Source organism: Schistocerca piceifrons, chromosome 4, assembly GCF_021461385.2.
Source record: "Schistocerca piceifrons isolate TAMUIC-IGC-003096 chromosome 4, iqSchPice1.1, whole genome shotgun sequence".
NCBI lineage: Eukaryota > Metazoa > Arthropoda > Insecta > Orthoptera > Acrididae > Schistocerca > Schistocerca piceifrons.
Genome location: NC_060141.1, coordinates 547,208,252 through 547,352,430, shown reverse-complemented (window position 1 = coordinate 547,352,430; position 144,179 = coordinate 547,208,252). Strand labels below are relative to the sequence as shown.

The 144,179-nt window shown below is 41.2% G+C and overlaps 1 protein-coding gene across 1 annotated transcript; it reads right to left on the bottom strand.

Annotated features, from left to right (window-relative positions):
- Positions 1–73,431: 73,431 nt before the first annotated feature.
- On the bottom strand, positions 73,432–74,541 carry LOC124795997. The gene has a single exon (XM_047260079.1). The coding sequence runs from the start codon at positions 74,539–74,541 to the stop codon at positions 73,432–73,434; it is 1,110 nt and encodes a 369-aa protein (XP_047116035.1).
- Between the last annotated feature and the right edge of the window lie 69,638 nt (positions 74,542–144,179).

The window sequence follows — 144,179 nt, the reverse complement described above, 5'->3', positions numbered from 1 at the left end:
GTGACCTTGTATGGTGCAGGAACGAACTGTATTTACTACATCGATATAGTATGGTGGTACAATCGTTTGTGGTGATATAGCCTGGTTGGAGATCTGTTTCACACCGAAGAATTCAAGCTTTTCTCTCCAGTAGCAGAGCAGTGTAATTGAGGAAGTGTCTTTCGATAGTTTCCATATTTCATGATCTGTAGACCACTTTTGCAGGGTTTAACTGTCAGTGCAATATGACTGCTGTACGTTTTTCAATCTGCGCTGAAAATCTATCGTAATTTAGCCATCTGTAGAAAGTGGCGGACAGTGGTCTCATACCTGCAGCATCAGTTTGGATGGTGAATTCAGTAAAAACCAGTTAGAATGCTCCATTCACTAGAAGTTCCATGACGTCAGAGTCACAAAACATCCTTTGTGTGGGGCATCGGAGCCTCTACAAACTGGTTCTAACAAGAGAGGCGGAAGTTATCTATGGAAAGCTCTGTAACGTCTGAGGGTCACATGATGTCTTCTTTCTTCGAGTGTTCAGAGACAAGTCCAAGTAGACCAACCTCCTCTGGTTTGGACACACAGGATGGTGTCGCCCACCACCCACTGTGACTTTAGAGCATCTCCAGACCAGCAGTTGTAGGACATCGAAAATTCACCGAAAATTCCAGCTATTTTTCTCATCTGTAGGACTGAGCTTCGAATTCTATTTGTGGTTTTTTTTTTTTTTTTTTTTTTTTTTTTTTTTTTTTTTTCGTGATCTCTTGTGGAATTCGAATTATGTCATGACCTTTTAGATATGTAATTGTTCTGGTTCTCCTGTCTGTGCTTAAACACCAGTGTAGTTCCAGAAGTGAGGAAACAAAAAATAAGAGCATTAACGTTCCAGGCTCCAGCAGCACATATAAACTAAGCCCACTCAGCGTAACAGAAAAGTGATGAACACCACAGCAGCTGTAGGACTCACAAGGGAAACTCCCCATGGCACCCCTTAGATTTAGTGGTAAGGGGGCTCAGTGGACAGTCCATCAAAAACTGAACACTGATCAAGCATGAAAACAGGAAGAAGGTGTAATGAACTGTAGAAAAAAAAGCAAAATTGAAACAGTGAATGGTCCAAGAACAAGAAGTGCAATAAAGAGCAGTCTAAAACAGCAGGGGCATCATGGTTAAGTGGCCACACTGTTGGACTGCCAACCAGGCGAGCTATGTTCAACCTTCACAGTTTGCCACAACTGAAAGAGCATTTACTAATTAGCTCACTTGTCAATTAGTTCTCATGACTTGAATCTTATCATTTTCCTCTGCTCTAGTTGCTGATGCTTAACACTAAGACGCAACATGACACAACTAGAAGTATATAAGAGCACAAGCAACCCTTTCAATTTTTTTTGTTTTATTTTACAGAACAGCATGCATTTCTGTCACACTATATTCTGTCCAGCTAATACATTTTACAAACACACACAAGTAATTAAATGATTTGTATCTTTCTTTTCCTACTGTGACACTCTCATCACTATATCTTCTCATTTAGTCCCTAGACCTCAGGATGAAGGGATGCTTGTTTCTTAAAGCGTAGCGAGGACGTGCTGGTAATACCCTATCTTTCTTCTTCTTCTGCTCTGTCGTGATGACACCTTTGCCCGTTGTGCGACTTTAGAGGTAGAAGCAGGCAGTGCTGCTTGAGGCACTGCAGCTGGGCCAAGATACGGCCTTAGCTGATCTAAGAGTACTATTGCAGTAAGTCCAGGTAACTGAATTTCAGCATTCACCAGAGAGGTGATGCACTATAGAGGGGAGGGGCCTTTCTACTGAGGAATGAGCTTCTTAGTCTGTCCCTTTTTTTTCAACGGGATTTTGGAGCAAAACCAAATCACAAGGTTTATACCGAGGGAGTATAGTGTCTTTGTTGTCGCGTTTTAGCTGTTTTTGTATGGCTTTGAAATTACTGTTTTTAACTTGGTTCCATATGGCTTTGAGATGGTGAACTAGCCTTTTCACTTCGCCTGTATTGACATTAGGGGGCAATTTGTCAATCTCAAAAGGTGAATTCATAGGGCTCCCTTACACTGCTTCATATGGGGAGTATCCCATTGCCTCATGGACACAACTATTGTAAGCTGAGGCGACAAATCCTATATATCTGTCCCAATCTAATAGGGTCTTCCCTACATAATACGACAGCATTCACACAATAGTTTTGTGCACTCGCTCTAGGAGCCCGTTGGATTTAGGGTGAAAGGGTGTAGTTCACAATTTTTTTGATTCGTAATATTTTGCAAACTTGTGCAAACAGCGCTGACATAAAATTTAAGCCATGGTCGGTGAGTACTGTGTCAGGACTTGCGAACGCCAATACCAAGTGATTGACAAAGGAGCAAGCAACAGTCTCAGCAGTTATATCCGCAAGTAGTATCAGAATTAAGTAGCTTAAAAAGTGATCAATAATTGACAATATATATTTATTATTATTGGTGTGTTGTGGAAACGGGCCACAGATATCCAAGACCACACTTTGAAATAGATTCGATGCTTCTGGTATTGTTTGTAAAGAAACTTTTGTCCTTGGTGGAGGAGCTCTTTGAGCATAAGGCAGACAATTTTGTATATACTTCTTAACATCGGTTTGTCGACCTCTCTACCAGTAATCTGAGGCTATTCTTGCTTTCATGGCCATTCACCCATTATGGCAAGCCTGCAAACTGTCATGACAATGCTCTTGTTCGTTGTTGCAATTCTTTAGCCTTACTACTCTGTTACCAAACGGGGTCTTGCGATATAGTGTACCATCTTATGTAACAAAATCAGAGAGTAATGTGTACCAGTGGGATTCTACACTCTCTCTTGTGATTCTTTCAACTCTTCAATGAAAACATAATCTGTCTGAACTGCTATATGCTTTCTGCTTAGGCCATCGGCATTGCTCTGGAGGTGACTAGGATTATACCGAACTGTGTAATCATATTTTGACAATTTTAATGCCCATCTAGTCAAGAATGCCTGTGGTCTTTTAAACTTAACACCCATACTAAAGCAGGGTGGTCCGTAACCACAGTGCACTGATGTCCAAACAAGTAACACTCAAAGTAATTTACTCCAAATCAGAGAGCTTGCAACTCTTTCTTGGTAGTACTGCAATTAATTTCTGCTGGGTCATTTGTCTGGAGGCGTAAACAACTGGTCTTTCCTCACCATTATATTCCTGACTTAAAACAGCTCCCACTGCGTAGTCTGATGCATCCATCGAAAGAATAAAAGGTTTTTCAAAATCTGGATATATAGTAAGGGTGAACTAGTCAGAATTTCTTTAATTTTCCTCATTGCTGCTTCACACTCATCTGTCCATTCACACATTTTTTTAATATTTCAGCATGCTCTTCCATCGTTTTGGCAAAAATTATGATGTCGTAGAGATACACTAGAGACAAAGTAGGCTTTAAACCTCTCAATAACAAGTTGGCAAATCTTTGAAAAGTGGCCAGGTATACGTAAGAATTCACACAGTTCAGGTGGGACCACAAAAGCTGTTTTAGGTCCACCTTGTGGTGCAATTGGAATCAGATGATATCCAGAATGCATGTCCAGGGTAGTAAAGTATTTGCAATTCCCCAACCTGCCTAAAGTATCATCGACATGTGACAGACGGTTAAGTATCCGGGGTGGTAACCTGGTTTACTGCTCTCATTGACACATAGAGGCTTGTGAAAGGCCTGGAGCCACAGCATGTTCAGCAGTTCTTGCTTCATGTTCGCGAGTTATCGCATTAAGCCATTCCTGTAGCTCTATTTTTTCAAGTGACAGGGTGCTCATCTGCTGTTGTGGTAAAGTAATGTGATAAGGTTAGTTATGGGCTGCAGCTGCATCAGCAGCCGATTCGGTCCTCTCCGGTGGGTGGTGAGGACGTAAATCAAGCATTGTTACAGAACCGGGAGAGACCGAACAGACGTATACAAAAATTAGGTAATGCTATACTCTAGGTGATGAAAAGATTCCTCGGAGGAAGTTCGTCAGACATGTCAACCAGCAGAATGCACTGCAGCGACATTTACATCACAGAGAGGTAGAGTCAGCGTCGATGTCGGGGGCGGCGACGGCGGTGGGATCGGGGACAGCTGCGAGAGGCAGGTGCCTGGTAACAGCATCCAGCGGCAGCGCATGGTACAGTGCGGCCCGCAGCGACTGTTCTACTGTCTGCGGCTCACCCCAGTGTGTTATGCGATGTAGCGGTGCATGGCCATATAATGGGCTCGCATGCTTGAGTGAACCATCACGGCCTAGCACGTTGTGGGGAGTGGCCCACATCAGAAAACAGCTATGTGTCACTATGGTTGCCACCACAGAAATTGGCAGAAAAATATCTGTTTTGACTGAATGTTAGGAAAGATCCCACTCTCAGACACCAGTTTGTACATGTCAGGATGGTATCAGGAGCTCAGGTGGGCATCTGGGGTGTGTCTCCTACACGAAAAAAGAGAAATGCCAGGATACAGAGAAAGATGGGTTCGATTACCAATAACTACCCCTAATGGGTACAATATTCACGAAAACTGGCTATGGCCTGGAGTGAATTGCACATTACGGAAAAGGAATTTCGCCTTCGATAGGGCAGACTGGTGGACACGTCCAGAGGGTAAGGAAGCTGGCACGCAAGAGAGCGACCCACTGTTGCGCCAGCTACCTCACCAACTCTCTTGTATACCTCATGTGACGGCACCCCATCCTCCCACTGACGGGTTTGTGACAAAAGTTGGCATCTCTCACTCAGCAATACAGTGGTGGCATCCCTAGCTCAGCATGACAGCATGGGAACTAGCCACAAGTACTGTGGAGTAGTTTAAGTAAATACTTATGCCACTGCCTGAGGCTAAGCTAAAATGATGGAAGCAGAATACAATAAAAGTTTTTACCATTATTCCCCACTACCATGTACAATATCTTATTTCAAGAGCTGCACTACTACGCTGAAGCAAGATCTGCATGCCACTCTCGAGCGCATCGTGGCCATCCATGCTTGTTGCTGTTGCTTTAGAACTATGACGTATAAGTAATGAAAACTATCTATGTGTTTAGGATAATAACTTATTACTTTTCATTATTGACCAAAAAGAATAATACACACTAAAGAGCCAAAGCAACTAGTACACCTGCTTAGTATTGTGTAGGGTCCCTGTGAGCACACAGAGATGCCACAACATTATGTGGCATGGACTCGACTAATGTCTGAAGTAGTGCTCAAGGGAACTGACACCATGAACCCTGCAGGGCTGTCCATAAGTCCGTAAGAGTACAAAGGGGATGAGATCTCTTCTGAACAACACGTTGCAAAGCATCCCAGATATGCTCAATAATGTTCATGTCTGGGGAGTATGGTGGCCAGCGCAAGTGTTTAAAATCATAAGAATGTTCCTGGAGCCATTCTGTAGCAATTCTGGACGTGTGGGTGTCACAGTGTCCCGCTGGAATTGCCTAAGTCAGTCAGAATGCACCATGGACATGAATGGATGCAGGTGATCAGACATGATACTTATGTACATTTCACATGTCAGAGTCGTATCTAGATGTATCAGAGGTCCCAATGATTCCAGCTGCACATGCACCACACTGTTACAGAGCCTCCACCAGCTTGAACAGTCCCCTGCTGACACGTAGTGTCCATGGATTCATGAGCTTGTCTCCATACTCTTAAATATCTATCTGCTGGATCAATCTGAAAGGGGCCCTGTATGACCAGGCAACGTGTTTCTTGTCATCAACAATCCAATATCAGTGTTGACAGGCCCAGGCGAGGCATAAAGCTTTGTGTCATGTACTCACCAAGGGTACATGAGTGGGCCCTCTGCTCCGAAAGCCCATATTGCAGTTTCATTGAATAGTTCACACGCTGACACTTGTTGATGGCCCAACATTGAAATCCACAGCAATTTCCGGAAGGGTTGTACTTCTGTCACGTTGAACGATTCTCTTCAGTTGTCATTGGTCCCGTTCTTAAAGGATCTTTTTCTGGCCACAGCAAAGTCAGAGACTTCATGTTTTACCGGGTTCCTGATATTCACGATACATTCATGACATGGTTGTATGGGGAAATCCCCACTATCTCGGAGATGCTGTGTCCTATCACTCATGTGCCAACTATAATACCACATTCAAAGTCACTTAAATCTTGATAACCTACCACTGTAGCAGCAATAACCGATCTAACAACTGCGGCACACACTCGTTGCCTTATACAGGCGTTGCCAACCGCTGTGCCATAGTCTGCCTATTTTGAATAAGTCTGTACCAGTGTCTTTGGCGCTTCAGTGTATATACTGTGAGCTAAATCCTTCCTTAACCAATGGGGAACAAAATTTATGAAAATAGAAGTAGCGAACTTCAAAATACCATGATCCCGTTAGTACAGTTTTTATTCGATTACCTGTTTCGGAAAAACTGTGTTGCTATCTTTGATCTTTTGCACTACACTTCAAAGCATCTCATCCATGTGTACAATAATCTGTCTAACGTAACAGATAGACATTCCAAGAAACTTAAATGGGACAGTCTATCAACATACTGGAGGTAAAACAATTTGTTTTACCTTTGATATGGCGATATACTACGCCATGAATGTTCTTGGAATGTCTATTTAACTTTTAAAAAGTAAAGCAATGATACACACTTACATACAGTCATATCCATGCGTTGCAGAGCAGTACTGAAAGGTGCAGAGAAGTGCAGGTTGGAGCAGGATGTTTATGCAGCAATGTTTCTGTGTGCGTGCAAATGTCATTAAAAACAAAAAATTAGAAATGCCATCTAAACAGAGCCATGCACAAACAAACCATTTCCTGTGATATACCAAGACTGCACGGTATCTTGTTAGTTGTTGCACCGAGTGGCATGGTTTGCCACCCCCATCTGATGTGCCTCATTGCACCAAACGTCTTTTGTTGGTTCTGCAAAGTGCAGTGCGGCTGGTGTGGGTGCGGCTTATTATGAAAGCATGTCCATGCAGTTACACGGTTCAAGAAACTTGTAATTATTGCTGGTGTCCTAATGGAATCAGTGTTATCTAAGAAGCATAAATACGAAGAAGAGAACAGAGTGTACAGAGTGGGAGGAGCAATTCCTTTTTGCAGATAACTGTAAATAAATTTGTCTTTTGTGTCAAATGGCACTGTCACAGTACAAGGCCAGTAATCTCAAATGCCGTCATGACACTACCAACAGTGGTTTCACGAAAAGACTTTCCTCTTGGTTCCCAGTGAAGCTAAATTGTGTAACGGAAAATTTTCGAGGTCAGAGTAGGGTTATAATCATGTTTACCAGGGAAGCAGATTTAACATGTGAAGCTAGCTTCATCTTGTCTTTTAATACTGCAAAATCGAAGAAACTGTCAAGTTGTTTCTATTTTAGACCCCAAAAATAAAGACACTACAAAAACTGGTTGACCAAATACTTGCTTCTAGATGTACATTTTAGAGACATAAGTTTCTGCTATTAGTGAAGATATTGTAAGTAACTTGCAAAAAACTATAAGTTACTGCTCAGCAATGAGTCCGTCTTTGGCTGAGTCTACAGATATCCAAGATAAACTGCAACTTGCCATATTTATAACATATGTATCAAATGACTTGGAGGTGGTGGGAGAGCTCTTAGACCTTGTTACATAAAAGGATACTGCTCGAAGTTGTGACAATAAACAAGCCCTGGGTGGTATTCTAGTGAAATATTCCATGCCTACTGGGAAGATTGTCGGTATTGATACTGAAAGTGCACTGTCTATGACAGGTAAAGACCAAGACCTTGTAGCACTGTTAAATGCTGACACTTCATACCAGGAATTCCTATCTGTCCACTAAATTATTAACAGGGAACATTTAGCATATCAACATTTTAAACGTCCATTTGTTATGCAGGTGGTGCTAAAAACTGTGAGCTGCATTCACTAAAATGCCAAAACACACACAGTTCAAATCTCTCAGAGAACAAATCAGCAATGATGACCTTCCTAGTTATGTGTCTTGGTATTGTTTAGTGAGATGACTATCAGTAGGTAATCTTCCAGGCAGATTTTTCCAATTACTGGATCCAATGAAGCAATTTCTGCAAGAAAAAGGCAAATCTTTCCTTCAGCTTGATAAGCCATAGTGACTGTTAGATATGGCCTTTTTACTGATAGTGTTCAGCATTTATAAACACTAAATACATAATTACAAGAAACAGATACATTTATCTTTGATTTAGTGCAGTCTGTGTTCGCTTTTCATAAGAAACTGAGACTCTTTTAGAAAGACCTATAGACGAAAACATTTGCTCATTTCATATGCTTGACGAAAATTACTGAAATATTTCCTTTAGTTCAGGTGCAAATACGAGATTATTTCATTAGAGCGTCTGCCTTGTGGAATGAATAAATGTTAGGTTAGTGATTTGAGGTCACTTAAACCTTCATTTTCATTCTTGGAGAATGCTTTCCTTGCTGATGTTGTGGAAGACGGCTGTCTTGTTTCATCACCAACTATTAAGGATTCAACTGCTGTACAGTTGGAGCTACTGGAACTTCAAGAGGATGAAGGACTAAAGGGATAAATCATAGCAGCTGTTCAACTGTTGAATTTTGGAAGAAGATCCCAGAAGAAAAATATCCGCTAACGAGAGAGTGTGCCAAGATATTGATCTCTATTTTTGGGATCACTGAACTCAATGCTCAAATTTATTAAAACTAAAAATTGATCTGACCTATCTGATGAACATTTGAGTGATCTTGTGTGCATGGCATCCTCTTGGGTAAGATATTCCAGAGGTAAAATAGTCCCCCATTCGGATCTCCAGCCGGGGACTACTCAAGAGGACATTGTTATCAGGAGAGAGAAAACTGGCATTCTATGGATCGGAGCATGAAATGTCAGATCCCTTAATCGGGCAGGTAGGTCAGAAAATCTAAAACGGGAAATGAATAGGATAAAGTTAGATATAGAGGGAATTAGTGAAGTTCGGTGGCAGGAGGAACAAGACTTTTGATCAGGTGAATACAGGGTTATAAATACAAAATCAAATAGGGGTAATGCAGGAGTAGGTTTAATAATGAATAAAAAAATAGGAGTACAGGTAAGCTACTACAAACAGCATAGTGAACGCATTATTGTGGCCAAGATAGACACGAAGCCCACGCCTACTACAGTAGTACAAGTTTATATGCCAACTAGCTCTGCAGATGATGAAGAAATTAAAGAAATGTATGATGAGATAAAAGAAATTATTCAGGTAGTGAAGGGAGATGAAAATTTAATAGTCATGGATGACTGGAATTCAAGAGTAGGAAAAGGGAGAGAAGGAAACAGTAGATGAATATGGATTGGGGCTAAGAAATGAAAGAGGAAGCCGCCTGGTAGAATTTTGCGCAGAGCATAACTTAATCATAGCTAACACTTGGTTCAAGAATCATGAAAGAAGGTTGTATACATGGAAGAACCCTGGAGATACTAAAAGGTATCAGATAGATTATATAATGGTAAGACAGAGATTTAGGAACCAGGTTTTAAATTGTAAGACATTTCCAGGGGCAGATGTGGACTCTGACCACAATCTATTGGTTATGAACTGTAGATTAAAACTGAAGAAATTGCAAAAAGGTGGGAACTTAAGGAGATGGGACCTGGATAAACTGAAAGAACCAGATGTTGTACTGAGTTTCAGGAAGAGCATAAGGGAGCAATTGACAGGAATGGGGGAAAGAAATACAGTAGAAGAAGAATGGGTAGCTTTGAGGGATGAAATAGTAAAGGCAGCAGAGGATCAAATAGATAAAAAGATGAGGGCTAGTAGAAACCCTTGGGTAATAGAAGAAATAATGAATTTAACTGATGAAAGGAGAAAATATAAAAATGCAATAAATGAAGCAGGCAAAAAGGAATACAAACGTCTCAAAAATGAGATCGACAAGAAGTGCAAAATGGCTAAGCAGGGATGGCTAGAGGACAAATGTAACGATGTAGGGGCTTATCTCACTAGGGGTAAGATAGATACTGCCTACAGGAACATTAAAGAGACCTTGGGAGAAAAGAGAACCACTTGTATGAAGGGAAAGCAGAAAGGTGGAAGGATTACATAGAGGGTCTATACAAGGGCGATGTACTTGAGGACAATATTATGGAAATGGAAGAGGATGTAGATGAAGATGAAATGGGACATATGATACTGCGTGAAGTGTTTGACTTAACTGAAAGACCTGAGTCGAAACAAGGCCCCCGGAGTAGACAACATTCCATTAGAATTAGTGACAGCCTTGGGAGATCCAGTCCTGACAAAACTTTACCATCTGGTGAGCAAGATATATGAAACAGGCGAAATACCCTCAGACTTCAAGAAGAATATAATAATTCCAATCCCAAAGAAAGCAGGTGTTGACAGATGTGAAAATTACCAAACTATCATTTTAATAAGTCACAGCTGCAAAATACTAACGCGAATTCTTTACAAACAAATGGAAAAACTGATAGAAGCCGACCTCGAGGAAGATCAGTTTGGATTCCATAGAAATGTTGGTACACGTGAGGGAATACTGACCCTATGACATATTTTAGAAGAAAGATTAAGGAAAGGCAAACCTATGTTTCTAGCATTTGTAGACTTAGAGAAAGCTTTCGATAATGTTGATTGGAATACTCTCTTTCAAATTGTGAAGGTGGCAGGGGTAAAATACAGGGAGGGAAAGGCTATTTACAATTTGTACAGAAACCAGATGGCAGTCATACGAGTCGAGGGGTATGAAAGGGAAGCAGTGATTGGGAAGGGAGTGAGACAGGGTTGTAGCCTCTCCCCAATGTTATTCAATCTGTATATTGAGCAAGCAATAAAGGAAACAAAAGAAAAGTTCGGAGTAGGTATTAAAATCCATGGAGAAGAAATAAAAACTTTAAGGTTCGCCAGTGACATTGTAATTCTGTCAGAGACAGCAAAGGACTTGGAAGAGCAGTTGAATGGAATGGACAGTGTCTTGAAAGGAGGGTATAAGATGAACATCAACAAAAGCAAAACGAGGATCATGGAATGTACTCGAATTAAGTCGGGTGATGCTGAGGGAATTAGATTAGGAAATGAGACACATAAAATAGTAAAGGAGTTTTGCTATTTGGGGAGCAAAATAACTGATGATGGTAGAAGTAGAGATGATATAAAATGTAGACTGGCAATGGCAAGGAAAGCGTTTCTGAAGAAGAAAAATTTGTTAACATCGAGTATAGATTTAAATGTCAGGAAGTCGTTTCTGAAAGTATTTGTATGGAGTGTAGCCATGTATGGAACTGAAACGTGGACGATAAATAGTTTAGATAAGAAGAGAATAGAAGCTTTTGAAATGTGGGGCTACAGAAGAATGCTGAAGATTAGATGGGTAGATCACATAACTAATGAGGAGGTATTGAATAGAATTGGGGAGAAGGGGAGCTTGTGGCAAACTTGACCAGAAGAAGGGATCGGTTGGTAGGACATGTTCCGAGACATCGAGGGATCACCAATTTAGTATTGGAGGGTAGCGTGGAGGGTAAAAATCGTAGAGGGAGACCAAGAGATGAATACATTAAGAAGATTCAGAAGGATGTAGGCTGCAGTAGGTACTGGGAGATGAAGAAGCTTGCACAGGATAGAGTAGCATGGAGAGATGCATCAAAACAGTCTGAGGACTGAAGACCACAACAACAACAACATGTGCGAACTGCATGTACTGATTATCAGGCAACGTTCAAGTAGCTCATAGCAAAGGCAAACACTCGCAAATGCACATCACAAATATAATTTCCAATTTCTTGTTGCGTAATAAAATAGTTCAATACTGTTATTTTTAAAATAGTGTTTCTTCACTGATGTTAATTTATTAGTCCCTAAAAGAAGTGACTCACTTTGAAACAGCTCTGTTCGTTAGTGGCTTGCAAAGGTAAGGTAAGTGGCCACCCTTGATACATAATAATGATAGAGAAGTGTACAGGTCAAGGAGGGCCTGGTATTTTGTTAGCATGTAAAATTGTTTGTGTACATGCAGGGTATGTCTTAATGTTATATTTGAGACTTCTATTCATGTTTCTAGAGGAATGTGATGTCAGTGATATGACAATGTGGGAGACTTGAATTTTAGCATGCAAAGAGAAAGTAGGTTTAAATGCCTTCCTGGTTCTCACTCCCTTCCCACAATTTGAAATGATGTAGCTAATTATAGAACAAAACATGGAGATAGTGTAAATAGTGTCACTGTGTGTGATGCAGTGCAGTGCAAGTGCTATATCTGGAACATCACCAGCCGCTTCAGCGCCCAGCCAGTGAAAGTGCCACTCACTGTGTGCTCTTTTCTGTGTCATCACGCTGCTTCTGTGACATCATGCTGCTTCTTAGTCATCACGCTCCCGTCGACCAATGACCTTGGACATTGACAAGCCTCCAGGAAGCTTCTGCAGTTTAACACATTGTTGCGTGACATTAGACAGATGCCAGTCACTGGCCCTGTTCCACACTTTTCCACAGTTACACACAAATGCCACCCTTTCATGAAATCAGTGCCTAGAAGTAGCATTTGAACCCTGGCCCAGCCGAGTACATTATAACTGTCTTGGTAAGTACATGCACAGCACCTGTGTATGTCAGTTGTCACTGCAAGTCTACTGACACAGCCTTGGAGTCTTTGCCATAACTCTGCCACTATCGGGCTGTGATCAATGGTCCTCTGCCTGCCTACTCAGCTTAGCTTGGGCAGCTAACACTGCAACTGCTCTCCACCCACTGGTCCAGACTTCGACTCTGGGCAATGCCATTGTCGTGCTGCTGGGATGCCACAGCCTACCGCAAAGACATTGCTGTCTCACCCCATGCCACACGGCAGCTTAGCTATGTGTGGTGTCCACTGTATAAGCACCACATGTTCCTGCACCTCTGGCTGTAGCTACAACACATTTCAATGACTGTACAAGTTGCATGGATTAATTAAATTAAAGACTTGTTTGTGGTCATTATCATGCCTGTCCGCAGCCACTTCTGACTAGCTACAAGGCAGAGGCAGGTTGATTGAACTACCTGTAATAAAGAATTGTTTTATAATTACTGCTGGTTGGTTTGCAGCTTCCCCAAATGTCACAAATGTTTCCCAAATATCTACAAATCCTAAAATGCCGACTTATGTTTCACTCCTGTTTTTTGCCAGCTACTTTGGACCCATTACATCACTGTCTTCCACTTGAAAATGTGTCTGTAATTGACCGGTTTAAATAAACGGATTTGTTTACTATTCTCAGAAAGTATAGGGTGCACATTAAGTCTGGAAACACTTTCAATAATTTATTGCATAAGAACCAAACACTGTACAGGTATCACACATATGTCATTTTGAAGAGAAACCCTGAAAGTTTCTTTTCGTGTATACCACCACAGCGTAGTTTGGTAATTTGCCAATAGTCAGCACTAGTCACAAGCATGGCGAGTTCAGGTGCGGAGCGAGCATTCTGTGTGTTGGAGTTCAACAAAAACAAAAGTGCTACTGCTGTTCAACAGATGTTTAGAACCAAGTACGGTAAAAAGCCACCAACAAGGAAGGCCAAACCAAGTGCGGTAAGAAGCCACCAACAAGGAAGGCCATAAGTCCTGCGACAGAAGCTGTCTATGAAACCACTGAAACTGGAGCTAGTGCAGAAGCTCAATGACAATGACAAAGACAAGCGTTTTGAGTTTTGTTTGCAGTTGCAACAATTGAATGAGGATGGAGATGGCCTTGTTGATCACTTAATTTTTTCGACAAAGCCACTTTTCACACTAATGGGAAAGTGAACAGGCATAATTCTCGAATCTGGGGTACAAAGCATCCACACGAATGCATTGAGTTCGAGCACAATTCCCCAAAGGTAAATGTTTTTTGTGCCTTGTCACATCACAAAGTGTACAGGCCATTCTTCTTCGCCAAGAGCACTGTCATTGGATATTCCTACTTCGACATGTTGCAGCAATGGCTGATCCTCAAATGCAATCAAACTCTCCGTTCATCTTTCAGTAGGATGGGGTTCCATCTCATTTTCATCATGAAGTTCGTGGGTACCTGAACACAGAGCTGCTGCATCGATGGATCAGCTGTGCTACAGAAGGGGTCAGCAGTTTTCATGAAATGGCCTCCCCAATCACCAGATCTCACTCTGTGTGACTCTTTTTCTGTGGGGATACATTAAAGATCTGGTGTATGTACCGCCTCTACCACTTAATGTAGCAGAGCTCCTGAAGAGAATACAGGAAGCGAATGCCACAGTCGACAATACCATGCTGGGACAGGTATGGCAAGAATTCGATTAGTGTATTGAAATCTGCCGGGTCACTCATGGTTCGCATAGCGGAAGTTTGTAAAAAAACTTTCAGAGTTTCTCTTCAAAATACAATATGTATGAAATCTGTACAATGTTTAGTTATTGTGCAATAAATAACTGAAAGTGTTACCATGCTTTATGTACACCCTGTATATAGTTTGTGGAAATAATGTCACCCATCAAGAAATGTTAAATGACTGAGGCTCCTAATCAGTTGTGTATGTCATGTAATCTAAGTTCATTTCAGTCACATGCATCCTTCTTGATGTTGCAAATTTCAAAAGCATTCAAGTGTAAGAATATGTTATTGATGATGAATGGTGGATTTCCATGACAGTGATGACAGCTAATTTTTAGGATAGTCAGAGACAGTCAAACACCTGGTATTAATTTATGTAGTAAAACACAAAGGAATTACATACATTGACTGTGAGTGAGAATTAACTAATCAATGGGGAAAATTGAAAATTTGTACCAGACCAGGTTTCGAACCCAGGTCTTCTGCTTACCAGACATATGTGTTGACAACTGTACCATCTGGACACAGCAGTCACCACAGCTACAAAGACTACCCTAGCACACCGCCTGTCACACCCAAACTCTCAGCCTATCCCCACACTACGAATATAGTGCCCCTTGTCCATTACCCTCGTTACTAATGGCATTTAGCTGATTCACATGAGTTTGAGTCTGGTGTGCATCTGCAGTGAAGAGATCACTGGCCAACCTCATTTCATTTATATACATGGGGTGTCTGTTGTTTCAGACATGCCCAAACAAACAGAAAGCATTTTGATCCAGCAGCCATTATGAATTAAGACACAAAGAAATTATGGTCAGTGGCTGTGAGTAGACATTGATTAAATCAATAGGGAAGATCAAAAATTTTGCTGGACTGGGATTTGAGCCCTGGTCTCTTGCTTACTAGGGAGATGCACTGACCAGTGTGCCATTATCTGGACACTGCAGCTGCGAGGACTACCCGAGCACACTTCTCATCAGACCCAAATTCTCAACCTACTTGCACACTACGAATGTAGTGCCTCTTGCCCATTACCTTCATTGCCCATGGAATTTTTCCAATTCCTATAAAAGTTCGAGCCTGGTATGCTTCTCCATTGAAGAGATCACTGGCCATCCTCACCTCAATTACATGAGGTCTGTTTAAAAAATTAAAGAACATTTGTAAATTTGCACCAATGGTGTATTGGAGCGTAATGTGATTGGCATCCCTGCACATGCCTGTGTTTAATGTGTAACTGCCAGATGTTCCAGTGTTGTATGTCTGTTAGTTATTGTTCAGTACAGCATTGAGTAGAATGGTTTGCCACAGAGTTTGCGAATTTCGAAATGGTAGAGTAAGAGGAGCAATGCGTCTACATTAAATTTTGCGTGATACTCAAGAGAACCTTTACAGAGACATGCCAAATGATGCAGGAAGTCTATGGTGACGACTGCTTAAGCCATACTTGGTGTTACAAAAGGTTATGTGGTTAAAAAATGCCTGGACAGAAGTTAAAGATGATCCTCAGTCAGAATATCCTTCGACATCTTCCGATAACTTTCATGTTGGGAACATCATCAAAATTGTATGTGCCAATTGAAGAGTGACTGCCCAAGAGACTGCAGAAGAATAAAACATTTCATATTGAATCATATCATGAAAACCTGACACAGCAGCTTGGAATGGACGCTGCCAAGTTCACCCACAGCTCATGTGTCAAGACCAGAAAGACATTCACCTCACTATCCGTGAAGAGCTTTTGGATCACGCAAATGAGAATGAGATGTTCCTTAAGAGAATCGTAACTGGTGGTGAGACGTGGGTCCATGGTTATGATACTGAGAATGATGTTCAGTCTTCACAATGGATTGGGAAAGGTTCTCCAGGACCAAAAAAGGTCATCAGGTCAATTGTCAAAGCCATGCTGACAGTCTTCTTTGACTCTAAAGGTTTCGTTCATCATGAATTCGTGTCACAGGGACAAACTGTTAATTGATGGTACTATCGGAATTTGTTGCAATGTCCATGAGAAAATGTGAGAAGGAAACGGCTTGAAATGTGGAGAGAGAATTCATGGCTCTTGCATCATGATAACACACCCACACATTCATCCTTGTTGGTGTGTGACTATTGCACAAAAACAAAATAACTGTGCTGCCTCACCCTCTGTATTCTCCAGACCTGGCCCCTATGGACTTTTTTTCTGTTTCCCAAGTTGAAAACCCCACTGCAAGGATGAAGATTTGCAACGACAGACGGGATAAAAGAAAATTCACAAACGATCCTTCTTGCGATCCAGCAAGAGGTGTACCAAGACTGCTTCTGAAGTGGAAACGGCTTTGGGAGCAATGTATCAATTGTGGAGAAACGCATTTTGAAGGAGACTGCACAATAAGTAAAAGGTAAGCACAGGAAAATTTTGTGGGCAAACTTCCAGAATTTTCTGAACAGACAATGTATATACAAGGTGTCTGTTCTTTCAGAGTTTGGAACAGGTACAGAAAGAAAAGAAACAATGTTTGCATTACATATGTTGCTGGAAATAAGATTGAGCCTTATCAGACATGTTATATATTTTACTTTCATTGATTTGGGTAATTATTCAGTAATGTGAAACAAGAGATGATTTTTATCACTGTGAAGAAATAAACAGCCTAAGTGAGCTGCAGTGTTGACATGATGCAGTCAGTCAAATGATGTAACTTTACAAGTGTACCCCATCAAACCAAAAACTTTGAGACTGGATTAATAAGAAACACAGAAAAGTCAAGAGGGTGGTGTTCATGCTTCAGTGTTCTACATAGTAAAATACAAACTTTCATGTATGGCCAGAAATGTCTCACACATTAAAATGTTCTAGGCTATTATGCCATGGTCAGATGAATATCTTGTTGAAATGCAACATACAACAGGAAATTCTTGTTGAACACTGGATTTCAACAAGAAATTAATCTGATCACAACTTGGGGCAATTCGTCATTAAGAGAGAAAGTATTCATTGCACAAAAGAGTGTAATCAGAATAATAGCTGGAGCCCACCCAAGATCACCTTGCAGACATTTACTTAAGGAACTCGGGATATTCACAGTACCTTCGCAATACGTATATTCAACAATGAAATTTGTCATTAATAACCCATCCCAACTCAAAAATAACAGCTAAGTGCATAGCTACAACACTAGAAGAAAGGATGATATTCACTATTTTGGATTAAATCTCTCTTTGGCACAGAAAGGCATAAATTATGCTGCCACAAAAATCTTCAGTCATTTGCCAAATAGTATTAAAAGTCTGACAGATAGTCAACCAACATTTAAAAGCAAATTAAAAGAATTTCTGAATGACAACTCCTTCTACTCAACAGATGAATTCTTAAATATGAAGTAGTAACTGTAAAAAAATAAAAAATAAAAAAATAACTAATTATTTTGTGTTAAGTAAATTTATGTTAAAGTGACACGTTCCACATCATTACAAAATGTCTTATTCATGATCTATAGAACAAGGATTAATGTATGTATGTGTGTATGTATGTAGTAGTTCAGAATATTTCAATAAATGTAATAAACAGAACATTCATATATCCATGTGAAACTGTCTGAAGAGTCCTTCTTTGGGACGTTGACCAACTAACGCATCACATTGGCTTGAATTGTGGTTATGTCATCAAAGCATTTTACGAGGGTGGTTTGAAAAGTTCTCAGAACAGTATAGAAAAAAAAGTATTTACATCACTGAAACTTTTTTTTATTTTTCAATGTAGTCTCCTTGTAGATTAATGCACTTGGTTCAATGATGTTCCAGTACCTTGATCCCATCTCGAAAATAAGTTTCCTCCAGGCCTGCAAAATAGTTGTCAACTCCAGCTATCAATTCTTCATTTGAAGTGAATCTTCATCCACCTAGAAAAATGTTCAGTTTTGGGAAGAGATGAAAGTCTGGGAAAGCTATATCAGGTGAATAAGGTGGATGTGGCAACAATTCATACCTTAGTGACGATGGCACACGTGAGCGGGCATGCGTCAAGAGTCGTGGCACCGATCTTGCAGATAATTTTTTCATTTCTAATTCTCCAGTTAAAATGAGATACACCCTTTCACATGATATCTGGCAAGCATGAGCCATTTCACACACTTTCAATCAGTGATCCTCCATGATCATTTTATGCACTTTTGCAATGATTTCTGGATTAGTGACACATCTCGGCCAATCACTGCATGACTCATCATCTAAGCTCTCCCGACCAAATTTAAATTCATTTGTCCACGTGGCAACAATTCAAAATGAAGGAGCAGAGCCCCCTAGTGTATGCTGGAAATCAGCATGAATGTCCTTTGCTTTCATACCTTTCTTTACGAAGTACTTAAACACTGCTCGAATCTCTGTTTTTTCCATCTTCGCAAATCACTATGGGGCAACAACAACAGAGCCGCATCACCAACACAGTTCTCAGCCAAGTCATCACCACAGCTCTCTTCCAAGAGCACTGAAGTGGCACGTGTTTACAGGCAACAGCTCAATGAATATCACGTGAACGACTTGTTGCACTAGCATTGACCTCTCGTGATGATTCCGAGAACTATTCAAACCACCCTTGTAATAGCAAGGACTTATTTTTCAAATGTCTGAGTAGCACTGTTGTGTCTAATTCAGGGTTTTGAAACATATGCAATAGGGCGTTTGGAACTATTCACGTACCTGAGCGCGAGGATGGCTCCAAGGCCATAGTGGAAGGCATCTGTGGCCTAAACAAGATGCTAACCTGGTTGGAAGGTAGCCAGTCAAGGTGCTGAATGTAATTCTGACTTCAACAGAGTAAAAGGATGCTTGCAGGTGGGCAATCAATGAAAAGCAATACCTTTATGTAAGACAGCATGAAGGGGCTGAGCCACTGCGGCCATATCAGGAAGAAATTTATGGTAGTACACAATCTTTCTGAGAAAGGCCTGCAACTCCTTGACATTGGTAGGAAGCAGCAAAGCGATAATGGTATCGACAGGCTGGCGTAAGGGCTTGACACCACAGCACTAGACTTTAAAGCCAAGACAGAAGATAAAAGGCTGAAAAAATTTTGCTTTGTCCCCATTACATTTCAACCAAGTGGCCTGCAGCATTGTGAACAAGGCATAAAAGTTCTGCAAGCATTCACCTGTTAAGGAACTGGAGATCATATCAGCCATATAGTTAATGCACCCCATCACGGAGGCCATAAGTTGCTCCAAAAATCAGAAAATAGCTAAGCTGAATGGCAACGCTGGAATTGGTACAATCCGAAGAGGGTGTTCACTACAAGGATACATTTGGAATAGTCATCCAGAGGCAGTTGCAAGTAGGACTTGGACAAGGCTATTTTGGAAAAATTTTGGCCCCTGAAAGCTGCCCTAAGAGGTCATGCTGACAGGGTAAGGGATAGGTATCAATAACAGACTGTGAAATTACAGACTTTTTAAAATCATTAGAGAGACACTATTAGGTTTTCTGACAATCACCAATGGAGAAGACCATTTACTAGAGGAGACAGGCATGATAATACCCAAAGATGCAAGTCTATCTAGTTTTAACATGACCTCCTCCCGTAAAGCTACTGGGATTGGGTGGACATGAAAAAAATGGGGTTGTTCCATCAGTTTCATTGTGATGTAAGGCTTGAAATTAGTAACACTCTCTAGGCCTTCCAAACACAGGAACAAATATTCCAAACAGAGTGCATCCAGTTGCTGGTATGGACCTTGATACAATACCTGATGCACTTCGTCAGAATTAGGGAAGAAAAAAATTTTCAAAGTGTCTACCCAAATGAGTTCTCAGTCTTGGCATTATCCACCACTGGAAACGTCAAAGCCTGATCAACTGCTTTATACACTATAGGGATAGAAAACTGTCCTAGTATGGGTATTTGTTGTTCCTTGTAATGAAAGACAGGGGACAACGCAAGTGATCCAAGGCCCACATAGCTTTGAGAATTTAAGAAAGTCACTGCTGCTCCCATTTCCACTTACATTTTTAACATTTTATCCATAACACATACTTCAATATAGTGTTTGTTTTGGGCTACCATCACTTGGGAAACACTGTTCACATCCATATTCATGTCTGATGAAGGAGGATGAGAGTTTCACACCGATGCAGTATTAACAATGGTTGCACATCACCCAATGCTTTGGGCACGCAGCCTGCTCATGTTGAACAAAACAATAAGTGCATGACAGGAGAGGAGCAAGTGGCCACTGTTTAACACTGCACTGCCCCATGCATCGTGGAGACCACAGTTGCACACCCATGATGTTGTCTTTGCCCCCACAAGCTACCTGATGGCAGACAAGGAAGAGAGGCAATAGCGGCTACGTCACACCAAGCATTATTTGATTTCCAGCTTGTGTAGATCATTCATAGGACTGGGCAATGTTCAAAAGCCTCTGTGAGAGAGTGATTTTCATGCTGTAAAGCACATTTACAAACTTCTATATCAGGGGCCAGATGTTTTATAGCTTCATGAACCACTGAAATAGCATATGAGTGCAAGTGAGCCTCAAACTGACAATGACCACTAAGCCCATGAATTACCACTGCCAAAGCTCAGTATGACTGATGCAGCCACTTCTGGCAGTGGTAGAACGCAATGCAAGCAGCAATAACAGGTGTACATTTGCAGTGATAAGTAGAGACAGGGTTGTCACAAATTTCCCCAAGTGAAATTCCTTGATATTTCCCTGAATTCCAGATAAGTTTTAGCATCTTTTCCTGACAAAATTTGAGATCTCAAGGGTAATCAAAGACATAAATTGACAAAAAAATGTAATGACTTCTGTATTTCTAAAAGTGTATGCAAAAATCTTAAGTACTGGCATCAACATCTTTTGTAATGAACTGTTTTTACATGGAGACAGCAAGCCAAATAGTATACGTGTTTCACTAAGACCACTGATGTTATTTGATTTCAATAAAGCAAAATACATTTGGTGACAAAAATACGCTCTTCATTAGAGTCGCAAGACATTTAAAATACCTTCCCTGATTTCAGAAATAACCTCAGAAAAATGTAGGCCTCTTGAAAGAAGTGTATTAGGCAAGGAAGAGTTGTGCAAACTAACACTATAGGTGACAGCCAATAAAATATTGGTTTTCCTATGTTTGTTATTGTCGGTTATTACCAACTGTGCTATGTCTATTATTTTACAGGTATTGTGTGGTTTTTCTTTCAAGAAATACATGAGTACACAGCATACAAACCAACAGCGACTGCCACAGTTTTCTTCTACTTATCGTCCATACTTTCTAATATATAAACTACTTTTGAAGTGCCAAAATGTACTAGAATAAATAAAATGTCACACTGTACAATGTACTTGCGGTGAGACAGTCGCAATTCCTGAAATCCCTCGTCTGCAGCCCCAGCCGACCGAGGAGCACCACAGTCCTCGCTCGGTCCATGGATAAACCACAAAAATCCACTGCATTATGCTACACACTCAAACAGAGCTGACCTGCAGGCAGATTGGTGAGACTAGATCTGATGGGCAGGGCCTGCACATTAGTGGGAAACGATGAGCTTCAGATCGGTAGGCCCAATCTGTTAGATACCCACAGAAATGGCCTGCGGTTTTGGCCCATCATGGAAGTTCGCCTGTGTGGCCACGTATTCACATTATGCCAGGTATTCACATGACACAGACACCATATTGATGAAATAAGACTGTGGTGATCAATCCATGCAACAGACAACTTGCAGGAATATTCTGAGAGTTAATACTGATGAGGATAGGTAGGAACTCAGGGCAAATGTGATCACTTGTAACGCCGGAAATGCATATCCTCCTATTTCCATCTATTGTACTATTATTTTTTTTCCTTGTTTTGTTACCTCAAGATATGACATTTCTGTCTCTTTATATATTGTAATTGTTTTACTGTTTGTATATATATATTTATGCACTCATGTCGATGTATAATTGGTTTGTTTCGTAAATATTATTTGTATTTTTGCGCTGGGTCTTGCCTAGGGAAAACTGCTATCGAATGATTACATCGATAGGTCGTGTGAAGAATCAAAGTGTGTAGGATCTTTGGTAGTGTTAACTCTGCCGCGTGGAGCGCGGGCAGAACAGTGGGAGTCTGGCGGGAGTAGCGGGTGGAGCAGGTGTCGTGTGACGCTCCCGCGAGTTGCCGCGCTTTCGGGGTTTGGCAGCAAGTAATTGCGCTCGACTCGCGATGATAGTTTCTGACATGGTGTCGTGGACGGGAAGCATTAGCTGGCGCACATCAAGAGCCCGTTTCGCCTGGTGACCGTGTCGAGAAGAAGGCGCGCCAACATCCAGCTTCTGCAACAGCGACGGCCGACAATGAGCGACTGTCGCCACCTCCTCGATCGACGGCTTCAAACCTTCAATCAACCAACAAGGAAGACTAAAAGCACGTAAAGTTTCAGAACTGTATGGCAGACCTCAGCTTTTCAAATTGTTCCATTTGCCTCGCAAAATTACAGCAACTTAGCATGAACCTTTGTTGCTCATTGTCCCAATTGCATTGCCAAGCAGGGTCCCTTCCTTTTCCGAAATGAACCCGAGTGTCGTTGAAATTCAAACGCCAGCATTAAAATAATATAATTAGATTTCACTGCTTTAATTTCAAAGTTCAGTAGCTGGCTACAATATTTAGGTTACACGAGCACAAATTTAGAGTGCGAGTTTTGTTAGCATATTTTAGCTTACCTGTGACTGCAGCTCAGCTTGGTACGTACTAAATTTTACTATTGTTAATAGTTCAGAATCATTTAATTCAAGTTCAAAGTTAAATATCTTGTTTCTAAATTGCGTAGAGTCAAGTTGCTTTTGAAATGATTGTTGAGGTAGTCCAAGACTAACCGTATTTTACTGGATTTCGATGTGCTTCAGAAAGAAAGCTCACTATTAACTTCAGTCACTAAATTAATTTTCGATTTTCCGGTTTTATTAATTCTTTTGCTAAATTAAGTCAGAGTGTAGCGAAATTTATTACTTCTGACAAACTTTCAGTTTTCACACTACACGTGTCAACCTTCAGTTGCCACGCTTCTAGTGCTAATTATATGTATAATAACCTTTCTTTTCAGTTACTATAGTAATTGTCCTTAGGACTGGCGACCGTGATTTCCCCCAAATCTCAAATATCTAATTACCGCTAGTTAATTGTTAACGTAACGGCCGCACATTTACTTTCTTTATTAACTTTACCCTTTTCAAAATTAATTTCCACCAGTTTCATTTGCATTTTTCCTTTCATTTAGATGTAACCCTTTCCTCCCTCTTTACCGATAGATTAACTTCGGTGACGATTGCTTTTCCAAAACTCCCATTAGGTACACGCGGTTTCATTTTTCACTGTCATTAAGGTCGGTAAGTGAGGGGGAGGTTACACACTGAGCCGCAGATGGGCACATAGGAAAGCCAATCACACTCTCACAACTAAATTTTTGGTCATAGTCTTTCTCAGAAAACAAGAGAACACACACATTCACACAATCACTCAGACACAACTCATGCATTTGTAGTAACACGGTTCACGTTTTCCGTCGCACTTCACTTAGCGTAGACCGGGAACTGTGTCCTAGGCATGCGCGATGTGAACTGAGTGGGCACGGCCGGTGCTGCCTGAGTAGTAGTAGTAGTAGTTGTTGTTGTTGTTGTTGTTCCGCCGGCAGAGGTTGCGGCCGAATTCTCGTGTGCCCTCTGGTGGACGGGACTCTACCTGCGGCAACTACTGTCTGTGACAAGCCGTGCCGATGTGCGCCTCCCGCGATCTTTCTGGTGGCTACTGCAGCATTCATGACCAATGTCTCCAGCTGCTGCATCAACAGTCTCTGACAATCAAATCCAAACCAACCACTTCTAACGCCCCCCTGTCTCTCATTGGCAGCTGCTAGGCTAATGGCAAGAAGTGGTGGCAGCACTGACCACAAGCTGAGGGGAGTGGTAGAAAGGGAAGAAACAGTAAGAATGAAGGAGCAGGGAAATGGTACACATATTCAGCTGCAGCCAGCCAGCAACAATGCATGACTTCTCAATAAACACACGATTTCATCAATTGATACAAAAACGAGATTTTTCCAACTTCTTTTTTCTTTCAAATTTCTCTGATATTTCCCTGACACATTTGAAACTCCCTGATTTCCTGGACTTCTGGCAATCCTGAGAGACTAACTGACACATTTCATCAAAAGAGAGATAGGAGGGTTCCTGCAGAGAAGCCAGCAGGTCAGTCGCTCCCAAAGCTTGGAAATGCTGCCAAAGGCATTTTCACATGTGTCACAATCTTCTGCAGAATCATCATACGAAGGAAGCAGTGGGGACTGTGTCAACGGCAGGGAGTCCTGGTACATCAATGATGCTGCAACACTGTTTAGTGCCACACAGAGAGTCTGCTGCTGTTTGGTGACAACTCGCTGCTGTCCAACAAGAGATTGAAGAATTTCTTCCATTGACAATTTGCCTGCACAAACACAATATCAGAATTTCAAATAACAAACTTTTATTCAGTTTTCACATGCAGGGTTATACTTAGCACTTACTGCACCTTCTGTGCCAATCTGCAGTGGCCTCTTTAGGCTGGCCATGGAGGTGCATGCTGCATAATTATGCTTACTCACTGTATACGATTATAACATTGATTTTTTCAGGAAAGGAACTGTCTGTATTTTGCATTTTAATCAGGTTGCAGTAGGCATTCACAGTTTGTTGGTTTTGCTTGGGAATCAAAGTGTGTGGGACAAACTTTGTGGGTACTTTTCTCTTCTTCAAAACAATCTGAATAATGTCCTGAGCCCTTAACTTGGAGATGTTGCTCCATTGCAATTTGTGACACAACAACACTGACACAATATGGCTGTATGTCCACTACTTTAACACTGCCTACTCACAACTGACTGGGTGAATGCACAGCTGCTGTTTATGACTGTTAGTTCGAAAGTTTCATCCAAAATCTACCAAAGTTCTCACTCTTGTTTCTGCAAGCTGACTCAGTGTCTCAGTTATTTGATGAGTTGTTACTTTTACTTCTTAAACTGATTATGAAACATACTGCATTGCTTATCAGAGGCTGCTACGAAAATAGCTGATTGTGTGTGGGTTGCATAGATGTTTCCTTTAGTTTAAGTGACCCTCCATCCAATCCAGGTAATGATAGCGGCAAGATATACAGTAGCATCAGAGTATGTTCCAAAGAAATGACCCTACAGGTGAGAGATTAAAATCCTAGTGATCAACTTCTGAAGTATTTGCTGCAAAATGCCAGAGTCCGAAACACTCCAAAAAGCAGTAGAGCTGGTTAAAACCTAAAACTCATAAACATGAGATATTTGGGGATAACTTAAACGTATATTGAAAGGATACACTAGTGGGAAATGAAGGTGATGTATTTGTTGCAGCAGCAATGAACTCAAATCTGCCACGACAGACGTTTAATCTGCACTCAAGATTTTTTGTGCAAGACAAAATATCAAGGACAAGCATAAAATTATAATTGGGTTCTTCTACTGACCAGTACTCACCCCCCACCCCCACCCCCCCACCCCCACCCCCGATGTAATCAAAAACTTTTGTGAAAACTTATGTTCATTAGTAAAAAAGTTTCCAATCAGACTGTCATCACTGGAATTGACTTTAATATTTCAACATCAATTAAGAAAAATGCAGTTTTGTAAGTGTTGGATATGTCTAGATGTCTTGCCAACCATTACTAAATGTCTTCTCTAAAAGCTATCTAAAACATATAGTTCGAAAGACCACTCTCAATGGAAATTTATTCCATCTAATGACAACAAACAGACCTGCCCTCTTTCAGGATGTCCATATTCAAACTGATATCAGTGACCACTAGGCAGTTGCAGCAACAATGATGACCACAGTAGAAAGGCCAACTAAGACAAATTAAGGGATTTATATGTCCAACAAACTGGAGAAAGAAGCACTAGTGTCATACCTCAATAAGGAACTTGAAAAATTTAGCTTTGGAGAGGAGAATGTAGGAGAACTGTGGCCAAAGTTTAAAACAATAGTTGACCATGCACTTGATAGATGTGTACCTAGCAGAACAGTTTGTGACTGGAAGGATCCTTCACAGTATACACTGTAAAGAAACTTCTAATAACCAGAAATTACTGCATAGTAATTGTAAAACAAAGTGCTGGGCTATAGACAGAGTTTGGCTATCAAGAACGCAATGCATGAAGCCTTCTACACCTAATGTACCAGAATATTATCAAAAGATCTCTCACAAAACATATGACAAAGCTGAAAATGGCACCAAAATTAATGTCCAGACACTCAGAGGTGACACACAAACTGAAATTGAGTGTAGCAAAGCAAAATCAAAAATGCTGAACTCCATTTTCAAATGTTCCTTTAACAACAAAAATCCAACAATTTAATTCCCACACCAATATAAGGATGAGTGATACAGATAGAGTGTCAGTGTTGTTGAGAAACAACTGAAATTACTGAAAGTGAACCAGATGTAGTGTCAGTGTTGTTGAGAAATAGCTGAAATTGCTAAAACTGAACAAAGCTCGAGGGCCCAATGGAACCCCTTTCAGATTCTATACTGAATTTGTGGCTGAGTTAACTTCTTTTTTAACCATAATCTACTGCAGATCCCTCAAATAGAATATTACACCCAGTAGTTGGAAGAAATGCAGGTCACACGTCTACAAGAAGGGTAGCAGAAGTGATCCACACAACAATCATTCATTACTCTTGATATCCATTTGTTGTAGAATCCTAGAAAATAAGCTGAGCTCAAAAAAAGGACCTTCTGTATGCCACTCAAAAATATGTGGGACCAAAACCAAAAACTAATAATTGGGGATACTGAACACATACAGAGGAGTGCATCGCGAATGATCACAGGTTTGTTTGGGAGGAAAGAAGGAAGATCAAGGTTTAAAAACCTGTTGACATAAAGGTCATTTGAGATGGAGGACAAGCTCCAACTGTGAAAGAATGGGGAAGGAAATCAGTTGTGCCCTTCCAGAGGATCCATCCTGCCATTTGCCTGGAGCAATTTAGGGAAATCATGGAAAACCTAAATCTGGATGGCCAGACATTGGTTTATTTCATCTTTGAAAGTGTGTCACAGAGTTGCTGAACAAACTGAACAGGCAGATGCATGAAGATAAATGCAAATCATTCCAAGAAAGCCTACTTACAAATTTCAGGAACCAGCTTTACAAGATGAATTTAGGAATATACTACAATACCCACCACACCGCTCCCACAGGAATCGCAAGGACAAGATTAGAATAGTTACAGCAGGCAGAGGGTCATTTGCAGTCATTTACTACAGTCCTGGAAGGAATTGGAAGAAGCCAACATGACTGGTACATTGTGAAAAACCTTCCACTATGCACATCACAGTGGTGTGCAGAGAATGGCTTTTGTTTAAATGAGTAGCTCATCCTGCACTTGATAGACATGTATCTAGCAAAAAAGTTTATGACAGAAAGAATCCTGTTGATTCAACAGGTGGAGCTCAATGGTTGATGCTGATAAAATAGGTGGTCTGTCTCATCTGACATCACAGCAAAGCAAGGTGGGCAATTTAAAAATAGAGCACTTGATTGCTTTTCGGTGACAAGAAGAAGAAATAAATATGACCAAAGATCTACATGTACACCACACAGAATGAATGTTACATTTCTAGCATTAGTTGGAATAATCCTAGATACTTTTTAGCAGTAAACAAGAGACATCTCAATAACAGGGCATAAAGTCTTTGCGAATTTCATTCCGTGTACTCAGTTGGAGAGTAACTATGCCTTACAGATAGGCATTTTAACAATACATGCAGATGTTAGGCTCTGAGAGAGGATGTTAGTTGGGCTCAAAGAAGTTGTTTGGAGTAATCGGCAAATTGCTCAACATTTGAATGGGAGTGATGCCACTATTCAATGATGTTAACAGGAATGAGTAACTCATTGCTGAACATGGCGTCAAGAGACAAGCAGTCATCAGAGAGGCACTCAGCGCCCCGGATTCATTATTATCATCAATCTGATGTGCAATTGGCAATTCAGTGATAACTGGGACCATTAATGGGCAGCTCACAGAAAGAGGGGTCAGCTCTTAGTGCACCTTGCACCAACTACCATTGACCTCTGTAAACCAACTGCCCCTTTGCAGTGATGTTGGACACATTTGGCTCAGAAACTCATTGAATGGAGTAGAATTGTCTTCAGTGATGAGTCCCACTTTGAACTGAACCCTGATGACAAGTGAAGATGTGTCCAGAGGCTGCCCGGACAGCAGTGGGATACCCGCCCTATTGCAAGACAACTAGGAGTGATGCCATTTCATTTCACAGTAGGATCCCTTTGGTTGTCATCCATGGCACACATTCAGCACAGTGATACGCCAACAATATTCTATGCTCTGCTTTGTTGCCCTTAATGGCAAGCCACCCTGAACTCACATTTCAGCAAGATAATACCAACCCACAAACAGTGAGAGTTTCTACTTCTTGTCTTCATGTTTACCAAACCCCATCTTGAAAAGCAAACTCTCCAGATCTTTCCCTTATTGAGTATGTTTTGAGCATTATGTTCAGGGGGCCCTCCAACCAGCATGGGATTTTGATCATCCAACACACCAAGCGAACAGAATTTAGCATGATTTTCCTCAGCAGGACATCCAAAAACTCCATCAATCAGTGCCAAGTGAAATAACTGCTTGCATAAGGGCCAGAGGTGGACCTTGCTCAATTTATGAAGCTCTTTCTTTTGAATAAATCATTTTTTCTGGAATTGTAATCATCTGTCAGTATATGTACATCATATCTATTGATTTCCATCCCATTCGGATAATTCCTTTATGGTGTATTTTTTTTTTTTTTTTTTTTTTTTTTTTTTTTGCACATGCATGCACCTATGCAACTGGAATGCTGCCTTAAACATAAAAAAGGTTGGCTGATTGGTTGGCGGCTAAATGGCTAAACCATGATGTCATCATAACCTCATTTGCAAAATCAGCCCATGGAGAATGGCATAACTACACAGAAACGAAAGCCATTTACGCGTTTTTACCATCTCAAATGGAAAATAGTAGACACAGATATACATAGTATTGACAATGTTAAGTATTAAAAGCAATTTCAGGATTTTTTATATATAGTTCAAAATCAGGAGGATGTTGGGACTTCCTCACAGAACAGAGGCACAACCCCTGGCCACTCACATGCCGAATCCCAGCTGACAAGAAATGTGAATAAAATGGTGATTTTATGCATAACACCCATCTAAATAGAAAAAAGAGAAAGTAAGGAAGAGATTTCATGAACACAGACAATGCTGTGGGTTACAAGCAATCACAGGAAATGTAAAAAGAGGCACTAATTGGTCCAGTACATAGGCCAAAGACAGAGAGGGGAGGGTAGGTGCTCAGACCTCATCGGCAGCAAAAGGATCACCCCACCTCTCACCAACCAGCCCAACCCCAGCAGAGAACACAAGATGTATGTAAAACCATGATCTAATATGAAATTTCCTGGCAGATTAAAACTGTGTGCCAGACTGAGAATCAAACTCGGGACCTTTGTAGAAGAGCTTCTGTGAAGTTTGGCAGGTAGGAGATGTAGTACTGGCAGAACTGAAGCTTTGATGGTGGGTTGTGAGTCATTTTTGGGTAGCTCAGATGGTAGAGCACTTCCCCGCGAAAGCCAAAGCTTCCAAGTTCGAGTCTCGGTTCAGCACACAGTTTTAATCTGCCAGGAAGTTCCATATCAGTGCACACTCTGCTGCAGAGTGAAATCTCATTCTGGGATGATCTAATAAATAATATCCTTCACAACAGACTATGTAGAAAAGTGTAACATACGTGATTTGTGGGTATTCAGTTCCCAGGAAGGATGACAGCATGGTGAACATGCCTGGTGGCAGTGCGTTACGCAGCATTGGAAGTATGGTTCGCAGCAGGGCCAGCAATGGAGTGGGCAACATACCCTGTATGACATTCTTCGACAGGGCTCCTAGCAAAGGGAGCAGAATGTTCCGCAGGAAAGGCAACACCACCTGTAAAAGTGGAGAACACATAAGTCAGCGAATTATGGTTTATTAGTGTCATAAAGTATATAACCTAAACCATTTGCTTCAGGTACAAGAGACATATCAAAATTCTACATCTACATCTACACACTGTGAACGACTGTGAAGTGCATGGCAGAGGGTACATCACATTGTACTGGTTATTAGGTTTTCTCCCATTCCATTCATGTACAGAGTGCAGGAAGAATGGTTATTTGAATGCCTCTGTGAGTGCTATAATTATTATAATCTTGTGCTCATGGTCCCTATGTGAGCAATATGTAAGGGGTTGCAGTATATCTGTATAATCATCATTTAAAGCTCGTTATTGAAACTTTGTTAGCAGATTTTCTCGGGATAGTTTACATCTATCTTCAAGTGTCTCCATAACACTTTATCATGGGTCAAACAAACCTGTGACCATTCATGCTGGGCTTGGCTATATATGATCAATACCACCAATTAGTCCTATTTTGTATGTGTCCCACATTTAAGAATGCGTTGCACAAGTGATTTGCAAGCAATCTCCTTTGTAGACTGATTGCACTTCCCCAGTATTCTACCAATAAACCAAAGTCTACCCACAACTGAGCCTATGTGATTACTCCATTTCACAGGCCCATAAAGTGTTATGCCCATGTATTTATATGAGTTGGCTGATTCCAACTGTGACTCACTGATATTCTAGTCATAGGATACTTTCTTTTGTTTTGCTTTACGAAGTGCACCATTTTACATTTCTGAACATTTAAAGCAAGTTGCCACCCTTTGCACCACTTTGAACGACCTGACTGAATATTTATGCAGCTTCTTTCAGACAGTACTTCATTACAGATAAGAAATGCATCATCTGCAAAAAGTCTGAGGTTACTGTTAATATTATCTGCAAGGGCCAACATGAACAACAAGGGTCCCAACACATTTCCCTGGTGCACACCCAAAGTTAGTTCTACATCTGACAATGTAGATAAAATTTCACTATAAACATAGAACAGCTGATGTTAGCAAACACCATAATAATAATAATAATAATAATAATAATAATACAATTTTGTTATACATAACACTTAATTACCTCTTGCTCAAATTATTATTTCATCCTCTACAAATTCATCAGTGACATTTGTCTCACAGAATCAACTGTAGCCTTACTTTTAGAATCTCTGGCTTTGTTTTTGCCTATTAACTTGTTATATTTTGTTATCTCCATACACAATGGAATCCATGTGTATAATTTCAATTGGTGCACAGGTAGTATCATTTTTTTCCCTTGTGTTATATATGTGGTTAAAATGATGCTCCTCAATTAATTTTTGTCCATTGTGTAGGAAGATCATAATTTATAAATTTAGATGGAGGGAGCAGTTGGATTTGCAGTTTTTGAAATAATGGGCAACAAGATTTTGTTTGCTGTGCAGTACACATGTATCTGATAATTTTCTTCTGCAGTTTCAATATTGAGATACTTCATTTGAACTTCCCCAGAAAATCATACCATATCAAATGACAGATTCAAAATAACTATGAAATGCTAATTTTTGTATACTCAAGACAGCAGAGTTTGTTAGTATTTGCATTGCAAATGCGAACTACTTAGTTTATTTGATAGGAAGTAAATATGTGTATTCCAGCTTAATTTTTTGTCCTAAGAAGTTAATCAAGTCCACTTCTTCCAAAGTTGACAGTTATGCTGAATTTTCAAATGTTTGGTTTTGAAATGTAGCCGGCCGCTGTGACCGAGTGCTTCTAGGCGCTTCAGTCTGGAGCCGCACGACCACTACAGTTGCAGGTTCGAATCCTGCCTTGGGCATGGATGTGTGTGATGTCCTTAGGTTAGTTAGGTTTAAGTAGTTCTAAGTTCTAGGGGACTGATGATTTTAGATGTTAGGTCCCTTAGTTCTTAGAGCCATTTGAACCATTTGAAATGTACCATATGAGTTTTTGCAAGGCTCAGTTACAACACATTTAATTGGAACCAGTTTCTAGGGTCCCCAATGTGCTTTTGATGGAGCTCAGAATTTTTTCTGCATTCTCATCTTCAATCAAAACAGAAGTATCATTTGCAAACAGAACTGAAAGGAAATTTATATTTATGGGTGAGTCATTTACGTAGAATAAGAACAGGATTGGCTCAAAATGGAGCTTTGAGGCACACCTTGTGATACTGTTTTCTGTTTAGAATAATAATTCATTGCAAAAGTGATTGTTACTTCTTTTTCTGTTGTCCAACTACAATGCGAGGCAATTCAGAGCATTGCCCTTAATCCCACGTTTGTCTAATTTGTAGATAAGCAACAAATTGTTCACAGAGACAATGCTTTTGTAAGATCGCTTTACTCCTCTGATCCAATGATTTGCATATTTTTTTCAATAAAGCTACTTGCTGCATGCATCCAGAAGGTTTTTTGCTGGTTGAAATTAAAACTGGTTACTTACAATAATATCATTTTTTACAAATATTTTGATCTGGTTTGCAGCTACTTTCTTTAACAATTTTGACAGGACTGGAAGAATAGTTCAGGTTAGGCAGCTATTTAGTGGGGGGGGGGGGGGGGGGGAGAGGGATGACCAGGCAGCAGGGCCCATGAGACAGCACACAGTGGAGTCTTCAGGCTGGGAACAGAATGATCCACAAGAAGGTGATCAACAGCTGCAAAGCTGTGGCAGTCCTGCCCACTCATCTCTTATAGGGTGCCTATAGGATGCTGCTTTCTCAGGTAGCTTTACAACAATTCAAGAAAAGCACATTAATAGTTTTTATTACAATAAAGAAGATTGTCAATACGTAACTTTGGATTTACAAGAACATGTCACAAGCGATGGGCAACATGCAAATAGTCAGTGTCTTTCTCTATCTACTATGTCCACACAAGCAGTGGATATGGGTCACTAATAACCGCTATCATAGTGCTCTCCAAGTTCTGGTCTAGTACTGTGCAATTATTGTGTGGCCAGCGCTTATATTCTCTCCTTGTAGAGGCCGCTCCTGTCATGGTGCGGTCCTTGTCAGCAGCCTATTGGCTGACGTCATCTCACAGCCTTCTCTGCTCTTGCATTTTTCATCTTCGTGCCGACGCTTGTGGTTATGCCGGAACAAAAGCAGCAAGTCCCAGCTCCAACACCATATGGGCTTGCACTCATGTGAAGGATGGTGCGAAAATGATGGGAAATGCATAAACGACAAAGGAAGGAATAGAGAGTAGAGGGGAAGGATAAAAACGAAGCATTATTTAACTAGTATTATTTGATGTGATATGAAGTCCAAGCAGTTATATATTTAAGATCGGAAAATAATTAATGTTGCTGATATTGAGCAAGATTTGGGTCACAACAAGCCATATTCACAGCGGCACCGGACTAGGGTGAGGTGAGGGAAGACAGTGCAGAATTGACTATATATAGGTATAGGAAATAACAATGTCAATAACAATATGTTTATAGTAAGAATGAAAATTGGTTGACACAAAAGTTAGACGAAACATCCTAACTGGGATTGCAAAAACACAATTGATGCTATCTTTAGGAACACCAGATATGTGACATGTGACAACTCTTCTCAAACATATTTTGACTTGTTAAAGATATTGCTAATCAGTATTAGTCTAGATGAGGAGTCACAACAGATACATAACATAGGGACAAATTAATTTTTGTAATGTTATTAAACAGCAATATAATTATATTAATTTTGTTTCTTTAAATTTTTATTACTAAATATTTGAGCTCTAATATAGAAGTCCTTGATGAGAAATATTTAGCAGTATCATTATTTTATAGATATAATACAAAATTACAGAGTACAAATGTGTTACAAACTGCAAGTCTTCCAACATTCCTGTGTCAAATTGAATGGTGCTCTACCTGGCAGGGTCATTTATACTAATCTCAAATGAAATGTGTGTAACTGAGATAAAATTACTTGGTGATTAAATGTGAATGGTTCTCCAGAAGGTATGAAGTGTGAAGGAAGCACTACCTCTGTTCATCGATTTTGTTGTGAAGTATTCTGAAATTCATTTACACAAAGGTCTCCACAACAAAATAACTTCCTTGCTGGAGAAACATTCGACAACACTTGAAAGTGTGTTATACATCAGTAACATGTAGTTCTTGATGTAGTGAGATGCTGAAAGAGATGTACTTGTCTATGAAAATCATGCAGAAAACTTACTTAACTAATGCAATTTCTCTTTGCATTATTCCAGCAGCTCCAAGAACAAAAGTTTTTACTGTTAGAATTGTAACTTTCACACTAAATTAAATTTTCTTGGGGGAAAACTTTCCAGTCTCAACCACTGACAGTTTTGATGAGATGCTCCACGACATGGTCATCAGTGCCCTTCCTGAGTACCGACAACGAACATCTCATGGCTTGAACAATGTCTGTTCTCAATAGTAAAATTACTGCAACAGTTCACCAACAACACACTTTAGCAGATTTCTGCAGGATGTTTGGCTATGTCAACACAAATAAATGCTTTGCATGTTTTAAAATCCTCCAATCATTTGGAAAAACATTTTAATGATACACAACACCTGTTCAACGAGTATCTGTCTAGCTGTTCAATGGATAGCTATCTGGTTAAACTAAGGACTGGAACCACTGGCTCACTGACTTCGCCTCTCAAATACTTTAGATAGGAAATTTGGCTCTGAACAATATTTTAAAATGCCTGTTACACAGTAGCCAGTCTCAGCTAGGATGGGATATAGGTCTCCAGTTGAGCAGACAACAGCCCTTAGGCCAGCATATGAGAAGTATGTTAAAATAGGTTAGCCTACATCAAAAGTGGTATCCCACACGCTTCACATACTGGTACACTACAAAACTGGAGAAGGAAACTGTATATCAATTACCAATGTCTTCTTTTTTTTAACCTGGTGAGCATCATGTCCTTGCTTTTATGTGGCTGGCACAAGGTTCACCACAGCTAGGTGGTCAATTTCATTAATCACAGTTTGTTGTCTACCACTTCCATCCACTCATCTTCCCACTGACGTATGATCTCACTGTCCCACAGTGAGATGTTATCATGTAGGTCTGAGCAATGAATTACATCCTGTTGAAGAATACAGTGATGGGCAGTGTGATGCATCACAAGATTCAAATGGCGTATTACATGGGTTTCATTTGGGTTCACAACAGTGATTGCAGGTACAGGGGCAGCATGGTCCCTCGACAAAGAGGCAGCAGTCGCAAATTTCTCCACACACACACACACACACACACACACACACACACACACACGTCAGCAGCTGTTGCATGATGTTCATTAACTCCAACCACTCTTCTTATACACACATAATCAACTTCTTCAATAACCAGGTATGGCATCCAAAAGTTTTCATCCATGCATGCTTTCATTTTGTGTCAGCTCCTGCATTTTGGTGAGGTCTCCTTTGAAATGGGATGTAGTAAGAGTGATACTTCCTTCCCAAGTTGTTACAGAAGGAAAAGAGTAATGTTGTGGATGTGACCTGATCTTTGCTAAATAAGACTGCAGTAGAAGAGCAAATTGGTAGAAAGAATTCACGTATGTATCATGTTATCAGCCAGATAGCAAAGTAATATGTACAAATCTTAAAGAAACATTATCCTCTCAGTTTCATAAACTGTGGGTTATAGGTAAGGCAGACACACTAGTCTTTGAAACTACAGTGAGGAGATTTATGTTGTGGGAGTCGCCAGAAGCACATCTGCGAATACACAATGAAGTGCAGCATTATTCTGTGGTGATGAGCACGTGGACAATCTTCTTTACTCTTTGATTTTTATTACTATTCTTTGTATTGACTTATATTTTTCAGTTGATTGGTGTTTGAGTTTAAAAAATTTATTGCCTGACTATGTTCATATGCAAATATCCATAGTCATGCACACATGTGATGCTGCAGGCGGATGCTGTCATGTTGCCACTGCAGCCCCCATATTCTGGACCCTGTCGAGTGTTCTTCCAGGGTGAACATACCATGCACATAAATCAAAATGTGAAGAGGGAAGTGGTATCATAGTAACCGGTCCAACCTGCACGTTACTGATTGAAGAGGATGTACACGCTGAACATGACGTGTCATCACCTTCCACACTACTGAACACAGACCTTCTAAGCACTACACGAGGAAGTGGTACCATCACTACCAGCACTGGGGGTTGAAAAAGTTCAGGCAATGCCTTCAGTACACATGAGAGCTCGGCACTGGGTGAAATATAAATAGCCCACTCTACCAGTAGGTGGGAGAGGCGGGCTGTGTGGGAGACACCAGAAGAACATCTGTGAATGCACAGTGAAGCCCAGCATTATTCTGTGGTGACAAGCACACAATCAATCTTCCTTACTCTTTGATTTTATTCCTATTCTTTGTATTGAATTAGATTTTTCAGTTGATTGGTGTTTGAGTTTAAAAACGTTATTGCCCGACTACTTCATTGGATCTCTTAGACAGAGACAAGCTGTAGTTGGCTAAAATGTGTTTCTATGAGGTTCTCAACTCATTCCTTAAAAATATAATGTTTTATAATCTACAGCCTGAGTAACATTTAACTGTAAATTGTTTGTATTGTGGTATTAAAAAATGGTTTGTAAGCTATGTAAGTAGCACCAGTCTCAACATTTTTATGTGTACCAGTCACTGACATTTAAAGGATTCTAAGTCATTCTGTGGTAATTAGGATACAAAAGAATGGGCCGAGTTAGGGAACAATGCAATAAGCTCTATCCACTCTCTGAACAGATCTCAGACAAATTTAAAGGCTTGTGAGGTGACGACCAGTGTAAATTAACATGTCACTGGCTTTCTTCTTCAGTTAGAAAAGGCAGAAATGCATTTGTCATGCACTCATAGAATGTGAGATCACACATCCAACCACTTTCAGATCACACAATTCCTCATTACTCTTAGTACACTGGTAGCTATTGTGCCAGGTATTCTCTTGTGGAAAATGATTGTAGGAGGAGCAAGAATACCAGTAGCATTTGCCATTGCAAGTGCAGTCAAATTTTCTTTCTAGTCACTCCCAACACTGTATACAACATTATTCCTCTTACATCTGACCAACTGAACTGAAAATTCTATTTGAGTCATATTCTGTAGTATTTATTTCAAATGTTATCCCATTTCTGGAAACCAGTTACAAGTTTTGTTGCCCAGTGACATTTTTATGGGAAGTTCTACGTGTCAACTTCTGTGTTATTCTTTCACTTAGAAGCGGATGTATTTTCAGGAATGGTGAATAACATTTGCTGCCTGGTCTTTTGCTACGAAATAGGTTTTGTCTTTTCATTTTACTTTGTGCCCTTTTGCAGTTGACAAAAGCCACCAGACTAGAAAATTTTCTCCAGCCACATAACAGGACTGAAGTAACACCATTTGGAACTTTTTCCATTTACTTTATCATACAATGTTACCCTTAGCTTTGGCTCCAGTAGCTACTGGGATGTCTACCTGGACAGTTCCTATATGATGCTCCAGTTATTGACAACCAGCTGCATGACTGAAACCTTATCAATGACTGGAACCAAATTTTACAGAAATAAAATCTCGAGAGATGTCCGATTAAATTTGTCCACTGATACATTTAGAACTCAATGTCACTGAAATGGTGTGTCAAAGACTGATCATAACAGAAAATGATATAGGCCTATCAGTCTTGTACTTCCCTCCTTAAAATTAAGAGCCGCAATTGAGCTTATCTTTAACAAGCTGTTTTATTTCCTACAATATCATGAATTTAAGCATGTAGAAGAACTAAGGATCAAGTTTAAAAGAATAATTGACCATGCACTAGATAGATATGTACACAGTAGAACAGTTCATAATGGAAGGGAACCTCCATGGTCTACAGTCACTGTAAAGAAACAGATTACTGCATAACATGTGTAAAACAAAGCATAGGGCTATAGACAGAGAGATACGAATGAAACACATTTGGCTGTCAAGAGGGCAATGTATGATGCCTTCAATGACTACCGTAGCAGAACACTGTCAAATGATATTTCACACAACCAAAAGAAATTTTGGTCATATGTAAAGTCTGTTAGTGGCACCAAAGTTAGTGTCCAGAACATAGGGAATGAGACAGGAACTGAAATTGAGAGTAGCAAAGCAAAAGCTGAAATGCTTAACTCCAGTTGCAAATTTTCTTTCACAAAGGAAAACCTACGAGAATTGCCCCAATTTAATCGTCGTACCACTGTAAAGATGAATGAAATATGTATTAGTGTCAGTGGTGTTGAGAAACAACTGAAATCATTAAAACTGAACAAAGCTCCAGGACATGATGGAATCCCTGTCAGATTCTATACTGAATTTCCAGTTGAGTTAGCCCCTCTTCTAACTACAATCTATCGTATATCAATTGAACAAAAAACTGTGCCCAGTTCTTGGAAAAGAGCACCCACTTACAAGGAGGGTAGTATAAGCAATCCACAAAGCTACTGTTCAATATCCTTGACATCGATTTCTTGTAAAATCTTAGAACATATTCTGAGCTCAAACATAATGATCTATCTTGAACAGAATGACCTCCTCAATTCCAACCAGTGTGTATTCTGAAAACACCAATCAGGTGAATTCCAACTTATACTTTTCTCGCATGACATACTGAAAGCTTTGGATCAAGACAGTCGGGTAGATATAGTACTTCTTGATTTCTGAAAGCATTTGGCTCAGTACCACACCCATGTTTATTGTCAAAAGCCTAATAATATAGCCCGATCATATGGGGTATCATGTGAAATCTGTGATACGACTAACGTCTTTTGGTAAGCAGGAGCATGTTATCCTGGATGGAGTTATTGTCAGATGTAGAAGTAGCTTCAGGTGGGTTGCGATCCTTACTGTTCATGTTGTATATTAATGGCCTTCGAGACAATATTAATAGTAATCTCAGACTTTTTGCACCTGCATTATCTATAATGAAGTACTGTCTGAAAGAAGCTGAATAAATATTCAATCAGATCTTTCAAAGTGGTGCAAAGGTCGGCAACTTGCTTCAAATGTTCAGAAACGTAAAATTTTGCACTTCACAAAACGAAATCGTATGACTATAATATCAATTAGTCACTCTTGAAATTGCAAACTCATACAAATACCTGGGTGTAACACTTTGTGGGGATATGAACTGGAATGATCACATAGGATCAGCTGTGGTAAAGCAGATGGTAGACCTTGGTTTATTTGTAGAACACGGGGGATGTGCAACCAATGTACAAAGGAGACTGCTTACAAATCGCTCGTGCAAACGGTTCTAGAATGTTGCTCAAGTGTGTGGGCCCATATGAAATAGGACTAACAGGGGATATTGAACGTAAAGGCCTACATAGAAGGGCAACACCATTGGCCTTAGGTTAATTCGACTTGTGGCAGAGTGTCGCAGAGATACTGAAGTGGAAGAGTCTTGAAGACAGGCATAAACTATCCCGAGAAAGTCTAACAAAGTTTAAAGAACCGGCTTTAAATGATGACTCTAGGAATATACTACAACCCCCCTACGTATCGCTCACACAGGGATTGTGAGGATAAGATTAGAATAATTACTGCACGCATAGTGGCATTCAAACAATCATTCTTCCCGCGCTCACCCTAACCATATTGGGTAATGTTCTGGGTCACAGTGGTAAATGAGAATGAAAAAAAAAAAAAAAAAAAAAAAAAAAAAAGCTGTAGGAAAATTATCTCAATCCTCAACTATAAAATGCCTGTTTCGAACAATATCACAAGCTATGTTTAACTTAAGAAATTTCCACCAGCATCTGGGTAAAGTACAAGCAAGAACTTCAAGATATACCAGCATACTCACTGAGCAAAAATGAACAAGACTCTAATTATATGAGTGATTTAAAAAAAAAAAAAAAAAAAAAAAAAAAAAAAAAAAAAAGGCCAGTAGAACGAATAATGAGCACTATGTACCTTATCCGTTGCGTGAAATATTAACGTACTGTATTAATTTGAAACTCTGAACAATGTAATACAAATTCATTTACAGAACATTAATAAATGGTGTTACTAAAGATGTAAGAAGCAAAAAAATTAATATAAGTCCCCAAAAATTCAATGATTTCTTTATTAAATCTGTTGAAGATGTAGAAAATACTACAATCAAACCTGATATCAGTTCATCAGAGTTACTTTCTAAAAATGTTTGCAGAACACCAACAGACACAGGTACGTTTATATTCTCTGAGGTCTCACCTAGTCATGTCCTAAGCATTGTAAAACGGTTGAAATCTTCAGACAGTGTAGATATATATGACATATCCTGTAATTTACTAAAGAAAGTAATAGACTATATTGCGTACCCCTTAACATTTTGTATAAATAAATGCATATCTGATGGATATTTTCCCAAAGAACCCAAAGTGGCTAGGGTAGTTCCAGTATATAAAAAGGGAGATATAGACTCACCTTCCAGTTACAGACTGATCTCCATAGTCCCAGCTTTTTCTAAAATACTGGAATGTGTAATTTACCAACAGCTATCTGTTTATTTTGAAAAATTAGGAATAATTAGTGAATCTCAATATGGTTTTAGGAAAAAGTTGTCTACTGTGGATGCTATAGACTTTGTAGTCAAATACTTACATGAAGTGTTTGAGGATAAGGACTATGCTCAACTCACATTTTGTGATCCAAGAAAAGCTTTTGACTGTGTAAAGCATAAGCCACTCCTAGAAAAACTGGAATTCTATGGCATTAGACATAACAGCCTTAAATTAATAAATTCATATCTTCAGAATCGTAAGCAAGTTGTTTGTGTAGGGAAAGAAATGTCGAGTATAGAACAAGTCAAGGTAAGTGTTCCGCAGGGATCTGTGCTGGGCCCATTTTTGTTCCTGATAATGATAAATGATCTGCCGTCATTTATCAAGTCCACCACTGTGTTGTATGCAGATGATACATTTCTTCATGCTAGTGATGATTTCAATAGCCTTAAAACTTGTGCAGCAAAGACAATTGACCAAGCATCCTATTGGTTCAAGACAAATGGATTCCTGCTGAATGAAAACAAAACACAGCAGATGGTTTGTAGTCTTAGAGACAAGCTTCTGTCAGATGATCCAAGTTATGTCAAATTTTTGGGGGTATACATAGATGATAAATTATCTTGGGGTCAACATGTACAATATATTAGTGGTAAGTTGTCAAGAGTTATTTACCTGTTAAGGCGACTTATGGATTGTGTTCCTGAAAAATATGTTAGAACATCCTATTTTTTATTCTTTCAAAGCATAATAACATATGGAATTATTTTGTGGGGGAAGTCTAGCTGTGTACATGACATATTAATATTGCAAAAAAAAAAAAAAGCTATTAGGATAATTACTGGTTCTGCATATAAGGCACACTGTAAACCATTGTTCTGTGAACAGAAAATCATGACTGTTATAAACCTGTACATATACTATGTTCTAATTTATACGAAGAAGAAATTACCAGAAAAAAACGGAGAAAATGTACATAGCCACAATACAAGAAGGAATAGGTGCCTCTATATTCCTTACCACAGATTGTCAAAGTCACTCAACAGCTATGAAATCATGGGGTACAAATTATTTAATAATCTTCCTCAACAAACAATTCATGACTGGCTAGTCCTCCACCCATTCTATGATATAAGAGAATTTATCAAGTGTGATACAGTACTATAATGTTAACAACAAACCTGTTGTTTCTTTCAAACTAATAATTGTATTTTAGTATGTATATGACGTTGTATATGACGTTGTTTATTGCTGTAATGGCCGAATGACCATAAAATTATTATTATTATTTGAAATACAATGGTTACCCAGTTCTCCATAAACTGTACATTTTTGAAGCATCATAAGCTTTTACGTTTCACTTTTTAGCACGTAAGAATTACCTAATCCTATATTTAATGCAATAGGCCTATGGGGAACAGGTCTATAACTGAAAAACGTAAGCTATTTCCATAACGACGTACCTCATTCACCTGCCATTCCAAAGTCTGGGCCATTTGTTCCATAACGCAGCTTACTTTTATCTTTTCGATGCCGTACCTACCCTACTTACAGCGTTACCGCATCTGAATACACATCTCCTTACTGCTATTATATGGGAAGCTTGGAACTGCGCATTTTCGCGTAGCCAATGGAAACACTTTCTTGTCACGTGTTCGCTGAGTCTCACAGATTAATACATTTCGACCTATTATTGTTGACTGCGTTGTGGAAAAAGGATGTGTTTGCCCCATGTATGAGAAAAATTTTGACTGACGGCCGGTTTCCTAATTCGTACCATCTGGGAATCCTATTGAATTCAATGATTAGTAAGTTGTTGCAACGACCTGTTGACCTCGGCCGCCGTTACTCATGGATAGCATACATCTCACGATAGGTGAGGAGAGCCCTACGTCATTCCGACGTCGGACGTACATATCCTAAATCGACTAAATGAGTAGGTATATCGACCTCCTACGTCACTATGACGTAGAGCTGTCGTCACCTACCTTGAGGTGAATGTTACCTGGGGTTCACACACGCAGCTGAAGTGTCCCACAGCTAGTGGTGTGCTGTGGTTGCATGTGAGAACTCCCAGTTTTTAGTGGCGCAGCTTGAGATACGTAGATTCTGTCACGCAACAAAATTTCTGCTTCGTTGCGCCACTTGCCTACTAACACTACTCCCTGGCGGCAGTATTTCGAGTCACGAGCATTCTGTTGCAGCCCAGATCACGTTTCTTACGTGATCTGGGGTTGCAGTCTTCGTACAGGAATTGCTACTGTACTCCATTCTTTTTCATTGGGTTTTTATTTTCTTTCTGGAAAAAAGTGAAAACAATTGTCGGCAGGTACACTTTCGCAGCTTCTAGACCTATAAGAACGGCCTGTGTTTAATCTTCTACAGCAGTGTGTGTGTGTGTGTGTGTGTGTGCGTGTGTGCAGACCAAATTTTGCAATTTGTGAGACCAAGCATTGTATAAATCGTGGAATGTATGCAGGAAACAGCTCCAGAGTATGATGTCGCAACTGTTAAACAAAAAATTAGTTACTGAAATGCCTACATCAACAAATACAACCAGATTATAAAATCTTGGAAGAGATATTTTACATTCGTGAGACCAGGCATAGTATAAATCGTCGAATATATGCAGGAAATAGCTCCATAGTGTGATGTCGCTACTCTTAAACAAAAAACTAGTAATTCGTAATGCCTATATCAACGAATAAACCAGATTATAAAATCTTGGAAGAGTGGCGTGTCTGCATATGATATTTTCATACCAGCTCTTGGTTTGACATTGCAGACAGCATTTTCGTCTCTTGAGTGTTATTTCTTTTATGAATGTGTTTGTTTCCCCTGTCTTATCCCTGTGCGAAATCTGTTTTCGGATCCAACATTTGGGTTTCGTCTTCCTTGCATTTAACTTTTGTCACAGCTCTAAGGGCATAACGTGAACTATAACATTCATACCCGCCCATCTGATTTCAGTTGGCGCCACATTGAAAGAATTTGTGGCGTCCTGTGTAAACAGTAGCTCACGATGCCACTGCAGCAAGCCGCAAGATGTGGCGCCAAATTAGATACGTGTGTGAATCCGGATCATCAGCCGCGATGGCCGCTGTGTGCATCGTGTGTTCTGTTAGCGTCCCATTATTTACAAGACTGTTTTAGATTTTGAACTACAATATAAAGGTTGACACTTAAGATTGCTGATGTGCTACAATGTTGATGTTTCGCCGCACAGTTTAAGCAAAAATGCTTCATTTATTGTTTCACAAGTTGCAATAATAACGCCACTCAATGTACGAGGCGCAATGCAGAGTACAAATTTCGAATCATTGATATCCGCTCCACTTACCTGGTATCTCGAAGTTACAACTAATCGTTAAGAAATTCTAATAGATTTTTTGCGTGACTGCCTTGTCTAGTGTGAGAGGGAAGTAATTTTATCAAGTTATTCAAAATTTGACTGTCCATTCAAAGACAGTTGACACCATCATCAGTAGACTTGGCCACTGTTTCTATGTTTCGATACAGTGTATCGATACGTGGAACTGTTTCAGTGTTTCGGAACGGCTATGGTTCACTGTTTCGAAACAGTGGTGTTTCATTCCGCCCCTGTCTCGGATAACCGAACCAGATGCGATCTCGAGCCAGACACAGAAACTGTATCGTTGTTTCAAAATAAAGCTGTTTCAGTCCGTCTGTGCTTGGAACGGACTAACTGTATCGAAACAGTGATGTTTCATTCCGCTCTGTGTCGGACGAGATTCGGGCTCGGCACAGGTACTGAAACACATTTAACATACCACTTCATGAAACACTTTAAAGACTGTCGAAATCTTTTTGCAAGCAATAGCATGAGGCTTAAGGTTTCCGAAAATACAGCTTCGTTTCTAGCTGACTGCCCTATTCCGAAATGGCGTAACATCTGCTTTATAAACATTAACCAAACAATAAAATAACGTACACTATTCACATTCACAATAATAAATGTGTGAAAATCATTCAGTTAAATTAGACATTTTTTAAAACATACGCTTCTCTGTTCATGTCCAGTAATCATATTAAGAAACGCAAATAAGCCTACAACATTTTGAATTAAAAAAAAGGCGTAGAGTGACAGTTATTTTAGACATACATAAAACTGATGTAGGTATGATTGCACGCAATCTTTTTGACGTGTCACTGATAGTATAATGGTGAACGGGAAGGTCTAGGAAGCATGGTGAATTTGTAGTAATGGTTCGAAACATCTTGAAAGACAAAAATTTTTTCTGTTATATTTTGTTATTTATTCGAATTACTTGGTGTTATTTGTGAGTCTATTATCCACAATGATTCCTTTTGTGTGCCTGGGAATTAGCAGGATGGGTATCTTACCCATACTAATGGAATGTGGGAATCCCAGTGGCGTATCCGTTGTTTCTGCAGTTTGCTCCCACCTCCAGATCCACTCGTGGTGGTTCTTCTGTCTTCAGCTATGGCGTTAAGAAGCATGGTGTGGGATTATTTTATGAATCACGGTGTGGGATTCTTTTATGAAGACGAGTCCTGAGGAAATTAAGTGTAGTTTGTGCTCGGCACAGTTGTCGTTTAAAAGTTGTTCAACCTATTGTTTAAACAGATATTTGCGACATAAGCATCCAACAGTTAATTTAAGTGAAACTCGTTCGAAACCAGTTTTTATGAATCTGGGCAGTGACGAAGTCAGTTCAACGACTACAGCAACTGTTCAGGAATCTGCTGGTTCAGTTCTGGGCAGGTGTGGTAGACAAACAAAGATTATTAGATTTGCACCAAGATCAGTGCCTTCATCCAAGTGAACCATAATAGACAAACAGATTTTATGACTTGTTGTTAAAGAATATCTTCCGTTTAATGTAGTTGAGAGTGTAGAGATTAGAAAAATGATTTATTATTAAATGAAAACTGTGTACATCCCTGCAGAAAAACAGTCACCAAAAGCTTAATCTCTCAAGTGTTCGACAACACACTAATATGAGAAAGATCTGCAGTGTAAGCTGCATCCTCCATCTGCATTACGATTGCTTGATAGACATCTGTAAAAAATGAGAATTATATTGCAATGACTGCTCACTTCATTGATGAAAACTTCAATCTGAAGTCATATTTGTTATCTAGTTTTAAATTCCATAACAAGCATACAGCTGAAAACATTTCCATTGAATTACAAAATGTGACTTCAACTGAGGGTATTACCAATAAAATTATAGCTTGCACTACAGATAATACACCTAATATGGTGAAGGCAGTGATGATGCAAATGGTGGCACATACCTTGCTTTGCACATACACTGAATTTAATTGTGAAAGTAAGCCTTGAACCAATTACATAGACAAGGACAAAAGTGAAGTCAATAGTGGAATTTTTCAAAAGAAGTCCTCAAGTATTTGAGAAATTACACAATATTCAGAAGCAAATGGGCTTCCGTATTTTAATGCCAAAACAAGATTTCCCTACAAGATGGAATTCCATGTATCATATAGCCTTTGCACCCTCGCCATCCTCAGTTTGGATTCACAGACAAAACTGTCCAATGAAGACTGGTCAGTTATTGAAAAATCTTGTGAAATACAATCTCCCTTTGAGCAAGTCACAACAGAAATTAGCAACAAAAGAAATGCAACATTGTCAAAAGTTGTCTTACTAAGCATAGGTTTACAAAGTCAATGTCTGAGACTGAAAAACTCAGATTACAGCAATGAAGCCATTAATATAGTAACTGCTAAACCTGATAATGGAATCTGTACCCTCCTAGTTCAAAAGTTTGCAGATAAAGCAATTGCTTGCGGAGCAACATTACTGGATCCTCGCTTCACGGAGCATGGGTTCATAAAAACTGGGCATCGATTAAAAGAAACAAAAGATGCCATAATTAACAAGTGCTGTTTAATACGACAGAAACCCACAAGGTGTTCTACAGACAATCCACCACCGGCAAAACCATTTGAGGTGAGGTCATTCAACTCTAGCACTGGCAACATTTGGCAAGATTTTGACCAAGCTGTAGGAGAGTTGATCCAAAGCGTAGACAATCCACGTGCTGCAGTATAGCTTGATAAATATATGAAGATGCCAGATCACATTATCCATTGCTGTCGTGGAAAGAAAACCATGTGTTTCCTCCGCTGTTTGAAATAATGAAACGATGTTTTGTATTATGGCCACCTCTGTTCTACGTGAGCGCATATTTAGAAAGCAAGAGCAAACAATAAAAGACAGACGATCCCGTCCTTCAAGTGGAAAAGTATCAAAAATGATGTTTCTAAACTAAAACTGAGAATAGGTACAGTAGATCTACTCAGAAATTAAACAGTAAAATTTCAATTGATATTGTTTTTCTCTGGAGAATGTGCACTGAATTTGTATCCGACTGTATTTTGTTTAGTCCACTAAATCCTACATGTAGCTACCTTACAGGAACATACTTCTGAAATTTTTTGCACACAGGAGACACGTTTTTGTTCACCAGTACGTTTATTTGTGTGTTTGAGAACAATCATCTGATTTATGTGGTGGTGGTGGTGGTTAGTGTTTAACGTCCCGTCGACAACGAGGTCATTAGAGACGGAGCGCAAGTTCGGGTTAGGGAAGGATTGGGAAGGAAATCGGCCGTGCCCTTTCAAAGGAACCATCCCGGCATTTGCCTGAAACGATTTAGGGAAATCACGGAAAACCTAAATCAGGATGGCCGGAGACGTGATTGAACCGTTGTCCTCCCGAATGCGAGTCCAGTGTGCTAACCACTGCGCCACCTCGCTCGGTCTGATTTATGTATGTACATGTTTGTGTGTTTATTTTTATAAATACACTATGTTTGGTTATTACGCAATACAGGCGTCTTAATACTTGTGTATCATAAATAATTCTCAGGCAGTTCAACAATGGTACTTTGATACTTTTGTTTTTGTCTTTCGGATACTGTGATAAAAATTGCATTCCAACAGCAACTTAACTTCATCTCTGATTTCCTGGCGAAGTTTACAATAAAATGGAAATATATCTGCTTGCTGTGAGTACTTGAGTGATCTCCATATGACTGTACATCAGACAAACTTCTTTAGCAAGAATTGTAAGTGGTGTAGCGCCAGATCTGCCATGATGTAGGTATCACAAGGGCATTGCACTGTATGAATTGTTTTAAATTTTTATCTGGATTTTATACTACAAGGAAACATACCGATCTCTGCATTTAGGTTACCTTGAAATATTTTAACATGTTTTTCAGTTCTATCAAGTGTACATATTAAGAGCTGTATTCAGCTGACTTGTAAATGTTTGATGACAAACTGCCATACTTTACCATTGCGTTATATGCTCCAGTCTGTTATGATAATTTTTTTATCTGCGTGCATCAGTCACTTTGCAGGCCTGCTCTATGTGACAAAAAACGGAAAATTTGACTAAGAAAAGTGTGAGTGGCACACTCATGAATGTTAATTCAGTGCCTCCCTTCCCAGAATGCTATCTCAATAAATTACATCTCATGATATGCCTTTTCAAGAGCACTTACGGATTTTCACTCATGCAACCTATCAAAATTAAGAGCTAGAATACAGGGAAACGAGTTTGGCAAAATCTATTATGTCAAACATACAAACTCTGTCCTCAGCCTATTGAAAAGTATGGAAGTCACACGACACGAAAGCAGTGCACTTGCTGCAGGAAATACGAAACTGCCAAGACACCTAAGTGAAAGTTTCATACTTTCTGCGATATGATTAGCGCTCTCGCACCTCATTTGTGTTTATATGGACATACTTATACAGTAGCCATTCAAGATGATAAAATGTGTAGGTCTATTCGATTACAAAACACAAACTGTTTCACTGTTTCGAAACAGCGCATCGAAACATTACATTGTACTGTTTCAATTGTTTCAAAACAGTTACGTGTTTCAGCTTGCCCATCTCTAATCATCAGGCTCTTACTGTAATCAGGGGGGGGGGGGGGGGTGGCAAATCGTGGTATCTGCAGCAGGCGCCAATTTCAGGGGGTGCCGACTTCGCATTCTTTTTTAAGGAAAAAACCCTGTTTCACACACCGCCTAGCATCCAGCTGTTGGTCTATCGATTATTCATATGATTTTGAAACGCATCTCTGTTGGTTTTTGAACACATTGTAAGTTGATTTCTGAACGAATCAATAAGTTGATTTTCTGATGCATGCATAGTGCACGTGATGTCTGCCAGGGGAATCCCCGTCGCATCTAGAAATAAAAAAAAGTTTTCCCGCAGATAAGAGGGGATGGGGCTATACGAACTGAGCCCAATAAACTCGAAAGGGTGAATGCCAATCACTGTTTGTTTATGTGGTTGATTGGGTATGCAAATGGTAAGTGTTATTGTAATCATTAGCGAAATCGATAGATTCAGACTAACAGAGTGGAAATAAACGACTAATAGGAATAACAAGTAAGACAGATTACATATCATCTTCTCGGTGTACCCAGAAAATTAAATTTTGACAAAAATTTTTGCCAGATCGCTACACTACCAGGGGCCAGTTGTACACTCCCCGACCAGCAGATGCTGAACGTCTATTCTCGGAAAAAAAGCGCGGAAAACGCTTTGTACGAACGAATGGTGACGCATGAGTGAAGAATAAATGCTAGATAACTCTACCGTGGTTCTGGCAGTATTAGTGAAGTGAACCGGAGAATACGTTTTAACAATGGCAGGAATAGTTCATTACAAGATCGTTGTTGAGAATGAAGAAGGAGAAGAAACTGGGATATCACACAAATTAAATGGAAGAATATGACGATTCCAAATTTATATAAAGCTTTCGTACTACTACTACTCGTTTTCGATCTCGCGCTTGAGAAACTGGGGCTTATGAATGAAATGTGAAACTATTTCCTAACATAAAACTTTTTGCTTGTAGTAGACCTAATAGGCATTTTATATTGGTACTTCGTCAATTATATTCTTTCGTGTTATTTATGTAAATGAGGTAGATAAAAACGATCATTTGTGACAAAACAGTTGCGCTTATTTGGCGTGTGTTACAATTGCTGCAATATTAGAAAGTCCTATTTCGTTTTATCTAGCAGACAGTGACAAAGTAGACGAAATCAAACCAAGCATCCACACCAGTCTTGGGTACTATTCATTTGAACAGCTTTTGCAATATTTGACTACGACATTTCGATTTTTCTTGTAGCAAAACCTTTGACGAACTTTGATGATGCAATACATACTTCGCAGAAAGGAAAGCACGCCATGTAAAGCTGTAGCAAGATTAGGGAGAAAAAAAAATACTGAGAGCTAAGGATTGAAGAAATGCGTACTGCCTTGCTTGTCTCTCGTCTTTATTGCTACTAGCAATACAACGGGCTACTAGCTGACAGACAATAAAGAGTGCACATTTTCTGAAGGGTTCTTATTCTCCTGGTCACAAATAATCCCATCCACTATTAATTGTGCGTTTCTTTAAGGGGGTGGGGCGGAGGTTATTTGTCAAACCGGCCGACTGGAAGCAGGAGGAGCACCACAGGACAATTTAATTTCCACTGTCCTGAAATAGGTTTGATGGCTTCTACACTCCTGGAAATGGAAAAAAGAACACATTGACACCGGTGTGTCAGACCCACCATACTTGCTCCGGACACTGCGAGAGGGCTGTACAAGCAATGATCACACGCACGGCACAGGGGACACACCAGGAACCGCGGTGTTGGCCGTCGAATGGCGCTAGCTGCGCAGCATTTGTGCACCGCCGCCGTCAGTGTCAGCCAGTTTGCCGTGGCATACGGAGCTCCATCGCAGTCTTTAACACTGGTAGCATGCCGCGACAGCGTGGACGTGATCCGTATGTACAGTTGACGGACTTTGAGCGAGGGCGTATAGTGGGCATGCAGGAGGCCGGGTGGACGTACCACCGAATTGCTCAACACGTGGGGCGTGAGGTCTCCACAGTACATCGATGTTGTCGCCAGTGGTCGGCGGAAGGTGCACGTGCCCGTCGACCTGGGACCGGACCGCAGCGACGCACGGAAGCACGCCAAGACCGTAGGATCCTACGCAGTGCCGTAGGGGACCGCACCGCCACTTCCCAGCAAATTAGGGACACAGTTGCTCCTGGGGTATCGGCGAGGACCATTCGCAACCGTCTCCATGAAGCTGGGCTACGGTCCCGCACACCGTTAGGCCGTCTTCCGCTCACGCCCCAACATCGTGCAGCCCGCCTCCAGTGGTGTCGCGACAGGCGTGAATGGAGGGACGAATGGAGACGTGTCGTCTTCAGCGATGAGAGTCGCTTCTGCCTTGGTGCCAATGATGGTCGTATGCGTGTTCGGCGCCGTGCAGGTGAGCGCCACAATCAGGACTGCATACGACTGAGGCACACAGGGCCAACACCCGGCATCATGGTGTGGGGAGCGATCTCCTACACTGGCCGTACACCACTGGTGATCGTCGAGGGGACACTGAATAGTGCACGGTACATCCAAACCGTCATCGAACCCATCGTTCTACCATTCCTAGACCGGCAAGGGAACTTGCTGTTCCAACAGGACAATGCACGTTCGCATGTATCCCGTGCCACCCAACGTGCTCTAGAAGGTATAAGTCAACTACCCTGGCCAGCAAGATCTCCGGATCTGTCCCCCATTGAGCATGTTTGGGACTGGATGAAGCGTCGTCTCACGCGGTCTGCACGTCCAGCACGAACGCTGGTCCAACTGAGGCGCCAGGTGGAAATGGCATGGCAAGCCGTTCCACAGGACTACATCCAGCATCTCTACGATCGTCTCCATGGGAGAATAGCAGCCTGCATTGCTGCGAAAGGTGGATATACACTGTACTAGTGCCGACATTGTGCATGCTCTGTTGCCTGTGTCTATGTGCCTGTGGTTCTGTCAGTGTGATCATGTGATGTATCTGACCCCAGGAATGTGTCAATAAAGTTTCCCCTTCCTGGGACAATGAATTCACGGTGTTCTTATTTCAATTTCCAGGAGTGTATTACAAATTATATACGCTAGATTCCACAGAGCGAAATACAGTGACGTGCGATAGAAGAATGCTGTGTGAAGAGGCATGGCACTGGACTTCGGCACACTTAAGCAACTAACACGTCTTATATTTCCTCGAACATATATTTTTCATACATCACGCTCTTCACAAAGATGTGGGCTACAAAATGAACATATTTTTGAAAAACAGATTTCTTTTGACGTCCTATTTCAAACCCTGGGGGGGGGGGGGGGGGCGGCACTATTAAGTTTTTGCCTCGGTTTGGAAATATCGTACATCCGGGGATGTTTCCGTAGCAGATTTTCATGATTATCAGTATATTTATATCTCAATTTCAACCCTTCCATGGTCCAGCGTCTTGTTTTCTTTTTCTTCATTATACGGAGTGCTGAAATCAATACAAGTAATACTTTGCGTTGGTAGCCATTTTGACGTCACATGCAGTTATGTTGTGGCTTATGATAAATGCAGGTCTAAGCGCACGTCTGAGTAACATCAGCATCCACTGGGGGCCGAACAGCACAATAACCCTGGTTCGGTGTCGGGTGGCGGTGGGGTGGGTGAATTGTTGTGGACTGTTGTGGGGTTGTGAACCACTGAGGGCTACGGCGGAACGAAGCCTCTCCGTCGTTTCTAGGTCCCCAGTTTAATACACAATACACACAAAGGTAGTAGTGTTGCCTATCATAAGCTCCCCAAAGATCCTGAAACAAGTGCTCGGTGGGCTCAGCTCTGAAGAAATAGTGATAGTATTAAAAATAAAAATATTGCTATCTGTAGCATACATTTTCAAGACGACGATTACTTACGAGATCTCAAGCGGAATTATTGAAACTTCAGCCAAAGAAGATCTTAAAGCCGACTCCAGTTCCTACATTGCATCTTGCCAAAGCCACTTTTGCTGCCGCTGCTTCATACCCTGTCCAACAAAGAAGTGACAGAAGAAAAGATCGTGAAACACTTAAACGTGCACTGAACACGCTAGCTTCTTTCTCACCGGAGAAAAAAGAAGTAGATCAAAGCACAGAAACACAAAAAGGCCGTGTCGAGGTTGAAATGAAGCGACTTGAAAAAGAATTATTACTACTGAGAGAAAAAAATCATTGTTTAATAGTTGCAAACAGTACGATGAGGATGCAAAATAAATTACTGTCTCATGCTTTAAGCAGACAGAGGAAGCAGTGCCAAAGCCTTCAGTGCCGACAAAGTGCTGAAGTCATAACTAAAGTACAGCAAGTTTTACAAAAAGTATTTACAGACACGCAAATTAAATGTCCCATGAAGTCCAAGAAGAGAACACGTTGAGTCAGGAAGATATAAGCAAAGCCTTGCTTCTGCGCTCTCTGTCCAGAAAAACTTACATTTATTTGAGGAACGTAGTGGGTAAACCATGACCGGGGTTTTCTTCGTTAAAAAGATGTATTTCTAATTCTTTTCTCTGTCTTCCTGGCATTTCCCACTTGATGGGTAAGCAAGCAACAAACTTAAGCGAAGCAGAGACGCCGTACGTGTTAAGTTTTGATGAAATGAATGTGAACAGTCGCGTATGCTACAGCCAAGAAACCAACGCCATATATTGGCCACATAGCCGGGTACAGGTTGTTATGGAACGTGGTTTATGCGAAACCTGCAAGCTGCCTATATATTATAATTCTGATACTACGAGGAATCGGGATTTGATAGTCACTATCATCAAAGAACCGCAGAAAGTGGGATTTGTTGTAGTTTTGTAGTTGGTATTTAATCTGTTTTTGAAGGTGAAAATGGGAAAGTATGGAAGGAATTCCACAGCGGCTACACAAACACGTGCTTCATCAAACCTAACGATGAAACGAAACATGTTTGGGTATTTGCTGATGTACCACATACGGTGAAATTTTCGAGAAATCAATTTTTGGATGACGGTTTTTTCATTAAGCGATGGAAAAACAGTAACAAAACGCGTATTCGAACAGCTGTTGTTGAAAAATAATGGCGAGTTAAAAGTATGCTCTAAACTTACTGCTCATCACCTGACAGTTTCCGGAAGGGATCGACAGCGTGTTCGTCTTGCCAGCCACCTCTTTTCCAACACTGTGTCAGATGCAATTTCTTTTGTAAATCCTGAAGAAAAAGATACTACAGAAGTTTTCAAGTTGGTAAACGATACGTTTGACGTCATGAATTCGAGTGTACCTGTTGGCAAGCGACCAATTTCAAGCGCTTTTGAATTGTGCATGCAGACACAAAAGTTCTTTGCAGGTTCTACTCCATCTGTGAAAAAATGAACTTACGAAATAATAAAACATCACTTCCATTCCAAAAGGGGTTACTCACCTAGATTCGGTCACTATTGGGTATCTCTCTGATTTGAAATAAAGCCGCGATTTGACCTCGAGGTTCAACCAAGACAGCCTGGAAACTTATTTTCCCAGATAAGAGCAAGCAATTGGCAGGGCTTATGCTCATCCCATATCATTGGACTTCAAAACCCGTTTGCCCATCTTAATTATGAACAAAAGTATTGCTAACATCCGGTTATGTAATTCTCCACCAGTCGCAGCGGAAACTGATACAAACTATCTGACTTCCAAGTTGTTTATGATAGGGGTTGAGCAAAAATTAAAGACATTACACCAAGATGATTTAACTGTTTCACCGTTAAATAGAAGCTTCAAAAGTGCTCTCTAGAAGGTCTCTGCTACGTCGCTGGTTATATTGCTTACAGATGCGCCTCCAAAGACAAATCACTTAGCCATCCTAGTGGCAAGATAATGAAAGTGCCAGAAGAACCTACAAGTTCTGGGTAGATTGAGAAACTCTCTCGTGGTGGTTTAATCATCCCTTCAGACGAGTGGTTTGAAACTGGTAAGCAGTTAGAAGTGCTGTTTTTTAAATTTTCATTTCAGAAGTCTGTGTAAAGACGCCAATTTGATTAGAAATCTGGCGAGACTTTTAATTGGGAAGTTTCCAGCTATTTATCAAGAGGTCATCACAATGTATGCGAAGACCAGAACCTTTATCCGAATAAAACATCTCAACACATCAGCAAAGGCACAGAGCGCGAAACAGCAGCAGGTCGGGAGCTTCTGCGGTTCACACCAAAGAAGATTAAGGTATTTAAATTCTTATTCAAATTGTTGAAAATGAGGCAATTAATCGTTTAGCTCCTGCATCATCATATGTAGTAATGTGTCAAGTAACCGGGCTTTAGCGTTTGCTCACTATTTAATATCTTCATGAAAAAGTGTCCAACTATAACGCGAAAATATGTTTACTAAACTGAAAGCTCTTGTGACTCCTGCGTTTACACGCGATTGAAAATTGTATAATATCTGAAAACGTACTGACGAATGCCAGGTTATGAGTTACCTAATAGAAAATATTGAATTATAGAATATACATGTTATGAGGGCCACATTAATAGTTTTGCCATTACTACAAAGACAATATAAGAGTTTCGCAGTCATAGTAAGTAGTAACATTCAATACCTGTATAGGTAAACTCCTATCGAACCCATGACTGATTACATTACCCTTCAGTTTTCATAAATTAATGTTAGTATGAGAGGAATAGCACCTTACGCGAACGTGAGAGTACGTCTCGCGCATCTGACCACCACCACCTAAAGAGGTGGTGGTGATCTGGCGCTTCTCGTGAGGCCAACGAGAATTACTCGGCTCCTCGACAGTGACGTCACGCGGAAGTGTGCGATCGCTGGCGAACTCAGATTAGATTAGTACTTGTTCCATAGATCATGAATACGACACTTCGTAATGATGTGGAACGTGTCAGGTTAATAAAAGGTGTCTATACAAGATATTACATTACACAAATTATTACATGAAACTTAATATTTTTTTTTTCGTGGGGGATGGGGCAATTACCCACTTATTATATCCAAAAATTCATCTAATGAGTAGAAGGAGTTGCCATTCAGAAATTCTTTTAGTTTCCTTTTAAATGGTATGTGGCTATCTGTCAGACTTTTGATGCTATTAGGTAAACGACCAAAGACATTTGCGGCAGCATAACTTACCCCCTTCTGACCCAAAGTTAGATTTAATATTAAGTAGTGAAGATCATCCTTTCTCCTAGTGTTGTAGCCATGTACACTGCTATTACATTTGAATTCGTTCGGATTGGTAATAACAAATTTCATAAGTGAATACATACATTGTGAGGCTACAGTGAAGATCCCTAGCTCTTTAAATAAGTGTCAGCAGGATGATCTTGGATGGGCTCTAGCAATTATTCTGATTACACGCTTTTGTGCAATGAACACTCTTTTACTCAATGATGAGTTACCCCAGAATATGATGCCATACGAAAGCAGAGAATGAAAGTAGGCGTGGTAAGCTAATTTACTGAGACGTATATCGCCAAAATTTGCAATGACCCTAATAGCATAAGTAGCTGAACTCAAACGTTTCAGCAGATCTTCAGTGTGTTTTTTCCAGTTTAACCCCTCTTCAATGCATACACCTAGAAATTTTGAATATTCTACCTTAGCTACCGGTTTCTGATCGAAGTCTATGTTTATTAATAGTGTCATTCCATTTACTGTGTGGAACTGTATACGCTATACCGTGTTTTGTCAAAGTTCAATGAGAGCCCATTTGCAGAGAACCACTTAATGATTTTCTGAAAAACATCATTTACAATTTCATCAGTTAATTATTGTCTGTTGGGTGTGATAGCTGTGCTTGTATCATCGGCAAAAAGTACCAGCTTTACATCTTCATGAATATAGAGTGGCAAGTCATTAATGTATATTAAAAACAGCAGAGGACCCTAAGACTGACCTTGCGGCACCCCATTCTTGATTGTTCCCCAGTTGAGAAATCAACAGTTTTTTGCATATTATGTGAACTGCTTATTTCAACTTTCTGCACTCTGCCAGTTAGGTATGATTTAAACCATTTGAGCAATGTTCCATTCATACCACAGTACTTGAGCCTATCTAGAAGTATTCCTTGATTTACACAATCAAAAGTCTTTGAGAGATCACAAAAAATCCCAGTAGGTGACTTCCTGTTACTCAGAGCATTTAATATTTCATTAGTGAAACCAAACTGACATTTTGTTAAGACATTATTTTTACAAAGGTGTGAAGCTACTGTACAATACATTACTTTTTCAAGAATTTTGGATAAGGCAGTCAGAAGAGAGATTGGGCAGTAGTTGTTGACATCAGACGTAGCCCCTTTTTTATGCAGTGGTTTAACAATGGCATACCTCAGTCTATCAGGGAAAATACACTGCTTCAGAGAGCTATTACATATGTGGCTAAGAATCCCACTTATCTCTTGGGAACAAGCTTTTATTATCCTACTGGAAATGCCATCAATTCCATGTGAGCTTTTATGCTTGAGAAGGTTTATTATATTCCTAATTTCAGTAAGAGAGGTGGGTGCAACTTCAATTGTATCAAATTGTGTGGGTAAGGCCTCTTCCATTAACTGCTCTTCCATTAACTCCATTAGAAATAGATGGCAAATCATCGAGTAAAACTGAAATGATATCAGGTGTTCCCCAGGGAAGCGTCCTGGGACCTCTGCTGTTTCTGATCTATATAAATGACCTGGGTGACAATCTGAGCAGTTCTCTTAGGTTGTTCGCAGATGATGCTGTAATTTACCGTCTAGTAAGGTCATCCGAAGACCAGTATCAGTTGCAAAGCGATTTAGAAAAGATTACTGTATGGTGTGGCAGGTGGCAGTTGATGCTAAATAACGAAAAGTGTGAGGTGATCCACATGAGTTCCAAAAGAAATCCGTTGGAATTCGATTACTCGATAAATAGTACAATTCTCAAGGCTGTCAATTCAACTAAGTACCTGTGTGTTAAAATTACGAACAACGTCAGTTGGAAAGACCACATAGATAATATTGTGGGGAAGGCGAGCCAAAGGTTGCGTTTCATTGGCAGGACACTTAGAAGATGCAACAAGTCCACTAAAGAGACAGCTTACACTACAATCGTTCATCCTCTATTAGAATATTGCTGCGCGGTGTGGGATCCTTACCAGGTGGGATTGACGGAGGATATCGAAAGGGTGCAGAAAAGGGCAGCTCGTTTTGTATTCTCACGTAGTAGGGGAGAGAGTGTGGCAGATATGATACGCGAATTGGGATGGAAGTCATTACAGCAAAGACGTTTTTCGTCGCGGCGAGATCTATTTACGAAATTTCAGTCACCAACTATCTCTTCCGCATGCGAAAATATTTTGTTGAGCCCAACCTACATAGGTAGGAATGATCATCAAAATAAAATAAGAGAAATCAGAGCTCGAACAGAAAGGTTTAGGTTTTCGTTTTTCCAGCGCGCTGTTCGGGAGTGGAATGTAGAGAGATAGTATGATTGTGGTTCGACGAACCCTCTGCCAAGCACTTAAATGTGAATTGCAGAGTAGTCATGTAGATGTAGATGTAGAAGTGGCTCAACCTTCTATGTAAGAAACTTGCTTCACTGGAGCTGTTACACGAAAGTAAAATTTTTCGTCATAGCTATTCGGCAACGGATGCCAAACAGTTAAAAACTGCATATGCTGTTGGCAAGGGCATTGCTGGGAAAGAAAGAAATGGAAACAATTGTGGTTGAAACTGAGGATAGCTTTTTGAGCTGCAGTGCGAATACATAAAGAACAACATAAATTATTTGAGAATGAGCGAACAAACATTTCAATTTGCCCACATGAAAGTGGCTCCTCATATTTGTGTACATGATACTAATTTTTGAAATGCCATTACTTAATTTCTTTCATCATAATCGGTGTTTTTGGAAAGCCTGCAACAGTCTTATTCATGATTCAAATAACGAAAAAGTCTGTGTCATTTTGAAAGGCGGCCCAATTTTCAGCCGTTCTGTGCATCCCCCTCCACCAGCCACTGGCAGCCAATAACATAGGGTGACCCACTTAAACCTCCCTGATTTTACGGATCCAGAAGAGAAAAGCCACAGTAGATACGACAATGAAAAATGCACCACATCGTAGAGTATCTCAAAGAACTTATATTCCCATGTCATAAGTGCCAAGTATCGCCGCCAGAGTGCAGCATGGTCGCATGAAGTGAAAATGGCGACTCCACAGCAGCACGTGCAAGCAGTAGTGTGGTTTGCAGAAACAAAATCGCCGATTCCTGTGCAAAGAAATTATCATCGTATGTATGAATGTTATCCAACTGATGTGCAAACAATTAAAGAATGGTATAGGAAGTTTCTGGCAACAGGAAGTGTTATGAAACATTCTAGTGGTGCACATTACAGAGTTTCAGAAGAGACAGCGGAGGACATCAGACAAACGTTTTTCAGAAGCCCACGTAAGTCAATTCGTCAACCATCTAGGCAACTTGATGTACCTCAATCAACATTGCATCGTGTAGTTCACGAGCATCTTCGTACGTGTGCTTACAAAGTGCAAATTCTGCAACATATGACGCCGAACGACAAACCACTCCGATAAAAATTTGCTGCGGATATGCTGCAGCTTATTGATATGGATGCCAGCTTCCTGGAAAGATGTTTATTCTCAGACGAGGCAACCTTTGATCTATCAGGAAGGGTTAATAGGCATAATGTTCGGATTTGGGCGTCGCAAAATCCGAACATTGTCACTGAACATGTTCGTGATAGCACTAAACTAAACGTCTGGTGTGGGCTAATGCACGACAGGACTGTTAGACCGTTCTTCTTTGTGAAACAAACAGTGAATGGGTCAGTGTATCTGGACATGTTGGAGCAGTTTGTGTATCCTCAGATACAAGGCTTGCAACCCAGCATCATTTTTTAACAAGATGGAGCTCCGCCACATTGGTCGATGGCTGTTCGCAAGTTCCTGGATAGGAAATTTCCCAATCGTTGTATCGGATGCGGAGGATCCACTGCCTCGTCACCATGTTCATCTAACATTAAGCTGCTTGATTTCTTCATGTAGGGATTCGTGAACGACCGCGTGTATGCAACCAAAGTGGACGATACTCCTACATTGCGACATCGTATCACTAATGCGACTGCAAGAATAATAGAGTAAATGCTACAAAGAACTTGTCAAGAAACTGAATACAGACTCAATATTCTTCGTGCTACGAATGGTTGACATGTAGAGGTGTACTGATGATAAATAAATAAATTCTTTTGAGATGCTCTACAATGTGGTGCATTTTTCATTGTCGCATCTACTGTGGTTTTTTTTCCCTGGCTCTTTGAAACCAGGAAGGTTTGAGTGGGACACCCTGTATTCATTCTCTTTATGAGCGGCTAGTAGCGAGTTACAGGTACACAGCGAGAACCTCGCTGCGCTGTGCCCGTACTCCGCGGCAGCCGAATTATTCATTTAGTTGTCAGTTTTCTTTTGTATTTTTGATCAAACTCAAACGGCTCTAAGCACTATGGGACTTAACATCCGATGTCATCAGTCCCCTAGACTTAGAACTACTTAAACCTAACTAACCTAAGGACATAACACACATCCATGCCCGAGGCAGGATTCAAACCTGCGACCGTAGCAGCAGCGCGGTTCCGAACTGAAGCGCCTAGAACCGCTCGGTTACAGCGGCCGGCTGTATTCTTGTTTTTGTAGCGGTATAGGTGTGAATGTGCATTAGTAAATGTTTGAGTGCGATTAAAAAAAAAAAAGCCAGGTGATGGCAGTAAATGTGAAGTGCTTCACAAGCAGGCGATGGGGCTTATTTACCGCATTTCTAACGTTTTCAAACGTGAGTTTGAAAGCAGGTCACCTACTGTTGACACATGAAGATACAAGAGCGGACTCCAGAACCATGTGATGTTGGCGAGAGAACTGTAAAGAGAATTGTAAGCGAAAGTGTCAGAGCTGTGGGAAGCCGTAGGAACCTAGTTGGTTTCGTGTCGCCTGGAAAGCATCGAAATCGCAAGGAACCTGTAGCGCAAATGGATAGTTTAAACAACGATGTTCTAAAGTACTCCATGTGGATGATGAATGCCCGATATCACAAAAACGTGTTACAGTTATGCAGAATAAAATTTAATGTTCAAATGGTTCCTGATATGTTAAGAAGAGAGCTTTTAGCTCAAAGAAGTGACATAGGTGCAGCACGAACTACATCCCATATAAAGATCCACGATACAAGAGAAGGAGGTAGTTCAACAGTGTATTACCTTGACTAGGCGTGGACATCAACCAACTTTCATGCACAAAGACTTGAGCAGTTGTACCCACATTATGTTGAGATCAGACATCGTCAAACCACCATTGCAACAACCGTATTCGGGGCCTTAGGAAGTTTTGCTCCGAAACACGCATACGATGGAAATCTCTTACAATGGGAAGTCAACAGTGATGTCAATATAAGGAGTCAAGCCAGCTTACATGCTTGCTGACGATTACGAAGAACCTCACCCAGAAAACAAGCCAGCACCGAGGATATCGGAGGAAACAATTTCCCTTGTGCCTCCACCGTACAGTCAGCAGACATCGCCCGAGCAAGTACAGCATAGACATACACGAGCAGATCGGCGGGTACGCTTCAAGTACCCACACGTCCCGGGTGCTCCGCACTTTCAGCAGTGACAGTGATTTCGAGTGGTCGCACTTTAAAAGAATGACTGCGCACGGAACCAATTTGGTTCCTTCATTATTCTTAGTTTTTGTATTTGACCGCTTCGTATTGGTTTCTGGAATTATTTTGTGAGTTTTTGTGTGACTGCTAATTTGATTGAGTTTTGTGGATGCATTCAAACAATAAAAGCAAGGAACACACTCAAGAAGTTCTGCGTTATTTCAGCAATATACAGGGTGTTACAAAAAGGTACGGCCAAACTTTCAGGAAACATTCCTCACACACAAATAAAGAAAAGATGTTATGTGGACATGTGTCCGGAAACGCTTAATTTCCATGTTAGAGCTCATTTTAGTTTCGTCAGTATGTACTGTACTTCGATTCACCGCCAGTTGGCCCAGTTAGAGGAAGGTAATGTTGACTTCGTTGCTTGTGTTGACATGTGACTCATTACTCTACAGTACTAGCATCAAGCACATCAGTACGTAGCATCAACAGGTTAGTGTTCATCACGAACGTGGTTTTGCAGTCATTGCAATGTTTACAAATGCGGAGTTGGCAGATGCCCATTTGACGTATGGATTAGCACGGGAAAATAGCCGTGGCGCGGTACGTTTGTATCGAGACAGATTTCCAGAACGAAGGTGTTCCGACAGGAAGACGTTCGAAGCAATTGATCGGCGTCTTAGGGAGCACGGAACATTCCAGCCTATGACTCGCGACTGGGGAAGACCTAGAACAACGAGGACACCTGCAATGGACGAGGCAATTCTTGGTGCATTTGACGATAACCCTAATGTCAGCGTCAGAGAACTTGCTGCTGTACAAGGTAACGTTGACCACGTCACTATATGAAGAGTGCTACGGGAGAACCAGTTGTTTCCGTACCATGTACAGCGAGTGCAGGCACTATCAGCAGCTGCTTGGCCTCCACGGGTACACTTCTGCGAATGGTTCATCCAACAATGTGTCAATCCTCATTTCAGTGCAAATGTTCTCTTTACGGATGAGGCTTCTTTCCAACGTGATCAAATTGTAAATTTTCACAATCAACGTGTGTGGGCTGACGAGAATCCGCATCCAATTGTGCAATCACGTCATCAACACAGATTTTCTGTGAACGTTTGGGCAGGCATTGTTGGCGATGTCTTGATTGGGGCCCCATGTTCTTCCACCTACTCTCAATAGAGCACGTTATCATGATTTCGTAGGGGACACTCTACCTGTGTTGCTAGAACATGTGCCTTTACAAGTACGACACAACATGTGGTTCATGCATGATGGAGATCCTGCACATTTCAGTCGAAGTGTTCGTACGCTTCTCAACAACAGATTCGGTGACCGATGGATTGGTAGAGGCGGACCAATTCCATGGCCTCCACGCTCTCCTGACCTCAACCCTCTTGACTTTCATTTATGGGGGCATTTGAAAGCTCTTGTCTACGCAACCCCGGTACCAAATGTAGAGACTCTTCGTGCTCGTATTGTGGACGGTTGTGATACAATATGCCATTCTCCAGGGCTGCATCAGCGCATCAGGGATTCCATGCGACGGAGGGTGGATGCATGTATCCTCGCTAACGGAGGACATTTTGAACATTTCCTGTAACAAAGTGTTTGAAGTCACGCTGGTACGTTCTGTTGCTGTGTGTTTCCACTCCATGATTACTGTGATTTGAAGAGAAGTAATAAAATGAGCTCTAACATGGAAAGTAAGCGTTTCTGGACACATGTCCACATAACATATTTTCTTTCTTTGTGTGTGAGGAATGTTTCCTGAAAGTTTGGCCGTACCTTTTTGTAACACCCTGTATATTAGTAGCTTCACCATCATTCGTGCGCCGACTACAACACCACCTTCGAACTCACTTAAATTTTGATAATCTGCCATTTTAGCAGCAGTAACCGATCTAACAACTGTGCCAGATACTTGTTGTCTTATACAGGTGTTGCCGACCGCAGCGCTGTATTCTGTCTACATATCTCTGTATTTCAATACGCATGCCTACGCCAATTTCTTTGGCGTTTCAGTGTATTATCTTACGCTGATAGTATAAGGTACAAAATGTGACTGTTACCGGAAGCAGAAGGTACGGTGATATTTTCGCCACCCTACAGAATACGGCAAGCACGAACGAAGGTGCTCATGCAGGAAATTGAAGAGATGTTAGAGTTTGTAGTTTATAGAGTTTATAGTAATTTTTCCTTGATCCTAATTCCGAAAAAGACGGATGCCAATGGAAAGCAAAAGTGATGAATAATCGCGGACTATAGGCGACTTGATGAGATCTCCCTAAATTCAGTGTATCTATTGCCAAGAATAGACGAAATTCTTGACGTCTAGGAAAGACAAAGTACTTCTCGACCCTCGGCTTAGTGTAGAGCTATTATCAAGTCTTATTAGACGAACAGGATCGTGAAAAGACGACTTTCAGTAGACTGTATGGACATTATGAGTACAAACGAGTAACCATGGGTCTGCCTGCCTGGTTAGCTGTTCGGCCTAACGCACTGTTTTCCGGGCGGGAAAGCGTTCCAGTCCCCGGCACAAATCCACCCGGCCGATTAGTGTCAAGGTCCGGTGTGCCGGCCAGTCTGTGGATGGTTCGTAAGGCGGTTTTCCATCTGCCTCAGAGCATGCGGGCTGGTTCCCCTTATTCTGCCTCAGTTCCATTATGTCGGCGATTGCTGGCAAACACTTGCTCCACGTACGCGTACACCATAGTTCCTCTGCTACGCAAACATTGGGGTTACACTCGTCTGGTGTGAGACGTACCCGGAGGGGTCCACTGGGGGTCGAACCGCACAAAAACCCTGGGTTCGGTGTGGGGCGGCGGTGGGGTGAGTGGACTGCTGTGTGGGGTTGTAAACCAGTGAGAGCTACGGCGGGGACGAAGCCTCTCCGTCGTTTCTAGGTCTCCAGTTCCATAAAATTCAATACCCATGGGTCTTAAAATAGCTCCTAGTCCGTTACAGAAGTTAATGAACTCCGTCTTGACAAGGCTACAAGGTAACAAATTGTTCATCTATTTGGATGACATAATATTTATCTCCTCCTTAGACGAAAGTAATGTACGGCTAACGTGTACAGCACGATCGAGAGGGAGATGTTGGCCATTTGTTGGACAGTGAAATATTTTAGACCGTATGTATTTGGAAGAAAGTTCCCAATGTATACTGACAGCAAATCCCTAACATGGGTAGGTAGTATATCAGCCTGATGAAATTTAGGTTAAAGCTGGACGAATACGACCGTCAGATCCGTGACAAGAGTGAAAATAGATATCAAGTTGCCGACGCACTCCCGTGACCAGAAGGCGGCAGTAGCCCAGGTCAAGACACGGCGGAAACGGATGCCATGGAACACGTCAGGGACAACAGAGGCGCAGTTGGCACACGCGAGCAGGCAGCAGGCGCAGCCGACAAGGACACAAGACGCAGAACAGCTGACCAGGGAACAGTAAAATATATTATTCAGGAATGCGAAAACTGTATCCAAGGTATAGAAAAGTATATCCAGGAAGAAGAGACAGCTGAGTCGACAAAGAAGGAAGAAATCAGTGTGATGAAAAAGCCACAATATTAAAACAGTTTCACGATTCTCCCAGTGGAGGACACCAGGGCATAGGAAGAATCTGTTGTTGTTGTTGTGGTCTTCAGTCCTGAGACTGGTTTGATGCAGCTCTCCATGCTATCCTGTGCAAGCTTCTTCATCTCCTAATACGTACTGCAGCCTACATCCTTCTGAATCTGTTTATTGTATTCATCTCTTGGTCTCCCTCTACGATTTTTACCCTTCACGCTGCCCTCCAATACTAAATTGGTGTTCCCTTGATGCCTCAGAACATGTCCTACCAACCGATCCCTTCTTCTTGTCAAGTTGTGTCACAAACTCCTCTTCTCCCCAATCCTATTCAATACCTCCTCATTAGTTATGTGATCTACCCATCTAATTTTCAGCTTTCTTCTGTAGCACCACATTTCGAAAGCTTCTATTCTCTTCTTGTCCAAACGATTTATGGTCCATGTTTCGCTTCCATACATCGCTACACTCCATACAAATACTGTCAGAAACGACTTCCTGACACTGAAATCAATACTCGATGTTAACAAATTTCTCTTCTTCAGAAACGCTTTACTTGCCACTGCCAGTCCACTTCGACCATCATCAGTTATTTTGCTCCCCAAATAGCAAAACTCCTTTACTACTTTAAGTGTCTCATTGCCTAATCTAATCCCCTCAGCATCACCCGACTTAATTCGACTAGATTCTATTATCTTCGTTTTGCTTTTGTTGATGTTCATCTTATACCCTCCTTTCATGACACTGTCCATTCCGTTCAACTGCTCTTCCAAGTCTTTTGCTGTCTCTGACAGAATTACAATGTCATCGGCGAACCTCAAAGTTTTTATTTCTTCTCCGTGGATTTTAATACCTACTCCGAATTTTTCTTTTGTTTCCTTTACTGCTTGCTCAATATACAGATTGAATAACCCCGCCAGGGTGCGATTTGTGCTTTTACCAGTGGGGGGAATGTCTTAGGGGGTTAGTAGAATTATATGTTACTAGCTTGGACCGTGGCGTTACGCATGGTTAAACAGCTATTTATAAATAGATGTTAATGCCGAAACTCACTATTCACGCGTATGCACTATCAGAAAATCCATCCCTTGTTATATCTTTAAAAGTACATTATAGGTAAAGCTTATTTACAAAATCATCTACATACAGGTATACGAGGGGAATTAAAAAAGTAGAGGCACATTTGTGAAAAGCTGTACTTATTCTGATGATAGAAAACTGAAACATATTAGTAGTATTAATAATAAGACTTATTAAAAACTCTCAGTGTTCGGCTCCACAAATTTAAATTATATGTAAGGTTTTACTCCAGTGCGTGGGAAATAAACATCCCAGGTTGGGATGCATAAACTATAACCAGAGGAGGGGATGGTCTGATGCAGGTGGGGTGGGGGGGGGGGGGGGGAAGTCTAAGGGTATTTCACCTGTCTCATACATTTTGCTCACCAGATGGTAGAGTTTTGTCAGTACTGGCTCTCCCAAGGCTGTCAGTAGTTCTAATGGAATGTTGTCTACTCCTGGGGCCTTGTTTGGACTTAGGTCTTTCAGTGCTCTATCAAATTCTTCACGCAGTATCATATATCCCATTTCATCTTCATCTTCATCCTCTTCCCTTTCTGTAACATTGCCCTCAAGTACATCGCCCTTGTATAGTCCCTCTATATACTCCTTCCACCTTTCTGCTTTCCCTTCCTTGCTTAGAACTGGGTTTCCATCTGAGCTCTTTATATTTATGCAAGTGCTTCTCTTTTCTCCAAACGTCTCTTTAATTTTCCTGTAGGCGGTATCTATCTTACCCCTAGTGAGATAAGCCTCTACATCCTTACATTTGTCCTCTAGTCATCTCTGCTTAGCCATTTTGCACTTCCTGTCGATATCATTTTTGAGACGTTTGTATTCCTTTTTGCCTGCTTCATTTACTGCATTTTTATATTTTCTCCTTTCATCAATTAAATTCAATATTTCTTCTGTTACCCAAGGATTTCTACTAGCCCTCGTCTTTTTACCTACTTGATCGTCTGCTGCCTACACTACTTCATCCGTCAGAGCTACCCATTCTTCTTCTACTGTATTTCTTTTACCCATTCCTGTCAATTGTTCCCTTATGCTCTCCCTGAAACTCTCTACAACCTCTGGTTTAGTCAGTTTATCCAGGTCCCATCTCCTTAAATTCCCACCTTTTTGCAGTTTCTTCAGTTTTAATCTACAGCTCATAACCAATAGATTGGGGTCAGAGTCCACATCTGCCACTGGAAATGTCTTACAATTTAAAACCTGGTTCCTAAATCTCTGTCTTACCATTATATAATCTATCTTATACCTTTTAGTATCTCCAGGGTTCTTCCATGTATACAACCTCCTTTTATGATTCTTGAACCAAGTGTTAGCTATGATTATGTTGTGCTCTGTGCATAATTCTACCAGGCGGCTTTCTCTTTCATTTCTTCCCGCCAATCCATATTCACCTACTACGTTTCCTTCTCTTCCTTTTCCTAATATCGAATTCCAGTTACCCATGACTATTAAGTTTTCGTCTCCTTTCACTATCTGAGTAATTTCTTTTATCTCATCATACATTTCTTCAATTTCTTCGTCATCTGCAGAGCTAGTTGGCATATAGACTTGTACTACTGTCGTAGGCGTGGGCTTCGTGTCTATCTTGGCCACAATAATGCATTCACTATGCTGTTTGTAGTAGCTTACCCGCACTCCTATTTTTTTATTCATTATTAAACTTACTCCTGCATTACCCCTATTTGATTTTGTATTTATAACCCTGTATTCACCTGACCGAAAGTCTTGTTCCGCCTGCCACCGAACTTCACTAATTCCCATTATATCTAACTTTAACCTATCCATTTCCCTTTTTAAATTTTCTAATCTACCTGCCCGATTAAGGGATCTGACTCCACGCTCCGATCCGTAGAACGCCAGTTTTCTTTCTCCTGATAACGACGTCCTCCTGAGTAGCCCCCGCCCGGAGATCCGAATGGGGGACTATTTTACCTCCGGAATATTTTGCCCAAGAGGACGCCATCATCATTTATCCGTACAGTAAAGCTGCATGCCCTCGCGAAAAATTACGGCTGTAGTTTCCCCTTGCTTTCAGCCATTCGCAGTACCAGCACAGCAAGGCCGTTTTTGTTAGTGTTACAAGTCCAGATCAGTCAATCATCCACACTGTTGCCCTTGCAACTACTGAAAAGGCTGCTGCCCCTCTTCAGGAACCATACGTTTGTCTGGCCTCTCAACAGATACCTCCGTTGTGGTTGCACCTACGGTACGGCTATCTGTATCGCTGGGGCACGCAAGCACCTATGGTTCATGGGGTGGGAGGAAGAAGCTATGAGCGAATAAAAAAATACCGGGCTTGGAACAGGATGAAGAAATATGTACACTGAAGCGCCCAAGAAACTGGTATAGGTATGCGTATTAAAATACAGAGTATGTAAACAGGCAGAATACGGCACTGCGGTTGGCAATGCCTATATAAGACAAGTGCCTGGCGCAGTTATTAGATCGGTTACTGCTGCTACGATTGCAGGTTATCAAGATTTAAGTGAGTTTGAACGTGGTATTATTGTCGGCGCACAAGTGATTGAACGCAGTATCTCCGAGATAATGATGAAGAAAGGATTTTTCGGTACGATCATTTCACGAGTGTACCGTGAATATCTGGAATCTGGTAAGACATCAAATCTCCGACGTCGCTGCGGCCGGAAAAACATCTAGCAAGAACGATACCAACGACGACTCAGGAGAATCGTTCATCGTGTTGGAAGGGCAACCCATCCGCAAATTGCTGCAGATTTGACTGAATTGTCAATAAGTTTCACCGTGCGAACCATTCAGCGAAACGTCATCGATATCGGCTTTCGTAGCCGAAGTGCCACTCGTGTACCCTTGGTGACTGCACAACACAGAGCTTTACACCTCGCCTTGACCCGTCGATATCGACAGTGGACTGTTGATAATTGGAAACATGTTGCCTGGTCGGACGAGTCTCGTTTTAAATTGTATCGAGCGGACGGACGTGTATTGATATGGAGACAACCTCATGAATCCATAGATCCTGCATGTGAGCAGGGGACTGTTCGAGCTGGTGGAGGCTCTGTAATCGTGTGGGACGCGTGCAGTTGGAGTGATATGGGACCCCTGATACGTTTAGATACGACTCTGACAGATGATACATACGTAAGCGTCGTGTCTGATCACCTGCATCCATTCGTGTCCATTGTGCGTTCCGACGGACTTGAGCAATTCCAGGAGGGCAATGCGACACCCCACACGTCCAGAATTGCTATACAGCGGCTCCAGGAACATTCTTCTGAGTTTAAATACTTTCACTTGCCACCGGACTCCCCAAACATGAACGTTATTGAGCATATCTGTAATACCTTAGAACGTGCTGTTCAGAAGAGAACTCCACCCCGTCTTACTCGTACGGATTTATGGACAGCCCTGCAGGATTCATGGAGTCAGTTCCCTCCAGCACTACTCCAGACGTTAGTTGAGTTCATACCACGTCGTGTTGTGGCACTTCTGCGTGCTCGTGGGGGGCCTACACGATATTATATAGGTGTACCAATTTCTTTGGCTATTCAGTGTAGAAGAATATATCCGGAATTGCGAAAGTTTGTAACACCGACAATGCAGATAAAATACCTTATGCACCATCCAAAATTTTTCGGTGTTTAATATACGTTGATAACTTATACTGCATTTCTGATTCTGACTCTGCAGGCTTTGATATAAAAACTATATTTAATAATTATGTAATGGACGTAATATTGTATTTATTTTTGAATGCATGTAGACGATGGTAATTATAATGTAAATATTGTAAATTGCCGGGTAATAGCAAAGGAAACTCTAGTTTTATCGTATCGATAGCAACCACAAAATGGCTGTAGCTGTGCCGTTGTTTAATTTTGCGTATGGAGACTCACTCTCGCGCTGCGAGCAGAGAGGAAGCTGAGTAGCTTGAGTGACGAAAGAGTGTGGAAGTGTTCGGCTGGGAGCTCACTCACACACCGCGTGCAGCTATGATAGCGCCGATGTACGTGTACCTAATTCGTTAACCCACGAGTATTGAGAGCACAGTAGGAGTGGACAGGCGGAAGAAGCTGCAATTCTATTGCCTGTCCCATAATTATCCGTGGCTCTGGAGACGACTCGGAGTTATCAATCAGCAGCATCAGCAGAGGCTCAGTATTGTCGTCGGCTACATTCTTCACGAGAATGTTAGGTGACAAAACATAACTAACCTTGTAGAAGCATTACCCATTGGCATATCTTTCACATAGTATATGACTGACTTGAATAATAACCCCCAATAGTTAAAACTTTTAGTGCACCTGTGCTGTCATTCTCCACAGACGTTGTTACCATGCAGGGCTCCTTTCCTTTCCATGCAGTCAGCGAGTGTCGTCAAAATATGAAAATTGATTAAGTATTTACTGCCAATTTTGTTTGTTTGCTAATGACAGTAATTGTTCATTCTTGTATCGCATTAACAGAGGCTTAACTGATTTGAAATTTTGAGCATTGACTTCATTCACTTAAAGTAACATAAAATTTCACTGGCAAAACTAACAACTAAGGATACAGCACAAATTAAGAGTGAGCAATTTCCAATTAGCTTGGCGAGCGACATCTGCTGGCTTGGTTGTATTAAAAGTGAAACCAGTTGCTCATTTTGCTTAAAGTAAATTCAGTTCAGTCTTTCAACAATCAAAAATAAATTGCTTGCCTTCTTGTAAATTTTGCATTATGGTACAATGAGGTTACTGAAAGTCACTTTTTACATAATGAAGTTTTAGTTAGCGTCGGTGGTATATTTAACCACTAACTTCATTTAACTTTACTAGCAAAATATAGTATTTCTGAATAAGTAACTGCAAACTCAGTGCTTTCTGATTCATTTATTTTCTCATGAATTGTTGCGTTGTGGAAAAGCATGACAATCTTCTGTTGCCACTCCAGTGATTATTTGCTTAAATTTCTCTGCCCATTGTCTTTCTTAAGATTCTGGAGATTCATTACCCTAGTGGGCTGGCGACCGTTTAATTATTCCCTTTTTAGCTAATCAGTATTTTTCGTATTAAAAATATTACGTGGTACCCTTTTCCCCCTGTGTGGTTTGTGAGCGATTGCACTAAATTTCCACGCATTTCAAAATCATCATCAGTATTTAGATTAGGTTTAGAATAGATTCTTCCTTCAGAAGGGTCTGTTGTACACCTTCCTTCTACTAACCGGTATTATTTTCGTTAGGTAACAATGGTCTTACTCACTGTAATATTTCATTGGGCATACCTGATAATGGTCAATTATATCGCAATACAGTGTGCCAATTAGGAAGGGGGAGGTTACATATGGCGACGCTGGCGACAAGGCAGTATCAATTTGGTATTGTTCTTGCCACGAATTTTGCATTGTGCGGCTCGTAGCGAATTTAGGCTCCGCAATGAATAAAGTCGCTCACGCATGGCAATAGTAAGTAGTGGAAATAAGCCACTAATCTCAAAAATATTCAAATGGCTCTGAGCACTATGGGACTTAATATCTATGGTCATCAGTCCCCTAGAACTTAGAACTGCTTAAACCTAACTAACCGAAGGACATCAAATACATCCATGCCCAAGGCAGGATACGAACCTGCGACCGCAGCGGGCGTGCAGTTCCAGACTGAAGCGCCTAGAACCACTCGGCCACACCGGCCGGCAATCAGAAACAATTAATTCTCAGTCCAAATCAGTTAACAGTAAAATTGATGCACAATTAATAAAATAGATGGTCAGGACAAAGCAATCAATACAGTCAAAACTAGGAAGTATAAATAGTCGTTTTGAGATGACAGTAGAGAGAATCGAACAGAAACTGGAATAGACTGTTGTTCCCATTTTTGAAAATGCAGAATTATTGCGAAAAGACGACAGGGTAAAATTTACGAATTTGCAAACTTTAGTATCAGATGTAGATACTATGAAACAGTTGACTTTGTGTGACGAGAAAAAAAAGGAAATGGAAATGTTAGGGACGACCACTTGCCAAGTAATTACAAAAGTAACCGAACTAGAAAAGAGAGTAGACGAAAAGCTGCACTCTGTGTCATTCCACACACGTATTATCCAAATATTAGGGAAGGAGGAGCGTTTCGATCCCCTCAAAATGCAGGGTGGATTCCACACTACCAACTACATTAAAAATTTGGAAAGGGTATTGCCTGAATCATGGACGGATAAAAGAAAAATTAACGCTGTAATCGACGTGCTAGAAGTGATGGGGCTTAAATCTGAATGTTCGGAACTTGAGCTTTCAAGAATTTAAGAATGCGTTTTTGAAAGAATATTGCTCACAGTAGAAGCAGGAGAGTGTATGGCGCGATTTTGTAGTGTGAAAACCCAACAACTCAAACTCGCTCAGCTCGATGAAAGAATTTTGCAAAGGTTGGATCCACAAATCAGAATATTTGCGTAATGGACGGACTGAATTGGAGATTGTCTGGGAGTTGTGGAAAAAGCTTCCAGATGATTCCAAGAGGTACATAGGCAGTAGTTACAGAACGATTACTGCATTCTTAGAAAAGGTCGAAGATGAAGATTTGTGGAATAACCGCGAAAATTTTAAAAGCAACAATCACCACCACGGCAACAACCAGAGCCACCGACTTGAAAATATTTTTTTTTTTTTGGGGGGGGGGGAGGGGGGGGCAAGATTATTTTATTAGGTACTACATTTGGCAGATAACTTTGCGTTTCCATATACATGTTCGACACTCCAAACCAGTCCTATTTGCAGGTGACACCAGTCTATTGATTGAAGGTGGAAACAGGAAGGCTCTTAGGCTGTAAGCTGACGTCACAAAACCTTTACAAAAAGAAAAAGAAGACCGCCACTATACAATTCCACACACGGCAAAATTAAAAATCCATTAAAACCAAATATTTTTTTGGAAAGCCAAAAAATTAAGTCTCACTGAAACAAAATTGCTTTCTTTACATACAAGACAATCTGAAATGGAATTCCCAAATCACATTCTTAAATTCTAAGCTATCTAAAATGACCTATGTAATGAGAATTATATGGAACAACGCAAGTGCTGAAGGAGAGAGGTGTGTTATGCACACATACTTTCCCTTTTGAGTTATGACATCATATTCTTGGGAAATTCCACTCACAGCATAACAACTTTCAAGAAACAAAAAAAGATTGTGAGGATAATGAAAAATGCAAACAGCTGAAAATCATGCAAACTACGATTGGCTGGCGACTAGCCCCTACCCCTCGACTCGCTGAAACATCAATCACAATGTCACTTCAGTCGGAATATAAGTCAGTAGTGGTACAAAACAAATACATAAGTAAAGTTGAAGAAACATACCTTAATTTTTGATTGCAAATGTATTGCTCCTCAGATCATTCCTGCATATGAACTCGGCACATATGGCATCAAAGTCGAGTTTCATCGATTCATCTCTCTGGGCGTTGAGAAGGGCGATGGCATTAAGACGATCCTACCTCATTATAGAACGAAGATACGTTTTCACCCTCCTCAGACAAAGAAACGATTGCTCAGCGGTGCAGGACATTATCGGAATCGTCAGCACTACACGCATGAATTTCACTAGTTCAGGCAGTGGGTCAAACAGATGGTTTTCCTGTTTTAGGTATTTCACTATGTCATCCAACGAACTAAGAATCACAGAATCACTACTTTGGATAATCTCATGAAACATGCTTCGGTGGAGAAGCAAGCGTTCTTTGTCTATATCTGATTTGTAGAAAGATAAAATATCGAATGAACGTTTGTTATCACCAAGAAGAAATTGTTCAATTTGATTTACAAACATGAATTGTTGAGTTTTGAACCGTGATTCCAAGAAGCTGATGGATGTATCCATTGTTTCATAATACAATCTTCTATATTTGTCACATACTTCAGTGAATGTTTCTACAGATAAATTTATGGAGTCATCGTATTTCTTAGGGACTTTGACTTTTCTTCTGCGGGATAATTTTGGGGAATCAACATCCATATCTTGACATTTTGAAGTTACTTCACCCCAGAATGATTCAAAATTGTTTCTCATAAATTTAATAGAAGTTACAAGAGTGGAAATCATCTTATTGGCCTTCTCTAAGTGCAGGGATTTCCTTTGTAGTGCTATGTTTACGGTATCAATGTGACCAAACAGTTTTCCCAAAAGTGATAACACGAAAAAGAAATCATATGTCTGCATATTAATAAAAAAGCCGTTGGCTTTGGCCCCAGAGTCTGAATTGACTTTTCTTGAAACATTTAGAAAAAATTCCTGAAGTTCTGTATAGTTGGGCAAAACTGAAGACATTGCCAAGTATCTTGCGGCCCACCTTGTAGGACAGAGCGGTTTCAAATTTGTAGAGGCATTTGCCTTCAGGTGAGCAAAAAGATCTAATCTTTTAGGTGAATCTCTCACAAAATGCATTAAGTCCTTCATAACATTCAATGCATTTCGACATTCTGGAACTGCTTTCACAGTGTCTTGTAGTGTTAGATCGAAACAGTGTGCGAGGCAGTGCACAAACATAGCTCGTTTCTCCATTTCCATAAACTTTGCCTGGACACCATTATATAATCCGGCCATGTTAGCTGAACCGTAAAAGCACTGGCCCCTACAATTAGACGTAGGCAAATCAAATTGTCTTAAAATGTCGATAATAATATCAAACAGAGCCTTAGCTGTGGTACTTTGCATTGAGTATAGACCTAAAAAATATTCTTCTATCTCTAGCGAAACATCAACAAATCTTATACAGATACTAGATTGCTCTTTGGTGGCTATATCTGTTGTTTCGTCTGCTATTATTGCAAAATACTCTGCACTTTTGATATCCTCCAATAATTTTCTAAGAAGTGTGTGACGTAAATTGGCCAAAATTTCGTTTTGCACATCATGGGATATCCATTTGTAAGTTTCGCGCTTTAGCCATATTAAAAGTAACTGGTCCTCTTCACATCGAAGGCGTAATAAACTGTCAAAGTTACTTGTTTCATCAGTACGCCCACAAATTGCAATCCCCTGCACTGCTAAATAACGGAGGGAAAATATGGTTTTTAGTAAACAAGCTCGGTTTTCTTTCATTTTTGTCAGTTTTTCTTTGGAAATCTGGCTAAATAGATTGACATTCGATTTTAAGGATTTGAATTTCAGTATAGCTTCTCTGTGGCAGCCCGATGCTTCACGCGCTTTCAACTTTTCTATCCCTTTCTTCCAGTTCGAAAAACCAGTTTCCATGAAAGTTCTTTCCATTTTGTGAGAAAACTGAAAACGACTTTCTTCAAATATATGTCTGCAAATTTTGCAAAAAATAACATCTTTTACCTTATTGAAATCGATCCATGCAAATTGCTGTTTCCAAGAGGGCTGATAACAGCGTTGTTTTTTCTGGGGACCGTGTTTTTTGTCACCGCCGCAGTTCCGTCACTATCTGTGTCTTTGTTGTCACACACAGCACCACTAACACTCAGTCTAGCTACACCATCGCTACCACTTGGCACATTGTCACATTTCTTCCTAATTATAAACTTGCCATTTTAAACTGGACAGTAAGGGACGAAAGATTAACAACTTAACCGAGTCACAGTGAAACTAACTGACCACTGGCGATGCCCAGCCCCGGAATATTTACATTCAAAAATGGTTCAAATGGCTCTGAGCACTATGGGACTTAACATCTATGGTCATCAGTCCCCTAGAACTTAGAACTACTTAAACCTAACTAACCTAAGGACAGCACACAACACCCAGCCATCACGAGGCAGAGAAAATCCCTGACCCCGCCGGGAATCGAACCCGGGAACCCGGGCGTGGGAAGCGAGAACGCTACCGCACCACCACGAGAGGCGGGCAATATTTACATTCGCTGCCAACATTATCTGCAGCCTGCGTAACAGTACTGTGCGCCTAACATAGGGTGACCAAACGTTCCGGAAAACCGGGATTGTCCCGGTTTTCATCCCTGTGTTCCGGTGTCCCGAAAATTTGTTTCGGGACGCTCAAAAGTACCGGAATTCAGTTTTTAAATACATTTCGTGAAACTTTCTCAAATTTTTGGGATTTCGCTATATTAAAGGAAATACAACACAAGAAATTAATATATAAATGATGACTAACTGACAACCTCAGCTGCCGACAGGTGTTGTTGATATACCTCGATGTGGACAGCTGAAGATGTGTGCTCCGACCGGGACCCGAACCCGGGATCCCCTGCTTACATGGCAGACGCTCTATCCATCTGAGCCACCGAGAACACAGCTGAATAGCGCGACTGCAGGAACTTATCCCTTGCACGCTTCCCGTGAGACTCACATTCCCAACTGACCACAATTCTACATACACTCCTGGAAATGGAAAAAAGAACACATTGACACCGGTGTGTCAGACCCACCATACTTGCTCCGGACACTGCGAGAGGGCTGTACAAGCAATGCTCACACGCACGGCACAGCGGACACACCAGGAACCGCGGTGTTGGCCGTCGAATGGCGCTAGCTGCGCAGCATTTGTGCACCGCCGCCGTCAGTGTCAGCCAGTTTGCCGTGGCATACGGAGCTCCATCGCAGTCTTTAACACTGGTAGCATGCCGCGACAGCGTGGACGTGAACCGTATGTGCAGTTGACGGACTTTGAGCGAGGGCGTATAGTGGGCATGCGGGAGGCCGGGTGGACGTACCGCCGAATTGCTCAACACGTGGGGCGTGAGGTCTCCACAGTACATCGATGTTATCGCCAGTGGTCGGCGGAAGGTGCACGTGCCCGTCGACCTGGGACCGGACCGCAGCGACGCACGGATGCACGCCAAGACCGTAGGATCCTACACAGTGCCGTAGGGGACCGCACCGCCACTTCCCAGCAAATTAGGGACACTGTTGCACCTGGGGTATCGGCGAGGACCATTCGCAACCGTCTCCATGAAGCTGGGCTACGGTCCCGCACACCGTTAGACCGTCTTCCGCTCACGCCCCAACATCGTGCAGCCCGCCTCCAGTGGTGTCGCGACAGGCGTGAATGGAGGGACGAATGGAGACGTGTCGTCTTCAGCGATGAGAGTCGCTTCTGCCTTGGTGCCAATGATGGTCGTATGCGTGTTTGGCGCCGTGCAGGTGAGCGCCACAATCAGGACTGCATACGACCGAGGCACACAGGGCCAACACCCGGCATCATGGTGTGGGGAGCGATCTCCTACACTGGCCGTACACCACTGGTGATCGTCGAGGGGACACTGAATAGTGCACGGTACATCCAAACCGTCATCGAACCCATCGTTCTACCATTCCTAGACCGGCAAGGGAACTTGCTGTTCCAACAGGACAATGCACGTCCGCATGTATCTCGTGCCACCCAACTTGCTCTAGAAGGTGTAAGTCAACTACCCTGGCCAGCAAGATCTCCGGATCTGTCCCCCATTGAGCATGTTTGGGACTGGATGAAGCGTCGTCTCACGCGGTCTGCACGTCCAGCACGAACGCTGGTCCAACTGAGGCGCCAGGTGGAAATGGCATGGCAAGCCGTTCCTCAGGACTACATCCAGCATCTCTACGATCGTCTCCATGGGAGAATAGCAGCCTGCATTGCTGCGAAAGGTGGATATACACTGTACTAGTGCCGACATTGTGCATGCTCTGTTGCCTGTGTCTATGTGTCTGTGGTTCTGTCAGTGTGATCATGTGATGTATCTGACCCCAGGAATGTGTCAATAAAGTTTCCCCTTCCTGGGACAATGAATTCACGGTGTTCTTATTTCAATTTCCAGGAGTGTATGTATTGTACCTTATAGACATTTGCCCGCCGCGCGGGATTAGCCGTGCGGTCTAAGGCGCTGCAGTTATGGACTGTGCGGCTGGTCCCGGTGGAGGTTCGAGTCCTCCCTCGGGCATGGGTGTGTGTGTTTGTCCTTAGGATAATTTAGGTTAAGTAGTGTGTAAGCTTAGGGACTGATGACCTTAGCAGTTAAGTCCCATAAGATTTCACACATTTGCCCACCCACTCATTACTCGCGCACGCTTTGGCGATTCCCGTAAGAGTTTGGGCAACCTGTGCGCATTCGCACAGACGAAGGTCAATGTCTGACTAGCCTTTAACTATATATACGAAGACAGTACCTTGTTCTCGAAAGAACAGTTAATGTCTATAAGGTACAATACATATATAGAATTGTGGACAGTTGGGAATGTGTCTCACGGGAAGCGTGCAAGGGATAAGTCCCTGCAGTCGCGCTATTCAGCTGTGTCCTCGGTGGCTCAGATGGATAGAGCGTCTGCCATGTAAGCAGGAAATCCCGGGTTCGGTCCCGGTCGGGGCACACATTTTCAGCTGTCCACATCGAGGTATATCAACAACACCTGTCGGCAGCTGAGGTTGTCAGTTAGTCATCATTTATTCCAGGGAAAAGCTGCACGGTCATCAACAGTAACTGTTCTTTCGAGAACAAGTTACTGTCTTCGTATATAAAATTAATATATTTTAGCTTGAATGAGACGTTCACTCTGCAGCGGAGTGTGCGCTGATATGAAACTTCCTGGCAGATTAAAACTGTGTGCCCGACCGAGACTCGAACTCGGGACCTTTGCCTTTCGCGGGCAAGTGTCATTGGCAGAAGTAAAGCTGTGAGTAGCGGCCGTGAGTCGTGCTTCGGTAGCTCAGATGGTAGAGCACTTGCCCGCGAAAGGCAAAGGTCCCGAGTTCGAGTCTCGGTCGGGCACACAGTTTTAATCTGCCAGGAAGTTTCATATTTTAGCTTATTTGTCTAAAACCTCCATTGTCCCATACTAGTAATCACAGTATCAGTATTGATACACTCAGGCAATAATTTACTTTGAGCGGTACTTTGACCAACAAGTAGAAAGTTGTATTATTGTAACAGAGCTATGAAACCGTCCGATTGTGCGCCACTTACTCACACACTCATTGTCAGAACAGAGTAGTAGTTGATGTTTTGTCAGACAAACTGCAATAGTTTTTTCTCATATTAGTGGTATTATTGCTGCAGTACTGTGAAACGCAATGCCGAAACGTGCCTGCAAGTTCAGTGACTGTTATTCGAAGGAATGGAATTTCATTAAGAAAGGTCGTTTTGATTACGAAGCAGAGTGTTCTGTATGTAACTGTTTTATTAGTATAAGTCATGGTCGACGTTCCGACATAGTTGGTCACATCAGGTCAAAGAAACACATTAACAGATACAGTGCACCGAGCTGCAGTAAAACTCTACAAAATTATTTTGTGAAACATCAGTCAAGTGAAGAGACGAAAGTTCGAGCAGCCGAGCTTACAATAGCCTACCACACGGTAGATCTAGCGATTGTGCTAATAAGCTTAACAGCATTATGTTTGATGATTCTTCCACTGAAAAAAAGTTTAGTTCGGCAAGAACTAAAGTATCAGCCTTAGTGAAAGGAGTTATTGCTACCCAGAGTGTAAAGGAAAGCCTTGAATACATCAAAAAGTCTTCTTTCTACGGGATATCCACTGATGCCAGCAATCATAAGGCCACTAAAATATTTCCGTTTGTTGTTCAGTTTTTCGATATTAATCAGGGAATTCAGACCAAACTTTTGAAGGTGAGTTCCCTACCTAATGAAACATCTGACGAAATTTCAAGATTTTATATGAATACTATCGAAATGTTTGATCTTGAGAAAAATAAATGTGTGGCATTTTGTGGAGACAACACCAGCACAAACTTTGGTGGTTTAAAAAGACAAGGCAAATGCAACGTATTTACCAAATTAAAGGCAACATTGCATGAAAACATTGAAGGCATAGGGTGCCCTGCACGTGTTTTACACAATAGCGCGCAGACATCTGCTGACAGTTTAAGCTGTGATGTTGAAACTATCGTCATGAAGGTATACTCACACTTTTACATATATACTGTTAGAACAGGGAGGCTTAAGGAGTTATGTGATTATGTGGGAACTGAGTATATGAATGTAATGTGTCACTCGAAAACTCGCTGGTTATCACTGTTTCCAGCAGTTGAAAGAGTAATCCGCCTGTTTGAACCGTTAAAAGATTTTTTCGTAAATGAAGACAAAGCCCCCAAAATATTGGTTCAGTTTTTCAATAACCCTTTAAGTGAAGCCTGTTTATGGTTTTTTCACAGTCAGCTTAGCACTTTGCAGCATGGGATGAAGGAAATTGAGGGAAGCACGAAAAGTGTAATAGAGGTAAATGATGTTTTGAAAAATACTCTCGAAACTGTTACTAAGAGGAGAGAACAGCAGTTCATTTCGTTTAATGTTAAATCTGTCCTTAAAAGATCAGAAGTATCAGAAGCAGCGGAAAGGAGTTTTAGAGAAGAAGTTAACAAGTTTTATGACACTTGTGTAGAATATCTCAGCAAGTGGAGAGCCTCATATTTACTCTCATCGCCGGTGTTTGATTGGATGTTACTGAAGAGAGTGCCAAAATGGGAAAGTGTTGAAGAGACAGTTTCTTATTTGAAGAGTAAAGAGATTGAAATCGATGATTCCATTCTCTTTGCTCAGTTCGGCATACTGACAAATTTTGTTGAAGAAAGTCTTCACAAGTGGAATGATGAAAAAAAAAAAACACCATTGGAATGTCATGAGAAGTGGGTGAGTTTTTTAAAAAGCTGTGACTGTCTTCACCATTATTCTGAGTTGGTAATAATTGGAAGGTATTTATTTGCAATCCCATCCCATAATGCCAATGTGGAAAGAATATTTTCGTTCATGAATATCCAGTGGACTGATGAAAGAAACAGAATGGAGGTGGACTCTCCTGAAGCAATCGTGCAGATCCTGTACAACTACAAAATGGATTGTGCCGACTTTTATCACTGTGTCTCAAAGAACAAAGACATGATCAAGAAGGCTGAAGGCAGTGAAAAATACCCATTTCTCCAAGGACAGTCAATTCCATCTACACGTGCTCAGTAATATTAAGGCTCATGTTAATATTAATTGATTAAAAGTTGAAAGGCTGTAAAATTTTGTAAAATCGTAGTACATTTCTTTATTACTGTATACGTTTATTAAATTTCATTAATTATATAGATAATCTAGATTATATCAATCTTTTGTATCCTCTTATTAGTTATAATAATCGGGTTAACAAAATGTATCAACAAAACATTAATATTTAAAATTAAGAAATCTGGGTACATGTGGAATGAGGTGTCCATTGGCACCCGGGTGAATGTGTCCCGGTTTTCACCGAATATAATTTGGTCACCCTAGCCTAACAAGAAGTAGCCATGTAACAGTAGTGTTGATTATTGTCAGGGCCGGCTCTTGGGAGGGGCGAACCGTGCCATCGCCCAGGGCGGCAGATTTTTGGGGGCGGCAAATCCATCTTGTTTAAATGAAGGAATGTGAGGATAAATTGGAAATACAAATTATTCATAGAATCAAGAGTCTTATTGAAAATTATCTATGGTACAGAAACAGTGTGCTCCGATTTACGAAAGGAACGTTTCCTCCAACAAAAACGGCTTAAAATGTATTGCACTGTAAATGTATCACTGACTGCTGCTTTGATCTTAAAGATACATTCACAACAAAGAGACGAATGAGTGTGATATGTGAAAATAAGGCGCCATTTATGAAATATATTTTGGGAAAAGTTGAATGTGTCGAAAAAGCGGGGGGGGGGGGGGGGGGGGGGGGCGCCATGTTCGCGCGGGGCGGCAAAATCCCTGGAGCCGGTGCTGATTTTTGTGGTGTTGTACCTAGTGATTGTCAATAGAATTTACAAAAATGAATGAAGAAGAGTCTTTAACGTTACCTAGTCCTTCTAGAGATCGCCATCAGAATCGGTGTCACCATTGCTCATTAGTTTCTTTTACAAGCTGCCAGCAGGCTGCTGTGGGAGGAAGTGGAGCTCGTCCAAGCAGCCAAGCTCATGGTGAACATTCGTTCCCCGCATACCTCCGTACAGTAAAAGTGTGCGAATAGTACAGATGCAGGGGACAAACCAGAAAGGAATACGCAATAGCTCGTAAAATCGGTATTTTTATCCTACACAATTATTACATACTATTATACAAAAATGTGTGTGCAAGTTTTAACAAATTTCCCAGTAAAGGATGAGGAAGGGGGAGAGAGCGGTGAGAAATGCATGTCTGTATTTTGGGGGGGGAGGGGGGGGGGGCGAGGCCCTACTTTTAACTATTGGCGTGGCGTGGCGGCAAAATCCCTGGAGCCGGTGCTGATTTTTGTGGTGTTGTACCTAGTGATTGTCAATAGAATTTACAAAAATGAATGAAGAAGAGTCTTTAACGTTACCTAGTCCTTCTAGAGATCGCCATCAGAATCGGTGTCACCATTGCTCATTAGTTTCTTTTACAAGCTGCCAGCAGGCTGATGTGGGAGGAAGTGGAGCTCGTCCAAGCAGCCAAGCTCATGGTGAACATTCGTTCCCCGCATACCTCCGTACAGTAAAAGTGTGCGAATAGTACAGATGCAGGGGACAAACCAGAAAGGAATACGCAATAGCTCGTAAAATCGGTATTTTTATCCTACACAATTATTACATACTATTATACAAAAATGTGTGTGCAAGTTTTAACAAATTTCCCAGTAAAGGATGAGGAAGGGGGAGAGAGCGGTGAGAAATGCATGTCTGTATTTTGGGGGGGGGAGGGGGGGGGGGCGAGGCCCTACTTTTAACTATTGGCGTGGCACAAACTACCTTGCCCCCCCCCCCCCCCCTAACCCCTAAGTCGGCGCCACTGGCAACAACCATATAACAATAACCAGAAGGAAGCCTAGGCAACGTCGCTATGATAGATCTGAATGGATAAATCGTGATGGAAGAATGTGCAAGAAAGCAGAGAATCTAACGCACCCGCGGTAACAATTGAAATTGCGCTCGACAACGTGATCACTGTCCATAATAACAATGGAAATAGAGTTCCGGCCAACGAGGAGGCGACTGCTGTTAAAACAGAAACGGTACCGCAGGCTCCAGTACAGCGTGATTAGCTGGAGGAATTAAAGAACCAGATATCGGATAAAACTTCCGTTTTTACGCAGGGCAACACGGACAGTGAGGACATGTGGCTAGGTCAGTTCGTTCGACATTTTCTAAGAATGCAGTAATTGTTCTGTAACTACTGCATATGTACCTCTTGGAATCATCTGGAAGCTTCTTCCACAACTCCGACACAATCTCCAATTCAGTCCGTCCATGATGCGACGAACTGAAGAATTACAGAGGATTGTGTGGGAGGTGTGCTAATGGGGAGAGCGGACAATATTTGACGCTTCTCAGCAGGCATGACATTAGCGTTTATGAAGAACGGAAAGCTCTGTACTGAAGAGGCAGGATCGTCCAAATGTAGTAACTGAAGTAGCCAACCCTAACGATGCTAGCCCTAAAGAAACCGAGGCAAAATTTCAGAAGAGGAGCAAGACGAATTTGCCGATGATGACCGGGTACGACTAATGGACAGACACATAGATTACATCTAAGAAGTTTGACTTCATACAGTCTGACAATAGTGGTTTGGGTTGCGTGAGCTTGGGAGAATAATTAGAAGCAGAAACAGAGCACATTTCTCCAAGAAGTCTGGAAGATGATAGCCATCTTTCCGAAGAATATTTACCTGACTTAGCAGTTAGCCAATTGCTGGTATTACAAGGTTCGTTAATCGAAGAAATTGATAAAAAGCTTACAGTGTTGGGATCAAACGGCTTCAACAACAGCAGAACGGGCAGATAAAAATTGTGAATGTCCAAGAACAGAAAATTTAAAAAAACACCAGATAAACCGCTGTCAGTGTCAGAGCCTGACGGATTTTTCTGGAATGACCTTGATGTCGATGAGGACTTGTTATGAGAAAGCCATGAACTAGACACAGACAAGTGTTAACAAATAATAGTGCCCACTGATATGCACGGCCTACAAATGCATATTTTACTGGATATCAGGGCAGAGCTACGTGTTATGTCAGGAAAAATTTTCGATTTGTTAAAGGAAAGACCAGAAGTAGTGGTAATGGCTGTAACGGGAGTTAAAATAATCGGTGCTACCGGAGAGAGTAGCAAAACTATATCCCATCAAATATTTGCCTGGTTCGAAATTCAAGGGGAACAATTTGAATATGAATTTACTGTCGTGCAAGATTTGTGCTCCAAGATAATAATTCACTTAGATTGTTTATTGAAATACCACACAGTAACTAACTACCCAAAAAAGATGTGCTTTTCAAAAGATAAGACCGAAATTAGTGTGAGTTTTAATGAAACAGGTGATCTGTTCACATTGTTACTTGACCTAATGAGATTGGTTCAGGCAGAAATATGGAATACTACAGTATGCAGAATATATTGTTGATAATAGTTTGGAAGACGTGTTAGAGACTACTGTGAAAAGTAAGAGAGATGGTAGTTCAGTTTTAAACATGGCTATTTCTCGGCAACCATATACAATTTTCAAACATAGGAATTATACAGCCAATCCGTTGAGAATAATTATTTGGTACAATTGACCTCGGTTTCGACACCTACTAAGTGTGTCTTCATCAGAATGACGGTTTAAGAAACTGCAGACAGTGACATGTGCCCATTTGAAACATTATAACAGAAATGCTTTAATTATAAAACCAAATTACAGGGGAAGAGAGTTTAATGTATCTTTGAAATGACACAGTAGTCAAGCAGATGAGGTATAAGAGCCATCTAATAGGCTCTACAGAAATAACTGTTACATAAAGGACAGAATAATTTATACAAACAGCTGTACAATCAAAAAAGTATCTACATGAGGGTAACTATAGTAGTACACATGTGTGAGATTTGAAGAAAATGATATTTCGGAACTAGAGGCAGAAAAATATAATAAAAATAGAGGAATCAAAATTCTGCGGGTAGTGAATTAAAACCACCGAAAAATTTTTGTTATGTAATTGTAACTGTTCATTGAGGATGAGGCCATCGTTCTTAGAAATGTGCTTGAAAATGTTCAGCCCTTCGAGTACGTCCACTCTTTGACCTTTCTTTTCTCTACGTAAAATGGAAATTTCTTCAGTACTTTTCAGTTTGTGACCAGTAATTAGCAGATGATCAGCAGAAGTGGAATTATGTACATTAGTGCCTTTTTCCCTGATAAACACTAAAAGATTCTTCCAGTTTGTGCTGAATAATAAATTGGATACGGATCATAAGTGATTTTGTACACTCCTGCATTGTGTACAGGAGCGACTGTAGACTTGAGATTTTGAACAAGATTTTTAAGTGAATTATCTTAGTGGAGAAGGTAACTTTGCATCTGTGTTTTTCAATAAGAAGAAGAATTTTATAAGAAACAGGTCCTAGAAATGTCGAGAAAACATTTTTGTGCTCATTATTGTCAGAAACAGTACTGATGCCTAAAATGGTCACTTTAAAGGGTCGGTTTTAACTTTGAAGATCTTGTCAACTATCGAGGTAGCTTAACTGTTATTAACTGCAATGGTTTTTATTGTATTCACTTCTTTATTTACTGCACGATGAGTGGCTAAATGGAAAAATGGTTTTTTATGGGAGTGAGGATGCACTGAACTGGGGCGCACAACTTGATCTTGTATTAGTTGCTTTTCGAAAAATACCGAAAGAAAGTCTGTCGGTGTCAGTAGCAATACTGAGGTCCATGTAATTACCATGGCGATCGTTATTTTCTAATTCACAAAAGAAGCTGATTTTTTTCATGATGACCATTGAAAATTTCAAACAAATGCTTAATTCCTTACCGTGAACCACTGTATATAAACAAAATGTTGTCTCCGTACGGAGCACATGGCAAGATACCCAGATCATCATCAGAAAAATTCCTGAAGAATTTCTCCTCTAGCGAATTGATGAAAATATCGGCTAAGATGCCTGCCAGTGGCTTACCCATTGCCAGGCCATCAAGTTGGTGGTATAATTTACCGTTAAAAACAAAATAATTGCCTTTTACTACTATTCTTAACGAACGAATTAGGGCAGTGATTTGTTCCTCAGAAATATGTTTTTTTCAAAAGTACGTAGGTTTTTCAACGACATCAATGGTTGTTTGAACAGGTACATTAACATAAAGGTTAGTAACATCTATTGGAAACAATTTGGTATATTGATCACACTGCAGATCTTTCATTTTACTGACTAGATTTTGACAAACGACGACAGAATAATTATTTGAAAAGCAAAAGGTTTTTTATTTTATCGCGAAGAAACCTTGCTAGCTCATGATATGCACTGTTCATACTGTTCACAATTGGACGTATCGAATGATGACTTTTATGTTCTTTAAACTGGGGACGCAATTTTGGGGCCTGTGGGTTCATATTAATAAACTGTTTTTTATTAAATAGCTTAAGTAAATGCATAGTACTATTAATGGCAAGTCTAATTGCTTTTTGTATAATTGAGGTCGGATCCTCATCTAGAAAGTAGGGTCAGAATCGTGATAGATGCACGTGCGCTGAACAAAGTTGTTCAACATGGAACGGATGGATCAGAAAGTATGGACGGCATACTGCAAAGGTTTCATTATGTACAATTTATGACCAGTCTTGACCTCATGGTGACTACTGGCAGATCGCTCTTGAGAAAGAATCTAGGAAATATGCTGCGTTTTTGCATGCAGGCAGGTGTTATCAGTGTAAGGTAGTGCCATTCGTACTGAACGTATCAGTGTCTGTCTTTATCAGAGCGCTCGATAAAGTACTAAGCGCGGCCCGAAGTTCCACATTGACAGTGTATGTGGATGATCTGCTCTTGGCGAATGCGACCTGGCAAGAACATTGTGATCTTTTCAGTGCGTTATGCAAAGGTGGAATGACTCTGAAACTGAAATTTGTGAAGCAAGAACTAAATTTTATTGGTCACGTAATTATTACAACAGGAGTCACCAAGGATCCACAGAAATTAGAGGCAATAGAAAATTGCCCGCCTCCGAAGACTAGAAAACAAAAAGTTTTCTGCGATTGAGCGGATTTTATTGCAAGCTGGTACAGGGGCAGACGTTCGATCATTCAAACCAAAACAACTTGTTATGCAAGAATACACCGTTTGTGTGGACTAACGAGTGTCAGGTCACGTTTGAGAGACTGAAAAGCGAGTTGTTACAGAGTAACATCTTCGTTGCCATTTCACTTGGTAACGGATTCCTCAAATTACGGTTTAGCTGTGGAAGTGTTTCAGGAGATGGGAGAAGGAGAGAACAAGGAACACTGGATGGCTACGTTCGCAAGTCAGACGCTGGCGAAAAGTGAGGAGGAAGGTCTGGCAATCGTATGGGGTTTTAAGAAATTGAAAGATTACTTGTGGGACCGAAAAGTGATATTTCACACGGAGCATAAGGCGCCCGCTTATGCCAAAGATTGTCGCTTACTGCAGCGAAAACTGACAATAGGGTCTCTTTATTTACAGCAGTTTTATTGTGATATATGTTATGTATAGGGGACAGACAACTGCATAGCGGATGCGCTGTTGCGTTTACCTGAAACCGATCAGCGAATAGTGGAAGACAAATCCAAAAGTGTACTGAAATTGTACTACTTTCAAGACGTAGAAGGACCAAAGAAGGTAGAGAATATGTGTAAAAACATGCGACGTCATCAAAGCGAGGGCAAATGCTTGAAAATAGTGAAGACCAAGTATGACGAAAAAAAAAAAACACGGAAAAAATCTGAGAAAGTATTACAGGAGGTACAACAATATGCTGTATATAAGCAAGGATGAGGATAGCAACACTTCGCAGGTATGTTGGCCCAACAAATACGTCACCGAAATAGTAGGCTATTATCACTTAGCCTATGGTCATTGCGGACCAAAGAAATGTACAGCGAAAATGACTGAGGTTGTGAATTTTTACAACGTGTTAAAGAGAATAACAGACAGGATAAAGACTTGCGATAAGTGTCAGGGTGTGAAAGTGGTCCTATGCAGAGCGTAAAACCTGACGATGTACTATAGTTAGTGGGCCATATGAATAAAACTGAAGCACAAGCTTGGAGCTAAAGGTAGAAGTAAGAGCATTCACTTGGAAGCAAAAGGTAAAAGCAGAAGCATTAGCTTCTGATTGTACGAATAATCTTTTACTTCTCCTCTTTTCCTTTTACTTCTAGCACAGTAGCAAAATCTCCTAGCCGCCTGCTTGGTACGCATTGTCAGAGAACCATTGTTGAGCAAGAGCAGGCTTCATCACTGTTTCCTTTGCCGTGCGACTGCGTTTCGTTTCATTTATCTTCAGTGAGCACTGTCACTTATCGACTGAAGATGTCCTCGCCCGATTCAGATGAGAGATCGGTATGTGCAGAAAATACGATGTTGTTTTTAGTCACGGCTTTAGAAAATCATCCTGAGTTATTAGAGAAGTCACAACTTCCAGAAGCAAAAAGAAAGAAAGAAGAAGCAATCCTAAATGTTAAACATTCATTTTAAACTAATATCGGCATTAAAATTGACAGGAAACAATTGCTAAAGAAAGTTAGTAACATGGAAACGAGACTGAAAAGGAAAACGGATAAGAACAAAACGAGAAATAAACCGATTGTTTTAAATGTTTGGGAGAAAAAGTTTTACAGCTTACTACAAGGAGATGGGAATCCTAGAATGAACCAGATACCAGTAAGATCAATTATAAGCTCGTCTGATGTTAATATTTATTTATTTTCATTTGGTTAAAAAAATTACACACTGTCTGTAAATGTTAAAGTGAAGATTTTTTTTTCAAATCGTAAACTCTCAAGAACAGTGACACTAGGGGTTGCACCGTCCATATCTACACTATCGCCAGTAGAGCACTCTAAGTCGTCTGCTAAGATTCAGTTCTAGTTTTTGTTAGTAAAACAAAATTAATTACTGCTACTTGTAAAGAAACTAGCGGAAATTAGTTTTTCGCGAGAGTAGCGAAATGTTCTTATTGCTGTATCGTAAGTACGACTACTACTACTACTATTATTAGTGGTACTAGCAGTAATATATGTAAGAACCATGTTTGCTATTCGGTTTCATTAAGTGCCATGGCTAGAGTTAACTTGGGCTGCCAACATTTCGTAACCCTTTGCGAAGGAAAGTTTCCGCTGTTATCTTTGTAAGGTAAATCTTCATAAAAATGCAAACACGGGTTAAGATCTACCGCTGTATACATCTCTGGCATACATATGTGTTTCTAGGAACAGATGTTACACCTCGTGTTGGCCCACCATCCTCTTCATCTAGATTAAGTCCATATGCCAGGCCACCACCCTTGAAGAAAGGAGCATTGCCAGAAACAGGCGAGACGAAGATGCTCAGTACCATAGAATTACATAGGCTGGTGCTGCTGGAGCAACTGAAGCTCACTCGACTGCAAATGGATAAAGAAGCTACTTTAATGAACTTTCTTAATATAAAGATGAATAATGTAAACAATTTGCAACAGGAGGGAAATGAAAATAGTTTTAATGTATATACCGTTCTGTAGACTGTCTTATTCCTTTTGTTGTAGACGATCAGTAGTTTTGTATCTTTTCATAAATAAAAATTTCAAAATCGGGCATTTTGTATTAGAGCTGCAATTTCTTGTCTTCTTTGACGTCCTCTCCAAAGAATATCCGCGTCAGTTAAAGGCTCCTCCTCCTCATTATCACCATCTTCATGTAAATCCTGTGCCGTGTCTTCAAAATCTTCATCTTGTACATGTTTCGCAACATTATGCGATATAAAGAAGCAAGCTATTATTGTTGGAACGGTAAGGCAACTTACACATATACTGCAAAACAGGAAACCGCCTCTTCGGCTGACCAAAGCAACGCTCTATCACAACTCTTTCTTTTTTAAAAGGTTATTGAATGGCTTGAGACTGTCCTCAATTGGATTACGAAAGGGAGTCATCAGCCAGGGCTCTAGGCCATACCCTTCATCACCCAAAAGAGCAGTGTTCTTACATTCCCTCAGCACTTTCCGGACACTTGAACTTCTCCACACTCGATTGTCATATACGGACCCGGGCCAGCTAGCCTCAACACTAGTGAACTGTTCCTTCACATTGCATGTAGCCTGCACATTTATACTAGCAAAACCCTTTCTGTTGATATATTCGTCGTCAAATTGCAGAGGTTTTGGAATTCGCACATGTGTACAGTCAATTACACCAATAGCACTTGGAAATGTACATTTTTGTAGTCACTATTTTTAGTCACAGTAATATCATGTGTTGATGACGGAAATTTGATCCACAAATCAGCTTTTTCCATTATCTTTTTAGAAACACTACTCACTGTTTTACTCACTGTAGTTTGACGAATTCCCATTTCTTCTGCTATTCCGAACTGGAATCCTGGATCAGTTACATACCGAACGAAAATCTTCATCTTCTGTTCCGACGATAGTGCTCCACTTCTTCTTTCCCTTGTCTCTGTCAGAAAATGCTTTGCAATCCACTTAACATTTTCTTCGTTGAAACGATACAGAGTTCTATAATGCTCTCCCGGTGGACATCGACGTGGTCTGTAGCATTTTTCGCGTCTTAAACGAGCTGCTATTTGAGCCATATCTGCACTCTGCAAACGTGAGTCTGCTACTGACCAGCCTTCAAGTTTTACAAGCAATTGCTTCCAGAATGAAGTCAGAGCTATTCTCTATTCTTACAATTCGTCTAATACCGAAGCAAGAGTTCAATGGGAAAGCAAAATCTTTCATTGTTATTTTTTTTCCCACAAGCAAAAGCTCTTGCTTCAGATTTTAATCATGAATTCCTAAGCTTTAGCTTCGAAATTCGAAGGAAAAGCATTTGCTTCACTATATTCTTACGGCCCAGTGTGTACGGACCTGTATGGCCCCCTGCCAAAGACCTCAGGTAATTTCGCCTACATACTAGTAGTGCTGGAAGCCTTTTCGAAGTTTCCAGAACGAGATTTTCACTCTGCAGCGGAGTGTGCGCTGATATGAAACTTCCTGGCCGATTAAAACTGTGTGCCAGACCGAGACTCGAACTCTGGACCTTTGCCTTTCGCGGGCAAGTGCTCTACCACTGAGCTACCCAAGCACGACACAGCTTTACTTCTGCCATTACCTCGTCTCCTACCGTCCAAACTTAACAGCTCTCTTGCGAACCTTGCAGAACTAGCACTCCTGAAAGAAAGGATATTGCGGAGACATGGCTTAGCCACAGCCTGGGGGATGTTTCCAGAATGAGATTTTCACTTTGCAGCGGAGTGTGCGCTGATATGAAACTTCCTGGCAGATTAAAACTGTGTGCCGGAGCGGACGGGAGTCGTGCTTGGGTAGCTCAGTTGGTAGAGCACTTTCCCGTGAAAGGCAATGGTCCCGAGTACGAGTCTCAGTCCGGCACACAGTTTTAATCAGCCAGGAAGTTTCTTTTCGAAGTTCATTAAGTTATATTTGATAAGAAAAGCAACAGCTAAAGCGGTTTATAACAAACTTGCAAACGATTACTTTGTGCATATCGGCAAACTAGAAGCGATTTTGTCCGATAACGAGGCACAGTTTACTTCCAAGTTATGGGATGAAGGTATGGAAAGCAACGGTGTTGCAACTGCAACTGCTGTGTTCGGATGCAGGCTGAGTTGGCATCCCTTCGCTCCCAGCTTCAGGCAGTGTTGGCTTCGGTCACACAGCTTGAGGCTGTTGCCAATGGGCATCACTGTGGGGGTCCGGAAGGGGGTTTGTCGGGGACGGCCAGCTCGTCCCACGCATCCCCTGATCGGACTACGACTGTGGTTGCCCGGGATACTGCCCGCATTGAGGCTGACCCCTCACCTGTGGTAGAGTGGGAGGTCGTTTCAAGGTGTGGCAGGGGGCGAAAGACATTCCGGAGGGCTGAACGGAAAGCCTCTCCAGTTTGTCTGACGAACCGGTTTCAGGCTCTGTCTCAGGCTGATACTGATCTTCGGCCTGACATGGCTGCTTGTCCTGTTCCAGAGGTTGCCCCTCAGTCTGCAAAATCCGGGCAGTTGCAGAGGGTGGGCTTACTGGTAGTTGGGAGCTCCAACGTCAGGCGCGTAATGGGGCCCCTTAGGGAAATGGCAGCAAGAGAGGGGAAGAAAACCAATGTGCTCTCCGTGTGCATACCGGGGGGAGTCATTCCAGATGTGGAAAGGGTCCTTCCGGATGCCATGAAGGGTACAGGGTGCACCCATCTGCAGGTGGTCGCTCATGTCGGCACCAATGATGTGTGTCGCTATGGATCGGAGGAAATCCTCTCTGGCTTCCGGCGGCTATCTGATTTGGTGAAGACTGCCAGTCTCGCTAGCGGGATGAAAGCAGAGCTCATCATCTGCAGCATCGTCGACAGGACTGACTGCGGACCTTTGGTACAGAGCCGAGTGGAGGGTCTGAATCAGAGGCTGAGACGGTTCTGCGACCGTGTGGGCTGCAGATTCCTCGACTTGCGCCATAGGGTGGTGGGGTTTCGGGTTCCGCTGGATAGGTCAGGAGTCCACTACACGCAACAAGCGGCTACACGGGTAGCAGGGGTTGTGTGGCGTGGGCTGGGCGGTTTTTTAGGTTAGATGGCCTTGGGCAAGTACAGAAAGGGCAACAGTCTCAACGGGTGCGGGGCAAAGTCAAGACATGCGGGGACCAAGCAGCAATCGGTATTGTAATTGTCAACTGTCGAAGCTGCGTTGGTAAAGTACCGGAACTTCAAGCGCTGATAGAAAGCACCGAAGCTGAAATCGTTATAGGTACAGAAAGCTGGCTTAAGCCAGAGATAAATTCTGCCGAAATTTTTACAAAGGTACAGACGGTGTTTAGAAAGGATAGATTGCATGCAACCGGTGGTGGAGTGTTCGTCGCTGTTAGTAGTAGTTTATCCTGTAGTGAAGTAGAAGTGGATAGTTCCTGTGAATTATTATGGGTGGAGGTTACACTAAACAACCGAACTAGGTTAATAATTGGCTCCTTTTACCGACCTCCCGACTCAGCAGCATTAGTGGCAGAACAACTGAGAGAAAATTTGGAATACATTTCACATAAATTTTCTCAGCATGTTATAGTCTTAGGTGGAGATTTCAATTTACCAGATATAGACTGGGACACTCAGATGTTTAGGACGGGTGGTAGGGACAGAGCATCGAGTGACATTATACTGAGTGCACTATCCGAAAATTACCTCGAGCAATTAAACAGAGAACCGACTCGTGGAGATAACATCTTGGACCTACTGATAACAAACAGACCCGAACTTTTCGACTCTGTATGTACAGAACAGGGAATCAGTGATCATAAGGCCGTTGTAGCATCCCTGAATATGGAAGTTAATAGGAATATAAAAAAAGGGAGGAAGGTTTATCTGTTTAGCAAGAGTAATAGAAGGCAGATTTCAGACTACCTAACAGATCAAAACGAAAATTTCTGTTCCGACACTGACAATGTTGAGTGTTTATGGAAAAAGTTCAAGGCAATCGTAAAATGCGTTTTAGACAGGTACGTGCCGAGTAAAACTGTGAGGGACGGGAAAAACCCACGTGGTACAACAACAAAGTTAGGAAACTACTGCGAAAACAAAGAGAGCTCCACTCCAAGTTTAAACGCAGCCAAAACCTCTCAGACAAACAGAAGCTAAACGATGTCAAAGTTAGCGTAAGGAGGGCTATGCGTGAAGCGTTCATTGAATTCGAAAGTAAAATTCTATGTACCGACTTGACAGAAAATCCTAGGAAGTTCTGGTCTTACGTTAAATCAGTAAGTGGCTCGAAACAGCATATCCAGACACTACGGGATGATGATGGCATTGAAACAGAGGATGACACGCGTAAAGCTGAAATACTAAACACCTTTTTCAAAAGCTGTTTCACAGAGGAAGACCGCACTGCAGTTCCTTCTCTAAATCCTCGCACAAACGAAAAAATGGCTGAGATCGAAATAAGTGTCCAAGGAATAGAAAAGCAACTGGAATCACTCAATAGAGGAAAGTCCACTGGACCTGATGGGATACCAATTCGATTCTACACAGAGTACGCGAAAGAACTTGCCCCCCTTCTAACAGCCGTGTACCGCAAGTCTCTAGAGGAACGGAGGGTTCCAAATGATTGGAAAAGAGCACAGGTAGTCCCAGTCTTCAAGAAGGGTCGTCGAGCAGATGCGCAAAACTATAGACCTATATCTCTTTCGTTGATCTCTTGTAGAATTTTAGAACATGTTTTTTGCTCGCGTATCATGTCATTACTGGAAACCCAGAATCTACTATGTAGGAATCAACATGGATTCCGGAAACAGCGATCGTGTGAGACCCAACTCGCTTTATTTGTTCATGAGACCCAGAAAATATTAGATACAGGCTCCCAGGTAGATGCTATTTTTCTTGACTTCCGGAAGGCGTTCGATACAGTTCCGCACTGTCGCCTGATAAACAAAGTAAGAGCCTACGGAATATCAGACCAGCTGTGTGGCTGGATTGAAGAGTTTTTAGCAAACAGAACACAGCATGTTGTTATCAATGGAGAGACGTCTACAGACGTTAAAGTAACCTCTGGCGTGCCACAGGGGAGTGTTATGGGACCATTGCTTTTCACAATATATATAAATGACCTAGTAGATAGTGTCGGAAGTTCCATGTGGCTTTTCGCGGATGATGCTGTAGTATACAGAGAAGTTGCAGCATTAGAAAGTTGTAGCGAAATGCAGGAAGATCTGCAGCGGATAGGCACTTGGTGCAGGGAGTGGCAACTGACCCTTAACATAGACAAATGTAATGTATTGCGAATACATAGAAAGAAGGATCCTTTATTGTATGATTATATGATAGCGGAACAAACACTTGTAGCAGTTACTTCTGTAAAATATCTGGGAGTATGCGTGCGGAGCGATTTGAAGTGGAATGATCATATAAAATTAATTGTTGGTAAGGCGGGTACCAGGTTGAGATTCATTGGGAGAGTCCTTAGAAAGTGTAGTCCATCAACAAAGGAGGTGGCTTACAACCTATACTTGAGTATTGCTCATCAGTGTGGGATCCGTACCAGATCGGTCTGACGGAGGAGATAGAGAAGATCCAAAGAAGAGCGGCGCGTTTCGTCACAGGGTTATTTGGTAACCGTGATAGCGTTACGGAGATGTTTAATAAACTCAAGTGGCAGACTCTGCAAGAGAGGCGCTCTGCATCGCGGTGTAGCTTGCTGTCCAGGTTTCGAGAGGGTGCGTTTCTGGATGAGGTATCGAATATATTGCTTCCCCCTACTTATACCTCCCGAGGAGATCACGAATGTAAAATTAGAGAGATTAGAGCGCGCACGGAGGCTTTCAGACAGTCGTTCTTCCCGCGAACCATACGCGACTGGAACAGGAAAGGGAGGTAATGACAGTGGCACGTAAAGTGCCTCCCGCCACACACCGTTGGGTGGCTTGCGGAGTATCAATGTAGATGTAGATGTAGATGTTGAAGTGGTACACATCTCGGCCTTTTGTAAGATCGGACACCCAGCGAAACTAATCACGCATAAGCTGGGGAGACTTTGCCGAACGTATTGTCACCGCAATCACGGGTTTGGGGGCAAATACCGGGTGATCAAAAAGTCAGTATAAACCTGAAAACAATAAATCACGGAATAATGTAGACAGAGAGGTACAAATTGACACACGTGCTTGGAATGACATGGGGTTTTATTAGAAGCAAAAAAATACAAACGTTCAAAAAATGTCCGACAGATGGCGCTTCATTTGATCAGAATAGCAATAATTAGCATAACAAAGTAAGACAAAGCAAATATGATGTTCTTTGCAGGAAATGCTCAATATGTCCACCATCATTCCTCATCAATAGCTGTAATCGAGGAATAATGTTGTGAACAGCACTGTAAAGCATGTCTAGAGTCATGGTGAGGCATTGGCGTCGGATGTTGCATTTCAGCATCCGTAGAGATGTCGGTCGATCACGATACACTTGCGACTTCAGGCAACTCCAAAGCCAATAATCGTACGGACTGAGGTCTCGGGACTTGGGAGGTCAAGCATGACGAAAGTGGCGGCTGCGCACACGATCATCACCAAACGACGTGCGCAAGAGATCTTTCACGTGTCTAGCAATATGGGGTATTTTTTCTTGGTTCTAATAAAACCCCATGTATTTCCAAGCATGTGTGTCAATTTTTACCTCTCTATCTACATTATTCTGTGGTTTACTAAGTTTTCAAATTTATACTGACTTTTTGATCACCCGGTACGTAAACGATATTGAAAAGGTTGTGAGTGATTTGATGCACATATCTACAGGACTGGTGGAAGAGATAATTGATTTTCCTCTGCGAATTAGTATCGACATTGAAGTGAAGAAAGAATATTCAAGAGAGGTAACGAAAACGACAGTAGAGGCGCGAACACGGCGTCATGACGCGAAAGAGTAGTTTGGTAAATTTACTACTGGTGACCTCGTTCTCGTTAAAGCGAACGAGAAATCAAGCGAGATTGATAATGAGATTTCAAAATTTACATTCTTTTATAATGGACCATTTCAGATTGTTAGTATACCTCACAGTAACACTAACTGTTTAGCTTTTCCTAAATCTGGCAAACTGTTCCGTGCAGGCAACATTGTTGACTTGAAACTATAAGAACTGATTAATCTGAGAAAGGATTTCCAGCAAAAACCTTAATTATTATTGTAATTTTCAAAATCTACTCCAAATTTATTTCGTGGATCAGACGTTTATCAACGAATTTGCAGAAAGTGTAACGAGAAATTTGGCTTACAGAGTCAATGTTCTGAGAACAATCCAAGCCATGACCACGTGTATAAATGTTACTCTGGTATATGTATCAATTGTAATTTTGTAAATAATACGTTGTAAAATTTATTTTATACAATGTGTTTTGTAAGTGAATACCGATTCACTCAGACAATGAATAAGTTTCAGGTCTGTGTATGCGTGTGAATGTGTACAGTGTTGAGTTATCCTCTTTGATAGGAGCATAGGGACTCCTTGAGATTACTCGAGAGTGTTTTCAAACAATGCAAAGGCAGGTGGATGTTCTGGAATTCCATTGCACAGAGAGAGTAATCGTGCCGCTGTGGCACACGCAAAAATGCCATGTCGGGACTGAGCCGCTGTGGGCTCTTCAAACGCTGCAGCGTCTTTTGCAAATTCGCGTGTGGACTGCGGCGTTTCTCTTTTCAGCACAACCAGTGTATGAGGTGCAACAATAATACGCATGATGTGAAAAAAAGTTGCCTACCGTTTTAGTCTAGTTTAGAGTTGTCTCCTTCAAAGTAGCTTTCATTGATGGTAACAATTCTGGAACTCATCTTCTTTAATATCCTCCAAGACCCTCGTCACAGCTTTTTGGACATCTTGTGTTATTTGAAAATGATGTCCCTTGACAGCCTTTTTGACTCTTGGAAATAGAAAAAAGTCGCACGGAGCGATATCTGGTGAATAAGGTGGCTGTGGTAGTACAGTGGAAACTCGATTAACCGTCATCTTCGGGACCGTGGTCGTGACGGTTGAGCGATTAGACGGATAACAGAAACACTGTATTCCTCCCAAACATAACCTCAATCAATTATTTTATGTGTAGACACATATCAGCAATTTTTTCTTTAAATTGTTCGCGGAACTCAGTAATTACAGAGCTATCCGCGCTGAATTTTTCTCCACTGATATCAAGTTGGCGAATGCCATGACGAAATTTAAACTTGCGAGCCATCCGATACTTGCTTTAAAAGACGAGCCATCATCAAGTTTGTTGTTCATTTCAACAGCCTTGCCATTATTATAGGTCCTGAAAGTGGAATCCCCTGATTTCTTGCTTGTATAAACCATCGGTACATTTCAGTGTCCAATTCATCATATTATGCAGGTTTCATTGTCTTTCTTGTTTGCACATCTCCATCCATGCTCTGCATTGTTGACACATGTTGTTCTATTTTATCAGCATGACGTTTTATATCGTTAACTGTTGTTCTCCCAATACCATAAATCAGCGCTACACTTGTCGCAGTTTCGCCCTTTCTTAAGCGTTTTATAATTTCAAGTTTTTGATTAAGTCCTAAAACAACACGTTTACGTTTTTCAGACATTTTATCAAGCCACTGTATCACACACACCTGCACTAAATGCGGTAGTGTAAAATATTAGCCAATAAAGCTTATTCAAGTGAAAAACACGTAACACGGCACAGCCCGCTAGATACACTGCGACAATTACAGTGTTCTTTGTAGTAATATTGGCTAACTGTTTGCCAAGGAGGTACCCACTCTTTATGAACAATTTCCTTGGAATGAAAGAAGGACAAAAGCACGCATTTCACTTTTGACTTTAACATGCGAGCTTTCTTTGATGTGGGTGATCCCTTTGAGGACCACTGCGAACTTTGGCGTTTTGTCTCTGGATCGTACTAAAAAAAAAAAACAACTTTAATCATCAGTGATAACATGGCTCAACAATTCTGGATTGATTTCCGTTTGCTCCAACCGATCGGCTGCCACATTTTTCCGTGTTTCTCGCTGTTGTGGTGTGAGATTTTTCGGGACCTTTGTTGCACAAATCTTTCTCATACCAAGATCTTCAGTTATTATTAGATGAACCATTTCTTGATTGATGTTCAGTTCCTCTGCAATCGTTTTCATGGATAATCTTCGATCAGATCGTACGAGTTCACACACCCTGGGCAAGTTGACATCCGTCCGGGAGGTTGATGCTCGTCCACTGCGGTCCTCATCTTGAGCATTCGTTCTGCCTTCACTAAACGTTTTATGCCAATGAAAACTTGAGCTCTTGACATAACTCCTCTCCAAAAGCCTTCTGAAGCTTACCGTAAGTTGTCGCCGCGTTTTCACCCAATTTAACTTCATTGTTGCACCTCGTAAATCTTTGTTTTTACACTTGAGTTTTATCTGGGCGCTTGCTTGAGACACATTAACTCTCACAATGAGAAATGCAATCTGTTAATGATTATGATATATTTGAAAAGCTATGTAAACTAAACATTGTAACTAGTTTTACCCTTCTTATCCATTTACTCATTCTTTTGTAAAACTTTATCTACATTGTTTTCATTTTCCTGCACAGTACTGACATGTAATTTTCATTTCAAATGTCATGATTTTATAAAAGGTGTAATTTTGTTGTTTAAAATATGTTATGGTACACTACGTTGATTTGAACCATAATGACATAGTGTTGTCACAGTAATTACCTCCCCACACAAAATGAAGATAATTAATGAGAAGCATAATGAATAATTAACAAAATTTATGTTGACAAGCTGAATACATTTACGCATCTGCGTTTCCGTTTGTATTTCTTCGGACATTCCCGACTCTGTTTCCCATCAGGGAAAAACTCGTGGAATGTGAGGCACATGTAACACCAAAAATACAGATAAAATATCTTCTGCGCCATTCAAAATTTTTTGGAGTGTAATATCTGTTGGTAACTTGTATTGTACTTCTAATTCTGACTCTGTAGGCTTTGATATATAAACTATATTTAATACATAATAAATGTAATAGTGTATTTATTTCTGAATGTATATAGTTGATGGTAATGATATTGTAAGTATTGTGAATTGCTGGATAATACCGAAGGAAATTTTATTTTTAATGTATCGATAGCAACAACAAAATGGCAGTAGCTGTGCCATTGTTTACCTTCGCATACGGAGAGTCTCTGTTGCCCTGTGAGCAGAGATAAAGCAGAGCCGCTTGAGTGATGAAAGAGTGCAGAAGTGTTTGTTTGGCGCTCCTGCAGACACGGTATGCATATATGATCGCACTAGTGTACGCGCACTTATTTTATTAACCCGCAAGTGTTGAGAGCATGACAGGAGTGGACAGGTGGAGGAAGCTGCAATTGTAACTACTGTGTCCCATAATTCTGTAACATGGTTCTAAAAGGGCCATTGTCAATATTTGTGAAAACTGGTTTTATTGGTGTACGCCATATAGTTTCACATGATCTGCATAATGTTAAAACGGCCAATGTTTAAGCCACATAGGATGAGAGGTACTGGGGTTTTAAGTTGTAAGCCCCAAAGTGTTTTATCAAGTTTCCAATAGGCATAAAAGGGCCAATCTTGACATTGGCCTTCTTTTGCTGACAGATGGTTTCAACAACTGAAACAGTGATGTGATATTGGACTTAAACCTGGCGGGAATACACAATAATAAGAGTTGTTCCTTTAACAATTTCCCTCAGCATTCGGCACATTGTTAGTGAGGAGTCTTGGCAGTGTTGGTGGACACAAACATTTTTTACAGAGGCGATAAGGAAGAGCTTGAAGAACAAACTGCATCTGAAATTAAGTTGCCTTGAAATTAAGTTTACTAAAATAAACTGGTATCAGGAGCGTTTATCACTAATTTTTCTAACACAAGACCATAAATTGACTGGTATCTCTACTTAATGCCAATCTAAAATATTATAAACCACCGTTTAAATTTATTTCATTTTTATTTTCTTTAAGGTCGTCCCAGCACCAGTACAGAAGGAAATGCATGTTCGTCGTTATTGGCAGACTTGATTTCAAGTTCTGATGAAGATGTATTTGAAGATTCTGATGAATATGTTCCAAGTGGTGGCGAAAGTAGCGATGAAAGCAATGATGGAGGGAATATAGCTGCACGAAAGACAGTTAAAAAGTCTTCAAAGATTGAAGGAATTGAGCTAATTCCACAGCAGCCTGGCAATGAAATAACAAAATTCAGTGGAAGGGGGAGGACGAAATGTGATCCACAGGACTCATCCAGGAAAAGAAAGCTAAACGAAAAATTATGGGTGAAAAACAGGAGGAAAGAAGTGAAAACTGCAAGAAAGGAATATGTGACGTCGAAAGGAAAAGTTATACCTGCTAAAGATCTGAAATCATCGTGCAAGTGCAGGAAAAATTGCGGAGGAAGTGTAAATGACAATGTGAGAGAGAGAATGTTCATGGAATATTACAAATTGTCCCCAGAAGCTTAAAATCAGTTCATAGCTAATCATGTGTCTGAGGAAAAGAAAAATGTGGAGCGTTTAAGGAAAAAACGTCAAGGAACTGCAAGCAGGCGAAAATATTCCAGGAAGTACTTTCCTTACAGTCCTCCTTTGCAGACTAAGATGGTAAACATTCTAATCATCCGAAAGTTCCATCTGACGCCATTGATTTAATACAGGAACACATTAACATGTTTCCTTCCTACGAAAGCCATTATTCTCAATCTCATTCTTCCAAAAACTACTTATCTCCAGACTTGAGTATTGCAGCGATGTATCGGTTCTATCAAAAATTTTGCCAAACGAAAGGTATGAAGCCAAGAAGTGAAGGAGTTTTTGTGACCTGTTTCAATCTGAGCTTCCACAAACGGAAGACAGACACTTGTGCAAAACGTGACAAATGCGTCACGATGCTCAAGAATTGTATAGATGGTGCTGAACGTTGTAAGGTTGAAGTGGAACGAGAGCGACATTTGGATTTAGCCGAGGCTACTTACGATCAGAAAGACAGTGGTAAAAAGAAAGCTGAGCAGAATTCCAATGCAGTAACCCTGGCCTTTGATTTACAGAAATGTCTCCCCACTCTTTTTCTACGCTGTGGTGTGGCATTTTACAAAAGACAACTTTGGACCTTCAACTTGACCATCTACGTATGTTCTCCAGTATGTTACATTTGAGGTACACCTGTACAGCGATTCGTGTACCGGACAAAACAGAAATATTTTTATTGCCATCATGTTTCTGAGAGTAGTGGAAGAATTCATGATTCAGAGAAGACGTTTGGAAATCGACCATGAGTTTCTTGAAGTTGGACATACTCACTTGGAAGCTGACTCAGTTCACTCTGCCATTGAGAACACAAAGAAAACAACAACTGTTGAAATAGAACTGCCAAGAGACTGGGCCAAATTAATACCCATGGTTCCCCAAAAGCCACCCATAATTGCAATAGAGCTGGAAGAAAAGGACTGCTACAGCTTTAAAGACCTGATGAGAAGTCATTATCTGCACAAGAAAGTTAACACAGAAGGGAATCCTTCTGTTTGGAACAAGATAAAATGGATGAAGTATCACTCAGGTCTGCCAGGAATTATCTCCTTGTATCGCCGGAAATGCATATCCTCCTATTTCCATCTATTGTACTATAAATTCTTTTCCTTTATTTGTTACCTGAAGATATGGCATTTCTGTGTCTTTATATATTGTAATTGTTTTACTATTTGTGTATATATATATATATATATATATATATATATATATATATATATATATGAATTTATGTCGATGTATAATTGGTTTGTTTTGTAAATATTATTTGTATTTTTATGCTGGGGCTGGCCTAGGGAAAACTATGCTATCGAACGACTACATCGATAGGTCCTGTGGAGAACCAAAGTGTTTAGGATCTTTGGTAGTGAACTCTGCCGCATGGAGCGCAGGCAGAGGGAGTCTGGCTGGAGTAGGGCAGTGGAGCAGGTGTGTTGTGTGACGCTCCCGCGAGTTGCCGCGCTTTCGGGGTTTGGCAGCATGTGATTGCTATGATGGTTTCTGACACGGTGTCGCGGACAGGAAGCATTAGCAGGCGCACATCAAGAGCCCGTTTCGCCTGGTGACCGTGTAGAGAAGAAGGCGCCAACATCCAGCTTCTGCAACAGCGACGCCCAACAATGAGTGATTGTCGGCACCTCCTCGATCGACGGCTTCAAACCTTCAATCAACCAACAAGGAAGACTGGAAGCACGTAAAGTTTTAGAACTGTATGGCAGACCTCAGCTTTTCAAACTGTTTCAAAATTACAGCAATGTAGCATGAACCTTTGTTGCTCATTGTCCCAATTGCATTACCAAGCAGGGTCCCTTCCTTTTCCGGAATGAACCCGAGTGTCATTGAAATTCAGACGCCATCATTAGAGTAACATCATTCCATTTCACTGCTTTAATTTCAAAATTCAATTAAAGTATTCATAGCTGGATACACTATTTAGATTACACAAGCACAAATTAAGAGTGCGAGTTTTGTTACCATATTTTAGCGTACCTGTGACTGCAGCCCAGCTTGGTACGTACCAAATTTTACTATTGTTAATTGTTCAGAATCATTTAATTCAAGTTCAAAGTTAAATCTCTTATTTCTAAATTGCGTAGATTCAAGTAGCTTTTGAAATGATTGTTGAGGTAGCCCAAGACTAACTTATTTTACTGAATTTCGTAGTGCTTCAGAAACAAAGCTCACTATTAATTTCAGTCACCAAATTAACTGCCAATTTTCCAGTTTTACTAATTCTTTTCCTAAATTAAGTCAGAGTGTAGCGAAATTTATTACTTCTGACAAACATTCAGTTTTCACACAACACGTGTCAACCTTCAGTTGCCACGCTTTTAGTGCTAATTAAATGTGCAATAACCTTTCTTTTTCAGTTATTATAGTGGTTGTCCATAGGACTGGCGACCATAATTTTCCCCAAATCTCAAATATCTAATTAACGCCAATTAATTGTTAACGTAACGACTGCACATTTACTTTCTTTATTAATTTTACCCTTTTATCAAAATTAATTTCCACCAATTTCATTTGCATTTTTCCTTTCATTTAGATGTAACCCTTTCCTCCCTCTTTACCGACAAATTAACCTCAGTGACGATTGCTTTTCCCAAATTTCTATTAGGTGCACGCGGTTTAATTTTTCACTGTCATTATGGTCAATAAGTGAGGGGGAGGTTACATTGTACAAACACAGCTACTCCTCAGAATAACCATTCAAGATGATAAATCTGAACAGAAAGAAAACTCGATGCTTGTCTATGCAAAAACTTGCACCAATTTCTGATGCAATCATACTCACTTCAGAAAAGAAATTAAAGGACTTCCATACATCAGTGTAAGCAGTCGTCCATTCTACATGCAGTTCATCAGTCACCTGAGAGCCGATACACAGTCAGATGAGATAAACAGATATCTTACGAAGGGGAGGACGAGGATGGTGATGAGGACGGAAACGGCTGATATATTTTTTCTCTCCCCTTTTACAGTATCAACCATAGTGTATGCAAATTATTTGTATGATATAAAGAATTACAAATAAAGGTTCGCCCCTGATTACTAGACCAAAGAGTGTGTTCATGTTTTACGGTGATAAAATGTGATTTTTCGAACATGTAACAGTTGCTATCAGTTATTAAATTCTAGAGGAATGAATAAAGTGATTTAATTAATGAGTACAAGGACATATTTATCTGAAAATTACCTGTTTCTGGTTATTCAAGGTACCTGACCCTGATGTTCAAAGGGCCATTGTCAAATAATTTAAGAGAGTTCATGATTTTAAAAACGGCCATTGTCCTCTGAAGTCCTTTAATTTTGAAGTTGAAAATTCTAGAAATTTATTATTTAAAAATAAGCTATAGTTAAGATGATTTACTATAATGATAGTATCAAATAGCTCCAAATGTACTGTTAATAGTTGTCGGAAAATGACAGAAATTATTCACAAGCTTATAACTTAATACTACGATTTTTGATATTGGCGTTTTGGAACCAAGCCACAGAATTATTACTTCTGAGAAACATTCAGTTTTCACACAACACGTGTCAACCTTCAGTTGCCACGCTTTCAGTGCTAATTAAATATGCAATAACCTTTCTCTTTCAGTTATTATAGTAGTTGTCCATAGGACTGGCGACCATAATTTTCCCAAATATCATTTAGATGTAACCCTTTCCTCCCTCTTTACCGACATATTAACCTCAGTGACGATTGCTTTTCCCAAATTTCTAGTAGGTGCACGCGGTTTAATTTTTCACTGTCATTAAGGTCGATAAGTGAGGGGGAGGTTACACGTGGCAACCTGGTGACGGGACAATCTTCGGATATGAGGTTGTTCTGGACACGAATTTTGCATTGTGCAAATCTCGTAACAAAGTACTGGTTACGAACAGGTCGTTACGTCAGCGAGAATAAGTAGTGGGAGGAATCCTAATCAGATTTGAGATTTGTCATATATATTGAAAATTTGTAAAATGAGTGAAGGCAACAATTACCAGAATTTGGTAGACTTGGGTACGGAACACTCGGTCGAACGGTGGGAAACGCGCACCCCGGAACCCACTGTTCAGGGGCAGGCGGCTAGCATGAAAGACGCGACCGCCAAAACGCAACAAAGAGCAGAAAATGGATTTCCAAACTTAAGAAAATGTTTCGGAATGGGAAGTGAAAATCAAATCTGAACCCCTTGTTGACGAATACGGGGGGACAATTAAAGAGGAAGCCGCTACGGAAGTAAAACCGGTAGTTTCCGGGAATTTAACTGATTTATTGAATGTTTTGATTAATGAAATCAAGAGTCAATCGGCAGAAATTAAAGCTCAGTCTGCCAAGCAAGAAGCTCAGTCTGAAAAAATTGACAGGAAGCTAGACAATCAGAACAAAGCTATTAATGTTGTTAACAACAATCTTAGAGTTGTTAACACAAAAGTTGATAAAATCAAAGAAGATATTGTTGTAATTAATACGGAAATCAGTAATCTTAAACAGGAAATGATAGGCGTTCAGGCGGAAATTGCGAGCATAAATACTCGTTTTGATTCCGAAATTAGCAGAATCGAGAAAAGTGTAGGAGAAGCAGTTGCTCCGATCATCGAAAATAAGGTGACGGAACAAATTCAATTAGTGAAAAAAGAGGATCAACAGAAGGTGGAAACTTTAAAGGCTTTAGTGTCCGAAGTAGATACTAAAGTGAGGAAGCTGGCTAATACCTGCGAAGAGAAAAAGAGGGAAGTGGAAACGCTTACGACAACCACTTGCCAAGTAATTACGAGAGTGTCGGAATTAGAAAAGAAACTTGATGAAAAGCAGAGCTATGTGCCAATCTGTGCACATAGTTCGGAATTGTTGACGAAAGAGAAGCGGTTCGACCCCTTGAAAAAAGGCGGTATAAACGGGACGAATTTCATTGAAAATTGTGAAAGAGTTTTACCCAGATCACGGACTAGTCAGAGAAAAATGATTGCGGTTATTGACGTGTTGGCTGGTGATGCCAAGCGTTGGGGCGTAAACCTCAACATCACGAACCTGACTTTCGACGAGTTTAAAAATTTGTTTCTGGCTGAATACTGGTCAGAGCAAAAACAACAAAGTGTCTGGCGTGAATTTGTCGTATCGAGGCCTTTCGATGCGAATTCGCGTGGCTCCATGAAGGAGTTTTGTGAGGGTTGGATCCGCAAGTTAGAATATTTGCGTGATCGCGGAATCCGAAATAGTCTGGGAACTCTACAAGAAGCTTCCAGATCATACAAAACGCTACGTAGGAAGCCATTACAAGACAATCAATGATTTCCTGGAAAGAGTTGAGGACGAGGACAATTGGCGCAATGATCGCGACAGTGGTAGAGGCCGTGGTAACAACAACGGGTACCACAACAACCACAACATCGATAACCACGGGAATAATGCATACTGCAACCATGGCAGTAATAATAATAACTCTGCAGCGGAGTGTGCGCTGATATGAAACTTCCTGGCAGATTAAAACTGTGTGCCCGACCGAGACTCGAACTCGGGACCCTTGCCTTTCGCGGGCAAGTGCTCTACCATCTGAGCTACCGATGCACGACTCACGCCCGGTACTCACAGCTTTACTTCTGCCAGTATCTCGTCTCCTACCTTCCAAACTTTACAGAAGCTCTCCTGCGAACCTTGCACACAGTTTTAATCTGCCAGGAAGTTTCATATCAGCGCACACTCCGCTGCAGAGTGAAAATCTCATTCTGGAAACATCCCCCAGGCTGTGGCTAAGCCATGTCTCCGCTATATCCTTTCTTTCAGGAGTGCTAGTTCTGCAAGGTTCGCAGGAGAGCTTCTGTAAAGTTTGGAAGGTAGGAGACGAGATACTGGCAGAAGTAAAGCTGTGAGTACCGGGCGCGAGTCGTGCATCGGTAGCTCAGATGGTAGAGCACTTGCCCGCGAAAGGCAAAGGTCCCGAGTTCGAGTCTCGGTCGGGCACACAGTTTTAATCTGCCAGGAAGTTTCAATTTAAGTAGTGTTCCGGAAATCGATTATAAAGTGGCAGCTGTAACACCTGCAGGCCAGATAAGCCGGATTTAGGATCAAAGCTGGATGGTTTTTCTGGAATGACCTGGATATAGACGAGGATTTATTGTGGGAAAATAAAGAAACAGTCGAGGACAAGTGTAGACAGATAGTAGTGTCTGTTAATATGCACGACCTACAACTAAACGTGTTGATTGACACCGGAGCAGAATTGAGTGCTGTATCTGGGAAAATATTTCAGTTGCTGAAAGACAGACCTGGTATCGTAGTTATGCCAGTAACACGTGTGAAAATTATCGGTGCTACTGGGAAGGCCAGTAAACCGGCCACAAAACAGATTTTTGTCAACTTCGAGATATGTGGGGCACGATTTGAACAAGAGTTTGTCGCCGTGCCAACTTAACTACGGAAGTAATTATCGGGTTAGATTGGCTATTAAAGTACCATGCAGTGATTAATTGCGAAAGCAAAACTTTGACATGTACATCACAAGATAAAACAATAGTAGTCAGTTTTGACGAGGCAGGAGATGGTGTGCATAGGCAACACCAGCCTATACACATTGTTAACTGGCCGGATGCCATTGACGTAGGTATGAATTTGAACTACTGTAACGTGAGGAATCTCGGCATTGACAATAGTGTAGAAAGTGAATTGGAAAGTATTGTAGACGGTGTGTCAAACGTAACACACGAACAAAGACGAGGCCTGTATGAAGTAATAATGAGGAATAATAGTGTGTTTTCAGACAAACCGGGACTTGTGGAAGGATATAAATGCAAGTTGCGTGTAATTCCGCATGAACCATTCTTCGTGAGACCGTATGCTATACCGCTGTCGAAAAAGGAAGCAGTGCAACGGGAGATAGATAAGATGATTGAAAGGGGAGTGATTGAAAGAAGTACGAATCCATACAATAACGGTTTGATCATTGTAGCAAAACGGGATGGTAGTGTGCGTATTGTGATTGACGCACGCACGTTGAATAGGGTCGTTTAACGCGAGACGGACAGACCAGAGAGTATGGAGGAGATTTTGCAACGTTTTCATGACGTTAAGTTCATGACTAGCCTCGATCTGACGGCTAGTTACTGGCAAACAGAACTTGAAGAAGAATCTAGGCCATACGCCGCCTTTTTGTTTGCGGGCAGGTGTTATCAGTATAGAGTACTGCCGTTTGGACTTAATATATCTGTGTCCGTATTCATCAGGGCCCTAGATAAAGTGCTAGGGCCGGCTTTGAGATCAAGATTAACTGTATACGTTGACGGCCTATTGTTGGCCAATGCCACTTGGCATGACCATTGTGACCTGTTAGATGGAGTTTGTAGAGCATTGCGCCGTGGAGGAATGACTAAAACTAAAGAAATGCGAATTTGTGAAGCAGGAACTGAAGTTTTGAGGACATGTAATTACCACTGCTGGTATTACGAAAGACACACAGAAACTAGAGGCAATAAGGAATTGTCCTCCACCCAAGTCTAGGAAACAGTTAAGAAGTTTTCTAGGGCTCACAGGATTTTACCGTAAATTTGTAAGAAGACAGGTGTTTAATGATGAAAATTTGAATAACCTCTTACGCAAAAATGTTCCGTTTGTGTGGACTGACGGATGTCAAGCCGCTTTCGAGAGATTAAAAGACGAATTGTTAAGATCTAACATACTATTTCATCCTGATTTATCGCTACCCTTCCATCTGGGAACGGATTCGTCGAATTACGGGGTGGGGGTAGAACTGTTCCAAGAAGTTGGTAAAGGACAGGATAAGGAACACCGGACGATAGCGTTCGCGAGTCGAACTTTATCAAAAAGTGAGCGAAACTACACGATTTCTGAGAAGGAGTGTCTTGCTATCGTGTGGGGATTCAAGAAGTTCAAGGGTTATCTATGGGATCGTAAGGTGATTGTTCATACGGACCATAAGGCGCTCACTTATCTAAAGGATTGTATACTACTTCACGAAAGACTGACTAGGTGGTCGCTATATTTACAGCAATTTAACTATGACATCTGTTACGTAAAAGTGACCGACAATTGCGTAGCGGATGCGCTGTCGCGGTTGCCCGAGTCCAATCAAGATGTATTGAAAGATGAGCCAGATGGAGTGGCCAAATTATACTATTTTAAAGAAGTTGAGGGACTTAAATTAATAGTGAACATCTGGAAGAATCTAAGTCGTCATCAGAACGAGGACGGTTTTTTAAATATGGTGAAAACCCGATATGACGAAAGGAGTCCAGAAGGAGAGAAATTAAGGAAGTATTACAAGATATACGATCATATCTTGTACATACGTAAGGTCGAAGATAGTAATATTTGACGGGTATGCTGGCCCACCAAATACGTCACGGAAATAATATACTACTACCATTTGGCGTATGGTCACTGTGGACCAAAGAAATGTACGGAAAAGCTGAGTGCAGTAGTGCATCTTAACAACATGTTAAAACGAGTTACTGACAGAGTGAAAACTTGCGATTTGTCAGAAGGTTAAGGTTACCAACTGTACGAGTCGTGGTCCTATGCAAAGTATAAAGCCTAACGACACCTTTGAATTACTGTGCGTGAACTTGTACAGACCTTTGCCCAAGTCATCAGGAAACTTTGCCTACATTTTAGTAGTGCTAGAAGCTTTTTCCAAGTTCATCAAACTATACCCGATTAGGAAAGCTACAGCCAAAGCGGTCTATAGCAAGCTTGTGAACGATTATTTTGTTCATATTGGTAAGCCCAAGGCGATTCTATCAGACAATGGGGCACAATTTACTTCTAAGTTGTGGAATGAAGGCATGGCAAGTAATGGGGTCGAAGTGATCCATATTTCAGCTTACTGTCCGGCTGGAAATCCCGCTGAGAGGTATATGCGCGAGCTAGGCCGACCTTGCCGTACCTATTGCCACCACAACCATAGGGCATGGGGCAAATACACTCCTGGAAATGGAAAAAAGAACACACTGACACCGGTGTGTCAGACCCACCATACTTGCTCCGGACACTGCGAGAGGGCTGTACAAGCAATGATCACACGCACGGCACAGCGGACACACCAGGAACCGCGGTGTTGGCCGTCGAATGGCGCTAGCTGCGCAGCATTTGTGCACCGCCGCCGTCAGTGTCAGCCAGTTTGCCGTGGCATACGGAGCTCCATCGCAGTCTTTAACACTGGTAGCATGCCGCGACAGCGTGGACGTGAACCGTATGTGCAGTTGACGGACTTTGAGCGAGGGTGTATAGTGGGCATGCGGGAGGCCGGATGGACGTACCGCCGAATTGCTCAACACGTGGGGCGTGATGTCTCCACAGTACATCGATGTTGTCGCCAGTGGTCGGCGGAAGGTGCACGTGCCCGTCGACTTGGGACCGGACCGCAGCGACGCACGGATGCACGCCAAGACCGTAGGATCCTACACAGTGCCGTAGGGAACCGCACCGCCACTTCCCAGCAAATTAGGGACACTGTTGCTCCTGGGGTATCGGCGAGGACCATTCGCAACCGTCTCCATGAAGCTGGGCTACGGTCCCGCACACCGTTAGGCCGTCTTCCGCTCACGCCCCAACATCGTGCAGCCCGCCTCCAGTGGTGTCGCGACAGGCGTGAATGGAGGGACGAATGGAGACGTGTCGTCTTCAGCGATGAGAGTCGCTTCTGCCTTGGTGCCAATGATGGTCGTATGCGTGTTTGGCGCCGTGCAGGTGAGCGCCACAATCAGGACTGCATACGACCGAGGCACACAGGGCCAACACCCGGCATCATGGTGTGGGGAGCGATCTCCTACACTGGCCGTACACCACTGGTGATCGTCGAGGGGACACTGAATAGTGCACGGTACATCCAAACCGTCATCGAACCCATCGTTCTACCATTCCTAGACCGGCAAGGGAACTTGCTGTTCCAACAGGACAATGCACGTCCGCATGTATCCCGTGCCACCCAACGTGCTCTAGAAGGTGTAAGTCAACTACCCTGGCCAGCAAGATCTCCGGATCTGTCCCCCATTGAGCATGTTTGGGACTGGATGAAGCGTCGTCTCACGCGGTCTGCACGTCCAGCACGAACGCTGGTCCAACTGAGGCGCCAGGTGGAAATGGCATGGCAAGCCGTTCCACAGGACTACATCCAGCATCTCTACGATCGTCTCCATGGGAGAATAGCAGCCTGCATTGCTGCGAAAGGTGGATATACACTGTACTAGTGCCGACATTGTGCATGCTCTGTTGCCTGTGTCTATGTGCCTGTGGTTCTGTCAGTGTGATCATGTGATGTATCTGACCCCAGGAATGTGTCAATAAAGTTTACCCTTCCTGGGACAATGAATTCACGGTGTTCTTATTTCAATTTCCAGGAGTGTATGTAGCAGAATTTGAGACTTATGAACACCTTGAGACATGAGTGTACGGGATTTTCTCCAGAGGAAATCCTGTTAGATGACAGAAGTAAAAGTTTAGTGGAAGAGATAATCAGATTCCCTCCACGGATTGACATTAGTATTGGTGTGAAAAAAGATCGTTTGCGAGAAATAATGAAGCTGAAAGCCGATGCTCGGATACGTCGTCATGACGCTAAAGCGCGTTTTGCTAAGTTTGCAATTGGAGACTTAGTGCTTGTAAAAGCTCATGAGAAATCGAGCGAGATAGACAATGAAATCTCTGAATTTAAGTTTGTTTATAATGGACCATATAAAGTCATTGGTGTACCTCACACAAATGCTTATTGCTTAGAGTATCCAAGCTCTGGAAAACTATTGGGTATACGGAACATTGTAGACTTGAAATTGTACCAACCTAGGATTGATTAATACCACAGAATGGGTAATTTGTACAGTATGTAAATATAGAGTGTAATATTTAACGATGTGCTAGATTGTCATGCTTTTGCCTGACCAAGAGGACATTAAAGAAGTTGTAATTAATAAGTAATTAATTTTGACTAAATGATTTAAGAGTAATTGATTATTAATCAATAATCCAAGCTGCTAGTTTAAGTTTTCAGCTGAGTCACAGTAGATTAATGAATGTAATTATGATTTTGTAACTAGCTGTAAGATTTCATGAATATGTGATTTATTAGTCATTGCCGATGAACTTAGACGCTGTTTTAAGTTTCAGGCTAGTACATGCGTATGATGATGGACAGTTTTGAGTTATCCACTGTGATAGTGTCAATGGACTCCTTGAGATTACTCGGGAGTGAGTTTTTCCGAAAGAATTCAGTGAAACGGACGTTCTGGAAATACCGCTACACAGGCGAGTGAGATTAAGCGTGCCGCACAGGCGGGCGCAACAATACTGGCGAGGCGGAGCCGCTGTCGGCTTTATGTTCGAAATCCGGTACAGAAATTTTTGTCAACATGCTGCTTTTTTTAGTCCTCTCACAGATGACCATCTATTAAATATTGATGGTCATCTGTGAGAGGACTAAAAAAAAGCAGCATTTGACAAAATTTTCTGTACTGAATTTGAACATAAATTTAACATTTAACTGCTAACACCTACAGTTATATAGCCAAATATTTCCACGTCACCCCTGTAGATAAACAATTCTTTCACCTTGTAGCCTTGCAAGAACAACCCTAAAATCATACTCAGGGGATTACACCATGGTGGCAGTAACTTTGTCTCCCAGTAAAGCAACTAATTATGTGGAAGTAGCTAAAAGTAGAATTAAAATGACGAAGATAAGTTATGTTTAGAGAGACGGAAATGCCTTCGTTTAACAAACAAAATCGATACTGCTGAAGCGCTGCTGACACAATTAAAACAGAAGCGGATGATTACTGAAAGTACAGCTGATATGTTGGAGGTAATCTAAGACTAAAGTCTTAGTCTTATTACCTACATAGTGCTGCAAAGTTAAGAAGCCTAAAGACTAAAATAGTAGTGTCAACAGTGATAACTGTTTTGTGTGGTGTACATTTAATCTTTCAAACACAAGTTTTCAGCTTAAGGGCAGTAATATACACCTACCATACTCTTATTAGAATTACTGTAAATGCAAATATTACTACAAATCAAGTTGTCCATTTTTCTATTTTTGTGTAAATATATTATTCATTTGTTAGTAAAAGTTCTTCCTTTTATGTTTGTAGGACCTTCTCCCACCAGTTATTATCCATCTATGGAGAAACTTGAAAGGAGAACATGAGAAGGAGTGCCCTGAAGAGCTACGTAAATTCGCACTTACTCTCAACTTTTTTTCAAGCTGTACCTGTGACTATGTTAGAGAGATTTTTGACAGTCTTTACCACACCCTAGTACTCTACCAAAATGTTACCAAAGAATAAGTGGGAAACCACGGTTCAATGCAGAACTAAAAACTGCACTGATCTTGAAATCACGCCATACGGCAGCCAAGGTAGATGAAATGTCCATCAAGAAACGCATACAATGTCATGGTCAGCGGTTTGTTGGATATGCTGGTGCTGAAGTTACATGTGATAATTTACCTGAGGCAAAAGATACTTGGTCTTAATGGTTGATGTACTGAATAACTGGAAAATTCCAGTGGGATATTTTCTGACAGGTGGTTTGAGTGGAAATGAAAGGGCCAATTTAGTTCTGACTTGTCTTGATTTCCTGAATCAGGTAGATATCAGTGTGCTCTTCTAACATTTGACGGTGCAGCTGATGATATGGCGATGGCTCGTTGTCTCAGGGCTGAACTTAGTGCAGATGGTATGAAACCATGGTTTATAAATCCATCAACAGGTTTAAAAGAATGTATTTTGTTAAATGCTTGCCACATGATAAAACTGGTAAGAAATTGTCTTGCCGTAAAGAGGGCTATTTTCAATAAATATGGCGTAATTAAATGGAGTTCTTTTTGAAACTACAAAAATTACAGGTGCAAGACGAATTGCGTTTGGGGATAAAACTGACGAAACGCCGTATTAATTGGCACAAAGAAACTGTGATTAAAATTTGGGTCCGTCCCAGCTTCAGGGCTGTGAAGTAAAACATAGATTTGTCAGGTTCATAAATAATGTATTTGACACATTGAACAATAGGAATATTAAACAGCGGGAACCTATTTTGCAAAGGATTCAAAAGACCCTTGGCCCTACTACTTAAAGTGATGTATGCAAATATGTAATGGAAGCGAAAAGTTTACTGTTTACATTAAAATAATTTGTTGGGGGAACAAATGGTCCAAATGGCTCTGAGCACTATGAGACTTAACATCTGAGGTCATCAGTCCCCTAGAACTTAGAACTATTTAAACCTAACTAACTTAAGGACATCACACATATCCATGCCCAAGGCAGGATTCGAACCTGCCACCGTAGCGGTCTCGCGGTTCCAGACTAAAGCGCGTAGAACCGTTCGGCCACAACGGCCGGCTGTTGAGGGAACATCACTGGCGCACTCCTCAAGAAAAATTGATGCCACAGGCATGATCATTAGTCTGTATTCATCCTCAATTGTGCATGAGGATATTACAAATAGATTTGCACCAGGAATTACATTTTTATTGGCTCACAAAAGTAGTCAAGACCACTTTGAAGTATCTTTCAGTACTGTGGGGAGTCGTGGGGGCAGAATAATAATCCCCTAGCTCAGCAATATGAAGCTGCTTTCAAGAGACTTCTGGTGCACATACAGATTGGAACACCAAGAGGTGCAAATTGTTCTGCCACTGATGCTACCACTGTAACATCAACTAATCATCAAAATGAGGAGGTTGAATGCAATGACTTGCCTCCTGTTCCAGGGATGGCATTAATAAATCATGACACCGCATCCATCTTCCCTCACTATATACATGAATGATGTTGTCGACTACATTGCTGGATTTGTGTCCAGCAAACTCGTCAAAAAAGTTAGGTGCAATATATGCCAGTTGGCATTACGTTCCAATGTTTCATGCTCAGGGGTCATGAACAGAAAGGACAGAGGTGGCTTGTCTCTTGCATCGAATGATGTTATTTAGCTCTGTAAAATGGGCAAGAGGGTATTAAAGCAAGCATCAATTTTAAATGTGAAAAGCCCCTTGAAGAAATTGGTCACTGCAGCTTTGCAGGACTTAAGGAAAGATGTTTCCCCTCAGTTGAATGAACATGTCACTAATTGTTCACCCCTTGACAATCACATTCGCCAGTTAAAAAAAGCTGTACTGACTGAGTATTTTAAAATAAGACTACACCATGAAGCAAGACTCTGTGGGGAGAGAATATATGATTCTCAGATCAGGAGTTTCTACGCTATAATAGTCCTATTAAGAACCAGTGATTGTGTGTTTTCAGACTAGATGTATGTGCTAGTATTGACAGAAATTTGACTCCTAAACTTTAGTTTGTGTTTTCGTGTGATATAAATCAATTTTTAAGCTGACTTAATTATTTGTCCATTTTCACCCACATACGATGTATTCCAGAGTGTCAAAGAATTGAAATAAATAAAGTTGATTCTAAAAGATTTGTCTTAGTGGTTTAATAATACAAAATGTCCACAGTATAAGGGTATAAGTTTTGAATAAGTGCTATTTGTCTGTGATAAATTAAGTACTTATATTATTATCATCAGTACTTTCACTTTTTTGTGTTAACTGCTGATTTTTAGAATGCTGTTCACCTTTCTGGTACAAGGTCAGGAATTGAAAATTTTGTCATCAAAAATATACTTCCCCCTCACATTTTACCAGAAAAAGCTGCAGCATTAACACACATAATACAGCCTACGGCAGATCCTAAAGAAGTTATGAAACTGATAATGCTCCTGTTAAAAAGGCTGTTCACCTTACTCTTCTGAGAGAGCAATTCATCTGTATGAAATATACAATAATGTATAGAGAAACACAGTGGTATTAAGCTTGATTAAAGACTGTATAAAGTGTTTGGGCTGTACTTTGCTGTCCATGATGATAGGTTTTAGTAGGTAGTGTCTATTCACCAGAAGTGAGCAGCAAGATCACTGTGTAAAGCAGCTAACCACACATTGTGCAGAATGCTTTTTAGGCTCTTGGAATTCTTACTCCCCAATATCTGTTCTCCTTCATGGTTTTTCCTACTGACGACAAAAACAAGTTTCAGCTGAACTGTGTTGTACTTAACACCATACAAGACAATCAAAATCATTTTCATGTGCATTGTGCATTCTTGCTCAATGTTCTGAGATGAGTAATGGATTCTGCTGCAAAGGTATGGTATTTGGCAAGCCCCCATCTTACACAAAGCAAGAAATTGGGAATTTCTTCTAATTCAAAAGAAAACTATACTTAAATCAGCCACTCTTTTTGCTTCTTGAAGATCTAGTTTCACTAATTTATAAGTGCCTTTGGTTACTTGGCAGGTACAAATGTGTGCTATAAGGCTATATATTAAATAGTAATCCACTGCAAGCAATGTTCAGTTTTTGCAGATATGAGCAACTGTTTTGTTTGAAAAATTCAAGCAATCAAGTTAGAATTACGTTACCAGTGGGAGGTAAACAGCAAGTATTTAGTATAACAATGGATGTAACAGCTTTTTTCAAAGTAGCAACTTTCATTTTACCTTAATTAATTAGCTGCTGTAGGTATGAAAATAACTATGCAGTATAGAGATAGGTCCATTAATGATAATACGGATTGTGTACAATTTCCTTGTGGTTATTGTAGATCTTGGCTAATTCCACATTCCTGAGAGTTTCCAATGAACCATGTAATTTTGTTACAGATCAAATTTTATGCTTTGTATTAGCAGCATAATAAATGATCTTCATACATGCCCAAATAAGTCTTCTTTTGAGACTATACACTTCACAAACCGATGAAAATCTCAATTGTGAAAGGAAACTATTTCAAAATGTTTCCATGAGTTCATAGTTAGGATGGATGTTGGTTCTTGGATGTAAAACTTGATAAATGACCAAGGTCTGGAGACGACATAATACGCTACCTATCTTGATATTGTTTTCGTATAAACCAGTATGCAAATGTTTACTTAAGAAAGAAAAGCAAAAAAAAAAAAAAAATGTGCTTGTGTGTAAATAACCGACACTAGGCACACAAATGATTTTCCTTTCTTACAAAAGCATACTAAAACATTTCACATACATTCTTGTGGAGTCGTTGGAAAGCAAATAAATGCGAAATTGTTATTTTGTCTTCCAGTTCTGTGGCAGCAGTCAACTACAAGAACTCATTGTGAAAAAAAGTAATCAACTTAACCGCAAGTAAAAACGATAACCATTGCTTTATTATCAGGAATTTCGGAAAACTAGGTTCACTGCACTACTAATGTGTAACAGTAGTGTGTGTGTATGTATGTGTGTGTGTGTGTGTGTGTGTGTGAGTGTCTATGTGTATTGAACCGTGGACCTAGAAACGACGGAGAGGCTTCGTCCCCGCCATAGCCCTCAGAGCTACATAACGCCACAACAGGCTACAGCAGTCCACTCACCCCACACCGAATTCAGGGTTACTGTGCCGTTCGGTCCCAAGTGGACCCCCCCCCCCCCCCCCCCCCTCAGGAACGTCTCATACCAAACGAGTATAACCCCAAATGTTTGCATGGTAGGGTAATTACGGCGTACGCATACATACCTTCCAAATGAACCATGGACCTTGCCGTTGGTGGGGAGCCTTGCGTGCCTCAACGATACAGATAGCCGTACAGTAGGTGCAACCACAACGGAGGGGTATCTGTTGAGAGGCCAGACAAACGAGTGGCTCCTGAAGAGGGGCAGCAGCCTTTTCAGTAGTTGCAGGGGCAACGGTCTGGATGATTGACTGATCTGGCCTTCTAACACTAACCAAGATGGCCTTGCTGTTCTGGTACTGCGAACGGCTGAAAGCAAGGGGAAACTATAGCCGTAATTTTTCCCGAGGGCATGCAGCTTTACTGTATCGTTAAATGATGATGGCGTCCTCTTGGGTAAAATATACTGGAGGTAAAATAGTCCCCCATTCGGATCTCCGGGTGGAGACTACTCAAGAGGACGTCATTATCAGGAGAAAGAAAACTGGCGTTCTACGGATCGGAACGTGGAATGTCAGATCCCTTGATCGGGCAGGTAGGTTAGAAAATTTAAAAAGGGAAATGGATAGGTTAAAGTTAGATATAGTGGGAATTAGCGAAGTTCGGTGGCAGGAGAAACAAGACTTTTTGTCAGGTGAATACAGGGTTATAAATACAAAATCAAATATGGGTAAAGCAGGAGTAGGTTTAATAATGAATAAAAAATAGGAGTAAGGGTAAGCTACTACAAACAGCACAGCGAACACATTATTGTGGCCAAGATAGACACGAAGCCCACGCCTAATACAGCAGTACAAGTCTATATGCCAACTAGCTCTGCAGATGACGAAGAAATTGATGAAATGTATGAAGAGATAAAAGAAATTACCCAGGTAGTGAAGAGAGACGAAAAGTTAATAGTCATGGGTGACTGGAATAAAAGAGTAGGAAAAGGGAGAGAAGGAAACATAGTAGGTGAATATGGATTGGGGCTAAGAAATGAAAGAGGAAGCCGCCTGGTAGAATTTTGCGCAGAGCATAACTTAATCATAGCTAACACTTGGTTCAAGAATCATGAAAGAAGATTGTATACATGGAAGAACCCTGGAGATACTAAAAGGTATCAGATAGATTATATAATAGTAAGACAGAGATTTAGGAACCAGGTTTTAAATTGTAAGACACTTCCAGGGGCAAATGTGGACTCTGACCACAATCTATTGGTTATGAACTGTAGATTAAAACTGAAGAAACTGCAAAAAGGTGGGAATATAAGGAGATGGGACCTGGATAAACTGAAAGAACCAGAGGTTGTACAGAGTTTCAGGGAGAGCATAAGGGAGCAATTGACAGGAATGGGGGAAAGAAATACAGTAGAAGAAGAACGGGTAGCTTTGAGGGATGAAATAGTGAAGGCAGCAGAGGATCAAATAGGTAAAAAGACGAGGGCTAGTAGAAACCCTTGGGTAACAGAAGAAATATTGACTTTGATTGATGAAAGGAGAAAATATAAAAATGCAGTAAATGAAGCAGGCAAAAAGGAATACAAACGTCTCAAAAATGATATCAACAGGATGTGCAAATTGGCTAAGAAGGGATGGCTAGAGGACCAACGTAAGGATGTAGAGGCCTATCTCACTGGTGGTAAGACAGATACTGCCTACAGGAAAATTAAAGAGACCTTTGGAGAAAGGAGAACCACTTGCATGAATATCAAGAGCTTTGATGGAAACCCAGTTCTAAGCAAAGAAGGGAAAGCTGAAAGGAGGAAGTCTTTATTAGCAAGTTCTCCAATATGGTAAGTACGGTAAGCAATAATGTCTCTGTCTACAAAACTTTCAAGTCCTGGAACAGTAGGTACTCCTGTACCACCTCGTACAATGGCTACAGTAAGCCAACCATTACCATGGGTAAAGGAATCGTTAATGTCAATGCTGACATTAAGTCTACATCCACAGAAAATACATGGTCCATCGACGAGTGCAGTAGCAACAGTATTATTGATGGTATTCTTCTTCTTGTCTGCAGCTGATGTGGAGAATTCGATGGTTTCAATTGTTTTATATATTGTGTGTCTCTATAGAGGGTCTATACAAGGGCGATGTACTTGAGGACAATATTATGGAAATGGAAGAGGATGTAGATGAAGATGAAATGGCAGATATGATATTGCGTGAAGACTTTGACAGAACACTGAAAGACCTGAGTCGAAACAAGGCCCCCGGAGTAGACAACATTCCATTAGAACTACTGACAGCCTTGGGGGAGCCAGTCCTGACAAAACTCTACCATCTGGTGAGCAAGATGTATGAGACAGGTGAAATACCCTCAGACTTCAAGAAGAATATAATAATCCCAATCTCAAAGAAAGCAGGTGTTGACAGATGTGAAAATTACCGAACCGTCAGTTTAATAAGTCACAGCTGCAAAATACTGACGCGAATTCTTTACAGACGAATGGAAAAACTGGTAAAAGCCGACCTCGGGGAAGATGTTATTCAATCTGTATATTGAGCAAGCAGTAAAGGAAACAAAAGAAAAGTTCGGAGTAGGTATTAAAATCCATGGAGAAGAAATAAAAACTTTGAGGTTGGCCGATGACATTGTAATTCTGTCAGAGACAGCAAAGGACTTGCAGGAGCAGTTGAACGAAATGGACAGTGTCTTGAAAGGAGGGTATAAGATGAACATCAACAAAAGCAAAACAAGGATAATGGAATGTAGTCGAATTAAGTCGGGTGATGCTGAGGGAAGTAGATTAGGAAATGAGACACTTAAAGTAGTAAAGGAGTTTTGCTATTTGGGGAGCAAAATAACTGATGATAGTCGAAGTAGAGAGGATATAAAATGTAGACTGGCAATGGCAAGGAAAGTGTTTCTGAAGAAGAAAAATTTGTTAACATCGAGTATAGATTTAAATGCCAGGAAGTCGTTTCTGAAAGTATTTGTATGGAGTGTAGCCATGTATGGAAGTGAAACATGGACGATAAATAGTTTGGACAAGAAGAGAATAGAAGCTTTCGAAATGTGGTGCTGCAGAAGAATGCTGAAAATTAGATGGGTAGATCACATAACTAATGAGGAGTTATTGAATAGAATTGGGGAGAAGAAGAGTTTGTGGCACAACTTGACTAGAAGAAGGGATCGGTTGGTAGGACATGTTCTGAGACATCAAGGGATCACCAATTTAGTACTGGAGGGCAGCGTGGAGGGTAAAAATCGTAGAGGGAGACCAAGAGATGAATACACTAAGCAGATTCAGACGGATGTAGGCTGCAGTAGGTACTGGGAGATGAAGAAGCTTGCACAGGATAGAGTAGCATGAAGAGCTGCATCAAACCAGTCTCAGGACTGAAGACCACAACAACAACCTTTGACTATTCAGAGATGTCACTAAACCGTTCCAAAGTAGTAAAAACCGTGCATGAATAGCACCTTTTAGAAGGAGGGAGTCCGACAGCCGATGACTTCCAATCATTCCACCAGGAAGGCGGTACACGGTTCGTGTTGTCTGGTTCAACCATGCCTATAGCCCGCGTCACCTAGGACGGCGCTTCTGCACATAGCCGTGAGGTAGGGGGGCCGGTGGCGGGGATGAGAACTTCACATGCGCAGCAGATAGTGGGAAAGCGAAGTCCACGTTGCTGAACTGCATTGCTGCGGTTGCCTACGCTACATTTTATTATACGTTCAAATCTATGAGGGGAATAACAAATGTTAAAAACAGTTTCGATCAGTCGTCGTGAAAGAAACATTAATTCACGTCCACTGCTCCACACATGTACTCTGCGTGACGTTGGGAGGTGAGAACAGCTCACACAGTTTTGTGAAGAGGTGAAGTACAATTTTCTCAAAACGACATTGAAATTGCTTGCAATAATTACCATTTATTGCGATTTGAACTGCATTATAAGTAAAAATTTAATACACAACAAAATTAACTTCAAGCACAAACCGATATCATTATATTTGCTTGACAACTGCTTCTGCTCAATAGAATTTTTAAAAATGTGTAAGGTGTGTGTGCGTGTGTGTGTGTTTGACGATAGTTAATTGTAATCTCTCCGTGTAAAAAACAATTAGTGGTAGCAAAGATTAATATAAAAGACTATCATAAAAATGGTCAGTAAGTTATCATCTTTTTCGTTGTTAACGGGCATTATGAGTTTAAACCGACACGTTCGATTTTACAGTGAGAGACCGCTTTTATAATCCATTAAACAAACAACCGTTATCTGCGACTAACTCAAGGGAATTTGACTGATAACATCGAAAACCACAGATATCTCGACAAGTAACAGTTACTGTCATTTTAGAGCCTTATCCAGTTCGTGTCTCGAAAATGACAGAGGTTTGCAACATGGTGGGGGAAGCTTAACTTCTCCTTGGGCAATATGTTGAACATTATAGTCTGCATAACTAAAAGGATACAAGGTCCTAATCAAAAAGGCTAGGAAGTTCCAATTATAATGTATGCAACTGTTATGTTGACAAACACATTTTTTAAACCACGAATCTCTAAAACTGAGAAATATTATTACTTTGTTCCAAAGTCTACATCGCAGTACCACCATCACAACTATTTGAATCTGTTTCTGAACAATTTGATTTTAAATGTACGATAATAGGTTCAAGGCTTATATCCATCATCACTTCCCTGTCAAATTCTTCTTTCTGAAGCTTTTCAGCATGACACACAGACTGTGCCCACGCTAGAAGTGGGATGTTGTCTGTTGCCTCATTGTCTTGCCTCATGCACAAGCGATTCACTGTATGTTACCTTGAATGATTTGTTTTTTCTCCCACATAGCCTTAAAACCCTTTGCCCAAATTAATTCCATGGGGCTACAATGACAGTGACACATGGGTAAACGCAAAACTTTATTATCCCATTCATGTGCAGGGAAGTCAAGTTTGTACGTTCTGTCATCTGCAAGAGATCGACACGAGTCTGGTTTATACGGTCCTCAACATTTTTATTTTTAAGCTGGGGAAAAATATCAGCTTTTCTGGTGTTTGAACTTGATGTTTTCTCTATAACGGTTGAATTATAACTGGCAATGTCCGATTTCGAAACAAGGTATGACAAGAATTGTGAATCACTTCATGAAACTGACAGTGTTCATTGCCGAATACTAATCACTGCTATTTTTCTTGCACGTAAATACAAGTTTATTCTCAGAAATAAAACCAGAAGAATAATTATCCGAGAACATATCCCTATGAGAACTTTAACTTTAAAACTGCCAGTACCATTACTCATTTTCCAGATCTTCTTGGAATGATTGTAACTGACCTATGTTTAAGCAAGGTAATACACTGTTGAACTACCTCTTTGTCTTGTATCGTGAATCCTTATATGGGCTGTAGTTCATGCTGCACCTATGTCACTTCTTTGAACTAAAAACTCTCTTATTAACATATCTGAAACCAAGTCTTTTAAAATTCTTTACCTTAATGAAGCGCTTACCATTGAAGCCTGCATAACTGTAAAGTAGTTTTGTGTCGGGTATTCATCATCATTCACATGGAGCACTTTAAAACATCGTTGTTAAAACTATCCATTTGTGTTACCGGTTCCTTGTGATTTCTGGATCCAGAAAGGGCCATACAGGACCTGCAATATGCGGTCGTGCATTATCCTGCTGAAATGTAGGGTTTTGCAGGGATCGAATGAAGGGTAGAGCCATGGGTCGTAACACATCTGAAATGTAACGCCCACTGTTCAAAGTGCCGTCAATGCGAACAAGAGGTGACCGAGACGTGTAACCAATGGCACCCCATACCATCACGCCGGGTGATATGCCAGTATGGCGATGACGAATACACGCTTTCAATGTGCGTTCACCGCGATGTTGCCAACCACAGATGCGACCATCATGATGCTGTAATCAGAATCTGGATTCATCCGGAAAAATGACGTTTTGCCATTCGTGCACCCAGGTTCGTCGTTGAGTACACCAAACAGGCGCTCCTGTCTGTGATGCAGCGTCTAGGGTAACCGCAGCCATGGTCTCCGAGCTGATAGTCCATGCTGCTTCAAACATCGTTGAACTGTTCGTGCAGCTGGTTGTTGTCTTGCAAACGTCCCCATCTGTTGACTCAGGGATCGAGACGTGGCTGCACGATCCGTTACAGCCATGCGGATAAGATGCCTGTCATCTCGACTGCTAGTCATACGAGGCCGTTGGGATCCAGCACGGCATTCCGTTTTACCCTCCTGAACCCACCGATTCCATATTCTGCTAACAGTCATTGGATCTCGACCAACGCGAGCAGCACGGCGTTCCGTATTACCCTCCTGAACCCACCGATTCCATATTCTGCTAACAGTCATTGGATCTCGACCAACGCGAGCATATCACAACATCTTCTTCCTGTCGGTTAAATTTCGCGTCTGTAGCACGTAATCTTCGTGGTGTATCAATTTTAATGGCCAGTAGTGTAGTTCTAGGTTCTAGGAGACTGATGACCTGAGATGTTATGTCCCACAATGCTCAGAGCCATTTTTCTACGGTTCCTGCAGCTCTGATACTTTCCTTTGCAATTCTCTTTACAGTTTTCTTGCCGACACCTCGTGGTTCTGAAGTCTGTTCTTGAGTTTTCCAATGTCAACAATAGGAGGCCTGCTTTTAAATTCAGTTTTGAAAAAGTTATAAATGTGGTAAACAATCCGCCTCGCCTGCTCGTGAAGCACTTCACGTTTATTGCCGTCACCTGACTTTTTTAATCGTATTTAAACATTTACAAGATACACATTCACAGCTATACTGCTGCAAAAGAAAAAAAGGGAAAAAAATTGATAGTTGAATGAATAATTCGTTTGTCGCGAAGAACGGCAACAGTGGAGCATGCAGGAACGAGACTCTTTCTCTCTCTCTAGCTGTAACTCTCTGATAGCCGCTCGGAAAGAGAATGAGTATTATTGTTTGCCAGTGGCTAGGGGGATGCGCAAAACGGCTGAAAATTGGACCGTCTTCTTACATGACGCGAACAATAGACGGTAAATACCGCGGTTCGATCGCCTCCGCGTTGTTACTTTGTGCCAGGAAGGGCTCTCAAGAAGGGAAATATCCAGGCGTCTCGGAGTGAACCAAAGCGATGTTGTTAGGACATGGAGGAGATACAGAGACACAGGAACTGTCGATGACACGCCTCGCTCAAGCCGCCCGACGGCTACTACTGCAATGCATGACTGCTACCTACGGACTATGGCTCCAAGGAACCCAGACAGCTAAGCCACCATGTTGAACGATGCTATTTGTGCAGCCACTGGGCGTCGTGTTACGACTCAAACTGTGCGTAATAGGCTGGATGGTGCGCAACTTCACTCCTGATGTCCATGGCGAGGTCCATCTTTGCATCATGCAGCGCAATACAGACACGCCCAACAACATGCCGAATGGACCGCTCGGGTTTGGCATCACGTTCTCTTCACCGACGAGTGTCACATATGCCTTCAAGCAGAAAATCGTGAGAGACGTGTTTGGAGGCAACCCGGTCAGGCTGACCGTCTTAGGCACACAGTCCAGCGAGTGCAGCAAGGTGGAGGTTCCCTGCTGTTTTGAGGTGGCATTATGTGGGGCCGACGTACACCGCTGGTGGTCATGGAAGGCGCCATACCGGCTGTACGATACGTGAATGCCATACTCTGACCGATAGTGCAGCCATATCGGCAGCATATTGGCGAGGCATTCGTCTTCATGGACAACTCGCGCCCCCATCGTGCACATTTTGTGAATGACTTCCTTCAGGGTAAAGAAATCGCTCGACTAGAGTGGCCAGCATGTTCTCCAGAGATGACCCATATCGAACATTCCTGGGTGTAGATTGAAAAGGGCTGTTTATGGACGATGTGACCCACCAACCGCTCTGAGGGATCTACGCCGAATCGCCATTGAGGAGTGGGACAATCTGGACCAACAGTGCCTTGATGAACTTGTGGACAATATGCCACGACGAATACAGGCGTGCATCATTGCAAGAGGACGTACTAGTGGGTATTAGAGGTACCAGTGTGTACAGCAATTTCGGTGACAATCTCTGAAAGTCTCGCTGTTTGGTGGTACAACATGCAAGGTGGTTTTCATGAGCAATAAAAATGGCGGAAATGATGTTTATGTTCATCTATATTACAATTTTCTGTACAGGTTCTGGAACACTCGAAACCGAAGTGATGAAAAACTTTTTTTGGTGTGTGTATTATTGTACTTACTATTGGAAGTAAATGATGATGAAAACATTCTATTCCAACAGTTGCATAATGGAAACGTTGAAACATGTCCGATTGCTAAGATGAGGCTTAATAAAAATTTCATTTACGACACTTATCAATCGTCATTTATTAAACGAAGACAAAAATCTGAGAGTTCTTCACGTTAAATATTTCTCAGTTTAAGTATTTCCGAGATCTCGTCAACGAAGCTTTCGGGAAGAATTCATCACATAGATATTTGTGTACAATAACACTTGACGCGAAATTAGGCGTAACACTAAAACGAGAGAAGTCAAAATACTTCGAACACTACAGCAGTTTATTAATCATTTGTTCTGTTGTAAATCGTGTTCTTCCATATACCTGGAAAATACGAACAAATATAGAAGAGACGCAGTTTCGCTTCAGGGATAAAATTCTACCGTTTTCAAGACAGTAAAGCAGGTTTGAATAAAAATATGGCACATTTTGCACAACTACATAACAGATTATTTGAACTGAGTCATCGCTCGTCAAGCTAAGCCTGTCGTAGCCACATCTCACAACGCAGTTAATTGCAGAGCTAGCTATGTTGCATTTTGAATTTTCGTAGACTACTGCAGTACTACATTTCACTAAGTGAATTCTTGTAAAGGAAAGAGAACCAAGCGACACCTGTGCCAAACTGTATCCAAGATCTAATTTCTATTTTTGTGTATCCAGAGAAATTTCTGCATCTATATCTATCCTCTGCAAACCGCTGTGAAGTGCATCGCAGTGGATATGCCCTATTGTACCAATTGTGAGGGCTTTTTGCGGTTCTGTTCACGTATGGAGCACGGAAAAAATGACTGTTTAAATGCCTCTGCCCTTGCTGTTCTTAGTGTAACCTTGTCCACACGATCCACATGGGAGCTTTGTGTACAGGATTGTAATGCATTCCTAAAATCGTCATTTAAAGCCGGTTTTTGAAACTTGATAAGCAGGCTTTCTCGGGCTAGTTTACGTGCATCCTCAAGTATCCACCAGTTCAGTTCTTTCCACATCTCAGTGATACTCCCCGCAGGTCAAACAAACCTGTGACCATTCGTGCTGCCCTTCTCTGTATACCTTCGATATTTCCTGTTAGTCCTGTTTGGTATGGGTTCTGCACACTTGTACAACATTCTAGGATGAGTCTGATGAGTGGTTTGTAAGCAATCGTCTTCGTAGACTGCATTTCTCCAGTATTCTACTAATAAACCGAAGTCTGAAACCTGACCTGCCCTACTCGTGACTGGGTCTATGTGATCGTCCCATTTCATATCCCTGCAAAGTATTACAACCAGGTATTTGGCTCATTCCAACTGTAACTCGTTGATATTGTAGTCATAAGATAACTCGTTTTTTTTCGTTTTGTGAAGGGCACAATTTTACGTTTCTGAACAATTAATGCAAGTTACCAATGTGTGCACCACATTGAAATTTTAGCAACACCTTAGTGAATATTTAGGCAGCTTCTTTCAGACAGTACTTCATTGTAGATAACTGCATCATCTGCAAAAATGTGAGATTAATATTAATATTGTTCGTAAGGCAATAAACACAGACACGAACAGTAAGGGTATCAACACATTTCCTGGGATACACACGAATTTAGTCATCATTTGATGACTCTGCATCCAAGACAGCTTGCTGCATCTTCGCTAACAAAAGCTCCTTAATCCAGTTACAAATTTCAACTTGATACCCCACATGATCATACTGTTGATAATAAGCATAGCTGTGGTACTGAGACCAATGCTTTTCGGGACTCGAGAAATATTACATCTACCTGACTACCTATATATTTGGCTTTCAGTTTGTCGTGTGAGAAGAGTGTGAGTTAGGTTTCACATGATCGATGTTTTCGGAATCCCTGCTGGTTGGCATGGAGAAGGTAAAATGGCAATGAGCGTTTGGCATTGTTGGCCGAGAGGCCCTATCCGGGGAAGTTCGGCACCTGAGTGCAAGTCTTATTTCAGTGGACGCCACATTGGGCGAATTACGTGCCGGTGATGAGGATGAAATAACGATGAGAACAACACAACAACCCGTCCATGAGCGGAGGAAATCTCCAACCCGCTCGGGCATCGAACCCGGGCCCACTACGTGGAAGGCAAACACGGAACCACTCAGCTAAGTAGGCGGACATGGAGAAGTTCATTCTCTTCGAAATACGTCTTTATGTTTGATCTCAGAATGTGTTCTGAGATACTATAAATTTATGTCAAGGATGTTAGACAGTAATTTTGTAGATAACTTCCGCTACCCTTCTTGTAGATGGATGTGACCTATGCTTCCTTCCAATTACTGGGCACGGGTTTTTATTAGAGGGATCAACGACAGATTACAGTTAACAGTTGGGGTTAACTCAGCCGCAATAGAAAATCTGATAGGGGTTCCATCGAGCCCTGGGATTTGTTCAGTTTTAACGAGTAGATAACTCTTTAATGATTGCAAATGTTAAGCATACAATTTCTCGTAGGATAGGAGGCAATGCTTTAAATTGTAATATTAAACACGTGTACGGAATAAAATATTCGGTTGTTAGTTTTAGAAACAAGCATGGAAATAATTCGTTTTGACATCAGATATACCATGTGAGGCCAGACAGTAAATTTTCGTTTGAATTTGACAAATGAAGTTCGATTTTCTATATGTTGCTTTCCTTTTTGACCACATGGTTGCTTACATACTTGCTGTGATATCTTTCAGATGCTTTAAGATGTTCACTACTGGCCATTAAAATTACTACACCACAAAGATGACGTGCTACAGACGCGAAATTTAATCGACAGGAAGAAGATGCTGGGATATGCAAATGATTAGCTTTTCAGAGTATTCACACATGGTTGGCGCCGGTGGCGACACGTACAACGTGCTGACATGAGGAAAGTTTCCAACCGATTTCTCATACACAAACAGCAGTTGACCGGCGTTGCCTGGTGAAACGTTGTTGTGATGCCTCGTGTAAGAAGGAGAAACGCGTACCATCACGTTTCCGACTGTGACAAAGGTCGGATTGTAGCCTATCGCGATTGCGGTTTATCGTATAGCGAGACTGCTGCTCGCGTTGGTCGAGATCCAATGACTGTTAGCAGAATATGGAATCGGTGGGTTCAGAAGGGTAATACGGAACGCCGTGCTGGATCCCAACGGCCTCGTATCACTAGCAGTCGAGATGACAGGCATCTTATCCGCATGGCTGTAACGGATCGTACAGCCACGTCTCGATCCCTGTGTCAACAGATATGGACGTTTGCAAGACAACAACCATCTGCACGAGCAGTTCGACGACGTTTGCAGCGGCATGGACTATTTAATGAAACTAATAAAAAAATAAATATAAAAATAAAATGAAATGTGAATTGATTTGATTATGTTGGGGGATGCAAATATTACTTTGAATTGTTTTTGTTATTCGCTCTTTCAGTACGAACTTTGTTGTAGAACCCCTTATTTATGTGTGGTAATAAAAATTCATTTAGACAGAATTAAGCACATTTAAAATTACGTGAACTTAGTCAACCCTCTCATGTTGATAAATTCGTCTTAACTGATTAAGAACATTTACTTGAAAATTGTATAAATTAAATTTTTTTACGTATTTCGGCCTTGGCACACATTTTATAAATGCCGTGGTTTTTTTAAAATATTTACTGAATTCTTTCCCGGCGTTAGCTATGGAACACAAGACTGTCTCTGTTAGCAGAAAATGGTTAAATATTGCCAAGCCGACCTGAACGTTTAATTATCATTGATAAAACACACTTCACTATACGTTTAAGTTATTTGCTTTAGAAATTGAAAGAACCAACAGATTGTTAAACTTCAATGTTAACTATCCGCCTATGAATGCACAAATGTGAAACCAGTAATAAATTCCGTCAGTCTCAGGATTGCTGTAAAAGAAACATATTTTCGTAATTCACTGCTAATTTTATCTGCTCCCGATTTACGGGTTTGGTTAATTTTTGTTAGCGGAACAATTTTTAAATGTGTCAACAGATGTGGACGTTTTCAAGACAACAACCATCTGCACGAGCAGTTCGACGACGTTTGCAGCGGCATGGACTATCATCTCGGAGACCATGGCTGCGGTTACCCTTGACGCTGCATCACAGACAGGAGTGCCTGCGATGGTGTACTCAACGACGAACCTGGGTGCACGAATGGCAAAACGTCATTTTTTCGGATTAATCCAGGTTGTGTTTACAGAATCTTGATGGTCGCATCCGTGTTTGGCGACATCGCGGTGAACGCACATTGGAAGCGTGTATTCGTCATCGCCATACAGGGATATCCCCTGGCGGGATGGTATGGAGTGCCATTGGTTACACATCTCGGTCACTTCTTGTTCGCATTGACGGCACTTTGAACAGTGGACGTTACATTTCAGATGTGTTACGACTCGTGGCTCCACCCTTCATTCGATCCCTGTGAAACCCTACATTTCAGCACGAAAATGCACAACCGCATGTTGCAGGTCCTGTACGGGCCTTTCTGGATACAGAAAATGTTCGTCTGCTGCCCTGGCCAGCACATTCTCCAGATCTCTCACCAACTGAAAACGTCTGGTCAATGGTGGCCGAGCAACTGGCTCGTCACAAAACGTCAGTCACTACTCTTGATGAACTGTGGTATCGTGTTGAAGCTGCATGGGCAGCTACACCTGTACACGCCATCCAAGCTCTGTTTGACTCAATGCCCAGGCGTATCAAGGCCGTTATTACGGCCAGAGATTGTTGTTCTGGGTACTGATTTCTCAAGATCTATGCACCCAAACTGCTTGAAAATGTAATCACATGTCAGTTCTGGTATAATATATTTGTCCAATGAATACCCGTTTGTCATCTGCATTTCTTCTTGGTGCAGCAATTGTAATGGCCAGTAGTGTAATATACACTAAATGGTTTCCAGTGCTTAACACTGCACTGTACTTCATTTTATGTAACTTGCTCCATGTACGAAAATTAAACTTTTTGCAAAAACATTTACCATTTAGAATATCTTTATCAGCTATATTCATCCATGCTTCGGCCTTCTTCAAAATGTTCTTATAATCTGCTTCGCCTGTACCGTACAAGAAGTTGTAAAGTTGTACTTCCTCACCTATTAGATAAGTTTTCCTGTTTGCGTGATTTTCACAGATGGCACTGCACTCTCACCGATACGATTTAGAATCTCTTAATCTGCTATATTCCTCCATGCTTCGGCCTTCTTCAAAATGTTCTTATAATCTGCTTCGCCTGTACCGTACAAGAAATTGTAAAGTTGTACTTCCTCACCTATTAGATAAGTTTTCCTGTTTGCGTGATTTTCACAGATCGCACTGCACTCTCACCGATACGACAGGCCTGCCTGCCGACGTTGCTGGCTCAGCCGTACCCGTCGGTGTGAGAACATGGCAAAAACATGGCGGCTGTAGGCGCTCACAGCCTATGCAGCGATCTGTTTTTTGCGTTTGCCGCTGCGGCGAGACCGCGCTCCTAACCAACACGCATTTCAACGACACGGCCTGTCGGCCGCGTCTCAAAGTCACAGGCCGTGCGGACACACCGCGTTCTGTGTGGCCAGGCCGTTTTAAAAAAAATCTTCCGGCAGGCGCGCCTATTCTTGTCACACGAGCAAACGCACGTTGTAAAATTTACATCTACAATTGTCAATAAAAACAAGCATGTGCTTAACAAAATATAATACACTACTGGCCATTAAAATTGCTACACCAAGAAGAAATGCAGATGATAAACGGGTATTCATTGGACAAATATATTATACTAGAACTGACATGTGATTACATTTTCACGCAATTTGGGTGCATAGATCTTGAGAAATCAGTACGCAGAACAACCACCTCTGGCTGTAATAACGGCCTTGATACGCCTGGGCATTGAGTCAAACAGCTTGGATGGCGTGTACTGGTGCACCTGCTCATGCAGCTACAACATGATAACACAGTTAATCAAGAGTAGTGACTAGTGTATTGTGTCGAGCTAGTTGCTCGGCCACCATTGACCAGACATTTTCAATTGGTGAGAGATCTGGAGAATGTGCTGGCCAGGGCAGCAGAAGAACATTTTCTGTATCCAGAAAGACCCGTACAGGACCTGCAACATGCGGTTGTGCATTATCCTGCTGAAATGTAGGGTTTTGCAGGGATCGAATGAAGGGTAGAGCCATGGGTCGTAACACATCTGAAATGTAACGTCCACTTTTAAAAGTGCTGTGAATGCGAACAAGAGTTGACCCGAGACGTGTAACTAACGGCACCCCATACCATCACGCCAGGTGATACGCCAGTATGGCGATGACGAATACACACTTCCAATGTGCGTTCACCGCGATGTCGCCAAACACAGATGCGACCATCATGATGCTGTAAACACAACCTGGATTCATCCGAAAAAATGACGTTTTGCCATTCGTGCACCCAGGTTCGTCGTTGAGTACACCATCGCAGGCACTCCTGTCTGTGATGCAGCGTCAAGGGTAACCGCAACCGTGGTCTCCGAGCTGATAGTCCATGCTGCTGCAAACGTCGTCGAACTGTTCGTGCAGATGCTTGTTGTCTTGCAAACGTCCCCGTCTGCTGACTCAGGGATCGAGACGCGGCTGCACGATCCGTTACAGCCATGCGGATAAGATGCTTGTCATCTCGACTGCTAGTGATACGAAACCGTTGGGATCCAGCACGGCGTTCCGTATTACCCTCCTGAACCCACCGATTCCATATTCTGCTAACAGTCATTGGATTTCGACCAACGCGAGCAGCAATGTCGTGTTACGATAAACCGCAATCGCAATAGGCTGCAATCTGATCTTTATCAAAGTCGGAATCGTGATGGCACGCATTTCTCCTCCTTACACGAGGCATCACAACCTCGTTTCACCAGGAAACGCCAGTCAACTGCTGTTTGTGTATGAGAAATCGGTTGGAAACTTTCCTCATGTCAGCACGTTGTAGGTGTCGCCACCGGCGCCAACCTTTTGTGAATGCTCTTAAAAGCTAACCATTTGCATATCCCAGCATCTTCTTCCTGTCGGTTAAATTTCGCGTCTGTAGCACGTCATCTTCGTGGTGTAGCAATTTTAATGGCCCGCAGTGTATGTTCACTTTCATAACATCTTTCACAGACAACTTGTTCCCTCGTGTGCTGCTTGCAAGCAAAGTTGTTAATCTATCATGCTTAATTGATGACGGCCACAAAGGATACACGCCCAGCGTTTTTCCGCTGAAGACTCTGGGTGCTGACCGTCGGTTGTCGCTCCTTCTGCATGTAACTGCATAAGAAATACGGTGAGTTCGGCTGGCAACGATTTCAGCTGAGCTCTAAGAGTTGTTCTTTCGTAAGATCTCTTGAGGTAAATAAGTCATCACAAAGTTATTTCTCGATTTGTGAAGGTATACAATATTTGTGAATTAATTCCAGCTATGCAAAAAAAAAGAGGAAATGTTGCTAATGGCCATCACCTTGTAATTCTTGAAACTGTGTAACAGGCATACATTTTATCTACGTCAGTCCCACCTTTTTTCACATTGTAGTCAGCTGTGATTTCAGGTTTGTATGTTTCTTCAAATGGTTCAAATGGCTCTGAGCACTATGGGACTTAACATCTATGGTCATCAGTCTCCTAGAACTTAGAACTACTTAAACCTAACCAACCTAAGGACATCACACACATCCATGCCCGAGGCAGGATTCGAATCTGCGACCGTAGCAGTCGCGCGGCTCCGGACTGAGCGCCTAGAACCGCTAGACCACCGCGGCCGGCTATGTTTCTTCAACTGTCGCTGTGTTATGCATACTAGATCAAAGTATGACAGCACGTTTTTTACGAGGAACGTATGGTCTTACTACGCTAAAATCCAAACACCGCACATCCAGTTTCTCTTGTCTTGTTTGGGAAAATTTCTGAAGGATTTTCATGTCTGTTCTTCCTCACTGTGCAAATGCAAGTCATTTCTTTCTGCAGAAAGTATTGAGAAGTATTGAGAAAGGAGGTAGCTTGTGTAACAATTGTCAGTTATGAAGTTCCTGATAGATGTTTCTATAAGCACCACATGTCTATTCACTATATCCTCAGAAGTATTAGATACCCGACATTGCCTTCTGATTGCACGTTTCAGTAAACCTCCAGATTACTGCAAAATGTTTTTGCATCACATAGTGCAAACATTGTTATCTCATATTTAGCTGGTTTTGCTGGGTACGTACTGAATCCTGCCACAGTGGCCTCTGAGAGGATGAATCATTTCACCTGTTGCGGTGAATTCATTCAGGCTGTTAGTGCTTTGACAGTTAGCAACAAAAGCGTGCAATACTGTACGCACTGCAGCAAACTTACCAGTTTTCCTCCTGTCTTTCCTAGTTTCCACTTCATTGAAGCGCTTACAGCGTAGGAGAAACAGAAACATTTTGTAATTCATTGCACCTCTAAGCTGTTACATTCCTGTTTCATTGACGGCCAGAGTTCCAGTACATTGGGGTGATGGACTTTTCTTGTTCCAGTCTAAAAAAGAATCTCAAATGCAGACATTATTTTGTGTTTTGATGTCACTTTATTATCTCTTTTGCTTGAGAATTGATGTGTTTCTCGCTGTCTATTTACGAGTTCGTATAGTTTACGATTTCATCAATAATGTCAAGGTCAGCTATTTTCAGGAAAGCACAGTTATTTTCAGGGAAGTACTAACTTCATGAGCTTTATCCATCACATTTCGCTTTTGTCCTTGTAGAATTTGCACAATGTTTTTCTCCTGGTTTTTGACGTTCGGCACACCCGCTTTTACATTAACGCGTAGCTTTGTCTTTTGCAACAAAGACCACCCGCAGATTAACTATCTCTTCAATATCATTACCATCTTCATCTTCATGTTCATATTCATTGCGTTAGTCCTCATATTCAATGTTTTCCTCATTCAAATTAACTTCTCTGTCCTCCAGGTGTGAAAAGTCTGGCTAGACTTCATCGTCGGTTTCTTCAAGTAATTTGCGAATTTTCTCTTTTGAAAACATCAAAACAAATGAAATGAATAAATAAATTCAGATGTCAGTATAACCAAATTATTTATTACACTTACCTCTGCATACTGATTGCTGGAACAAAGCTTGCAGCCGGACGTTGTGGCCGTGCGGTTCTAGGCGCTACAGTCTGGAACCGCGCGACCGCTACGGTCGCAGGTTCGAATCCTGCCTCGGGTATGGATGTATGTGATGTCCTTAGGTTAGCCAGGTTTAAGTAGTTCTAAGTTCAGAAGTTCAGAAGACTTCAGAAGTTAAGTCCCATAGTGCTCAGAGCCATTTGAACCATTTGAACAAAGCCTGCAACTGTCACACCAGCAGGCGCGCGTTGTACTTTTTATAACATTCGACAACTCGTTGCTTACAATTCAGAAAACATACTGAGAAAGCTAATCAAAGAAACAGGAGCCGCGTCGAGAAAACATCAGCAGTGGAATACATGGAAGCGGTGGCGCAATACCTCATCGATTAGGTACCGATTAGGCATAAAAACCGCTGCTGCTGTAATTTTTACAACAGCGCGCCCGCTCGAGGGCAGATACACATTTGACGGAACGCCACCGTCGCGTGAAAAGATTCTCCTTTGTAGTTCAAATTGTGGCATTCACACACGCCGTCGACGGAAAGTCATCGACACGTCACGTCACGTCAGCGTCGCGTCAGGGTTTCTCGGAAAGAATGTTTCGACGGGCCATATTGTAGTCTACTTGGAGAGCAACTGTTACATTAAGAACGCAGTGTGAAATAATTCGAAAGCAGTCCCCACCGAATGCTTAATATGTACTGGAAGACAATACTGAGTGTTTTATTTTATACACTGAAGAAACACATTGCAAAATAAATGGTACATAACGTGTCCAACATGCTTTACACACGATTTTTCCAGTGGAATAGCAAAAAGAAAAACTGGGGGAAAAGCTGATGCGGCATCCAAAAGTTTAAAGTACGATTTGTAATTAACTACGAATAACAGGTAGCAGAAATATATGTAAACATAGCTGAAATATATAGAGCGACCCACCTAGAGATACCATAGGCAAACTGTCTGCTGCTGTCGAGATGATACTGGTCGCCTAAATCTTGAATTTCTCTTCGTAATTTTTATTTGTATCTTGCTTAACAGGTAAATACAAAACTGTTGTTTAGACATTCTGAAATATTTATAGAACGATGAATAATCCTCTTACAACTCCTTGTAAAGAGTGTGGAACTCTTCTTCAATCTCGACTTTTTAACATTTTTCTAACCCAGACTATTTTTGCTCTCTGTTCCTCATCATCAAGTGCAACGGCAATCATTGCGAACTAAATTAAATTTCGGTATTTTATGACGATGTACCGTGAACTGAGAAAGAGCGCCTCTGGTGAGTATTTCATGAACCAGCTGTAACGTCATGGCGTTCTTTCGACGTTGACATGCCATGTCGTGTATTGTGAATGCTCAGGAATTCCTCTGACCGTCGACGTTCAAAAACGTGACGGTTACGCGACGCTGACGTTCCGACAAGTGTGAATCCACCTTCAACACGGCAGAGACGGGGACATGCGCGGTCTATGGACCGGTCTATGTATACACTGAAGAGCCAAAGAAACTAGTACACCTGCCTATTATCGTGTAGGGCCCCCACGAGCACGCAGAAGTGCCACAACACGACGTGGGATGGACCGCTGAAGGGAGTTGACAACATGAATCCCACAGGGCTGTCCATAAATCCGTAAGAGTTCCACGGGGTTGAGATCTCTTCTGAACAGCACGTTGTAAGGCATCCCTGATATGCTCAATATTGCTCATGTCTTGGGAGTTTGGTGGGCAGCGGAAGTGTTTAAACTCCGAAGGGTGTTCCTGAAGCCATCTGTAGCAATTCTGCCGGGCATTGTGACCGAGCGGTTCTAGGCGTTTCAGTCCGGAACCACGCTGCTGCTTCGGTCGCAGGTTCGAATCCTGCCTTGGGCATGGGTGTGTGTGATATCCTTAGGTTAGTTAGGTTTAAGTAGTTCTTAGTCTAGGGGACTGATGACCTCAGATGTTAAGTCCCATAGTGCTTAGAGCCATTTGAACCATTTTTTGTAACAATTCTGGACGTGTGGGGTGTCGCAGTGTCCTGCTGGAATTGCCCAAGTCTGACGGAATGCACAATGGACGTGAATGGCGCAGGTGATCAGAAGGGATGCTTACGTATGTGTCACCCGTCAGAGTCCATCAACGTATCCGGGGTCCCATATCACTCCAACTGCACATGCAGCGCACCATTACAGAGAAACCATTAGCTTGAACAGTCTCCTGCAGACATGCAGGGTCCATGGATTCATGAGGTTGTCTCCGTACCTGTACATGCAAATCCGCTCGATACAGTTTGAAACGAGACTCGTCCAACCAGGCAACATGTTTCCAGTCGTCAACAGTCCAATGTCGGTGTTGACGGTCCCAGGCGAGGTGTAAAGCTTTGTGTCGTGCACAAGGGTGAGCCATCGTCTCCGAAAGCTCATATCGATGATGCGGTGATGTTTCTTTGAATGGTTTGTACGCTGAAACTTGTTGATGGCCCAGTGTTGAAATCTACGGCAATTTGAGGAAGGGTTGCCCTTCTGTCACTCTGAACGATTTTCTTCAGGCGTCTTTGGTCCCGTTCTTGCTGGATCGTTTCCCTGCGGCAGCGATGTCGGTGATTTTATGTTTTACCGGATTCTTGACACGCGCGGTACATTCGTGAAATAGTCGTACGGAAAATCCCCACTTCATCGCTACCTCGGAGATGCTGTGTTCCATCGCTCGTGCATCGACTATGATACGACATATAGAACTCACTCAAATCTTGATAACCTGCCATTGTAGCAACAGTAACCGATCTAACAACTGCGCCAGACACTTGTCTTATACAAGCTTTGCCGATCGCAGCGCCGTATTGTGCCTGTTTACGTATCTCCGTATTCGAGTATGCATGCCTAAAGCAGCTTCTTTGGCGCTTCGCCGTATATGGTCTATGTTTAAGAAGGAGGCAGAGAAGTGATTTTATCAAAGTTTAACGACGCAAAGTTTATTATTACGTAATTTCTGGGGACGTAATATTGAAGTTACAGTAAAAAATATTTTAGTTGACAATTATAAACCAATATGCAAATGTTTAATTATGAAAGAATTCTGATTTCGTACAAAGGTCTGTATTTAAATTTTATCAGCAGAGGTATCACTAATCAGAGAGTATAACTATTGATTTCCATCATGATTTCCATAGTAACAAATACATCTTTGGCTTGAGATGCCAACTGCTTTATGAAAATAATTAAATGCAGAATGCTGTAATTAAGAATTGGGATTAACAGAAATAATTTAATTCCAAGTGCAGCGTTGTTACTATCTGAGTAAAGAGTTAAGAGGTGTCAACATTATGTGGTACTTAATAGAGTACAGTTGTCAAGCATAATTTTCATTTATAGTAATTTGTACAGTACACTCGTTTGTGATGTGTTAATGATCTCTATAATTATTTATGAGCTTAACTCAAAAAGATCCTTGGGCTCGTACTAATATTATAGTGATGGGAAGCTTATTTACCAGTTCGATTAGGTACACGAGTGGTGACTTTTTTCAGAATTGAAAGAACCTGTTATCTTCTGACAGATTAGATTGAGATCTATTGCGTCTCTCCACGAATTATTAGCAATGTATTGCATCTGTTTTTTTCTAGTTTTGCTCTTGTACTGGGTTGAGGTGATGCCAGAACGTTTACTTGGACACTCGCAGGCAGCAACTCCGGCACAATTCAATTTCTTCCACATGTAGTGAGCGCTTACAATGCAACAATGCACACGTCAACTAACCTAAATCCATATGAAATTGAATACGGAAGAAGGATGCATTCACCCTTGGACTTTGCACGATCGACTACTGGGATCAGCAATGAAAACAAAAAGGAATTAGCGCGCAAACTAAATGAGACATGGAAGGGAGCGAAACGGCGGAATCATCAATCTTTTCTGCAACAAGCGAAACAACACGAACGCCAAGCAATTGCGCCACAATATCGAGTCGGAGATCTTGTCTTCCTGAACAACGTAATGTTAAAGAAGAGTCAGATAAAAAAGTTTTGGAAAGGACTGTATTCGATCTTGGAGGTGCTGTCGCCAATCACTCTTGACCTCCAACTGCCTTTTCGTTCGATTGTCGTTCATATCAATCGTGTAAAGCCATTTCAGGGTAGCATCGCGAGACGACGACGAGGACAGACCGAGGGGCCGACAAGCTGTTCCTAAATCCAGGACACGAATAGCGCGAGGTTGCAGTCCAGACTTGAAGACCGAGACGCCGCCAACACCGTGCGATCCAGTCCCAGACACCCCTTCAATCTTCGTAGACGTGTGTACTGTCAGCGAGTGTAAAAAGTGTGTTTATTTCTCAGCCACGTGCATTTATGAATGTGTTATGCAATAGACTGGATCTATTACGAAGTGCGCAAGTGTAACTAAATCTTATTCCACGGGTTATCACAAGAGATGCATTTGTATTATATTCATTGTTTAACTCTAGTGTTTAGAACTAATTAACCATGTTTAATGTAATTCTAAGTTTTTACTATGACAATGTGTTCCACTACCGGTGGATTCTGACCACAATCTATTGGTTATGAACTGCAGATTGAAACTGAAGAAACTGCAAAAAGGCGGGAATTTAAGGAGATGGGACCTGGATAAACTGAAAGAACCAGAGGTTGTACAGAGTTTCAGGGCGAGCATAAGGGAACAATTGACAGGAATGGGGGAAAGAAATACAGTAGAAGAAGAATGGGTAGCTTTGAGGGATGAAATAGTGAAGGCAGCAGAGGATCAAATAGGTAAAAAGACGAGGGCTAGTAGAAACCCTTGGGTAACAGACGAAATATTGACTCTGATTGATGAAAGGAGAAAATATAAAATGCAGTAAATGAAGCAGGCAAAAAGGAATACAAATGTCTCAAAAATGAGATCGACAGGAAGTGCAAAATGGCTAAGCAGGGATGGCTAGAGGACAAATGTAAGGATGTAGAGGCTTGTCTCACTAGGGGTAAGATAGATACTGCCTACAGGAAAATTAAAGAGACCTTTGGAGAGAAGAGAACCACTTGTATGAATATCAAGAGCTCAGATGGCAACCCAGTTCTAAGCAAAGAAGGGAAGGCAGAAAGGTGGAAGGAGTATATAGAGGGTTTATACAAGGGCGATGTACTTGAAGACAATATTATGGAAATGGAAGAGGATGTAGATGAAGATGAAATGGGAGATAAGATACTGCGTGAAAAGTTTGACAGAGCACTGAAAGACCTGAGTCGAAACAAGGCCCCGGGAGCAGACAACATTCCATTAGAACTACTGATGGCCTTGGGAGAGCCAGTCATGACAAAACTCTACCATCTGGTGAGCAAGATGTATGAGACAGGCGAAATACCCACAGACTTCAAGAAGAATATAATAATTCCAATCCCAAAGAAAGCAGGTGTTGACAGATGTGAAAATTACCGAACTATCAGTTTAATAAGTCACAGCTGCAAAATACTAACGCGAATTCTTTACAGACGAATGGAAAAACTGGTAGAAGCAGACCTCGGGGAAGATCAGTTTGGATTCCGTAGAAATGTTGGAACACGCAAGGCAATACTAACCTTACGATTTATCTTAGAAGAAAGATTAAGAAAAGGCAAACCTACGTTTCTAGCATTTGTAGACTTAGAGAAAGCTTTTGACAACGTTAACTGGAATACTCTCTTTCAAATTCTGAAGGTGGCAGGGGTAAAATACAGGGAGCGAAAGGCTATTTACAATTTGTACAGAAACCAGATGGCAGTTATAAGAGTCGAGGGGCATGAAAGGGAAGCAGTGGTTGGGAAAGGAGTGAGACAGGGTTGTAGCCCCTCCCTGATGTTATTCAATCTGTATATTGAGCAAGCAGTAAAGGAAACAAAAGAAAAATTCGGAGTAGGTATTAAAATTCATGGAGAAGAAGTAAAAACTTTGAGGTTCGCCGATGACATTGTAATTCTGTCAGAGACAGCAAAGGACTTGGAAGAGCAGTTGAACGGAATGGACAGTGTTTTGAAAGGAGGATATAAGATGAACATCAACAAAAGCAAAACGAGGGTAATGGAATATAGTCAAATTAAATCGGGTGATGCTGAGGGGATTAGATTAGGAAATGAGACACTTAAAGTAGTAAAGGAGTTTTGCTATTTAGGGAGTAAAATAACTGATGATGGTCGAAGTAGAGAGGATATAAAATGTAGACTGGCAATGGCAAGGAAATCGTTTCTGAAGAAGAGAAATTTGTTAACATCGAGTATAGATTTAAGTGTCAGGAAGTCGTTTCTGAAAGTATTTGTATGAAGTGTAGCCATGTATGGAAGTGAAACATGGACAATAACCAGTTTGGACAAGAAGAGAATAGAAGCTTTCGAAATGTGGTGCTACAGAAGAATGCTGAAGATAAGGTGGGTAGATCACGCAACTAATGAGGAGGTATTGAATAGGATTGGGGAGAAGAGAAGTTTGTGGCACAACTTGACTAGAAGAAGGGATCGGTTGGTAGGACATATTTTGAGGCATCAAGGGATCACAAATTTAGCATTAGAGGGCAGCGTGGAGGGTAAAAATCGTAGAGGGAGACCAAGAGATCAATGCACTAAGCAGATTCAGAAGGATGTAGGTTGCAGTAGGTACTGGGAGATGAAGAAGCTTGCACAGGATAGAGTAGCATGGAGAGCTGCATCAAACCAGTCTCAGGACTGAAGACCACAACAACAACAACAACCGGTAACAACAGACAACAGGTGTTTTGTTTGAACCACGATCGGACATGGTAGTTTCAACAAATAATGCTATACTTGTACTTAAAATACAATTTGAGCGAGATTCGACAACAGTTCAATTCTGTTAAAAAACAAATCGATTTGATTCGTTCAGTCAAAGATAACGACACAGTTCTGGAAGTGAGACTGTCTTGGTATAACAACTGGAAGTCCACATTTGCTAATTATGAAAAATTGTATGTTAAACCTTTTTCCACACAAAATCAGGATTAGGCGTAAACGTGCCTGGCTCGAATTTGGAGGAAGTGTGCTTCGTGCTGTATTTGGTTGGACATTAATGACCAAATTTTGACCCTTGAACAACAGTGTGGTATGAATTCAGTTAACATATCTAATGAAATAATTGTTTAAGGAAAATGCAGAGAACCATTACTAATCACACAGTTTTCATTGAACAAACGGTAAACCAATTTTTCGCTGATTTCAACATTTGGGGTGATATGTATGAAACCAACCATGAGCTGTTTCCAGGATTAAATACTGTGAGTGCTCACTTGAATTTAAACACTCTGCTTTTAAGAATTGCTAACAGTCTATTGAATTCTAGAATTGATGCTCTTAATTTAACACCAGCTCTAAAAAGCAGTTAAAATGATTGCTTAAGCAGTTTACTATTGCATCCAGACCAATTCTCAAAGACGTTGCTATTAATTGAAAATAAGTTAGATGTAACATCTGCAATGATTTATCCTCTTAATTCTTATAATTTTTATGCTTACTACAAGTTAACTATGACACTCCATTTAATGATTAAAGATGAATTAACTGTCAGTTTTTATATCCATTGCTACATCAAAGCATAAATTTGAAATGTTTAAAATTTATGTGTATCCTGTCATGTTGCAGCAAGCACCATCATGTCATGTATCAGCTAAGGGATTATTTGAAGGTATTTTCTATCTCTGAATGAGCATGTATACATGTGAACATAGTCATAAAAATCGATTTTTCCAGAATAGGCAGTATTATTAGATAGTGGAGTGGATAACTGCAAGAAAGAATTGTTTATGAATAATCCTTCGAGAGATAATTGCCCAAGATGGTTAATGCATCTGTATCAGCCATTTCTTAAACTATGTTCTGAAGACAATTTACTCTTTCAATTGAGCTTTCAATGTTACATTTAAATGTACAGCTTTTACTACACCAGATCGACCTTTCACACTCAAGTTAACTGTTAGTGGGTTGAATTTAAATGTTGCCCACTGTGATTTATCATGTGGTCTGTTTGATATGCCTTTTGTATTGCCAGCTACTTTTCGTGGAGTTGGAAAGCTCCCATTAAAGAGAATGCTTTCAGTTCCTCATAACAAATCATACATACTAACATACGCAAACTGTCCCTGTCCAGTTTTCCCAAGGATAATCGTTTAGTTACGGATATCCAAGAAAATTTAAAGACTTAATAACAATGAGTTAAATTTCATTCCAACAGCAAATAGGATTAAGTGTTTTGAATCTACAAGTAATGTTAATCCATACTTAATTGTCAGTATTGTGTTGTTCTTACTTTTATTGTCTTGTGTCTACAGCATATGTCATGTACCAAATTGTGATTTTAAAAGCCCACTCATCAGTACAAATCATTACACTTGCTGCAAATGAGGTAAATGTTGCAGTGCCTTCTGATGCCACAGCTGGCAAAACAGATTCATGATGCTCAGGTGGTCGTCTTCAGCCACATTTGGTAGCTCATCTTCTTCAGGGGTTGTGTGTGATGTAAGGGTCACAGGCTTGGACGCAGCCACCACATGTGAGTACGAGTGCGAGCTGGCATTATAATGGAATGCTGATGAACTGCGGTGTTAGTATATGCCGCAGAGCATCTCTGCGCATACAGTAGTCACGTCATGCTGCAGGCCACTTGCACGGGCAGAACTGTTTCCTACATGTGGTTTCGACATGGAATTTGTCTTTTTCAGCTCACATTGGAGCCTTGAGAAATCCTTATTTGTTCATGCTTGGACTTCAGACAGTTATGATGGGTCGGTGTAGCAGGCACATTATTAAAAATGTCCTTATAGAAATAAAGTGATGACCGTTAATGACTTTGTGTCCTATGGGATAGTATTCTGGGGAAAAACAAATTGTCGTCTAAATGAGATTTTCAAATTGCAAAAACGTGCTATTTGGATAATGACTCACAGCCCACCTCAAACACATTGTAGGCCCCTTTCTAAAGCATTGAAAATTTTAACAATTCCATCATTATACATTCTGAAATGTCTGTTGGTGATCAAAAGAAATCAGGACAAAATGAAAACCAATACAGACTTCCATAATTACGATACACGGCAATGTAAAGATCTCCACATACAAGCTGTAACAAGGACCCGAAGCCAGAAACATGTATGTAATCAAGGCATCAAACTTTTTAATTCACTACCAAAACATATCAAAGAGCTGGAAAATGAGGATAAATTTAAAACTGTTCTAAAGAACCACATGCTTGACAAATGCTATTACAGCATAAGTGAATATCTCTGTGCAACTGTATAAAATATATGTTTAAGATAATGTGACAAATGAAATTACATCAGTGCATAATAAATTATGTTATAAAAACACTTATTAGTTGTATATTGTATTAAACATAAGATAGATTAGTATGAATTCAGCACAGATACAAATTTTGTAAAGATATTATATAGTTGTTAAAATATACCCTGACAAATCCTATATCACAAATGTGATCATTGGGATGATAATAAATAAATAAATAAATAGACTTGTAGTTGGTGTATTTCTGCACCTCATTGGGCCCATTGCCCACAATAGTCCTGACAAATACTGAGGGAAGCCCTCAGCTGAGGACACAAACCTCGT

Excerpts from the sequence above, each read along its gene's own strand:
- LOC124795997 (XM_047260079.1), bottom strand. The coding sequence starts at position 74,541 with ATGGCCGGATTATATAATGGTGTCCAGGCAAAGTTTATGGAAATGGAG.